The 144,179-nt window shown below is 39.9% G+C and overlaps 2 protein-coding genes and 2 long non-coding RNA genes across 4 annotated transcripts; 3 read left to right on the forward strand and 1 right to left on the reverse strand.

Moving 5' to 3' along the window:
* The first annotated feature begins 5,967 nt into the window (after positions 1-5,967).
* Positions 5,968-16,429, forward strand: LOC124254778. Its single transcript, XR_006892550.1, has 3 exons — positions 5,968-5,978; positions 16,205-16,207; positions 16,344-16,429. It is a non-coding gene; the product is annotated as an uncharacterized LOC124254778 (long non-coding RNA).
* Positions 16,430-77,344: 60,915 nt separating this feature from the next.
* On the reverse strand, positions 77,345-105,696 carry LOC124254782 (sorting and assembly machinery component 50 homolog). Its single transcript, XM_046688633.1, has 14 exons — positions 105,633-105,696; positions 103,614-103,688; positions 102,451-102,552; positions 101,683-101,770; positions 100,191-100,291; positions 99,290-99,423; positions 97,426-97,513; positions 96,926-97,054; positions 95,060-95,131; positions 91,883-91,966; positions 83,557-83,698; positions 80,619-80,765; positions 79,932-80,073; positions 77,345-79,383 (listed from the first exon to the last, which is right to left on the reverse strand). The coding sequence occupies exons 1-14, from the start codon at positions 105,651-105,653 to the stop codon at positions 79,338-79,340; spliced, it is 1,371 nt and encodes a 456-aa protein (XP_046544589.1). The 5' UTR covers positions 105,654-105,696; the 3' UTR covers positions 77,345-79,337.
* Positions 105,697-110,379: 4,683 nt separating this feature from the next.
* On the forward strand, positions 110,380-117,282 carry LOC124254790. Its single transcript, XR_006892552.1, has 2 exons — positions 110,380-110,520; positions 116,157-117,282. It is a non-coding gene; the product is annotated as an uncharacterized LOC124254790 (long non-coding RNA).
* Positions 117,283-129,042: 11,760 nt separating this feature from the next.
* LOC124254779 (beta-1,3-galactosyltransferase 1-like) lies at positions 129,043-131,827 on the forward strand. Its single transcript, XM_046688629.1, has 2 exons — positions 129,043-130,740; positions 131,548-131,827. The coding sequence occupies exons 1-2, from the start codon at positions 129,776-129,778 to the stop codon at positions 131,825-131,827; spliced, it is 1,245 nt and encodes a 414-aa protein (XP_046544585.1). The 5' UTR covers positions 129,043-129,775.
* The last annotated feature ends 12,352 nt before the right edge of the window (positions 131,828-144,179 follow it).

Below are 144,179 nucleotides of genomic sequence, written 5' to 3' on the forward strand. Positions count from 1 at the left end.
TTCAGCTCTGTATAGACCAAAGAGGACCTTGAAAGCCTACCCACTTAAGCTCCGGGATCCCACCCAGAGATGCACGGAATTGTGACCAGTCCTGAAGGTGTCCTCAAACTACTCAGAGGATTAAACCTTTATCAACTCGTGTTGATATAATTGATATCAGTAGGCACTTGGGTGAGATTCTCTATATATCAGCTGTTTTTGTGACTTATGCTATGCTGCAATACAACTTAAGTTATGACATACAAACAAAGAACTCCCCTAGCCTAGTGGTTAAAGCGTTCGCGTGACACGCTGAAGACCCTGGTTCGATTCCCTACATGGGTACAATGTGTGATGCCCATTTCTTGTGTCACCCATCGTGATATTGATGAAATATTGCTACTCACCCAATGACTCTTAGATCAAAATTGGCAGTTCTGAACACTTGAACATTACAATAATTAGCAAAGACATGTTTTGTAAAGGTCAGACCAACATTTAAAGGGTTTGTTAAATAATCTAGCTTTGAGTTAAGGGGAATTAAAGATTAAATATTAATTTTACTCTGGCACATGTAAAAGCGATAATTTACATTGGGTTATATTTTGTGTTCTGTTTCAGCGTTAAAGGTACATGGCATTGTACACACTATTAAAATGTATCATAACTGTCTGTAAAAACCTTGAAATGTGAATACTGCCATCTTTACATTGAACAGATTGCAAATGTTGCATATTCCTGTTTCATAATTTCAGAATATGGTATCCAAAACTGTCGATGTTTCAATTAAAACAGAAGTAAACGTGTAATATAGATAACTTAAACATCTTTAGCATTTCCAAAGATATTATTTTTCAAACGAAGAAGATTTAATAAGAATTTTAAGAGTCAATATTGCATATTTATTCACAAAGGTTTTGAACTTTTTAGCAATTTGATATTTGATTCACATTTTCTTAAACGACCAAGAAAGCTCCAGCGAGCTCATGTATATATTTGACAGGATTTTATCCTGGTGGGTAAAGGTCATGTCAGCAGAATCCCAGAGTGCAACGCTGTGGGCGTTAACAAATTCGTTGTAGTTGCAGTTGAGAGTTGTTGAAAGGAAATGACTGTATTAGTGATGATTGTTAAAGTAAACTGTTTGAGTAAATAAAGCTTTAAAATGTTTAATGTTACATCTGGGGAGGACGTTGAACAAATTGACACAACTGATCAACTTGTTGCCTGGTGCAATTCCCATCTTTGACATGTACAATACCTTCCCGCATATGTGTTGGTGAACATCAAATTTGCCTTCAGGGTGAATCTTAGAACGAATGCTACTTAATTTGGCGTTTCGTATGACTGTGGAAAGGGTTTTGTTACCTCTGTGTTATGTGTGCTTGCAATGGGTGTCACCGGTGGGCTACTTATATGTTCACCACCCGTGAAGATCCGAGTTAGAATTGATCTTCAGCCACCTATGCTTGCCGAAAGAGATGACTTACCGAATCGGATGGTCAGGCACGCTGGCTTGGTTGACAGATGTTATCGTCTCCCAATTACGTAGATGGTTGCTCATGATATTGATCATACTTTTCTCTGGTCGAGGCTCGATTATTTAAAGACCGGCGCCATACAGCAGAACTATTGATGAATGTGACGTTAAACAACAAATAAACCAGAAACATATGATCACCGTTGCGCGAACACGTCCATGTAATTATTTTATGGTGATTCACCAACACGTGTTCGTGGTTTATTCATCATACAGTGGATGTTTAAAATTGTTTTATTCTGTTGCATTTATTATACGAGTTTAATTTATTAGACGAAGTGAAATAATGTCCTTGCCAACTGCCATTTACATCACACGTTAATCAATTACAGGCACCTGGTAAAGCAAAAAAAACCCAATGAAACATCATTTGGAGCTCGCAGCATAAGTTTTGCACTTTACGAAGTGTGGGCTGTCAAAACTCACACAAAGACGCTCTATACGACGTGAAACGGCATATTACATTTCGCGCTTGGGATCTAAACCTAATCGATAGCATTTAATCAGGACAGAATTGTTCTTCACGAGAATGAAGACAAGATGACAAGACGTTGAATCCAAGTATGACTTTTCTTTCTCAGCTCGGCATAATACATCTTATTTGCAACTGCAGTTGTTTGAGGTGAGGTGAGGTGAGGTGAGGTGAGATGAGGTGAAATTGGGTTTTACGTCGTACTTGAGAATATTTCGCTCATATGACGACGTGCATGCATGTGTATGTGTATGTGCGGCTGCTTGTACTAGCCCAGACTTAAGCTGGTTTTACAGTGCTAGCTCACCGAGATACCATGCCGCAGTTAAGCATGAATACCCCATTCAGACACATTATACTGACTACGAGCCGACCAGTCCTTGTTGGACCATTAATGCCGAGCGCCAGACAGAGACCAACGCAGTTGTTTGAACGAAGGGAGGGTTCAACGCGCTGTCACCACGGCAAAATACAAGTTCCGTTCCAGCGAGGGAAAACTATTCGGCATTTACCCTGGGCCCCTATTCTCGAAAGGATCCTAGCCCTAGGATATCCTAACTTTGATCCTAGGGTCTACGATAGGTGTCCTACCTTATTCTCGAAAAGTATCCTAGCGCTAGGATATCCTAACTTAGGACAAATACTAGGATAGGTTCTGACTTGTCCTAAGTCTATCTTAGTGGAAATCAACATGGTGTGGTTCTTGTTTGTTTGACAATTTTGACGTTGTCAAACAAAATAACTCGCCTAAATTACATTTGAATTTACAACAGCACACAGTTTTGATGTGTTACGAAGAGTTTTTTGAGTTTATATTATCAATTCATCGGTAATGAATAGACAGACTTGTTGCGATGCACATATTCTTCAGATCTACAAAAGAGATTCGTTCAGTTCTTACGTAATCTCGGCCTTTTTAATCACAACATTGCTCTTTCCAGTCTCATTGCCGTGAAATGTCAATGTCAAGGCCAACTTGATAGGGGAAGTAACTCCGATCCTGTTTATTTCCTAGGTGAATTTTTCAGTTTGTGAGATGATGCATAATGAGAGTTCAAATGATGATTTTCATAAAAAACAAATACAATGAAAATATTTTTTGCACATATCTTTAATATCCTTATTGTTTTTTGGCAGACTTTCAAACTCTGAAGTAGAAATGTTATCGCCTTGTCAAAAAATGAATTTTCAAAAACTTCAAAACTACTATATAATGTGATGAAAATATCGAATAATTTCTTCTAGATCTACTAAGTCCATCAAAAGTTGAATTTCCTCATATTATGTGTTTTTTTATGAAATGAATCATAGGTAATATATACTGAGTCAAAAAAGAAACTTCACAAAATGTAATTTGAAAAATAATGAATAATTTTTCTCTGATGATACATCTATGTATCCGAAATGGGATCCCTATCTTTCGACCCTAGAAAAACGTTAGCAAAACTCAAACCCATCCATTCGTCGTGCAAATGTCGTTAGTGCCAAATCAGGTTTTGCACGTGCAGTCGATCACGTGATCTTCGCATCGAAGTTTTCTTCATATGCACGTGTTTGCATTGGCCTCAAGAATTGAAAAAACACTTTTAAACCACAGTTCTAACGGTACTTGAAATGCCACGATTGTCAAATGTGCAACGTGAACGTGCCGTTGGCATGTTGCAAGCGGAAAGATCAGTTATTGACGTCGCAATAGCAATGGGATGCAGCCGTCGTACTGTGTATGACTTGCGAGGTCGTCTACAACAAACTGGCACCACTTCTGATCGCCCAAGGTCGGGTCGTCCACGTGTGACGTCACGAGCAGAAGACCGTCAAATCGTCCTACGTCACCTACGTGACAGATTTCTGCCGGCTACACGAACCAGGGCTGAGATGTTTAGAGGTCGACTGTCCTCACAGACCATTCGAAATCGGTTGCAGGCTGCCAATCTCCATTCTCGACGTCCATATCGTGGGCCAATATTGACGCCGTTTCATCAACGTCAACGTCTGCTGTGGGCCCAACGTCACCTCCGATGGACCCAGAGAGACTGGAATCGAGTCGTCTTTAGCGATGAATCCAGGTTTACCCTCAGATTCGCGGACGGCAGGCATAGAGTCTGGAGACGACGTCGTGAACGGTATGCCCAATGTTGTGTACAGGAAGTCGACAGATTCGGGGGCGGAAGTTGCATGGTGTAGGGTGCTTTCTGTGGGAACAACCGTTCCCGACTTCTGGTCATCCGTGGAAACCTCACAGCTGCTGCTTACCGCTACCAGGTGCTCACCCCTGAACTCGTTCCTTTCATGGCGGCTCATGGCCCAGGTCTACAGTTCCAGCATGATAATTTCAGACACGAAATTTCCTTCAAAACGCTGGAATCAACGTCATGGACTGGCCATCGAGGTCTCCTGACCTTAATCAAATAGAGCACGTTTGGGATGCACTTGGGAGAAGGCTTCGTGGTCTTAGGAACCAACCTCAGAATTTGCAGGAACTTGGCGCTGCCTTGCAAGAGCAATGGCGCAGATTCCCCAACCACGTGTTCACAAGCATCAGGCAGTAGATGAGGAGACGGTGTTTGGCAGTGGTGAATGCGCGGGGCGGCCATACACGATCTTGAACTGAGAAATTTCGCATTTTTATTCTTGTGACTTGACATTCTGTATACCCATGTTTTGGAACGGCGGTGTCGCCTAATGGAACTGATTATGGCACTGTCAGTGTATCGAGTACATCACACAGATCTCAGCAATGAAATACTAACAATTTAACCATCTCACCATCTCTTGTTCTTTTATAGTGCCCTAAAGAGAGAATGTGAAGTTTTTGACTCAGTATATTTAGGGGAATCCCCAACTTAATGAGGGGTTTTCTATCTCACCTACTGAAGAGCTCGCTATACTAGCTAGAATAGGCAACACAAGTTAGGACAGGGATAGGATCGTTTCGAGAATGGGTTTTATCATAACGGTAGGATGTCCTATCTTCTGTCTTAACTACTAAGGATCTGTCTTAGCTGGGACACTTTCGAGAATAGGGGCCCTGTATTTTCTTGCAGCAGGATTAGAAGTATTATTGCAGATGCTGGCGTGAATACTTGCTTAATATTGATAAGTGTTTCGTACATTACGAGTCTATGAAATATGAATGTTGATGGTGTATAAAGGCATGTACATATAATTTTCTAATAGTAAGATTACAGGGCACAACATACAGTTACAAGTTTATATGGAAAGGCGACTGTTAACAGTAACACGAGACTATTGGACGAGAAAAGTTTGTACTTTCCATTATGAACTGATCAATACCCCATTAATCAAGCCAACATTGTTCCTTAAACCATGTGAAGTGACAAACAAACTAGTGACAAGATGTAAAATACAAATATGAATTTTCTTTTGTAGCTCTCATAATACACGTTTTTACAATAATTATTTCTTAACACTCATTTGGACTGTCTTGTCACGAGGACCGGGATAACGTGCTGACAAAATGCATGTTCAACTCTAACATAGAAACTATCAGGCATTTATCTCGTATTGTCTTATAGCAAGATCACAGGCAGTATTGCAGATGCTGATGATGGTGGTTGATGTGTATTTGACAAAATGGGATACTAATTTTGATGTTTTTTACATTTGGATTTGATTAAGGACTCTGGGGAGTGTTTCAATATTCTTTCTCTTTATGGAAACTTTCCGTATTTCTCTTGTAAGTGGACATCATATACCATGACGGATAATTGAAATGTTTTGCTTCTGATTTGACAGCATATCGGGGTTTTATCCCGTTAGAATGAAGTAAGAGTATTGTCCATTATCACATTCAGATTGCAAAACACTATTCAATAACCTTTCACGCAAACAATACCGCAGTTTCACTACGCATCAAATGCTTAACAGGCTTTCCGTGAAATCCCACTCGAGTTCGCTAAAACACGGTATTTCCTATTTAGCAATAATTTCATCTGTTTATCATATTTTCGGAACCATCATTTAAACGTGTTTACGTTTAATGGCAGCATTTCGAATCTGAGAGTATTAAAACAATTATATTTATCAATTGTCAAGCGATCCACTTTCAGGCAGAACAGCTGGAAGATTGAAGTTCCTTCAGCAGTATTAAAGCATATTTATGAAGGCTCTTTTGTCAAAGTCCAAGAAAGACGCTAATTACAAGAAGACTTAAAGACAAGGACCTCTTCAACAAAGTGAGTGAGAGCGTTTCACGCCGCTTTTAGCACTATTCCAGCAATATCACGGCTGGAGACACCAGAAATGGGCTTCACACATTGTACCCATATGGGAAATCAGACCCAGGTTTTCAGCGTGACCAGTGAACGCTTTAACCAGTAGGCTATCCCACCGCCCCTATAAGTGAAATATTTTAGTTTCATAACTTAATAAGCTGGAATGTGAGTTAATGTGAAATGGGGTTTCCCGTCGCTTTTACGATTATTGCGCCTATCTACCGACCTTCCCCAGGGGTACCCTCCATCCAACACACCACCGAGGCACCCTGGTTCGAGTCTGTACCAGACAATCCAGTGATTAACGTCATGAGATACTATAATAAAGCATGTGAACAAAATAGTGATGATATTAAATGTTGGCGTATCCTGCCCAACACGTTGCACTCATCATGAAGATAAGCCAAATCTAGTCATATGTTCACCTGAAACATTTCGGGAACGTATGGTCAAAATAGGAAATTACATCTGACATCATTTTTGTCACAAAGACGCCAAAAACGTGTCACCTTCTGCACCAAGGTGTCACCGTACTATTGATATGACTGAGGACTCCATCGAGACTCGGTGGTAAAATTTCTCTGACTTGGATGATAATTGTTATCCTGTCCAAATTGCCCGATTATTTAAATGCAAAGTATTATCAATAATATTTGACACATCATAGCGTATTTGTTTAGCTGTGCTCATCGTTCACCAAAAGGATAAATCGAAATGGTTTCTCACATTACACTGATGACGCACTGATGGGTCTATGGCGTCATGGATCCAGGTCATATGGTGCCACTAGGACTATTTCTCTGGCAACACCAGAAGCAACAGAATGATTTGTGGGAAGTCACTGGAAGTTTGTGGTTCGCACACGTTAGCCAGATTCCGCCGCAAATAGATCGTATAACATGATGGTAGAATGTGAAGACAGGTTAGTCCCTTTCAGACAAAACGTAGGTTTACACTTTGATTTGGAGACAAACTCAATCAGACGAAAAGCAATAAAAACTGGAATTGGAAACGTTATATGAGATTCACGAGCGCCGCCTGATTGTCTGGAGCATGTGATATTCAAATAGAAACGAGTTCCAATAGGTTCTAAACAGTACCAGAGATCATATAACACTTGGAAATAGCCTCGTTTCAACCAGTTTGCCATGCAGTGTGATCACAATTAGATCCAAGCTGCGTAAACTAATAATGTGCTATAAATATGATATCAGAGAGCCTCTATTTACAGGAAAAGCATTTTCGACAATCACTTCATCGTTAGGGTTTGCCTCCGAACAAATGATTAATCAACTCAAGCCGTACAAGATTTATCTGAGATATTGTGACGCTTTCAGATTGGTTTTGATGTGTTTTAAACTTTAAACCTGTTATCATAAAAGTAGTTTTCAACCGCTACAAGTCATGATTATACACGAACAACGAAAATAAGTTTCTTATAGAGGAGGTCCCTTTGTGAATAGATCTTTGGAAATAAATAATTATTGAATGAAAAGTGGGATTGTAAGAATCGAGTGGAAAATTAGTGGTCATGATGTCAACATGAACTATTATTTGTTGGAATATCCATCACCTATGACATTATTAATCCATATTCATTCATTCCTGTTTGCATTTTCCCAAACATCCTATTTGAGTCGATACTTTGAAATGCAGTAATTATCCATCCAAACAAATCGGACAATCTGACTACTTTGTCAAATCAAAATACATTTCCCAGAGGTTCAACCAAAAGATTGTTGGCGATGTAATTTCAACAATACCAGATTATTGTGTATCATGACCCAATCTGTCCATCAGAGTTGTAAAATCAATACAATAACTCAGGAAACATTTCCAGTGTCTTAATTACATCTGAGTTTAGAAATTCAATTTGACGCTGGATAGCGTTTGGGATGATATCAGTTTTTCCAATCGTGAATGTTCCTTTCTTGTGGACCAATCTACCATTACCTATACATAATGGCACGTACACTTCTCGCTTGAACAGGTCTTTTATAGCCGTATATATACATCAATTAAGTAGAATCTGAATACAAGGACAATTGTTTAAATTGATCCAAACAGGCGATTATAACCTAGCATACTTTCCACAGTATCGAAAGCTATGAGTCGCACGTGCTACGAAGGCGCCAAGCTCTTGGTTTTGTACCGTTTTCTTTACTGGTCTTAAAGCCGACGTATAAAGTGCGTATTACTGGTTCGGACAGTGATTTGGCAGAATTTAGACACTTACGGAATAATTATCGGAAGTTATGCAGAAATTAGAAAACTGAAGAGACTGAAGATCAATTACGTACACTTACTTCACAACTTGATGACTCCAAACACTTCTGGAAACAGTCAAAACTTCACAAAGAAGAAAACAAAATTAGCAGAAACTATTTCAGCATTGGAATGGGAAGATTATTTCTAACGCATTCTTAATTTGACAGAAACAGAAACTGAAAAGGAAAATCTGGAATTCTGTGAAGAGTTTGTGAAGAACCATAATGATTTATTGTGGGAGGTTTGCAGTGATGAGGAGTTGAATAGCATTTTGAATAATGATACCGACGAGGAGATATTACAAGCAGTGTCAAGTTTAAAGAACAGAAAATCAGTTGGACCTGACGGTACTCCCGGAAATGATCAAGAGTTGCAAAACTATACTACTCTGATACCTGTCAGTACTTTTTAATAAAATGTTGTATTCGGGAACGTTTCCACAACGTCACAAGCACTCATTAAACCTCTCCACAAGAAAGGAAACACTCAAGATGTAAATAAATACAGAGGAATTTCTTTGATGGACATATTGGGAAAGTTATTTACGTATATATTGAATAAACGTTTACAAGCATTTTGTGAAATATATGAGAAGATTCCAGAATCACAGGCTGGATTTCGGTCAGGTTACAGTACAGTGGATAACATGTTTTGTCTCCAGGGTTTAGCTCAAAAATACCTATCGAAACGAAAAGGACGATTGCATTGTCTCTTTGTAAACTTTCGCAAGGCATTTGACTGTGTGAACAGAAAGTTGTTATGGTTTATGATACTGAAGAACGGTATTCACAGAAAATTCTTTCATATTCTACAGGATATATATTTAAAAGTAAAATCTGCCGTTAAGATGACTAATTAATCTCTTACTGACTATTTTGACACAGTGAGTGGAGTGAGACAAGGCTGCCATCCGATCCTGTTCTCGTTATACAGTGTGGAACTGGAACACATGATACAGGATTCGGAACTGAGAGGGATATTTGTTGGACAAGACTATTTGGAAATTCTTTTATTATTGTTTGCCGATGATGTGTGTATTTTAGATGATACAGTTATAGGAATGCAACGGAAGATTGACGGCTTAAAGCATTTTTCTTTCAAATGGGAACTAGAAGTAAACTTAGAAAAAGCAGAGATGATAATTTCCAGAAATGGAGGTATAGTTGAAGGAACAGAAAAATTGAAATATGGCGAAGATGATATAAATATCTCTACTTATTATAATGATCTAGGTCTGATGTTTTCATCGAAATTATCATGAAGCAAGGCTATTGATGTACTAGTATCCAAGGCCAGCAAAACATTGTTCAGCGTCAAAGCACTCCAGGGGCAATTGAAGAACATATCACCAAATATCCTGTTTAAGATATTCGACGTTCAGATCAAGCCAATCATTTTGTATGGATCAGAAATGTGGGGGGTACGAAAGAAGATATATCGTCGAACAATTTCATTCAATCTTCTGTAAATTCATTCTTTCATCCGGGAATCACGTCTCTAACGTTGCGGCTCTCGGCGACTGTGGACGCTATGCATTGTACGTCGACTTTCTATAACGTTCATCCGAATTACAGGTAAGAATCAACACGGGAAGATGGGAAGGGTTGCTGACTGAAGAAAGGATCTGTCAAGTGTGTGAATTACAGGAAATTGAAGATGGGTATCATTTCCTCCTTATATGCCCCTTATCCAAAAGCATAAGATTAAAATATCTCCCGCATTATTATTGCACAAATGTCCCTGTTCAGAAATATATAAATTTGTTGGGTGTCTGTTCATTATTTATACTTCACAACTGTGCTATGTTAATCAAGGAAGCTCTTCTACAGTAAAAATTACAGCTCGATATGTAAATTCATATAAAGTATATCAAATTGTCACGACAAAATTTGTTTGAAATGTATTATACGTGGACCAATGACCTTTCTATTGAATAAATGGTTGGTATTAGAAATATAAGTTTTCTTGACATGGCAATGCCTAGACTTTCAGACAATACACGATGGCAGGTTACTGAGACAGTGATGTCCTGTGGCGATATCGATGATTCCTTGTACAGGAGACAGGGGGTTATTAGTTCACTTGTGAGGAAATACGTGGCCAAGATGAAGGATTCCACCTGATGAAGGAGCACGAGTTAGCTCTGAAACGTCGTATAAAGAATGAAACGAAGTTGTTGTCCATAACTACGTGTCATGCATTCATAGCTGCACCAGTTTCTGGTGTGTTCGCCAGTGTTGGTTCAGCCAATCACAGCAATCATTACTTGAGACCTCTGTGACAGTCAGATTGGCGGCCTGATCATGATGGCAATGAATTCTCTCAGATTGCAAGTAAATTGTAACCAAATTACATCTTCAGTTTTGTTTTTGTTTGAAACAGGAAGTAAAATATGTTACAGGTACAATTTTAATTGTTGGCTTTCAAAACATACTCATATACAAAAACATATGGTCGGTTCGTACTAGCACAAAAATGTCGGGGGTGTTTGATAAATGCTCACGGGTTACGTACAGACATATTTTGTTTTCAGCGAAGCTACCCAAAACAGCATGGTCAAGTCATCCTCGACATAACATGGTGGACAACATGTACCCGACTTTCATTTCACTTCACAAATCCGTAAGTGAGATGAATATGTCTTTGAATAAGTCTTTGGATATGATGGGAATCACCGTAACTGAAAGCCACAGAACTGTTTCTTTATGTGATATCTCTGATACAACATAGTCGGTTGTCCGACTCCAACTATGTTCAGTATCAAATAATCATGGTACCATGCAGTGCGAAAATTGTATCATGCCCTACTAGAGGGCATGTAAATAACCTGAGATACGCAATCATGACAGTACCTTAACCACTTAGGTTCGAACCTACAAAGACCCACGGAGCTTAGGGGTTTCCACTGCTGTGATACACGTTGCTACAAAGTAACGGCAAGTAGTCCATGTGTTTGAACATGACAATGGTGCAGGTTAGCCTTGTCAGTAGTGCTTGGCTTTGACTGACTGACTGACTGACTTTGGTTTTACGCCGCTTTTAGCAATATTCCAGCAATATCACGGCGGGGGACACCAGAAATTGGCTTCACTCATTGTACCCATGTGGGTTGGCTATGATAGTCAACCAGTAGTATATTGCTTGATCACAACGTTATCACGTGTAAATCCTCGCACCTTCACCTGTTCATAGAGTAGGTGGGAATATCGTCTCACCCAACCTCCCGCTTCATGTTCCACACGCACGCACGCACGCACGCACGCACGCACCCACGCACTCACGCACGCATGCCTACATCTATTTTATGTGGTTTCAAGTCAGACGAGTCCGGGAAAATCAAATTCGGTTGAATAGTTTAAATTATGCCATGTTATATTGGTTGTTTAATGACGCACTCAGCCATATACCTACTTTCTGACGGTGGTATGTTAATATTAGAGTTTGTAGCAGACAATCTTGTATGTGCATCTACCCACGCAATTAGGACACGATGTCATGCATATAAAACGTCAGCTACTGTGGCCAGCGTGACGAATCACATAGTAAGTAATATCGTTAACAAGAGATTTTGTTCCCGGTGTGAAGATGCCCTTGTTTCTTGTGGCTTCCCTCTGCTACAACGTAAACACGCTCACTGACAGCAACCTCTAATCTGGTTTTCTGAAGACCGTTTGCCGGTTTACCTCCTTCTACGGTATTGATTTATAGCGAAACACAAATTTTAGAAATGGCCATGTAAAAGAAAATGTTTAATTTCATTACAGTCCGGCTCTGAAATTCATGCCGACCACAGCTTAGCATTTTATGTTGTGTGAAAGCATCGTTCTCAAATGTTGTTCGCAGAAAAACTGGCAGTTTTGAATAAAAACAGGAAAAATGAAATCAGTTTATAAAAAAGGAAGGGTTCCTCCTGGTACCTTTCTTTTTGGTTCTGCAATTAGAAAAGACTTGAGACCTATTCAGTTCATAAAAGAATATCCAGCTTGTCAATTTGTGTCATGTGTTGTGAAAGACGAAACACGACTGCAAATTGAATATTTTTTATACTATCAGATTACCAAATACTCGCCTAATTTCAAATGGCAGATTTAGAAATAGTTAAAAACCTAACCATGAAGACTTCGGATAACGTTTGGGAAATAATATTGATCGAGTTAATTGCCATTTTCGCGGCTTAAATACAAAAGCAACCCGTTGCCGTTTGCATAATCAAAAGTTTCTTGAGTAAAAGAAACCTCCGCCATGTGTTCTTTATCTGTTTCGTTAAATTACACTGATCACACGTCGGGGTGACAGCTGACAAGTTGCTAACGACCATCGCACCTGACATCTGTTAGTCAATTATGTAATATCCTTTATATGGCACAAGCAGCATGATTGAAATGACTCCCGTTCTCAAGCAGGAGTTCTTTGGTTGTCAGTATTGAATCAGTGTGAGGCAGAACACATCCGTAATTGAAAGCCAAGGTGGTTTACAATGAATAGTGGGGCATTGCCACACTCTCATGCGTACATCAACTTGTCAATATTGTATGCGATCGCCATAGAAAATGTTACGCTGTACAGAAAGAAAGTTTAGGGGAAAATGCATGACATTTATAAACTGATGCTGAACCCATATCTATAAGTATGCTGAAAATATAGATAGCATGGTGACAAAAGTCTGCCGTTAACCCGTGTACAACTTAGCATGACTTGGGAATCATTAGCTTATTATTAGAGCAGAGGTATATATCTTCTTGACTTGTTTCTTCAGTGCTATTAATTTCACACAATGTTGGTGACATTTGAAAAGCATAGCTAAGTAGAAACTATTCCCTTCTGGAAAAAAACTACAAATGTAATTTGATAAGATACCACAGTTTGACTTCTATCAGAATAATATCGCAAGAATTAACACTTATTTTGGGGGAAAACCTAGCAGGCACAGTAATTACTTTGATAATACCAACATGTCTGTTATTTTTAATTTTTGTAAATAAAACAAGAATCGTTGAAATATGGACTTGATATATATGCCATGTCACAATGATGAAATACAGTTCGAGAAATCTCAAAGGAAAAATCTAAAGTGGGAGAAGTCCAAAGTCAAATGCATTGTGAACGAATGGCACAAACTAAGCCCATGGTCAGAGAAGCCATCATTGACTTCAACAAAACAAGGTACTTGAGAGTGCCACCAACATCAAGGGGTTGTTTCCAATTACATCTGACATGATCAACAAATGAAGGAGGCTTCTCCTCCAGATGGTTATCGACAGAAGAAGCTGCTAAAGATTTCAGGTTTTACTTTTAGACATAATTTGTAGGATCCATCATGGTCTCTCAAAGCCATTAACTAGCTTATCATCAGAATCTTGTCAAATTAATTATATATCTCAGTGTGTAGAGTTCACTCAATCAGATTCGAACAGATTCTGCTTCTGATCACGTCTCCAATAGATAACTGTAAATAAATTTGCCCGTAAATACCACAAAGGAATGAAAGAAATATGAGCACATGTCATCGGGTTTGATTGCGAAGACTACGTATTATCTGTCCAGGCTGCTAACACTTCGTGGTCTCTTCACAATACGACATGTAAATCATAGAACTCCATTCAGAACCCGTTCCTTTGGTACATGTCTTTCAGCTGCAGTGAAGCTCATGCACTGAACAAGTTACCATTCGTTAAGTCATCTACATCACTGTCCCCATATATAAATCAGATCAAGTCCTATTTATCAGTGAGTGAGTTTAGGTTTTAGCAATAGCTTCAGCAATATCACGACACCAATATCATACGTTGTTTCCATGTGGAGAATCGAACTCGGGCCTTCGGCGTGACGAGCTAACACTGTAACCACTTGACTACACCACCGTCCCTACTCTTCAGTTAAAACAACAAGACGTTTCCGAAGAAGTCAGGAGCATCTGTTTATGATGTTCTTGAAACATTTTGTGTATCCTGCCACACTGGTGGCTCATGGCACAAACACGTGCATGTCAAGTCAATTACTCATTTGAAAAACACGGGGAAATATGATATAGGTAAAAATAGACATTGTATAGGACATTGGACATCAAAAGAAATCAAATCCGATTCGAGTCAGGCGAATTATATCATTACACTGATCATGCTTCCTGCTGAGTGAGTGATTGAGGATTATGCCGGTCTGAGCAATAGTTCGGTTACAACATGGCGCGTCAGATTGATATGGGAGGAAAGATCAAAGTGATGAGGATCTTAGACTTTAATCATTTTAATCACACGAGAATGGGTATGACCCAAGCAAACCTAAAAGCATGATCAAATCGAATCGAGGATGCGACACCACAATCTTTAATTTCTCGCATGCATGAGAGACACAACTCTGCACAGTGATTTGCGGCGCACTACAGAGCTAGGCCATTCGTGCCCCGACTGAATGAGTGCTTATAAATGAGGCCTTGGATGTTGAAGCCTTTGAATTGGACGCTCTTGAAATCTTCGCAAAGAGAACATGCTCAATTGCGCCTCAAAAGTTGTGAAGAAAGAAAGTTTACCTTTTGAGTACACAGAGCATACTATGATTTTCGGGGGAATATGATTGCATAGTATTCGCATAAGTACTCACAGCACCAGGTGACTCATGATTACTGAGTGCATGAATTTTGTTTTACGCCGCACTCAGCAATATTCCAGCTGTATGGCGGCTGTATATTATCGAGTCTGGACCAGACAATCCAGTGATCAACAGCATGAGCACCGATCTACTTCATGAGAGGCGAGCTGAATCAGGTTCTTAGTGGCCTAGCTGGCTGCATGCCATTGTACTCTAACGGCGTAGTACCTTGCTCATGATATCAATCACTAGTCAGCTAGTCCAGACTTACATCTTTTACTGGTTGCCGTTATACAGCTTGGTAATGCCGAGAGAGGCGTTAAAACCCCAACCACAAACGCAGCCTGTAAAGGTACGTGACTGACTGCCATTCTCACTACACTGCCCTGTATACTGATCTCCGTATGGACTTGGGTGTCGTTGGAAAGAGTCGACAATAGTGTATCCGTCATGCAATCCAGCGCTTACTGTTAACGCGGTGAAATATGCCTGGGATTTGGGGTGGAACATTAATACCATTTGTTAATGACACTGATAATTAGATATATATCATGCCAGACTTCAAAACCACCTCCAAAACTAATCTGCATATTTCCGTTTCGTGGTGAAGATACAACTTCAGCCATTGTAGACGTGACGGGCAAAACATACACACTGCTATTAGAAACTGCAGAGCTTCCCTATAGGAATATAAAAAGGAGAGAAAATCCTTCTCACAGCAACAAATCATGCTGGCTAAGACATCTGTCGGTCCCAAATCAAACAGAAGATGACTCAAATACAGCACAACGGGAAAGGGACAAAACAAAATCCCCCCAAAAATGCCATGTAAAGAATAAGAATTTACATTTACATTTAACATTATGTATGCAATGCTATATCTTGCATGTGTGTGAGAGATAAGGAAACGCATTGCTTGTGCCGTATACCATAACAAGCGGTCATAATTCAAATAGACATTATTTCCAGTTTCTATACACGGATCGTCTGGAAGCCTGACATCTGTATACAATGGCTCCAAGGAAGTTACAGATTTCATTCCTACCCATTCGTAGAAACACTCGCAGTCCCATTTTGGAAAATCACCAGTCATCATTCCGACGTGTTTCTCACTCAGATGACAAGTTGGTGGCAGTATGCGGTGTCATGGCAACCATGAGTAATCACGTTTACATCATCATCAGGTCTTAGGTGTTCATGAAACTGACACTTTGAAATATTCTTGTATGTTTTTATGCTTTTTCTTTTTCGCTGGAACTTGCAGTATTGATCAAACAAGTATGTCTTTAGCTGTGGTTTGAAAGAAGAGACAGTAGTAGCAGTTTTGATAGTATCTGGAAGACCGATCTATCAGCAAATGTTTCTGGCGTTGTTTGACTTCCTTCAATGAAACAGAGTATTATCTCGTTCTTTCTGTGGCCATTCCATCCAGTGATTCAGTAAAGAGACGCAACAAATCCTCCAAAGCAATGGTATAACCTGGCCATTTAACCAGGGCTGGGTCGACGTCTTTAGGATGACGGAAACAGATTTAATACATTGAAGTTTGCAGTTTGATCCAGTTAATATACTGAACATCATTGAAAACGCACCACCTGTAAATTTTGAAATGTGGTAATAGGATTGTTTTGAGAGTGAAAAAGAACGTTGGAAATGTTGTTAATAACACAAAAGACAATACATAATGCTGTACAGTAAAGAACGGATTGCCCGAACACATCATGGAACACATCACATGACAACAACAAAATTCATGCACAACACACACGAAAAGCACAAATTGCATGCGTAAAACATACTGATTAGTGGTATAAGTGACCGTCGGCAAAAAACCGTTCTCATTTTAGCTGTACCTCCGCAAGTAAAGTATATTTTGCAATGCCAATATTGTCACCAGAGGAACGAGAACGGGCGTTGGGCATGTTGCAGGTTGGCACATCAAGCAGGATTATTGCCATACGATTCGGTTGCCATCATTCCACGATCATAAGACTTGCCAACAGGTACCAACAAACAGGAACCACCAGGGACCGCCAACGTCCTGGCCAGGCACGTGTTACCACCCCTCGCCAAGATCGAGACATTGTTCGGCGCCATATTCGGGATCGTACGTTGCCGGCTGCCAGAACCGCAAACGCTGTCCAAGGCCGACGTGGTTTGAACAGTGCTTCCACCGTCCGACGCCGTCTCCGTGCGGCAGGATTACGGTGTCGACGTCCTTATGTTGGACCAATCCTGACTGATAGACATCGCCGTGAACGCCAACGATGGGCTGAACAGCATCGTTTGTGGTTGTTCCGACGTTGGCATGGTGTTGTGTTCTCCAACGAGTCACGTTTTCACTTGCGAAATGCTGACGGGCGTCTACGGGTATGGCGTCGACGGGGAGAACGTTACCATCAGGACTGTGTTGTGCAAACAGATCGGTGGGGTGGAGGAAGCATTATAGTGTGGGGAAGGATCAGTTATCATCACAAAACCGCTCTTGTAGTTTGTCGTGGCAGAGTGAATGCCCTTTACTACCGTGACGCCATTCTTCAGAACAACGTCGTTCCCTTCTTTAACCAAAATCAAGATCTGCACACATTCCAGCAGAACAATGCTCGAGCGCACACTGCACGTGTTGCAACACAGTTTCTGGCAAACAACAACATTCCTCTACTTCCATGGCCTTCATTGTCACCTGATTTGTCTCCCATTGAACACTTGTGGGATTACATCGGCCAACGCCTCTCACGTCGCCCACAGATCAACAACCTTGGGGAACTTGAGAATGCCTTGCAACAAGAGTGGAATGCATTGCCTCAAAACATTATTCAGAGACTTATCAGTTCAATGAGGAGACGTTGCACAGCTTGTGTTGCTGCTAACGGTGGTCATACACGTTACTGACTTTACAATTTGACTCCATCTTTCTTTCATGGTCAGCTGAATTAAAACTTCACTGTTTTGCTGGATTGGTTCTTGTTTCTTTTCTTTACCAATCATTGGACTACAAAAGTATGTAAAACTTACACCGATTGCTCATTTATGCTCTTGGAAATCCAAACTAATACAGGTGGTGCGTTTTTAATGATGTTCAGTATATGTGTGAACATTCTTTAAGGTGGACAGCATCGGAGGTCATATGCATTAGTTACAATAGAGGGATAATAGTAATGAGTTACAGGTCATCCGTTGACGCTTGCTCAAGTGCTGACAACATTATTACTCCGATCAATGTTTCAATATGTACTCGAATTTCTTTCTCAGCTCCCTTGGGAGAACACACGCCGAGCTACTGATGAGGCGATAAAAGTCTCGAAACCATTCCACCTTACCATGTACCCATTCGGGTCGGTGATGTAGCCTAGTGGTTAAAGCGTTCGCTTGTCTTGCGGAAAGCCCGGGTTCTATTCCCCACATGGTTACAATGTGTGAAGACCATTTCTGGTGTACCCCGCCGTGATATTGCTGAAACATTGATAAAAGCGGCGTAAAATCATACTCACTCACTCATGAACCCATTCACTACTCCAGGCCTTACAAAGATGCATATTTGGAAGTTACTTGCATATGGAGACACCACATTTGCTTCATGTGCTTCAGCGCACAACAGCACCGAAACTTTAGAAAGTCACACAGATCTCTGATGGCTCGTACTTTTCCACTAATGTTATTCATTTAATGCGGAGATCGGGAATATTTTCGGAATTGCATATCAGGATTGTGTTTGTGCCACACGACGAAATGCTAGGAGATGAGTTCGAAAGTAGGGGTGTATTTTGTGATGATAAGAGATAATAATTTTTTAAGTAGATGTGAGCTTAAGTAGACTTATTATATTTTTTATTCGCTCGTCAAGCTGAAGACATAGGTTCGATTCCCCACTTGATGTAGGTCTCAGACATTTACTTCTTTGGTGAAACCATCGTGTACCGGTATGTTGCATCAACAGCCCCGTCGTTTTAACACTTCTACTGGTAACCTTAAAGTTGGGTACGAATATGATAATACAATTCCAACAAGCATGGGTAATTTAGGTAATTTTCGCATTTTTCGTTATTTAACTACTTTTATGTATTATTTGATCCTTTACAATACCATCACCGGTTCTATCGCTGTAACATACCACGGGATATTCGCCAACATTCCTGGCGTCGAGATACGGATATGAATGCGGAGCATAGTATGACTGATCGTGATCAGTTTACGTCTCTGGGAGACGTTCGTAGATCGGGGAATGAATGGTGCCAGCACATGCCCACATTCTGTTAATCGACCTGTGTATTCATAAAATATTCCATTATTTGCAGATGCGTTCATAGATTGTCTCACGTTTCCATTAATTAACATGCTTATGAACTTGCTCTCCATGAAAGTCATTAGTTGTCGAAAGTTAATGAGGTTAAGGCCTGAATGATACCCCAGGAAGAGATATGAATCTTGATTAAACACGAAGTAATTACATGTACTGTGTGTGTGATGGTGGGAGTAATCTTTTAAGATAATTGAATTATTTATCCTCCTGGCGTCAGTATCCTAATTGCACGAACTTGATGTATATACATATATGTACACCAAAACCCTTTAGATGAAAACAAGTTTCTTGTTCTTGGCATTGTCACCTCCTGAGTTAATTAATATTAATATTAATATTGAAATAACGTGTTGTGAAATATGAACAATGGTGAGGATTTAGTTGTTGAAGGTGTAAATTATTGGTTTTTAATATTTTCTGTGTCATTTTATATTTTTATTTAGCATCATCATCATCAGTTTGCCATCAAACCAGATGCTCGGGGTCGCCATTCAGTTCCGTTAGAAACATGTGCAAACATACCATTCTCTTTTTTATATAAACTGACCGCGTTATACCAAAGTACTTTATAAGGTGGTTCTTGTTGATACCCTGCCTTGAGCTCAGCATTAAGGGGATGGAACTAGGACTGGTTGTCCGGGTCGGTATATGGATTTGAGTCATGTCAAACAACAGTATGGTATCTTGCACGCACTATAAACCGGCATACGGCTGGACTGCAACACAAACAAATACGCACGCACGACACGCACGCAAGCACGCACGCACACGTTGCAGCACATGTGTATTGTGTCCAAATGTGGAGTTCACCCTGAACATCCGATCCCTACGACATGCATGGGTTACTGAAGATCAATTCTAATCTGGATCTTCACGGGTTTATCCATTGTTAAACATATCATCTTAATATGCACCGAGAGGGGAAACGACACGACAATGAAAGAACTATACGAATCGCTCCAACAGGTGACACATACATGTACACCAGGCCACTAGTGTATTGGAATTGGTTTAGCTATGAAACAAATGCCACATGGATAGATAAGGTATTAACAACAGCATGAACATCGGAATAATTTATCAGTGAATAGGTGTATATTTTGTCTTTGGACAATGCCATGACATTCTCATGGTTAATTAGCGTTTGAAGTACAATCAAGCATGCTCTTCGAACATTTCAAAGATCGCTATGGGACTTCAGTTTCCAAGGCCTCTTTAGGGGCGGTGGGGTAGCTTAGTGGTTAAAGCGTGCGAACGTCACACCGAAGACACTTGTCGATTCCCCACATGGGTACAATGCTATACTCACTCACTGCTAAACCTTTTTTTTCCAAATTCAACACATCAGTCACAAAAAGTATCCGATGCAGTTCTCTAATTGGTTTTGTACCATATATCGCAGGATTCTTTTCAGGTGCACAGTTAACCGTTGCGATTGTGACAAGTGCGATTGGTTGGGCAGGAAGTGCTAACCTCTTGCAAACACTTGGTATGATCACTATTTGATAGTGATTCATTAACTTGACAACAATAGTCAGACGCGCACAGCTGACTCACAGTAAAGTTTTCTTATGATCATGCCAACTGCTTTTCTCTTTTATTTGCCTCTTTTTATGTCAAATGTCAAATCAACAACATTTTACGAATGTCCTTTTTTTTACTTTTGCTCATTTCATCCTCAGACTACTGGAATTGTTTGCTGTCTTTCACTAAAATTATTGTTCTAGGACCTCTCCTGGAAGTCAGACACGTTTGTTTAGACTCTGGACTGGTGGCCAGGCAATAACAGATGATCAAAGATAAAGACGTTTAAAGGCTTTTGGTTTGTTCCTTTCTGGGCGGAAATATTGAGTCTGACAAAATGTTTGTTTTGAACGTAGCTGCTTTGTGACAATGCATTGTGTCGACACAGCCATCATAATCGGAATACCCTGATCCCGACAATTATACACAAAGTCATTTGTCGAAATACAAAACCTTTTATTTGACTCGGTGTTCTTAAACATAATGTGTTTTAAATATAAACGATTCTTTGGTGCCTCTTTTCACATCAAAGGATGTGTCGTTTTCATGTTTAAATTACCTTTGATTGTTTGGGTTTGATATCTCAAATGATTTTATATTCACATTCCATGCAACTGTTTCCATTCCGGTTGGTTATGTTCATGTTTCTATTAAGCTATTCAACAACAAATTTAGATGATCGTAAAATATACTGGCTGGGATTCGAGTACTTACACAGTGGTATACAGTAGACACCCGTGAACATCCAGGTAAGAAATGGTCTTCAGTATTCCATGCTTGTCGTAAGAGGCAACTAACGGGACCCGCTGAAAGAATCATGTCATCATACACCAATTGCGTAGATCAATGCTCATGCTGTTGATCACTGGATTGTCTGGTCCAGACTCGATTATTTACAGTCCGCCGCCTTACAGCTGTAATATAGCTATGTGTGGCGTTAAACATCAAACAAATCATCCAGGAATACAGCACAAAATTGCTTGCATTGCATGTGTGTTTTAAATGTCATGATATTCTGTCAGGTGAGCTATTAAAACAGAAAATGGAAATTCCGTTCATTTGCAAATGCCACAGACATAAATCCATATACACGACAACCTCCATCGCCCACTAAATGTTAACCTATAGCTTATAACTCTTGTCGACAGCTGCTGTAATAGTGACATTTGTTTGAAATTTGAGTTTGGTCGGCGACCATGTGACCTGAATAGGATAGTGCCCTTACTGTGGAGAGACAGTGTTGACCATGTTCAGTATGTAAATCATGTAACTGCACTCAAGTAAAAAATATGGTATAAGATATACAATTTGGACCGATCTGAACCAAAATGTCATCATGTTTTAAACATGTAAAAAAGTTTTTTACTGTAAACTTTATTTGTTGGCCGATGCATTTAAGGCAGATATGTGATACTTCAGGTCCAAGACACAACCAGGGTATCCGTATAAAATGCATCACACTCGGAAAACCCTTTCTTCTTTGTTAAATTTTAGCCACCATTACACATCGGTGTTCATTTCCTTTTGCCCGGTAGCTTATCATAAAAAGGTATTGGATTGCATAAAGAGTGTCTTAGATCAATTCTTGTCATATTATAAGGTAGCCTGCAAGAAATCAATCCTGAATGGTCCAATGGCTACGTTTTCTGTGTAAATACTCGTTTGTTTGTTTGTTTGTTGTTTCACGCCGCATGCAAGGAATATTCCACTTAAATGGCGGCGTCTGTTAAAAGTCGAATCTGGACCAGACAATCCAGTGATCAACAGCATTAGCATCGATCTACGCAATTGGAATACGATGACATTTGTCAACAAAGCCAGCGAGCTGACAACCCGATCCCATTAGTCGCCTCTTACGACAAGCATGGGTTGCTAAAGATCAATTCTCTCTCGGAAACGCCAAAAAAAACCAGACCACGAATACTTAGAAGATATAGCTACTCTGCTTTTAATTTTGCAGTCCTTTATCGTTGATTTAAGACCGCTAAATGTAATTTAAAAACCGAACGCGTTATCTTCATTCTAGCACGACTGATAAGCGTTTTAAAACCGAACTGTTTGGCGCGCACGAAAAAAGGCGGGAAGGGGCCTTTTCCCTGGAAATCGCTTGGAATCGTCCCGTTGAGGGACAGATTGTGTAATGAACAAAATAAGACATTTTCAACAACATAAATGATTTATTTCAGGAACAAGTATGTTTGTATTTGTAACAAGTAGCACACATAAATAAACAAAAATACAGTTATATACTGAGAGCAAGTACACTTATTTGATTTTTCTCAAGCGAATTATTTTTCTCCCCTACTGTATGACAATGGACTGGCATTTAAGTACGGTTTTGATGACCTCTTAGCCAATCAGAATCGAGTATCACACAATGTCGTGCTAGAATACCGGATAGAACCAATAGAGCTGTAATATTCTGAATATTATTCATAAACGCTGACATTATGGTCATCATCAACAGGTAGTTAACTAAACAAACTCTTCGAAATCGGCAGAAATCTGCAAGATTAAAAAGTCGACTTCGAGTGATGGCATCACTGTGACTGGTAATCTTAACGTTTCTCAGAGTGAGTGAAACTGGTTTAAAGCTGCTTTCATATATATTCCAGTAATGTCAAGGCGGGAAACCCCAGAAATAGGCTCCACACACGGGGACACACACGGTAAAAATGCATTCTTCAATAAAACAACTGATTATCAACGGATACGTCTATATAAAGTTGGGTTGTTAACTGTGAGCACTTAAATACAACTATTTGTAATCAAAAGGTGATACTTCAATAGAACTGTTGGCTATTAGCTTCTGATACTTAAATACCACTACTGGTGAATCACTACCGATACTGAAAGGTAACGTGCAGATACCTAAATAAATAAATTAATTCCTAGGAATTAGTTCACAGTTAGCTTCTAGAGTAACAGCAACTGAGAGAGCATAAGGGATGGGAGTTTTAACAGGTTGAATTTCATTAACAAATATATGTCTCCATCATGGACTGACCAATCTCTCTAATCCACGCATCAGGTTGTATTGGACGTAAAAGGCAAACTAGCGCTAAACATTGGACTGATGGACAAGTACCCCTGCGAGAGGCAAGGAAACAAGTAAACAAACCAGGCAATCAAGTGATGGGTCGGAAATACAATTACACGATAGTTCACTTCCTGATTCTGTTGCAAAAGTTACGTTAATTTTGAATGACGCCTTCTATGTTCAGTGAGTGAGTGAGTATGGTTTAACGCCGCTGTTAGCAATATAAAGCTTTACCTCTAGGCTACCCCACCGCCCAACTGTATGTGCACATGCAGATATTCCTTTTTTTATAAGAAATAGATTAGATTATTGGTTCTGTTACTATAAACTTCAGTACCTGCATCCTTTCCAGCATTATATGGGGCAGTAGAGTAACTTAGTGGTTAAAGCATCCGCTCGTCACGCCGAAGACCCGGGTTCGATTCCCCAGATGTACACAATGTGTGAAGCCCATTTCTGCTGTGCCCTGTGTGATATTGCTGGATATTGCTAAAAGAAGTGTAACTCTAAACTCACTCACTCCTGCATTCTCGTGATTTGTTTGTTAAAATTGCCTTTCTACCTTTCTTCTATATCAACTCTCCTGAACTACAAGGTAAACATACAGCTGTAACTTGGGAGGATTTATATATAGGTGGATATCTGTTCTTATTTTTCGGGGACAAGTATTTTCGATTATTTTGTTCATTGTTATTGATCAGAGTAATCCCTCTCTCAACACCACAAACACGAAGACACAACTACTATCAAGAAGGGCTCCGTCCCACCGCGTGATCTAATCGTTGCATTTTCGATACGACGTGGCTGTACGGAGCTTAAAGGGAATCCGAAGTGTCACATTCAGAGACGAGTGTCGGAGCTGGCACGTTTAGCATTAAGTTACAGACATCATGATGTCGTAAACATCTACAAAAACATGATTGAGCAGAAAAATGAGTTTTTAGTCAGATAAAGTAAAATCACAAATGCCACAAAATCTTTTTCACTCGCGTCTGTAATGGATTTTCAAAAATGCATACACAGACTTCCAGATCTATCAAATGAATTTATTGCAAATCGTGACTAATTATCAAACGCTCGAGAGACAAATATAGTCAATTGACTTCTTATCGTACTTAATATCTCTCAAAGACGCAAACGGTATTTTTTTATTAAAATTAATACGTGATGGCCAAATAAGACGCATTGGTTCATGAAATTACGTTTTTATTTTGGTTTAGCAAAATTCGCTTACATTAAGAAGCCAAACTATTAGCTGTTTCAAACGCTAAGTCATTGTGAGCTTTCCTCCGCTTTAAGCTGACACGTCAAGATATAAGTGGAATACTGTCTGAAGGAGCGTTAAACTCACTCACTCACTCACTCACTCACTCACTCGTTAGTGGTTATGGATGAAAAGTCAGCTGAATAGGTCGTCAATAATGTACGTCAGGGTGTGCCAGGTAAACGTGGAACCGGACAAAATTGATGTTGACCACTGTGACGGAACATGTCCACGACTCTGATGCTGATAAAAGTGAGTTGGGTTTTCAGTCGCTTTTAGCATTATTCCAGCAACATCACGGCGGGGACACCAGACATGGGCCTCACACATTGTAACCACGTGGAGAATCGAACTTGGGCTTTCGGCGTGACGAGCAAACGCTTTAACCACTAGGCTACCCCATCGCCCCGATGCTGATATGTGGAAGACCATTTTATTCGAAACAATGATGAACGTATCCTGGGAATTGCTCAAAGAAGGCAAACTGACTCAGTGGGTGGAAAATATTCTTTGTAACTTCTTCGTTTGTTATGATATGGCTTGTCTGTTTGTTTGTTTGTTGTTTTAACGCCACACTCCAATATTCCAGCTAAATGGCAGTGGTCTGTACATAGTCAAGTCTGTATCAGACAATCCTAAGGTCAACATCATATGCAGCGATCTATGCAACTGGCATAGCTGACACATGTCAACCAAGTCAGCGAGCCTGAACACCCGATCCCGTTAGAAGTTTCTTACAAGCATGGGTTGCTGAAGACGAATTCTAATCCTCTGTTAAATATACTATCATACCGAGACGGGAAACGATACGGAACTGAAAAAAAGTTCACAAGTCGCTCCAATAGCTGACATTAGGGCACTTGTAGCTTGTTTTCGATGGTACTTATTCATTCAACACAACTGACCCTATGCCCTGACCACATATCCAACTGTGAACTAGTGGATTTCAATGTTGGAAACTAAGAAATAAGGAAGGGAAAGGAAGAAAAGAAGCAACCCTGTTTACTGAGCTGCGAGTGAGTGAGTTTAGTTTCACGCCGCCCTTAGCAATAAACCAGCAATATCATGGCGGGGGACACCAGAAATCAGGTTCACACTTGGTACCCATGTGGGGAATCGAACCCGGGTCTTCGGTGTGACGAGTTAACGCTTTACTCATTAGGCTACCCCACCGCCCCTTTCTTAAGCTACAACGCCCATGCACCACAAGTAGGAAAGTCAACCGCCCAGTCCATTTTGGGCTCACAGTCAGTCTCATTACCATCATATGTTTTACTCCGATAATAAATCTCAGCATGAAGACCTCGCCATGGCTCCAATGGAACTGGCGTCAGCAGTATCCTCTGCCCCCCTAATCTAGATGAAGAAGTGGGTTCTTAAGTCAGTTACATGTCAGCCATCTGTAACGATTCCGTTGTATTTCTTTACTACCGCCATTATGAAATTGGTGTTGATTTCACTGCACGCTGAAATGACGTGTTCTGAAAGGTATCAAAAACAATGTATTAGCGCGACTCCTTTTCCATTTTCCATTCGGAAAACTAAATATGTTACTTAGAATGCTTCATTCGCTTGAACCGAGAATTTGAAAGCATTGGCACTAACTGGCGATTGGAAATTTCACCTGACGCAACCTGCTATTGAGGACATGGTTTGTCACGTTTTCACGCAGAGAAGTAGCTCATAGGGTCTGCTTTTAATGGGATTGGGAAGTCACCTGACCCTCTGGTTTCAATTTGTCATTTTCACTCACGTTGTGAACACTACAAATATTTTCAAGAAAAAGGACTTCTGTTTTTGTTGGCGATACATTGAAATGACAAGAAATTAAAAGTTCAGCCTTAAGTCAAGTTCAGTGATGATTAAAACTAGCTCACCCATGCGATCGGCAGCAGAGAGGAATCGATTTTCTGAGGCCAGTGTTGCGGCTGCCATTCCCTCTGCGAGTTTAACTTCATTTGACTGGTAATAATTCAAGAGTCAAAAGAAATTAAGACATTGGCTGGCAACGCAAACAACGCCATTTCAGCGTCTGCAAAATATACATGATAACCACATTGCGCCTATTGAAATTAAATACGGCCTGTTGAATGTGTCGAAACTGTTAGTGTAGGAAGTGTGCATCAGTGACAGTAGGCGTGCAGTTGTTTCACAGAGGAATATTTCATTGCTAGTTCTGTGAGCATTTGTCCACATTTAAATTTCAATTTAAATCCTTAAACAGTGAGAGGGGTTAGCTTAGTGGTTAAGCGTTCGATCGTCACGCCAAAGACGCGGGTTCGATTCTCCGATTCTCCACATGGGTACAATGTGTAAAGCCCATTTCTGGTGTCCTCCGCCGTGATATGCTGGAATACTGATAAAAGCGAGTGAGTGAATGTGGTTTTACGCCGTTTTTAGCAATAGTCCAGCAATGTCACGGTGGGGACACTAGAAATGGGCTTTACACATTGTGCCCATGTGAGGCATCGAGCCCGGTTCTCCGCCGTGGAGAGCAAATGTTCAAGTGTATAGAGTCATTTTTTATGAATTTCATTTATTCAGCGTGACGAGCTTTAACCATTAGGCTACCCCACCGCCCCTGATAAAAGCGGCATATAACTAAACTCACTCTTCACTATAACAGTGAGAGACACCGGTGATGCAAGAAGGATGGTAAGGAGTGATGCTGTGTAATGCTGGAAACGTCTCTGTGCTTCATGGTTTACAAAATAATTTGGACCGGCTGGATGGACAGAACACAACGTGTTCATCCTTTCGGAATGTAAATTACGTCGTTTGAAGTTGTAACCGCAGATATATCCTTACAGACCCAAATCCAGAACTTTTCAAAAGTTTCAATCCGTCCCAATAGCCCTCCATAGGATGCCGACTGGTTGTGGGGTTGTATACTAGGTTCGCCCTAATTGTGGCCCTTGGTTTAATCAGTTGACTTAACATTTCATCCCACGGCTTTCGGTGATTCTATGTTCCATTGCTTCGTAGGTTCATGAGTAAAGGCTGCATCCAGGGTAACGTCATTGAGATGACCTTTAAAACAGCCCGGTATCATGGGGATCTGAATCTTCACCGGGATCATCCCAATGGGCATACAAAAAACCGTTTAGCGCAACACTTGTAAAGATAATCTAATTCTTGTTGTAGTATTTTGTTATTTTGAAAACGGATCCGCTGACAAGAGCACATAACCAATGACACATAAAATGTTTTACTTCCCACTTCGCCCTTTTTAAAAAGCTCAGGAACAAAACATGTCTTTACTCTTGGACATCTCGTCCTGAAGACCCAGCGCTCAGTGTGCATTTTAGATGTTTAACAAAGAATTGACACGAAAGAGTTTCCGTTCTTTTTCATTATTTTTCTTTAAAAAAGAAGCTATTATTAAAAAGAGAAAATAGTATAACAGTGGTGATCAATGCATCTGAAAGGTTGTTTGGTTTGTTGTTTAACGCCGAACTCAGTGATATTCCAGCCATATGGCAGCGGCCTGTAAATATTCTGGACCAGACAATCCACTGATTAACATATCATGAGCATCGATCTATGCAGTTGAGACACGATGACGTGTGTCAACCAAGTCAGTGAGCCTGACCACCCGAAGCTCCAATAGGTTCTAAACAGTACAAGAGATTATATAACACTTGGAAATAGTCTTGTTTTTACCAGTTTGCCATGCAGTGTGATCCAAGTGAGATCCAAGGTGGGCTTATCACGAACAAGACTATCTCAAATATGGTGATGTAACTTTTAGTCTAGGATATATGCAGAGCATTTTCTATATAATGTTCTAGCCAGAATAACTGCAGCTATGTAACGAAACAGATTTCATAAAAGCATTGTAAATTTGATAAATGAATCTCAGAAAGTCACTGATGACCCCATTTGGTTGAGAATGGATCATCTTGTCCTCCCTACGAAAGCATTTAAATATGTGGTTAAAGGCAATAGATGAAGATGCGATGAATAACAAAATGTACCAGTAGAAATTCTTGTCGTAAACTAATAATGTGCTATAAATATGATATCAGAGAGCCTATATTTATAGAAAAAGCATTTTGACAATCACGGCATCGTGAGGGTTTGCCTCCGAACAAATGATTAATCAACTCAAGCCCTAAAGGATTTATCTGAGATATTGTGATGCTTTCAGATTGGTTTTGATGTGTTTTAAACTTTAAACCTGTTATCATAAAAGTAGTTTTTCAACGGCTTCAAGTCATGATTATACAGGAGATCCCTTTGTGAATATATCTTTGGAAATAGATGATTATTGAATGAAAAGTGGGATCGTAAGAATCGAGTGGAGAAATTAGTGGTCATGATGTTAACATGAACTATGATTTGTTGGAATATCTATCACCTACAACATTATCAATCCATTCATTCATTCCTGTTTGCATTCTCCGAAACATCCCATTTGAGTCGGTACTTTGAAATGCAGTATTTCTCCATCCAAACAAATCGGAGAGTGGGACTACTTCATTTTAATCAAAATACATTTCCCAGAGGTTCAACCAGAAGATTGTAGGCGATGTAATTTCAACAATACCAGATTCACGTGTATCATGACCCAATCTATCCATCAGAGTTGGAAACTCAATAAAAGAACTCAGAAAACATTTCCAGTGTCTTAATTACATCTGAGTATAGAAATTCAATGTTACGCTGGATTGCGTTTGGGATGATATCAGTTTTTCCAGTCGTGAATGTTCCTTTCTTGTGGAGCAATATACCATTAACTATACATCATGGCGCGTACACATCTCGCTTGAACAGTTTCTATATAGCCGTATATATACATCAATTAAGTAGAATCTGAATACAAGGACAATTGTTTAAATTGATCCAAACGGGCGATTATAACCTAGCATACTTCCCACAGTCTCGAAAGCTATGGGTCGCACGTTCTGCGAAGGCGCCAAGCTATTGGTTTTGTACCGTTTTCTGAACTGGTCTTAAAGCCGACGTATTAAAAATATAAGTTTTCTTGACATGGCAATACCTCGACTTTCAGACAATACATGATGGCAGGTTACTGACTTAGTTCACTTGTGAGGAAATACACGGCCAAGGTGAAGGATTTCACCTGATGAAGGAGCAAGAATTAGCTCTGAAACGTTGTATAAAGAATAAAACAAAGTTGTTGTCCATAAAGACGTGTCGTGAATTCATAGCTGCACCAGTTTCTGATGTGTTCGCCAGGGCTGGTTCAGCCAATCACAACAATCATTGCTTGAGAACTCTGTGACAGTCAGATTGTCGGCCAAGTTATGATGACAATGTATTCTTTCAGATTGCAAGTAAATTGTTACCAAATTACATCTCCAGTTTTGTTTTTGTTTGAAACAGAGAGTAAAATATGTTACAGGTACCATTTTAATGTTTGGCTTTTAAAACATACTCATATACAATAACATATTGTCTGTTCGTACTTATAGAAAAACGCGGAGGTATTTGATAAATGCTCACGGGTTACGGACAGACATATTTTGTTTTCAGCGAAGCTTCCCAAACAGATGGTCAAGTCATCCCGGACATATCATGATGGACAACATGTACCCGACTTGCATTTCACTTCACAAATCCGTACGTGAGATGTGTTTTTGAATATGATGGGAATCACCGTAAATGAAAGCCACAAAACTGTTTCTCTATGTCATATATCTCTGATACAACATAGTTGTTCGACTCCAACTATATTCAGTATCAAATAATCATGGTACCATGTATTGCGCAAATTGTATAATAATTGTATCATGCCCTACTAAAGGACATGTAAATAACCTGAGATACGCATATCATGTCAGTACTTTAACCACTTGGGTTCGAACCCACAAAGACCCACAGAGCTCAGGGGTGCAGTTCTGTAGAACGAGTTTCGACTGCTGTGATACACGTTGCCACAAGGTAACGGCAAGTAGTCCATGTTTTGAACATGAAAATGGTGCAGTTTAGACTTGTCAGTCGTGCTTGGCCTTGATACTCAACCAGCAGTATATTGCTTGATCACAACTTAAATCACGTGTAAATCCTCGCACCTTCACCTGTTCATAGAGTATGTGGGAATATTGTCTCACCCAACCCCCCGCCTCATGTTCCACACGCACGCACGCATGCCTACATCTATTTTATGTGGTTTCAAGTCAGACGAGTCCGGGAAAATCAAATTCGGTTGGATACTTTAAATTATGCCATGCTATATTTTTTGTTTAATGACCCACTCAGCCATATACCTACTCTCTGACGGCGGTATGTTAATATTTTTTAGCAGACAATCTTGTATGTGCATCGACCCACGCAATTAGGACGCGATGGCATCCATCTGAAACGTCAGCTACCGTGACTTCCAAGATCTATTCAGTTGCCTCTTTCGACTACCGTCCAGACGAGATCCAAGCCAGCGTGACGAATCACATAGTAAGTAATGTCGTTAACAAGAGCCTTTGTTCCCGGTGTGAAGAAGCCCTTTTTCTTGTGGCTTCCCTCCGCTACGACGTAAACACGCTCACTGACAGCAACCTCTAATCTGGTTTTCTGAAGACCGTTTGCCGGTTTACCTCCTTCTACGGTATTGATTTATAGCGAAACACAAATTTTAGAAATGGCCATGTAAAAGATAATGTTTAATTTCATTACAGTCCGGCTCTGAAATTCATGCCGACCACAGTTTAGCATTCTCTGTTGAGTGAAGGCATCGTTCTAAAATGTTGTTCGTATTTTTGTTAAAAATAAAAAAAATTAAATCAGTTTATAAATAAAGGAAGGATTCCTCCTGATACCTTTCATTTTGGTTCTGCAATTAGAAACGACTTGAGACCTATTCAGTTCATAAAAGAATATCCAGCTTGTCAATTTGTGTCATGTGTTGTGTAAGACGAAACACGACTGCAAATTGAATATTTTTATACTATCAGATTACCAAATACTCGCCTAATTTCAATTGGCAGATTTAGAAAAAGTTAAAAACCTAACCATGAAAACTTCGGATAACGTTTGGGAAATAATATTGATCGAGTTAATTGCCATTTTCGCGGCTTAAATACAAAAGCAACCCGTTGCCGTTTGCATAATCAAACGTTCTCTTGAGTAAAGGAAACCTCCTCCATGTGTTCTTTATCTGTTTCGTTTAGTTACACTGATCACACGTCGCAGTGACAGCTGACAAGCTGCTAACGACCATCGTACCTGACATCTGTCAGTCAATTATGTAATATCGCACAAGCAGCATGATTGAAATGGCTCCCGTTCTCAAGCAGGAGTTCTTTGGCTGTCAGTACTGAATCAGTGTGAGGCAGAAAACATCCGTAATTGAAAGCCAAGGTGGTTTACAATGAATAGTGGGGAGTTGCCACACTGTCTTGTGCACATCAACCTGTCAATATTGTATGTTCTCGCCAAAGAAAATGTTATGCGGCACTGAAAGAAAGATTAGTCTTGGGGAAAAATGCACGGCCTTTTTGAACTGATGCTGAACCCATATCTATAAGTATGTTGAAGATAAAGATAGTATGGTGACAAAAAGTCTGCCGTAAACGCTTGTACAACTTAGCATGACATGGGAATAATTTGCTTATATTTAGAGCAGATGTATATATCTTCTTGACTTGATTCTTCAATGGTATTAATTTCACACAATGTTGGTGACATTTGAATATCATAGCTAAGTAGAAACTATTCCCTTCTGGAAGAACTACAAATGTAATTTGATAAAATGCCAAAGACTTGCTATCTATGCCTACAATAGAATCTGCTGTTAGATTTCACCTCGCCATGGCACAATGATGAAATACAGTTCGAGAAATCTGAAAGGAAAAATCAAGAGCGGAAAAAGACCAAACTCCAAAGACCACCCTCAAATTCACAAAATAAGCTCATGGTTACAGAAGCAAACATTGACTTCAACAAGAACAAGGTACTTGAGAGTGTACCAACATCAAGGGGTTGTTTTCAATTACATCTGGCATGATGAACAAAATGAAGTAGGCTTCACCTTCAGATAGTTATCGACAGAAGAAGCTGCTTAAGGTTTCAGCTTCTACTTTTAGACATAATTTATAGGATCCATCATGATCTCTCAAAGCTATTAACTAGCTTATCATCAGAATTGGGTCAAATGAATTAGAAATCTCAGTGTGAAATAGTTCACTCAGATTCAAACGTCTATATCTAGTTTTGCGACATCCGCTTCTGAAAACGTCTCAAATAGATAACTGGAAATATGCTTGCCTGAAAACACAACCACATTTCATCAGTTTTGTTTTGGAAAACTACGTATGTCAAGTCAATTACTCACCTGAAAAACACGGAGAAATATGATACAGGTCAAAATATGACATTGGACATCAAAGGTAATCAAATCTGATTCGAGTCCGGCGAATTATATCATTACACTGAGCTAAATGAGTGATTGAGGATTACGCCGGTCTGAGCAATAGTTCGGTTACAACATGGCGCGTCAGATTGATATGGGAGGAAAGATCAAAGTGATGAAGATCTTAGACTTTAATCATTTTAATCACACAAGAACGGCAAACCTAAACACATGATCCAATTGAATCGAGGATCCGACACCACAATCTTTAATTTCTCGCATGCATGAGAGACACAACCCTGCATAGTGATTTGCGGCGCACTACAGGGTTAGGCCATTCGTGCCCCGACTGAATGAGTGCTTATAAATTAGGCCTTGGATGTTGAAGCCTTTGAGTGAGAGTGAGTTTAGTTTTACGCCACACTCAGCAATATTCCAGCTATACGGCGGCTAATCGAGTCTGTACCAGACAATCCAGTGACCAACAGCATGAGCATCGATCTGCGCAATTGGGAACCGATGACATGTGTCAAACAAGTGAGCAAGCCTGACCACCCGATCCCGTTAGTCGCCTCTTACGACAAGCATGGGTTACTAAACATCAATATTCTAACCCTGACCTTAACGGGTATTGAAGCCTTTGAATTGGACGCTCTTGAAGTCTATGCAAAGAGAAGCATCCAAAGTTGTGAAGAAAGAAAGTTTACCTTTCGAGTATACTATGATTCGGTGGAAAATGATTACATAGTAATCCCATCAGTACTTACGCCACACTCAGCAATATTCCAGCTGTATGGAGGCGAACTGAATCAGGTTGTCAGTGACCTAGCTGGCTACATGTCATTGCATTCGAACGGCGTGATACGTTGCTCGTGATATCAATCACTGTCCAGCTGGTCCAGACTTAAATCTTTTACTGGTTGCCGTTATACAGCTTGGTAATGCCGAGGTAGGTGTTAAACACTAACCACAAACGCAGCCTGTAAAAGGTACGTGACTGACTGCCATTCTCACGATACTGCCGTGTATACTGATCTCCGTATGGACTCGGGTGTCGTTGAAAGAGTTAGCAATAGTGTATCCGTCATGCAATCCACCATTTACTGTTAACGAGGTGAAACATGCCTGGGGTTGGGGTGGAACATTAGTAACATTTCTTAATGGCACTGATAATTAGATATATTTCATGCCAGACTTCAATACCACCTTAAAAATCAATCTGCATATTTCTGTCTCGTGATGAAGATACAACTTCTGCCATGAAGTAAATTTGACGGGCAAACAATACACTGCTATTAGAAACTGCACTATTAGGGTTGTGATATCTTCTCCATAGGAAAACAACCGGTATATAACATAAACGACAAGATTGTACATGAAGGAGACAAAGTCCTTCTCGCAGCAACAAAGCATATTGGCTAAAACCAGTGTCGACAATACGGTGCCAACTGTTACATAACATGACTCCATCAAAGAACAGCTTCTCCATAGGTATATAGCGAAAGACAAGATTATACATTAAAGAGACAAAATACTTCTCACAGCAACAAATCCTGATGGCTAACACCTGTGTCGGTCCCAAATCAAACAGAACATGACTCAAATGCAGCACCACGGGAAAGGGACAAAGAAAATCCCTCAAAGAATACCTTGCAAAGAATAAGAATTTCTATTTGCATGTAATAATATGTATGCAATACTTTATCTTGCACGTGTGAGGAGAGATAAAGAAACGCATAACGTAATCACAACGATTGCTTGCCTCGTATACCATAACAAGCGGTCATAATTCAAGTGTACGTTATTTCCAGTATCTATACACGGATCCTTTACATTAGTAACATTTCTTAATGACACTGATAATTAGATATATTTCATGCCAGACTTCAATACCACCGTAAAAAATTAATCTGCATATTTCTGTCTCGTGATGAAGATACAACTTCTGCCATTGTAAATTTGACGGGCAAACAATACACACTGCTATTAGAAACTGCACTATTAGGGTTGTGATATCTTCTACATAGGAAAAAAAACGGTATATACCTTGAACGACAAGATTGTACATGAAGGATACAAAGTCCTTCTCACAGCAACAAAGCATATTAGCTAAAACCAGTGTCGATAATACGGTGCCAACTGTTACATAACATGACTCCATCAAACAACTGCTTTTCAATAGGTATATAACTTGAAAGACAAGATTATACATTTAAGAGACAAAATACTTCTCACAGCAACATATCCTGATGGCTAACACCTGTGTCGATCCCAAATCAAACAGAACATGACTCAAATACAGCACCACGGGAAAGGAACAACAGAAAATCCCCCAAAGAATACCTTGCAAAGAATAAGAATTTCTGTTTACATGTAATAATATGTAGGCAATACTTTATCTTACATGTGTGAGAGAGATAAAGAAACGCATAACGTGTCCACAACGATTGCTTGCCTCGTATACCATAACAAGCGGTCATATTTCAAGTGTACATTGCTTCCAGTATCTATACACGGATCGTTTGGAAGCCTGACATCTATATATAATGGCTCCAAGGAAGTTACCAGGTTTCATTCTTATCCATTCGTAGAAAGACTCTTAGTCCCATTTTGGAAAATAACCAGTCATCATTCAGACGTGTTTCTCACTCACCAGGCTTCAGATGACAAGTTGGTGGCAGTATGCGGTGTCATGGCCATGAGTAATCACGTTTAAATCATGATCAGGTCTTAGGTGTTCATTAAACTGACACTGCTGAAATATTCTTGTATGTTTTTATGCTTTTTCTTTCTATATTTTTTTTTTTCATCTTTTGCTTTTGTAGCACAAATGACCTTCTTTAAGAATTTCAGTCAATTTCGTTTTTTCTTATTTACTGGGGTATATTTCTAGTAATAACACATGCATTTAAAAGGAGCAGCATTTCACACTTATGATATGCTCTTCGACAGTAGAGAGGTTGACGCTGGAACTTGTAGTGTTGATCAAACACGTATGTCTTTAGCTGTGGTTTGAAAGAAGAGGCAGTGGTAGCAGTTTTGATAGTATCTAGAAAACAGTTCCAATTAGACAGAGCTGTGAAATAAAAAAGATATGTTTCCAAAAGTAGAAGATGTAAATTTTGAACAAAACCTCTACTCTCCACTCAATGCTGTACATTTTCCACTGTTTGTGGACCGATCTATCAGCAAATGTTTCTGGCGTTGTTTTACTTACTTCAATGAAACAGAGTATAATCTCGTTCTTTCTGTGACCATTCCATCCAGTGATTCAGTAAAGAGACGCAACAAATCCTCCAAATCAATGGTATAATCTGGCCATTTAACCAGGGCTGGGTCGACGTCTTTAGGATGACGGAAATAGATTGAATACATTGAAGTTGGCAGTTTGGTCCTTGGAAAGACTTCCAGCGTCTTTCAATTTGTCATTACTGTATTCAAGAGTGGGATCCAGTTAATTTGTGTGAACATCCTTTAAGGTGGACAGCATCGGAGGTCATATGCATTAGTTACAATCGAGTGATAATAGTAATGAGTTATAGGTCATCCGTTGACGCTTGCTCAAGTGCTGACAACATTATTACCCCGATCAATGTTTCAATATGTACTCGAATTTCTTTCTCAGCTCCCTTGGGAGAGTACACGCCGAAAACTACTGATGAGGCGATAAAAGTCTCGAAACAATTCCACCCCACCATGTACCCATTCGGGTCGGTGATATAGCCTAGTGGTTCAAGTGTTTGCTTGTCACGCCGAAAGCCTGGGTTCAATTCCCCTCATGGTTACAATGTGTGAAGCCCATTTCTGGTGTACCCCGCCGTGATATTGCTGAAACACTGCTAAAAGTGGCGTAAAACCATACTCACTCACTCAAGAACCCATTCACTACTCCAGGCCTTACAAAGAGACATATTTGGTAGTTACTTGTATATGGAGACCACCACTTGTGCTTAATGTGCTTCAGCGTATGACAGGGGCGAAACCTTAGAAAGTCCCACAGATCATTGATGGCTCGTACTTTTCCACTAATGTTATTCATTTAATGCGGAGATCGGGAATATTTTCGGAATTGCATAACAGGATTGCTTTGTGCCACATGACGAAATGCTAGGAGATTCCCCACTTGATTTAGGTCTTAGACATTTACTTCTTTGGTGAAACCATCGTGTACCGGTATGGTGCATCAACAGCCCCGTCGTTTTAACACTTCTACTGGTAACCTTAAAGTTGGGTACGAATATGATAATACAATTCCAACAAGCATGGGTAATTTAGGTATTTTCGCATTTTTTCGTTATTTAACTACTCTTATGTATTCTTTGATTCTTTACAATACCATCACTGGTTCTATGGCTGTAGCATACCACGGGATATTCGCCAACATTTTTCTTGGTATCGGACCGCCTCCGTGGTGTAGTGGTTCGAGCGTCCGCTCGGAAAGCGGAAGGTCGCGGGTTCGATCCCCGGCCGCGTCATACCAAAAGACGTTAAAATATGGTGTTTGTTGGTCCCTGCCTGGCGCTCGGCATTAATGGGTACAACAAGGATTGGTCGGCTCGGAGTCAATATAATGTGTCTGAGTGGGATATTCATGCTTCACTGCGGCATAGTATCTCAGTGGGCTAGCACTATAAAACCAGCTTCAGTTTGGGCTAGTACAAGCAGCCGCACATACACATACACATACACACGCATGCACGTCGTCATATGAGCGAAATATTCTCCAGCGCGATGTTAAACCCAATTTTACCTCACATCACCTTCTTGGCATCGAGATATGAATACAGGGCATAGTATGACTGATCTTGATCAGTTTATTACTCAGGGCGACGTTCGTAGATGGAGAAATGAATGGTGACAGTGCATGTACACATTGTGTTAATCGCCTGTGTATTCAATATATATTCCATTATTTACAGATGCGTTCATATTTGTTCATCAACATAGATTGTCTCATATTCCCATTACTTAACTCGCTTATGATCTTGCTCTTCGTGAAAGTCATTAACGGTCGACAGTTAATGAGGTTAAGGCCTGAATGATACCCCAGGAAGAGATATGAACTGTAATTAAGCACGAAGTAATTACATGTACTGTGTGTGTGATGGTGGGAGTAATTCTTTAAGATAATTGAATTATTTCTCCTCCTGGCGTCAGTATCACAAATTACGTGAACTGGATATATATATACATACATGTACATGAAAACCCTTTAGATGAAAAGTTTCTTGTTCATGGCATTGCCACCTCCAGATTTAAATAATTATAATAATTATAGTATTGAAAATAACGTGTTTTGAAATATGAACAGTGGTCAGGATTTAATTGTTGATGACGTTAATTAGTGGTTTTTAATATTTGTTGTTTCATTTCATATTCTTATTTGGCATCATCATCAGTCTGCCATCAAACCAGATGCTGGGATCGCCATTCAGTTCCGTTAGAAACGTGTGCAAATATACCATCCTCTTTTTGATCTTCACTGACCGCGTTATACCAAAATACTTTATAAGATGGTTCTTGTTGATATCCTGCCCAGTGTGCAGCATTAAGGGGATGGAAAGGGGGCAGTTTGTCGGGGTCGGTATATGTATTTTAGTTGACAAATGGTCTTGTCACACTAATCAAATTATTAAGTCGTGCTCCAAAATGATATCATCAATGCAAAAATTGAAATATTTACTAAACAGAAATACAATCAACAATATTTATAAGATATTTATCAGACCACACTTTGAATATGCTTGTGAAGTATGGGATGGTTGTGCCGTACAACAGAAGGAAAACTTAGAGAAACTTCAGTTCGAAGCTGCCAGAATAGTTACGGTTCTTCCTAGATATACTTCACGGGAAATTCTATATTATGAGACAGTGTGGGAAAGACTGGATGAACGAAGGAACAGAAGAAAACTTTGTCTATTTCATAAAATTCAAAATAACTTAGCTCCTGTATACTTAAAAGATATTACTCCAGATAGTGTGGGATCCAGATCTAACTATAACCTTAGGAATGCTAACAATATTATCCTTCCTCCTGCAAGTTTAAGACTTTGGTATGATTCCTTTTTTCCATCAACTGTAAGAATATGGAATAATATTTCTGAAACCGAAAGTAATCGACCTTCATTACAAAGTCTCAAGTCATATTTAAAGGGTGAGCAACCTGTAGCTCCATCATATTACTCGTTTGGTATTATGAAATTCAATATTATTCACACAAAGTTGAGATATATGACTAGTCAGTTAAATTATGATCTGTATCGTTTCAACATGAAAGATTCTGCTTCTTGCTACTGTGACAATGCATGTGAAAATGTACATCACTTCCTATTAGAATGTAGACTGTACAGCATTCAAAGAGAGATATTAATGTTAAATATTAAAAATATTGTAAAACGTGATTCTCCAATCACATTGACACTGATGTTACTTGGAAGTCCTGACCTGACTATTCAACAGAATGAATGCATTTTCAAATGTGTGGAAACTTTTATTCATCAATCAAAACGTTTTGAGTGATCACGTAAGTCGTGTCCCTTCCTCTCTTCTCTCTTTTACTTTCCTATCTCTTCTCTGTATTCTTTCCTAAGATGAATATAATTGAAATTGTATGTATGTAAATATTAGGGAGCGGGTATTTTAAGTTGGATAACTTGTCCCCAATCCCTTTCACATTTGTGAATAAAATGTTTAAATCAAATCACCGGTATGGTGCATCAACATGGGTAGTCATGTCAAACAACGGCATGGTATCTTGCACGCACTATAAACCGGCATACGGCTGGACTGCAACACAAATACGCACGCACGACACACCTGATCCCGTTAGTTGCCTCTTACGACAAGCATGGGTTACTGAAGATCAATTCTAACCATCTTCACGGGTTTATCCATTGTTAAACAAACATCTTAAAATGAATTTGTACCGAGAGGGGAAACGACACGACAAATGGTGACACATACATCAGGCCACTAATGTATTGGAATTCATTTAGCTATGAAACAAATGCCACATGGATAGATAACGTATTAACAAGAGCGTGTGAATCGAAATAATATATCAGTGGATAGGTGTATATTTTGTCTTTGGGCAATGCCATGACATTCTCATGGTTAGTTAGCGTTTGAGGTACAATCAAGCATGCTCTTCGAACATTTCAAAGATCGCTAAGGGACTTCAGTTTCCATGGCCTCTTTAGGGGCGGTGGGGTAGCTTTGTGGTTAAAGCGAGCGAACGTCACGCCGAAGACCCGGGCTCGATTCCCCACATGGGTACAATGTGTGAAGCCCATTCCTGGTGTTCCCCGCCATGATATTGCTGGAATATTGCTCAAAGCAGTGTAAAACTATACTCACTCACTGCTAAACCTTTTTTTACGAATTCGACACATCAGTCACAAAAAGTATCCGATGCAGTTTTCTAACAGGTTTTGTACCATATATCGCAGGATTCTTTTCAGGTGCATAGTTAACCTTTGCGATTGTGACAAGTGCGATTGGCTGGGCAGGAAGTGCTAACCTTTTGCAAACACTTGGTATGATCACTATTTGATAGTGATTCATTAACTTGACAACAATAGTCAGACGCGCACAACTGACTCACAGTAAAGTTTTCTTATGATCATGCCAATGGCTTTTCTCTCATATTTGCCTCTTTTTATGTCAAACGTCAAAATCAACAACATTTTACTAATGTACTTTTTTTACTTTCGCTCATTTCATCCTCAGACTACTGGAACTGTTTGCTGTCTTTCACTAAACTATTGTTCTAGGACCTCTCCTGGAAGCCAGACACGTTTGTTTAGACTCCGGACTGCTTGCCAGGCAATAACAGATGATCAGAGATAAAGACGTTTAAAGGCTTTTGGTTTCTTCCTTTCTGGGCGGAAATATTGACAGTCTGACAAAATATTTGTTTTGAAGGTAGCTGCTTTGTGACAATAGCATTGTGTCGACACAGCCATCATAATCGGCATACCCTGATCCCGACAATTATACACAAAGTTATTTGTCAAAATACAAAACCCTTTATTGGACTCGATGTTCTTAAACATAATGTGTTTTAAATGTAACCGATTCTTTGTTTGGGGGTTGTGCCAAAAAGAGTTCACACTTTCAAAATTGGAACTTACTAAAATATATTAACGCCATTAAAACGTTACTAAACGCCGTATCACTCACTGCCACATGTGATAATTCAGGTCCGAGACACGACCAGGGTGTCCGTATAAAATGCATCACATTCGAAAAGCCATTTCTTCTTTGTTTCTGTTTAGCCACCATTACATATCGGTGTACACGTCTTTTTGTCAGGTAGCTTGTCATGAAAAAAGGTATGGGATGGTGTAAAGAGTGTCTTGAATCAGTACTTGTCATATTGAAACGTTCCCTGCAAGAAATTAATCCTGAATGGTCCAATGGCTACGTTTTCTTTGTAAATACTCGTTTGTTTGTTTGTTGTTTAACGCCGCACCCAAGCAATATTTCCCGTATATATGGCGGCGTCTGTAAATAATCGAATCTGGACCAGACAATCCAGTGATCAACAGCATTAGCGTTGATCTACGCAATTGGAATACGATGGCATGTGTTAACCAAGTCAGCGAGCTTGACCACCCGTCCCATTATTCGCCCCTTACAACAAGCATGGGTTGCTAAAGACCAATTCTGACTCGGAAACGTGAAAACGACAGACTACGAATACTACCGGATAGTACCAATAGAGCTGAAATATTCTGAATATTGTCATTCATAAACGCTGACATTATGGTCATCATCAACAGGTAGTTAACTAAACAAACTCTACGAAATCGGCGAAAGTCTGCAAGATCGATAAGTCGACTTCGAGTGATGGCATCACTGTGACCGGTAATCTCAACGTTTAAGAGTGAAACTGAAACCTTGCGGAAACCTGTTGGATTCAAAGTTAACTGAAACTCAACAGAAACTTGTTGGAGTGTGGGTAATGGATACCTTGCGGAAACCTGTTGGAGTGTGGGTAACGGAAACCTTGCGGAAACCTCTCCGAGTGTGGGTAAGGGAAACCTTGAGGAAACCCTTAGAAAATGGTAATTGTAAGTTGCCGTTATTGCGGAAACTCAATGTAAAAGAACGGAAACTCACTGGATTCTAGGTGGAAACTTAAGTTTCAGTCCACTTTCCATCAGGTTATTTTTGCTGTGGGTGAAACTGGTTTTAAGCCGCTCTCATCCATATTTCAGCAATGTCACGACGGGGAACCCCAGAATAAGGCTCCAAATACGGGGACACACGGTAAAAATGCATTCTTCAATAAAACCACTGATTATCAACGGATACGTATATATAAAATTGGGCTCTTAACTATGAGCACTTAAATACAACTACTTGTGACCAAAAGCTGATACTTCAGTAGAACTGTTGGCGATTAGCTTCTGATACTTACATACTACTACTAGTGATTCACTACCGATACTTAAAGGTAGCGTCCAGATATCTGAATGAAACTATTTGCAATTAAACAAACTTAATTATTTCCTAGGAATTAGATTACAGTTCTAAATCAGCTTCTTGAGTAACAGTAAATGTAAGAGCATAAGTGAGGGGTTCTTAATTTTCAATCTCATAAAATTACCTTTCTAATTTTCTTCTATATCAATTCTTCTGAATTACAAGGTAAACATGCAGCTGCAACTGCAGGGATTTATATTCAGGTGGGGATGTCTGTTCTTAATTTTTCGGGGACAAGTATTTTCGATTAATTTGTTCATTGTTATTGATCAGAGTAATCCCTCTCTCCACACCACAAACACGAAGAGACACAATTACTATCAAGGGCTCCGTCTCACCGCGTCATCTAATCGTTGCACTTTCGATACGACGTGGCTGTACGGAGCTTAAAGGGAATCCGAAGTGTCACATTCAGAGACGAGAGTCGGAGTTGGCACGTTTAGCATTAAGTTACAGACACCATGATGTCGTAAACATCTACAAAAACATGATTGCGCAGAAAAAATAATTTTTAGTCACATAAAGTAAAATTACAAATATCACAAAATCTTTTATTCTCACGCCAGTATTGGATTTTCCAGAATGCATACACAGACTTCCACATCTATCAAATGCATTTATTGCAAATCTTAACTAATTATCAAATGCTCGAGAGACAAATATAGTCCAATGATTTCTCATAGTGATTGATATCTCTCAAAGACGCAAATCGGAATGTTTCTTTTTTAATTTAACGCTATACGTGATGGCCAAATAAGACGCATTGGTTCAAGAAATTACGTTTCTATTTTGGTTCAGCAGCATTTGGTTACATTAAGAAGCCAAAATATTAGCTGTTTTAAACGCTAAGTCACTGTTGGCTTTCCTCCGCTTTAAGCTGACACGTCAAGATATAAGTGGAATACTGTCTGAAGGGGCGTTAAACTAACTCACTCACTCATGAGTGGTTGGAGATCAAACATTAGTTGAACAGTTCGTCAGTAATGTAGGTCAGAGTGTGTCCGGTAAACGTTGAACAGGACAATATTGATGCTTTAAGTGGATGTTGACCAGGAGCTCTGTGACGGAACAGATGTTGTAAGAGTGAGTTAGCTTTTATGCCACTTTTAGCAATATTCCAGCAATATTACGACGGGGGACAATAGAAGTGGGCTTCACACATTGTAACCATGTGGGAATCGAACTCGGGCTTTCGGCGTGACGAGCAAACGCTTTAACCACTAGGCTACTCCATCGCCCCGATGCTGATATCTGGAAGACCCATTTTATTCGAACAATGATGAACGTATCCTGGAAGTGCCTCAAAGAAGGCAAACTGACTCAGTGGCTGGTAAATATTTTTTGTAACTTGATGGTTTGTTATGATATGGATTGCTTGTTTGTTGTGCCACACTCCAATATTCCAGCTAAATGGCGATGGTCTGTACAAAGTCAAGTCTGTATCAGACAATCTAATGATCAACATCATATGCAGCGATCTATGCAATTGGCAAAGATGACACGTGTCAACCAAGTCAGCGAGCCTGACCACCCGATCCCCTTTAGAAGCCTCTTACAAGCATGGGTTGCTGAAGACGAATTCTAATCTGGATCTTTACGGGTTGTTAAACATACAGACGGGAAACGATACGGCACTGAAAATAGTACACACGTCGCTCCAAAAGCTGACATAAGAGCACTTATGGCTTGTTATGATGGAACGTTAAAGAATCAAACTGTCAAATTAAACTGATTAATGCAGCACAACTGACCCTATGCCCTGACCACATATCCAACTGTGAACTAGTGGATTTCAATGTTGGAAACTAAGAAGTAAGGAAGGAAAAGAAAGAAAAGAAGTAACTCTAGATCTGTTTATTGAGCTGCGAATGAGTGAGTGAGTTTAGTTTTACGCCGCTTTTTGAAATATTTAAGCAATATCAGGGCAGGGGATACCAGAAATCAGCTTCACACATTGTACCAATGTGGGGAATCGAACCCGGGTCTTCTGTGTGACGAGCGAACGCTTTACTCATTAGGCTACCCCACCACCCCTTTACTTAAACTGCGACGCCCATGCACCACAAGTAGGAAAGTCAACCGCCCAGTCCATTATGGGCTCACAGTCAGTCTCATTTCCATCATATGTTTTACTCCGATAATAAATCTCAGCATGAAGACCTCGCCATGGCTCCAATGGAAGTGGCGTCAGCAGCATCCTCTGCCCCCTAATCTAGATGAAGAAGTGGGTTCTAAAGTCAGTTACATGTCTGCCATCTGTAACGATTCCGTTTTATATCATTACTACATACCTCCATTATGAAATTGGTGTAGATTTCACTGCACGCTGAAATGACATGTTCTGTAAGATATCAAAAACAATGTAATAGCGCAACTCTTTTTTCATTTTCCATTCGGAAAACTAAATATGTTACTTTGAATGCTCCACTCGCTTGAACCGAGAAGTTTGGGGGGCATTAGCGCTAACTGACGATTAGAAATTTCACCTGACGCAGCCTGCAATTGAGGAGATGGTTTGTCACGTTTTCACGCAGAGAAGTAGCTCATGGGGTCTATGATTTCAATTTGTCATTTTCACTCACGTTGTGAACATTACAAACATTTTTAAGAAAAAGGATTTCTGTTTTTGCTGGCGATACATTGAAATGACAAGAAATTAAAAGTTCAGCCTTAAGACAAGTTCAGTGATGATTAAAACTAGCTCACCCGTGCGATCAGCAGCAGAGAGGAATCGATTTTCTGAGGACAGTGTTGCGGCTGCCATTCCCTCTGCGAGTTTAACTTCACGTGACTGGCAATAATTCAAGAGTCCACAGAAATTAAGACATTGGCTGGCAACGCAAACAACGCCACTTTAGCTTGTGAAAAATATACATAATAAACACATTGGAACTGCGCCTATTTCAAATTAAATACGGCCTTTTGAATGTGTCGAGACTATTGGTGTAGGAAGTGAGTGAGTGAGTTTGGTTTTACGCCGCTTTTAGCAATATTCCAGCAATATCACGGCGGGGGACACCAGAAATGGGCTTAACACATTGTACCCAGTCTAGGAAGTGTGCATCCATGACAGTGGGTGTGCAGTTGTGTTGCAGAGGAATATTTCATTGCTAGTTCTGTGAGCATTTGTCTACTTTTTTTAATTACAGTTTAAATCCTTAAACAATGAGAGGGGTTAGCTTAGTGGTTAAGCGTTCTCTCGTCACGCCAAATACAAGGGTTCGATTCTCCACATGGGTAGAATGTGTGAGGCCTATTTCTGGTGTCCCCCGCCGTGATATTGCTGGAATGCTGCTAAAACTGGCGTATAACTTAACTGACTCATTCATTTGAACATTGAGAGACACCGGTGATGCAAGGAGTATCCTGGAAAAGTCACTCTGCTTCATGGTTTACAAAACCATTTGGACCTGCTGGATGGATAGAAGACAACGTGTTCATCCTTTCGGAGAAGTAAATTACGTCGTTTGAAGTTGTAACCGTAGATATATCCTTACTCTAACAACATCCAGACAGACTCAAATCCAGAAATGTTCAAAAGTTTACATTGGTCCCAATAGCCCTCCATACGATGCAGACAGGTTGTGGAGATGAATACCAGGTTCGCCCTAAGTAAGGTCCTTGGTTTAATCAGTTGGTTTAACATTTCATCCCACGTCTTATGGGGCTTCCCTTCAAAATGTCAGAGATAAGCCTTGTTATACTCATTGTTCTTTATATACCCTCACATCTCACATATGATTAAGGATGTTTAACAAATGCATGTGAAGTACATCAGATGGGACTGGCATAAGCAGACATGGGATGTGCCGTTGACTAGGATTATTAACAGGAGCGTTAGATAAGACTTCATCCTCCAACCGAATCATCCAGTATTGACATGACCAGACTGACTATGTCACATCGGACCGTGGTGACCTCGCTTGACTGGTGACCCAAACAAGGGAACGTGTGTCTAAAAGTTGGTGGTTATTGTGTAGACCATATTTCGAGCCAGATCGTGATAAACTCGCAAGTCTGGTATCCAAGGTAACTGCATCGGATAAGCGCGGTGTACCCGACCAGAACAAGAGGTACTGTGTTCCACTATTTCGTAGGTTCATGAGCAGAGGCTGCATCCAGGGTAACGTCGTTGAGATGACTTTCAAGACAGCGCAGAAAAATGGGGATCTTAATCTTCACTGGGATCATTACTCTTGAACTTCTCGTCATGAAGACCCAATGTTTAGTTTTTTAAAGATGTTAAACAATGATATCAGATCACACGGAAAGGTTTCCGTTCTTATTCAGTTTTGGTTTTTTTGAAAAGGTATTATTAAAAGACAAAATAGAGAAACAGTGGTGATCAATGCGTCTGTAATGGGACAGATGTAACACGACCGAGGGTCTGGTTACCTTTACATATATCAGGTCTTGAACGTGTTTGTGTGATGCCCTGGGAATCGAACCACCTTCCGTTCTCTTGGTAAACACCCTCTGCACTAGACTGTGGTGGCGGTCAGGTCAGAACCCTTGGATTAGGGCAGATTCTTATCCTGAATCTTCACGGGGAGGAATGGGGTGTCATACTGAATGAGTTTACAAAATCTCGTTTCACTATACAGATTTTGAGATGTCTAATACATTACAAGGCGAAAAACGGGATCGGGCGTTCAGGCTCGCTGACTTGGTTGACACACGTCATCGTATCCCAATTATGTAAACTGATGCTCGTGATGTTGATCACTGGATTTTGTGGTCCAAACTATTATTTACAGACCGCTGCCATATAGCTGTAATATTGGTGAGTGCAGCTTTGACAACAAACAAACAAAACATTGTTGGCTAACAAGTGCACCATGCTTGTATTGAGATCAAATCTTCAAGTTAGATCAGCACCTCGTGCTATAACGTTTCTTAAATGTGGGACAGCCTCCTTTGACTGGTGGACAGTGCATCTGCCTTGAGAGAATTACGTCAAAAAGACGTTAAAGATGGGACTTGTTGTTCTTTGTCTGGCGTTAGGTTGGTTAGTTGATTGTGTTTGTTTGTATGTATGTAACGCCATACTCATATGAGCTGTATGACAGCATTCCGTAAATATTCTTGTCTGTTCCAGACAATCCAGTGATTGATATCATGAGATACCATAACAGAGCATGTGTTTATGATTCGCAACCAAATAGTGATGACATTAAGTGTTAGCGAAAAGGTGAGTGTATCCTACCCCAACGATTGCACCTATCATGAACCTATGAAAGCTTTAGATACATGTGAGTGAGTGAGTTTAGTTTTATGCCGCACTCAGCAATATTCCAGCTATATGGCGGTGGTCTGTAAATAATCGATAATAACGGACCAGACAATCCAGTGATCAACGACATGACCATCGATTTTAGACACATGTTCACCTGAAAAATCAAAATTGGGAATTACATCGGACATCATTTTTGACGTTAATGCATCAAACACGTGTCAACTTCTGCACCAAGGTGTTGATATCACTCAGGTCGTGGACATTTTTCATAAATGTATTCCAGCTACACTTGGTTATCAAATTCGCTGACTTGGTTGACAATCGAAATGGTGTCCCAATTGCCCAGATCTCATGTCAATCAAAGGAGGACATTGCCTAGTCTCGAATATTTAGAAACAAATACTGCGAAGTATTATGAATGATATTTGCCACATCATAACGTATTTATTTGGTTGTGCTAATCGTTTACCAAAAGGATAAATCAAAACGATGTTATATTACACCGGTGACGCACTAACGTGCCTATGGCGTCATGGATCCACGTCACATGGTGCCACTCAAATCTTCCAGACTCGCCAAGTTGGATCAGCACCTCGTGCTATAAAGTTTCATAAATGAAGGACAGCCTCCTTTGACTGGTGGAAATTGCATCTGCCTTGAGAGAGTTATCTCAAACGACGTTAAAGATGGGACTGGTTGTTCTTTGTCTGGCGTTAGGTTGGTTAGTTGGATGTGTTTGTTAGTATGTATGTAACGCCATACTCATATGAGCTGTATGACAGCGTGATGACATTAAGTGTTTCCGAAAAGGTAAGTGTATCCTGCCCCATCCGATGCACCCGTCATGAACCAATGAAAAGTTTAGTCCTATGTTCACCACACAAAAAAAATTGGGAACGTATAGTACAAGTCAAAATAGAGAATAACATCGGACATCATTTTTGACGTTAATGCACCAAACACGTATCAACTTGTGCGCCAAGGTGTCACCGTACTATTAATATCACTCAGGGCATGGACATTTTTCATAAATGTATTCCAGTGAGACTTGGTTATCAAATTCGCTGTCTTGGTTGATATTGTTATCCTGCCCCGATTGCCCAGATCGAACCTCTGATGTCAATAAAAAAAAGACATTGTCTAGACCCGATTATTTATAAACAAATACAAATGTCAATGATATATGACACATCATAGCGTATTTGTTCAGCTGTGCTCATCGTTCACCAAAAGGATAAATCGAAATGGTTTCTCACATTACACTGATGACGCACTGATGGGTCTATGGCGTCATGGATCCAGGTCATATGGTGCCACTGGGATTATTTCTCTGGCAACACCAGACCTCGGGAAGCAACAGAATAATTTGTGTGAATTCACTGGAGAACCTGTTAGCCAGATTCCGCCGCAAATAGATCGTATAACATGATGGCAGAATGTGAACACAGGTTAGTCTCTTCCAGACAAAACGTATGTTTACACTTTGATTTGGAGACACAATCAATCAGACAAAAAGCAAAAACACTGGAATTAGAAAAGTTATATGAGATTCATGGCCACCGCATGGTTTTCTGTATCATGTGACATTCAAATGGAAACCAGTTCCAATAGGTTCTAAACAGTACCAGAGATCATATAACACTTAATTGGAAATAACCTTGTTTTAAACGGTTCGCCATTTAGTGTGATCACAATTAGATCCAAGCTACGTATATATTCAGCAAGACTATCTAAATATGGTGATGTAACTTTTAGTCTAGGATATATGCAGAACATTTACTATATAATGTTCTAGCCAGAATAACTGCAGCTATGTAACGAAACAGACTTCATAAATCATTGTAAATTAGATAAATGATTCACTGAACGTCACTGATGACCCCATTTGGCTGAGAGAGGGTCATCGTGTCCTCCCTGCGATAACATTTCAACAATAGCTGAAGATGCGATGAATAACAAAATGTACCAGTAGAAATTCTTACCGTAAACTTATAATGTGCTATAAATAGGGTATCAGGGAGCCTCTGTTTACAGGAAAAGCATTTTCGACAATCACTGCATCGATATTGTGATGCTTTCAGATTGGTTTTGATGTGTTTTAAACTTTAAACCTGTTATCATAAAAGTAGTTTTTCTACCGCTACAAGTCATGATTATACATGAACAATGAAATTATGTTTCTTATAAAGGAGGTCCCTTTGTGAATATATCTTTGGAAATAAATAATTATTAAATGAAAAGTGGGATCGTACGAATCGAGTGGAGAAATTAGTGGTCATGATGTTAACATGAACTATGATTTGTTGGAATATCCATCACCTTCAACATTATTAATCCATTCATTCATTCCTGTTTGCATTTTCCCATTAAAGTTGATACTTTGAAATGCAGTATGTCTCCATCCAAACAAATCGGAGAGTGGGACTACTTCATTCAAATCAAAATACATTTCCCAAAGGTTCAACCAGAAGATTGTAGACGATGTAATTTCAACAATACCAGATTAATATGTATCATGACCCAATCTATCCATCAGAGTTGGAAATTCATTAAAAGAACTCAGGAAACATTTCCAGTGTCTTAATTACATCTGAGTTTAGAAATTCAATGTGACGCTGGAAAGCGTTTGGGATGATATCAGTTTTTCTAATCGTGAATGTTCCTTTCAGATGGAGCAATATACCATTAACTATACATTATGGCACGTACACTTCTCGCTTGAACAGTTTCTCTATAGCCGTATATATGTTACAGGGAATGTGTGAAATTTTAGGGAATGCATGAAATCACTGGGGGTGATCAACAAATGGCATGATGTACAAAATGAAGAAGGCTTCGCCTCCAGATGGTTATCTACAGGAGAAGCCACTAAAGATTTCAGGTTCTTCTTTTAGACATAATTTGTAGGATCCAACACGGTCTCTCAAAGCCATTAACTAGATATAATCATCAGAATCTGGTCAAATTAATTAATTCACTCAGTCGAATTCCAACAGATTCTGCTTCTGAACACGTCTCCAATAGATAACTGTGAATAAACTTGCCTGTAAACACCACAAAGGAATGAAAGAAATATGACCACTTTTCATCGGGTTTGATTGGGAAGACTACGTATTTGCTCCGGCCTATCTGTCCAGGCTGCTAACACTTCGTGGTCTCTTCAGAACACGACATGTAAATCATAGAACTCCATTCAGAACACGTTCCTTTGGTACATGTCTTACATCTGCAGTGAAGCTCATACACTAAACAAGTTACCATTCGTTAAGGCATCTACATCACTGTCCCCATATATAAATCAGATCAAGTCCTATTAATCAGTGAGTGAGTTTAGGCTTACACTGCTTTTAGCAATATTCCAGCAATATCACGAATGTGAAGATAGGGTAGTCTCTTCCAGACAAAACGTTGGCTTACACTTTGATTTGGAGACAAAATCAATCAGACGAAACGCAAAAAACTGGAAAGTTATGTGAGAGTCATGACCACCGTATAGTTTTCTGTATCATGTGACATTCAAATGGAAACGAGTTCCAATAGGTTCTAAACAGTACCATAGATCATATAACACTTGGAAATAGCCTTGTATTAAACATGTAAGTCATATAGAACTCAATTCAGAACCCGTTCCTTTGGTACATGTCTTACATCTGCAGTGAAGCTCATACACTGAACAAGTTACCATTCGTTAAGTCATCTACATAACAGTCCCCTATATGTACTTAGAGCAAGTCCTATTAATCAGTGAGTGAGTTTAGGTTTACGATGCTTTTAGCAATATTCCAGCAATATCACGACACCAATATCATACGTTGTTTCCATGTGGAGAATCGAACTCGGGCCTTCGGCGTGACGAGCTAACACTGTCACCACTTGACTACCCCACCGTCCCTATTCATCAGTTAAAGCAACAAGACGTTTGCGAAGAAGTCAGGAGCATCTGTTTATGATGTTCTTGAAACATTTTGTGTATCCTGCCACACTGGTGGCACATGGCAGAAACACGTACATGTCAAGACAATTACACATCTGAAAAACACGGGGACATATGATATAGGTCAAAATAGACATTGTATAGGACATTGGACATCAAAGGAAATCAAATATGATTCGAGTCCGACGAATTATATCATTACACTGATCATGCTGCCTGTTGAGTGAGTGAATGAGGATTACGCCGGTCTGAGCAATAGTTCGGTTACAACATGGCGCGTCAGATTGATATGGGAGGAAAGATCAAAGTGATGAGGATCTTAGACTTTAATCATTTTAATCACACGAGAACGGGTATGACCCAAGCAAACCTAAAAACATGATCAAATCGGATCGAGGATGCGACACCACAATCTTTAATTTCTCGCATGCATGAGAGACACAACTCTGCACAGTGACTTGCGGCGCACTACAGGGCTAGGCCATTCGTGCCCCGACTGAATGAGTGCTTATAAATGAGGCCTTGGATGTTGAAGCCTTTGAATTGGACGCTCTTGATATCTTCGCAAAGAGAACATGCTCAATTGCGCCTCAAAAGTTGTGGAGAAAGAAAGTTTACCTTTTGAGTACACAGAGCATACTATGATTTTCAGCGGAATATGATTGCATAGTATTCTCACCAGTACTTACAGCACCAGGTAACTCCTGATTTGTGAGTGCCAGAATTTTGTTTTACGCCGCACTCAGCAATATTCCACAGCTGTATGGCGGCAGTCTGTAAATGATCTAGTCTGGACCAGACAATCCAGTGATCAACAGCATGAGCACCGATCTACGCCATTGGGATACAGACATACCTACAGACCTACAGACAGTTTTATTTGTAATACGGGCCTAGTGGCCTATAGTACAGTTTACATGTATGTATGTATGTATGTATGTGTGTGTGTATATGTGTGTGTGTGTGTGTGTCTATATTATATATATATATATATATATATATATAGAGAGAGAGAGAGAGAGAGAGAGAGAGAGAGAGAGAGAGAGAGAGAGAGAGAGACATGTACATCAAAATCCTTTAAATGGAAACAAGTTTCTTGTTCTTAGCATTGTCACCCCAGATTTACTTAATAAAATTAATGATAATATTGAAAATACCGTGTTGTGAAATTTGAACAATGTTCAGGATTTAGTTGTTGATGATGTTAATTAGTGGTTTTTAATATTTGTTGTTTCATTTCATATTTTTATATAGCATCATCATCAGTCTGCCATCAAACCAGATGCTGGAGTCACCATTCAGTTCCGTTAGAAACGTGTGCAAATACACCATCCGCTGGTTGGTATACTCTGACCGCGTTATACCAAAAGACTTTAGAAGATGGTTCTTGTTGATACCCTGCCTGGTGCGCAGCATTAAGGCGATGGAGAAAGGGCTGGTTGTCGGGTCGGTATATTATATCTGAGTTGGGTAGTCATGTCATACAACGGCATGGTATCGTGTACGCACTATTAACCGGCATACGTCTGGACTGCAACACAAACAAATACGTACGCACGACACGCACGCATGCACGCACACGTTTCAGCACATGTGTATTGTTTCCAGATATGGAATAGCTAGAATTATAAATGGATAATTTAACGATTTCTTAGAAGGGAAAACAGTAACAAATGCTGAAAGTTCGAAAACACCATTCTGCGAGAACGGGATATTTGGCAATCATTTGAAAAGTTAGTCAGTTAGGCTTGAAAGAATGAAAATGGCCCCTTTGTCGCGTTTGTGCAATTTTGCATTCTTATTGTCTCGTTCTGTCAATATTACGTTCTGTTCGTCAAACCTTCAGATTGTGAGTGAGTGAGTGAGTGAGTTTAGTTTTACGCTGCACTCAGCAATACTCCAACTATATCATCTAAATTAGTTGTTGAATAGCTTCATAGAAACATGAACATAACCAACCGGAATGGATACAGCTGCATGGATTGTGAATATAAAATCATTTGAAATATCAAACCCAAATAATCAAAGGAAATTAATTTAAACATGAAAACGACACGTCTGGAAACACCTCCTTTGATGTGAAAAGAGGTACCAAAGAATCGTTTATATTTAAAACACATTATGTTTAAGAACATCGAGTCAAATAAAGAGTTTTGTATGTTGACAAATGACTTTGTGTATAATTGTCGGGATCAGGGTATTCAGATTATCATCGCTGTGTCGACACAATGCTATTTTCACAAAGCAGCTACGTTCAAAACAAATATTTTGTCAGACTCTGTCAATATTTCCGCCCAGAAAGGAACAAACCAAAAGCCTTTAAACGTCTTTATCTTTGATCATTTGTTATTGCCTGGCCACCAGTCCAGAGTCTAAACAAACGTGTCTGACTTCCAGGAGAGGTCCTAGAATAATAGTTTGAGTGAAAGACAGCAAACAGTTCCAGTAGTCTGAGGATGAAATGAGCGAAAGTAAAAAAGCATATTCGTAGGATGTTGTTGATTTGACATAAAAGGAGACAAATAAGAGCGAAAAGTCATTGACATGATCATAGGAAGCTTTACTGTCAATTGTCCGCCTCTGTCTTTATTGTTATCAGGGTAATGAATCACTATCAAATAGTGATGATACCAGGTGTTTGCAAAAGGTTAGCACTTCCTGCCCAACCAATCGCACTGTATGACACTGTATTACTGTGTCGTGTGAAATTAAGAAAGATGCTTGTAGATTGGCGTGGATTATATAACGTGGAGAATAACAAGTGAATGAGATGTTATAATGGGATGAGTCGAATTGGCTGTGGTTGAAGATACCCTGTAGTGTTAGTTTCTCTTTAAAATAACACTAACGTCATTACATGACACTTACTTTGGAAGGTTGAAGTACATTCACTGAAGTGTGAAATAATGTTCGAATAGAACGACCGAGATTGAATAATGTATGTCACATTGTCTTGTTGTCACAAAAAATGACCGCCTCCGTGGTGTAGTGGTTAGCGCGTCCGCCCGGAGAGCGGAAGGTCGCGGGTTCGATCCCCGACCGCGTCATACCAAAAGACGTTAAAATATGGTACTTGTTGGTCCCTGTCTGGCGCTCGGCATTAATTGGTACAATAAGGACTGGTCGGCTCGGAGTCAGTATAATGCGTCTGAGTGGGGTATTCATGCTTAAATGCGGCATGGTATCTCAGTGGGCTAGCACTATAAAACCAGCTTCAGTCTGGGCTAGTACAAGCAGCTGCACGTACACATACACACGCATGCACGTCGTCATATGAGCGAAATATTCTCAAGCACGACGTTAAACACACTTTCACCTCACCTCACCTTGTTGTCACAATATCAAGTCCGGGTAATTGCTCTTCAGTAACCTATGCTTGTCCGCCTCTGAGAGGCGACTAACGGGATCCAGTGGTCAGGCTCGCTGACTTCGTTGACACATGTCATCAGTTCCCAAATGTGTAGATCAATGCTCATGCTGTTGATCACTGGATTGTCTGGTCCAGACTCAATAATTTACACACCGCCGCCATACAGCTGTGGAATATTGCAGACTACGGCGTTAAACGTCGCCTCTTACGACAAGCATGGGTAACGTGAAAACGACAGACTACGAATACTACCGGATAGAACCAATAGAGCTGAAATATTCTGAATATTATTCATAAACGCTGACATTAAGGTCATAATCAACAGGTAGTGAACTAAACAAACTTATCGAAATCGGCAAAAATATGCAAGATTAAAAAGTCGACTTCGAGTGATGGCATCACTGTGGTTGGTAATCTCAACGTTTAAGAGTGAGTGAATCAAGTGATGGGTCGGAAATACAGTAACACGATAGTTCACTTCCTGATTCTGTTGAAATAGTTACGTTAATTTTGAATGACGCATTCCAGCATTATAACGCTTTACCTCTAGGCTACCCCACCGCCCAACTGTATGTGCAAATGCAGATATTCATTTCATTTAAGAAATAGATTAGATTATTGGTTCTGTTAGTATAAATCTTCAGTACCTGCATCCTAACCTGCATTATATGGGTCAGTAGAGTAACTTAATGGTTAAAGCATCCGCTCGTCACGCCGAAGACCCGAGTTCGCTTCCCCACATGGACACAATGTGTGAAGCCCATTTCTGGTGTGCCCGGTGTGATATTGCTGGATATTGCTAAAAGAAGTGTAACTCTAAACTCACTCACTCCTGCATTGTCGTGATTGGTTTGTTAAAAATGCCTTTCTAACTTTCTTCTATATCAATTCTTCTGAACTACAAGGTAAACATACAACTGTTACTGCAGGGATTTATATATAGGTGGATATCTGTTCTTAATTTTCGAGGGCAAGTATTTTTAGATTATTTTGTTCATTGTTATTGATCAGAGTAATCCCTCTCTCAACACCACAAACACGAAGACACAACTACTATCAAGAAGGGCTCCGTCCCACCGCGTGATCTAATCGTTGCACTTTTGATACGACGTGGCTGTACGGAGCTTAAAGGGAATCGGAAGTGTCACATTCAGAGACGAGAGTCGGAGTTGGCACGTTTAGCATTAAGTTACAGACATCATCAGGTCTAAAACATCTACAAAAAACATGACTGCGCAGAAAAATTTGTTTTTAGTCACATAAAGTAAAATCACAAATATCACAAAATCTTTTTCTCTCACGCCAGTAATGGAATTTCCAGATCGCATGCATAGACTTCCAGATGTATCAAATGTATTTATTGCAAATCGTGTCTAATTATCAAACGCTCGAGAGATAAATATAGTCCAATGACTTCTTATCGTAATTGATATCTCCAAGACGCAAAGTTTCTTTGTTTAATTAAATTGGTTTGAAATTATGGTTTAGATGGCTTTAAATAAAAGAGCCAAACTATGGTTCATGAAGTCACTGTGGGCTTTCACGTCATGATATAAGTGGAACACTATCTGAAGGGGCGTTAGATCAACGTAGAAACGGCCAATATTGATGATTTGAGTGGATGTGACCTCTGTGACGAAACATATGTCCACTGTGGGCTTTTCTGTAAGCTGACATGTCATAATATTAGTGGAAGACTGTCTGAAGGGACGTTAACCCAACTCACTCACTCACTGGGTAGGGATCAAATGTCAGGTGAACAGTTCGTCAGTAATGTTCGTCAGTAATGTGTCCAATGGCTGATTTTGCTGCTAATGCAGCACTCAACAAATCTTTGACACCACTTCTCATTCCATACACTGATTACAAAAGCTGTCATTAGATCTTATATCCATGATCTGATGCGAAAGAAGTGGGACACCCAAGTAGGTATAAATGAATTACATCAAGTAAAGCCAACTATCGGTTACACCTACTTGGTGTAACTATCGGTTACAACTATTATGCGACGATGTCGCATTGGTCATACTAGATATACTCATGAGTATTTGTTAATAGGCGAAGATCCTCCGTTTTGCATCCCTTTGTGATGATAGAATCATGGTCAAGCATGTCTTGCTTGACTGAGATAATTTCTCCATCATAAGGGATAAGTATTTCAATGTAAAAACTGTTATGGGTCTTTTTACACCTGTTAATTTTCATTTAATTATTTTTTTTTAAAAAGAGAGTGATTTAAACGATAAATTCTGATTGATATGTTTTGTAGATAGATGTATTTTAATGATTGGTAGTTTAGATTAGTAACCAAGCTTGTTAGTGGATGCGTCCTCAAAGATGGCTAAAGTAAAATTATTGTCCTCCTGAGAGTGTACGAAAGTCCCGAAACATTCAACGGAAATTTATATCCGCCAGATTTTTTAAAATGTAGTATTTTTGTCATATCAGGTTTGGCTAAATTTGACCATAACCGACAGCTGATGAAGGGGGTTGATATAAATTCAGCTGGGGTCCATGCAGGTAGCCAAAGTACTGTAAGTCCCCATAGCCCGTTTTTATATCGTACTGTTGTCTAAGAGCTGTACTGTTGTACTGTTAAGAGCTGTGATAATCTAGTATTTTTACTGTCCTTCGATGACAGGTTTTGACGTTCTAAATTTATTGATTTGAATATTGATATAAATTGTTCTCGTCACGAGAATATTGCTGCAATATTGCCGATGTGACTCTGAATCTTAACTGAATCTTAACTCACTCACTCACTCACTCAAGATATGTCTGGTCAACGTGGAAACGGCCAATATTGATGCTTTAAGTGGATGTGACCTCTGTGACGAAACGGATGTCCACGTGTATGATGCTGAAGAGTGAGTTGTGTATTACGCCGCTTTTAGCAATATTCCAACAATATCACCACGGGGGACAACAAAAATGGGCCTGACCACATATCCAACTGTAAAGTCATGGTTTTCAATGTTTGAAACAAAGAAGTGAGGAAAGAAAAGAAGAGATCGTGTTTATTGAGCTGCTTCACACATTGCATCCATGTGGGGAATCCAGCCCGGGTCTTCCTCCCCTCTACTACGCTGCGATACCCATGCACCACAAGTAGGAAAGTCAACCGCCCAGTCCATTATGGGCTCACAGTCAGTCTCATTACCATCATATGTTTTACTCCGATAATAAATCTCAGCATGAAGACCTCGCCATGGCTCCAATGGAACTGGCGTCAGCAGCATCCTCTGCCCCCTAATCTAGATGAAGAAGTGGGTTCTTAAGTCAGTCACATGTCTGCCATCTGTAACGATTCCGTTTTATTTCTTTACTACCTCCATTATGAAATTGGTGTAGATTTCACGACGCGTTCAAATGTTCTGTAAGATATATAAAAACAATGTGATAGCGCAACTCCTTTTTTAATTTTCCATTCGGAAAACTAAATACCGTTACTCAGAAAGCTTCACTCGCTTGAACCGAGAATTTTGGAGGCATTGGCACTAACTGGCGATTGGAAATTTCACCTGACGCAACCTGCTATTGAGGGAAGGGTTTGTCACGTGTTCACGCAGAGAAGTATCACGTAAGGTCTGGTTTTAATGAGATTGGGAAGTCACCTGACCCTCTGGTTTCAATTTGTCACGTTGTGAACATTACAAATATTTTCAAGAAAAAGGATTTCTGTTTTTGCTGGCGATACATTGGAATATCAAGAAATTAAAAGTTCAGCCTTAAGTCAAGTTCAGTGATGATTAAAACTAGCTCACCCATGCGATCGGCAGCAGAGAGGAATCGATTTTCTGAGGACAGTGTTGCGGTTGCCATTTCCTCTGCGAGTTTAACTTCAACGCAAACAACGCCATGTCAGCCTCTGCAAAGTATACATGATAACCACATTGCGCCTATTGCAAATTAAATACGGCCTGTTGAATGTGTCGAGACTGTTAGTGTAGGAAGTGTGCATCAGTGACAGTGGGCGTGCAGTTGTTTCGCAGAGGAATATTTCATTGCTAGTTCTGTGAGCATTTGTCCACATTTTAATTTCAATTTAAATCCTTAAAGAGTGAGAGGGGTTAGCTTAGTGGTTAAGCGGTCGCTCGTCACGCCAAAGACGCGGGTTCGATTCTCGATTCTCCACATGGGTACAATGTGTAAAGCCCATTTCTGGTGTCCTCCGCCGTGATATGCTGGAATACTGATAAAAGCGAGTGAGTGAATGTGGTTTTACGCCGTTTTAGCAATAGTCCAGCAATATCACGGTGGGGACACTAGAAAAAGGCTTTACACATTGTGCCCATGTGGGGCATCGAACCCGGGTCTCCGCCGTGGAGAACAAATGTTCAAGTGTATAGATTCATTTTTTTATGAATTTCATTTATTCAGCGTGACGAGCTTTAACCATTAGGCTACCCCACCGCCCCTGATAAAAGCGGCGTATAACTAAACTCACTCTTCACTTGAACAGTGAGAGACACCGGTGATGCAAGAAGGATGGGAAGGAGTGATGCTGTGTAATGCTGGAAACGTCTCTGTGCTTCATGGTTTACAAAATAATTTGGACCGGCTGGATGGACAGAACACAACGTGTTCATCCTTTCGGAATGTAAATTACGTCGTTTGAAGTTGTAACCGCAGATATATCCTTACTCTTACAACGTCCAGACAGACCCAAATCCTGAATTTCTTAAAAGTTTCAATCGGTCCCAATAGCCCTCCATACGATGCCGACTGGATGTGGGGTTGTATACTAGGTTCGCCCTAACTATGGTCCTTGGTTTAATCAGTTGGTTTAACATTTCATCCCACGGCTTTCGGTGATTCTGTGTTCCATTGCTTCGTAGGTTCATGAGTAAAGGCTGCATCCAGGGTAACGTCATTGAGATGACCTTTAAAACAGCGCGGTATATGGGGATCTGAATCTTCACCGGGATCATCCCAATGGGCATACAAAAAACCGTTTAGCGCAACACTTGTAAAGATAATCTAATTCTTGTTGTCGTATTTTGTTATTTTGAAAACGGATCCGCTGACAAGAACAAATATCATGAGCATCAATCTACGAAATTGTCATACGATGACATGTGTCAGCAAAAGTCAACCAAGTCAGTGACCACCCGAAGCTTCAATAGGTTCTAAACAGTACTAGAGATCATATAACACTTGGAAATATGAAATACACAATGCCATTTTAGAAAGTGGTCAAATGTAACATATGTTACATTTGGGATTACACATTTCAGTAAAGTACAGATTCTAGTACTTTTGGGGGTTGAGTCCCATCTGGGATTCGAACCCACACACTCAGAGTCAGGCACCTAATCGCCAGCACACTGCAATCACTGCTTCGGAGTTTGCCTCCGAACAAATGATTATTCAACTCAAGCCCTAAAGGATTTATCTGAGATGTCGTGATGCTTTCAGATTGGTTTTGATGTGTTATAAACTTTAAACCTGTTATCATAAAAATATTTTTTCAACCGCTACAAGTCATGATTATACAGGAGATCCCTTTGTGAATATATCATTGGAAATAGATAATTATTGAATGAAAAGTGGGATCGTAAGAATCGAGTGGAGAAATTAGTGGCCATGATGTTAACATGAACTATGATGTGTTGGAATATCCATCACCTACAACATGATCAATCCATTCATTCATTCCTGTTTGCATTCTCCCAAACATCCCGTTTGAGTCGGTACTTTGAAATGCAGTATTTCTCCATCCAAACAAATCAGAGAATGGGACTACTTCATTTAAATCAAAATACATTTCCCAAATGTTCAACCAGAAGATTGTAGGCGATGTTATTTCAACAATACCAGATTAATGTGTATCATGACCCCATCTGTCCATCAGAGTTGGAAAATCAATAAAAGAACTCAGAAAACATTTCCAGTGTCTTAATTACATCTGAATATAGAAATTCAATGTGACGCTGGATAGCGTTTGGGATGATATCAGGTTTTCCAGTCGTGAATGTTTCTTTCAGGTGGAACAATGTACCATGAACTTTTCATTATGGTGCGTACACTTCTCGCTTGAACAGTCTCTTTATTTAAGAAATACAGTTCGCTCTACCACCTTGTATAGTGTAATAAAGCACACTTTCGCTCTGAACTATTATAGCTAAAGTACGAGGACGAGCCGTTTTCTGAACTGGTCTTGAAGTCGACGTATACCAGGCGCCATAGAAATCCATTATTATTATTATGTTTTACAGATTAAAGATAGTATGCAGCAGAGAGGGTTCGGGTGATCCTGGCACAGTCAGGCTGGTAAGGCTCATCATCAGCTCAGGGCCCTTGCCCCCTCTACACGCAGCCCAGACAGCGAATGGGACTTCTCCCAGGAAACACTGCCTAGTCGAACCCACCAAGAACTTTCCGGAGAATATGAAGGCTCCCCAACACTGCAGCCTTCTGCATTACCCAGAGTGTCAGAAGGGCTGTGCTCCCGGTGGAGAACCGGGCACTCTCCTGATCTGCGCCAAGAGATCAGGAGGTACCAAACCAAGGGCACCGAGAACAGTGGGAAGCCTGACGACAGTGTACTTGGGATGCAAGCGAGACATTTCAAAGGCGAGGTCCGCATATTTATCATGCTTTTCCTGAATCTTGCCAATCACATTGCTGTCAAAAGGGACAGAAAATTCAATGATATAAATAAATTCATTGGCTTTATCAAAAAGAACAAGATCAGGTTTGTTGGCAGGAATTCTTCTGAGGCTGTATATGGGCCTATTCCACAGAAGTTTGAAAGCATCATTTTCCATGACGCCGTGGACATGTTCAGGGTCGTACCATGGATGGACCTCGGAGTCAAAGCCACAGGCATGGCGGAGACGGTAGTAAAAGCAACGAGCCACATGCCATCATGTTGTTTAAGATATGCTGTTTGGGCCAAAGAAGGGCATCCACTGACAAGGTGTTGGACAGTTTCTGTACATTCATTACACAGTCGGCATTTCGTGTTAATAGTTTCTTTAAGAATCACATTTTGGCGATTACGAGTGAGAAGTGACTGGTCCTGAGCAGCAAAAAGGAAGCCCTCAGTTTCACATTTATTATTGTTAAGGTGATCGAACAAGGACTGGTTGTCGGGGTCGGTATATGTATTTGAGTTGGGTAGTCATGTCAAACAACGGCATGGTATCTTGCACGCATGTAAACCGGCATACGTCTGGACTGCAACACAAACAAATACGCACGCACGACACGCACGACACGCACGACACACACACGTTGCGAGAATTGTTCACCCTGACCACCTGATCCCGTTAGCCGTCTCTTACGACAAGCATGGGTTACTGAAGATCAATTCTAACCTGGATCTTCACGAGTTTATCCATTGTTACACATATCATCTTAATATGCACCGAGAGGGGAAACGACACGACAATGAAAAAACTATACGAATCGCTCCAAAAGGTGACACATACATCAGGCTATTAATGTATTGGAATTGGTTTAGCTATGAAACAAATGCCACATGGATAGATAAGGTATTAAAAACAGCATGTGCATCGGAATAATATATCAGTGGATAGGTGTATATTTTGTCTTTGGACAATGCCATGACATTCTCATGGTTAATTAGCGCTTGAGGTACAATCAAGCATGCTCTTCGAACATTTCAAAGGCCTCTTTAGGAGCGGTGGGGGTAGCTCAGTGGTTAAAGCGTTCGCTCGTCACGCCGAAGACCTGTGTTCGATTCTCCACATGGGTACAATGTGTGACGTCCATTCCTGGTGTCCCCAATCATGATATTACTGGAATATTGCTCAAAGCAGTGTAAAACTATACTCACTCACTGTTAAACCTTTTTTTCAAATCAGACACATCAGTCACAAAAGGCATCCGATGCAGTTCTCTACTTTGTTTACAGTTTTGTACCATATATTCCCGCAGAATTCTTTTCAGGTGCACAGTTAACCTTTGCGATTGTGACTTGGGCGATTGGTTGGGCAGGACGTTCTAAACTTTGCAAAGACCTGGTATCATCACTACTTAATAGTGATTCATTACCCTGATAACAAGCGCAAAATTATCTTTCTTATGATCATGTCAATGTCAGACGCGCACAACAGACTCACAGTAAAGTTTTCTTATGATCATGTCGATGTGTTTTCGCTATTATTTACCTCTTCCTATGTCATATGTCAAATCAACAACATCCTACGAATATACTTTTTTACTTTCGCTCATTTCATCCTCAGACTACTGGAACATGCTGTTTATTGTCTTTCACTACAACTATTATTCTAGGACCTCTCCTGGAAGTCAGACACTTTTGTTTAGACTCTGGACTGGTGGCCAATTTTGAAAGTGTGAAATGATCAAATGATCAAAGATAAAGACGTTTAAAGGCTTTTGGTTTGTTCCTTTCTGGGCAGAAATATTGACAGAGTCTGACAAAATAATTGTTTTGAACGTAGCTGCTTGTTGAAAATAGCATTGTGTCGAATACCCTGATACCGGCAATTATACACCAAGTTATTCGTCAAAATACAAAACCCTTTATTTGACTGGATGTTCTTAATCGTGTGTTTAAATGTAAACGATTCTTTGGTGCCTCTTTTCACATCAAGGGATGTGTTTCCAGACTTGTCGTTTTCATGTTTAAATTACCTTTGATTGATTGGGTTTGATATTTCAAGTGATTTTATATTCACATTCCATGCAACAGTTTCCATTCCGGTTGGTTATGTTCATGTTTCTGTCAAACTAATCAACAACTAATTTAGATGATCGTAAAATATACTGGCTGGGATTCGAGTACTTATACAATGGTATACAGTACACACCCGTGAACATCCAGGTTAGAATTGGTCTTCAGTAACCCATGTCTGTCGTAAGAGGCTGACATGAATGAAACATGTCATCATATCCCAATGGCGTATATCGATGCTCATGCTGTTAAACATTGGTCTGTCTGGTCCAGACTCGAATATTTACAAACCGCCGCCATATATCTGTAATATCCAACCATCCAAGAATACAGTGCAGTTGTTGGGTTTTGTTATTACATTTTGTTTCAAATGTCATCATATTCAGGTCAGGTGAGCTAATAAAACAGCGAATGCAAATTTATTGCATCCATTCCGTTTATTTGCAAATGCAACAGACATAAATACATATACACAACAACCGCTCCATCGCTCACTAAAATGTTAACATATAATTTATTCCTTTTGTCGATAGCTGCTGAAATCTTGACGTTTGTTTGAAATTTGACTTAGCTCGGCGACCACGTGATCTGAATAGGCAAGTGCCCTTACTGTGGAGAGACAAAGTTTATCAAGTTCAGTATGTAAATGATGTAACTGTGCTCTGGTAAGAAATGGTATAAGATATAAAAATGGGATTGAACTGAATCAAAATGTCATCAAGTTTTAAACATGCCTGTTTTGATTAAACCTTTTGGAAAAAGTGATAATATTTATTTGTTAGCCGGGCAGGTCTCTGGGGTCTCAGATTCTTGTTGTATTGTTTACGAACTGTATGAACTGTATAAAAACAATCATCATCATAAACCGGGGGCAAAAAGATAACTCACTTTCAAAATTGGAATTTACCAAAATATTTCAACGCCATTAAGTCGTTACTAGGCTGTCGCCGTATCACTGGCACATGTGATCCTTCAGATCCAAGACACAACCAGAGTATCCGTATAAAATGGATCACACTCGAAAACCCCTTTCTTCTTTGTTTAATTTTAGCCACACTCACACATGGGTGTACATTTCCCTTTGTCCGGTAGTTTATCATGAAAAAGTATGGGATCGCATGAAGAGTGTCTTGGATCAGTTCTTGTCATCTTAAAGGTAGCCTGCAAGAAATTAATCCTGAATGGTCCAAACGCTACGTTTTCTGTGTAAATACTTGTCTGTTTGTTGTTTAACGCCGCACTCCGCAATATTCCAGTTATATGGCCGCGTCTGTAACTAATGGAATCTGGACCAGACAATCTAGTGATCAACAGCATGAGCGTCAATCTACGCAAATGGAATATATGTCAACCAAGTCAGCGTGCCTGACCACTCGATCCCATCAGTCGCCTTTTACGACAAGCATGGATTCCAACTCGGATCATCACGTGTTTTCTGTGAAAATACATTTGTTTAAAACATGCAAGAATGGTGTTGTCACCCACAAATCTCCATGGAATGCACGAGAATGATAGCTGATAATAGTGACACAATACACGACAGTAGCGCACAAATGGCAGCAATTATAATCTCAACGAGTCAGTTCGTATGATTTCAAGATTCATCCAAAGGCCAACAGATGATGTCAAAATGGTGAAACGTTAAAAACGACAGACCACGAATACTACTGGGTAGGACCAATAGAGCTGGAATATTCTGAACATTATTACTCATAAACGCTGACATTATGGTCATCATCCACAGGAGGGCGGTGGGGTAGCCTAATGGTTAAAGCGTTGGCTCGTCACGCCGAAGACCGGGTTCGAATCCCCACATGGGTACTATGTGTGAAGCCCATTTCTGGTGTCCTCCGCCCTGATGTTGCTGGAATATTGCTAAAAGCGGCGTAAAACCAAACTCAGTCAGTCAGTCAGTCATCATCCACAGGCAATTAAACTCTTCGAAATCTGCCGAAATCAGCATGATTAATAAGTCGACTTCGAGTGATAGCATCTCTGTGACTGGTAATCTCAACGTTTATGAGTGAGTGAAATACTTCAATGAAACTGCTGATTATCTACGGATATGTATATATAATGTTGGGTAACCGCCTCCGTGGTGTAGTGGTTAGAGCGTCCGCCCGGAGAGCGGAAGGTCGCGGGTTCGATCCCCGACAGCGTCATACCAAAAGACGTTAAAATATGGTACTTGTTGGTCCCTGCCTGGCGCTCGGCATTCATGGGTACAACAAGGACTGGTCGGCTCGAAGTCAGTATAATGTGTCTGAGTGGGGTATTCTTGCTTCACTGCGGCAAGCTATCTCAGTGGGCTAGCACTATAAAACCAGCTTCAGTCTGGGCTAGTACAAGCAGCTGCACGTACACATACACACGCATGCACGTCGTCATATGAGCGAAATATTCTCCAGCACGACGTTAAACCCAATTTCACCTCACCTCACCCCATCTTATGTTGGGTTGTTAACTATGAGGACTTAAATTCAACTATTTGTGACAAAAAAGCTGATACTTCAATAGATTAGGGATCGTTCATAATTTATGGCAAGGGATGATGATGATTTAAACAGGATGGTCAGCCATTTTGTTATAGGAAGGGACAGGGGGTTGTCATTGAGTTTGTACATGACCTACAGTCACTTATTTCTGCACATTCTACATGCTTCTCCATAAACATCATCCTCACCCCAAAGCCCTAAATTATGAACGTTCATTAAGCGTCTGATTCTTAAATACCACTACTGATGAATCACTACCGATACTTACAGGTAACGTGCAGATACCTAAATGAAACTACTTGTAACAAAATAAACGTAATTAATTCCCAGGAATTAGATCACAGTTCTAAATTAGCTTCTGGAGTAACAGCAACTGAAAGCGCTGAAAGAGCTCAAAGGATGGGGATTTGAACAGGTTGAATTTCATTAGCAAATAGATGTCTCCACCAGAGACTAACCAGTCTCCCCATCCCACAGGTTGTATTGGACGTAAAAGGCAAACTAGCACTAAACATTGGACTGATGGACCAGTACTCCTGCGAGAGGCAAGTAAACAAACCAGACAATCAAGTGATGGGTCGGAAATACAGTACCACGATAGTTCATTTACTGATTCTGTTGAAACTGAAGCAGTTACGTTAATTTTAAATGACGCCTGCTATGTTCAAGTGGGTGAGTGAGTGAGTATAATGTTACACCGCTTTTACCAATATCCCAGCAATATAACGCTTATACCTCTAGGAACCCCACCACCTCGCTATTTCCAAGTGGAGAGATTCATTTATTTAAAACATAGATGTAACACTACGAACCAAATTGTTTCATTATTTGTTCTGTTAGTTTACATCACTGTCCGTGCCTGCATCCTTTCCTGGATAATTTGGGGCGGTGGTGTAGCCTAATGGTCAAAGCATTCGCTCGTCAAGCCGAAGACCCGGCTTCGACTCCCCACATGGGTACAGTGTGAAGCCAATTTCACATCGGTTCCCCCACCCTGATATTGCTGAAAAATGGCTAAAAGAAGCGTTACACTAAACTCACTGACTCCTGCATTGTTCTTATTTTTTTCATGTAAAATCACCTTTCTAATTTTCTTCTATATCAATTCTCAAGAGCTACAAGGTAACATACAGTTGCAACTGCAGGGATTTATATATAGGTGGTGATATCTGTTCTTAATTTTTCGGGGGCAAGTATTTTTCAAATATTTTGTTCATTGTTATTGATCAGAGTAATCCCTCTCTCCACGCCACAAACACGAAGACACAACTACTATCAAGAAGGGCTCCGTCTCACCGCGTGATCTAATCGTTGCACTTTCGATACGACGTGGCTGTACGGAGCTTAAAGGGAATCGGAAGTGTCACATTCAGAGACGAGTGTCGGAGTTGGCACGTTTAGCATTAAGTTACAGACACCATGATGTCGTAAACATCTACAAAAACATGATTGAGCAGAAAAATGAGTTTTTAGTCAGATAAAGTAAATTCACAAATGCCACAAAATCGTTTTAATGGATTTTCAAATATGCATACACAGACTTCCAGATCTATCAAATGTATTTAATGCAAATCGTGACTAATTATCAAACGCTCGAGAGACAAATATAGTCAAATGACTTTTTATCGTAATTAATATCTCCAAGACGCAAGTTTCTTTTTTAATTAAAATTTATACGTGATGGCCAAAGAAGACGCATTGGTTCATGAAATTACGTCTCTATTTTGGTTTAGCAATATTCGTTTACATTAAAAGCCAAAATATTAGCTGTTTCAAACGCTAAGTCATTGTGAGCTTTCCTCCGCTTTAAGCTGACACGTCAAGATATAAGTGGAATACTGTCTGAAGGGTGTCCTCCCATTAGTCATACGCCCCACTAGTCATACGGGTTAAAACAACAAATGGTATGGTTGTCTGCACCAACAACTACCTTTCTAATACATTTGTAATAAAGTGGAATGATCCAAGAAACAAAAATGCAGCCTCACATTAGTGAACTTTTAATGATCTGTCTTCAGCATAGTATACATACATAATCTGTACGCTTAAACGCTATAGTATACATACATAATCTGTACACTTAAAGGACATGGTATACATACATTATCTGTACACTTAAATGGCATCATTAACACAATATTCTTTATTTAAATAACTTAAATTCGCAATTAATGGTCAGTTGGGTAGAGGTAGCCAACAGCATCCAGAAATTGAACTGAGTTTATCTGGCATGCTTCAAGTTGGTCCCACAATCGGACGAGTCTGTGTTCCTTCTCGCGATACACTCGCTTTCTTCCCTGGATGGCAGCACCGAAGTCGATTTGGCCCATCTTGGCAGATTCAGACTTCTCAATCTGCTTGATCAGCTCAACAAAGCGATAGATGTTTGGATGATGGTGTGGCAGAGTCTTGTTCAGACGGTAGTGGGAGCCTTCAAGATTTTTGTTCGTTCGAGACCCAACGTTGCAGTGTGATTCCATAGAGGGATGGGAAATCTTTCATCATCGTCAACCCAAGTAGTCACAATGTAGTAATTAAAACTCTGGGCGTTGTCTTCTTCTGGCGTACTGTCCATGGCGTCGACCCAGGCAACTTGCACATCACCTTCTGGTAACAGTGCCAGGGATTATGTGCATTATGTTCATATAACTTCAATGTAATTTACTTTAATAACATTCGTTTATATGTTTTCATTACCAAAGACTGTGGCATTCTCAGTGTTAGAGATTAAACTCACCTCACGCTCTCTAATTAGCGGGTAGTCCATTTTGCGCAAAGGTTATATGTCTGTTGTTGTTTTAATTACTCCTTCATTTGCTGTATGACTCATGAGTGGGAGTATGACTAATGGGGTATGACTAGTGGGAGTATGACTAATGGGGTATGACTAGTGGGAGTATGACTAATGGGTATGACTAGTGGGAGTAGGACTAATGGGGTATGACTAGTGGGAGTAGGACTAATGGGTATGACTAGTGGGAGTAGGACTAATGGGGTATGACTAGTGGGAGTAGGACTAATGGGGTATGACCGTCTGAAGGGGCGTTAAACCCACATACTCACTCACTCACCCGTCAGTTGAATAGGTCGTCAATAATGTACGTCAGTGTGGGTCAGGTAAACGTGGAACCGGACAATATTGATGCTTTAAGTGGACTTTGACCACTGTGATACTTGCTTGATAACGGTGTTATCCATACGATTCAGACAGGTTGTGGAGATACCAGTTTCAACTTAACTATGGTCCTTGGTTTAATCAGTTGGTTTAACATTTCACCACACGTCTTTCGGGGCTTCCCTTCAAAATGTCAGAGGGGCGGTGGGGTAGCCTAGTGGTTGAAGCGTTGGCTCGCCATGCCGAAGATCCGGGTTCGAATCCCCACATGGGTACAATGTGTGAAGCCCATTTCTGCTGTCCCCCGCCGTGATGTTGCTGGAATATTGCTAAAAGCGGCGTAAACCAAACTCAGTCAGTCAGTCAAAATGTCAGAAATAAGCCTTGTTAAACTCATTGTTCTTTATATACCCACACATCTCACATATGATCAAGGACGGTCAACATAATGTATGTGAAGTAAATCAGATGGGACTGGCATAAGCAGACATGGGATGTGCCGTTGACTAGGATTATTAACAGGCGTAAGATAAGACTTCATCCTCCAACCGAATCATCCAGTATTGACATGACCAGACTGACTATGTCACATCGGACCGTGGTGACCTCGCTTGACTGGTGACCCAAACAAGGGAATGTGTGTCAATGAGTGGGCACTTATTGTGCAGACCATATGTCGCGCCAGATCATGATAAACTCGCAAGCCTGGTATCTATGGTAACTGCATCGGATAAACGCGGTGTACCCGACCAGAACAAGTGGTACTGTGTTCCACTATTTCGTAGGTTCATGAGCAGAGGCTGCATCCAGGGTAACGTCATTGAGATGACTTTCAAGACAGCGCAGTATAATGGGCATCTTAATCTTCACCGGGATCATTACTCTTGAACTTCTCGTCAGGAGGACCCAATGTTTAGTTTTTTATAGATGTTAAACAATGAGATCAGATCACACGAAAAGGTTTCCGTTCTTAATCAGTTTTTTTTTAAAAGGTATTTTCAAACTGCATCAGATAACTCGAAGTACCCGACCAGAACAACAGTTTCTTTGTTCACTACTTAGTGGGTTCATGAGCAAAGGCTTCATCCGGGGTAAGGTCACCGAGATGACTTTTAAGACAGCGCGACATAATAGGGATCTGAATCTTCACCGTGATCATCCCAATGGGCCAACCCAAACCGCTTAGCGCAACACTTGTAAAGATAATCGAATTGCTTCACATTTTTTGTATTCGTGTTTTGTTATTTTGAAAACGGATCCGCTGACAAAATCACATTACTTATGACCAATAAAATGTTTGCGCATTTTTAAAACGCTCAGCAATAAAAAAAAGTAATTACTCTTGAATTTCTCGACCTGAAGACCCAACGTTTAGTTTTTTTAAGACGTTTAACAATGAGATCACACGAAAAAGTTTCCGTTCTTAATCAGTTTTTTAAAAAAGGTATTTTCAAAAAGAAAAAATAGTATAACAGTGGTGATCAATGCGTCTGAAAGTTGACAGATGTAACAACACCGAGGGTCTGGCTACCTTTACTTATATCAGGTCTTCAAGTTAACTGCCACCACGGTATACTTGTGGTATCAATGTCTGGCCGAATTTGCCACTACGAGTTAAAACATTAGTGGTTTATTAAAAGAAGTTTCACATTTTGGTAAAATAGGCACAAAAAACAAAACAGCACAAGAAGCAATCGTCTCCTGGCGGTAACAACGCCAGGAGACGATTGCTTCTTGTGATATTTTGCCAACATGTGAAACTTGTTTTAAAATACCACTGATATAGCTACGAGATAACTTGTAGTGGGAAATTGGGCCAGACATTGATACTGCTAGTATACTCGTGGTGGCAGTCAACGTGTTAACGTCTTTTGGTGTTATGGCCCGGGAATCGAACCACGGACCTTCCGATCTCTTGGTAAACACGCTCTCCACTAGACCATGTGTGATGGGGGCAGATTCTCACGTGGAATCTTTACGGGGAGAACACTGAAATGGGTGGGTAAATATGGTTTTACGCCGTTTTTAGCAATATTCCAGCAACATCAAGGCGGGAGACACCAGAAATGGGCTTCACACATTGTACCCATGTGGGGAAGCGAACACGAGCCTTGGGCGTGACGAGTGAACGCTTTAACCACTAAGCTACCCTACCGCCCCCGCTGAAATGGGAATTTTGCCATACGGAATGGGCTTGTTTCACTAATGCCGTTATGAGATGCCTAATACACCAGTTGATCTCATGTTCGGATATATGATTAGCCACTGAATATCGAGGGATATGGACCAGCCAGGCCAGTGATTGATGTGATAAGAAACGATCGACACTCTCGGAACACGATGACACACAAAAAGCAAAGTCACATTTAATTCCTTCTTTCGATCACTACAGATAAGAAATGGTCCTCAGCAACCTATCCTCTTCTCCCCAAGTATGGATCCGTGTTAGAACGGTCAGGTGCAAACCAGGCATGTCTTCCCCCAGTAAGGATCCGGGTTAGAAATGTTCCCAGGCAGCACATGCTCCTCTCCTCAAGTATGTATCGGGATAGAAATGGTCCCCAGCAAATCATGCTCGTCTCCCTCAAAAAGGATCTGGGTTAGAAATCCGTCTTCAGCACCCATGCTTGTCAAATGAGGCAACAAATAGGACAGGTAGTTCAGATTCGCTGATTCGGTTGACACATATCATCGTATCCCGATTGTGTAGATCTATGCCTATGAAGTTGATCACTAGATTGTCTGGTCCAGACTCGATCGCTGTCATATAGCTTGAATAAGTGAGTCAGTATGGTTTTACGCCGCCTTTAGCAATATTCCAGCAATATCACGGCAGGTGACGCCAGAAATAGGCTTCACACATTGTGCCTATGTAGGAATCAAACCCGGGTCTTCCACGTGACGAGCGGACCCTTTAACCACTAGGCTACCCCACTGCCCCAGCTGGAATAATCCTGAGTGTGGTGTTAAATAACAAATAAACAAACAAATATCACCATATTGTGTAGATAGGACATCAATCACAGTATTGTCCTATCATGTAGCCAGATTATTGCTGAGTGCTGCATTAAAATACAAACAAAAAAACACAATGAAATATCTACAAACACAACACCATAACAAAGTTTTCCTCCTGTTTAATGTCACAAATACTGTACAATGCAAACCTCACTCATATGAGACAATTCCATGATGAATATAGCACAGGTGTTATATACATTGCTGCATACATGTTCACACGGATAGGAAATGGGTACAACAAAGCACCGATTGTCCGCCTCCCTTTCAATTTCCGCTTACCTTTAAATCTGCCTGTATGTATTTACAGCAATATATTAATGCATATTATTATGTATGTAACTGCCTACTGTAGGTCTCACAGGAAAATAACTAGTACTGTCACCAACTCTAGAATGGGCACCCGGAAATAAGAGCTTATGGGACAAGGAAATGGCAGACTTATACATTTGTACATAAGATAATAATTAACAAGGTTCTTCCACCGAGACATGCTACATTGAAAAAGCTGAATATAAATCCAATCTGGGAATTTAATGACTAGATTGGTGAAATTTGTCTGTCTGATATTCAGCTACTATAATCCAAATGTATAGCAAAGGTTTCTGAAAGACAAGGCTTGTAGGCTGCATGGTTGTTGGCACTTAGTCACTTGAATTATCACATTTTTATCATCTTAAATCCCATTTGTGAATTTCATGTTTGATTTTTACTTTTTTTTTCAGAACACCTTATGTACATAAAACATTAGGTTCATCCTCAACTGTATCATGTATTCTATGTTTAAATCCAGATAATCATCTGAGACACATGCCTATTTGTTTACTTTACAAAACTTATCAATGTTCTAGCTTTATTAAAATATTGACTTGTGAGAATCTGGTGCTGTCCTGATACTGAATCTCAGTACCTGATGTTCATGTGACCAGTATAGGTTGTTGGCAACTGTTCTAACACTAGCACTTTTCTTTTATTTAAATGCAAAACATCCAAGACAATGGTGAAAACAAAGAAAACAGGCCGACTTGAAATATAGGTTATGCAAATGTCATGCAAATGAGCCAACACTAGTAACAATGATTGAATGAAATAGGTTGCATACCTCAAAACAGTATTGCCACTGTCTCAAAACAGTATTGTTTGAATGTGAGTGAGTGAGTATGGTTTTACGCCACAATTAGCAATATTCCTGAAATATACGTCAGGGAACACCACTGTACCCATGTGGGGAATCGAACCTGAGTCTTCAGTGTGACGAGCGAATCCTTTAACCACTAGGCTACCCCCACCACCCCTCCATCTGTGAACTCTTTAGTGAGGACAAAGGGATGTTAGAATATGATTAAAAGCATTTCAAGTATTATCATACTAACATCATGAGATTCAACGCTAGCTACATTTGATTAACATACATAAACCATTTAATGAATCTCATGTGGATGACAATAGTTTGAGGTGGATAAGATGAATAGATAGGTGAATGGAGTACTATTGTTTTCCAGTATTGTACCCATCTGTGGAACCAAACCCATGAATGTACCATGATAAGCTAAGACTTCAACCACAAGGCCATCTATGTCTGTTAGAGGAAGTGTAGCAGATAAGGGTGGGCACTTCAGCATCTTATCTAAACTTGTTTGAGTGGCATTTAGAAGTTGGTGTGATGAACGAGGAGGAGAGTTCTATGGAAATCACCGGCTTCCTCCCAATAATCCCCCATAGCTTACTCTGTTTGTGTAACAATTGCCTTCTTGTACATCAACCTCATTAATTGTGCAAACAGCAATCACGTATTGTTCAACTTTACTATGTATATATATATACCTTGCTTCTAGTATTGTACATCATTTGCTTGATAATGGTGTTAGTAGCTACACTGAAACGTTGCTCATATTATATTAAAGAAGTTGTATATCCATAGAACTCTCCTCGTTGTTCATCTTATCTAAATATGATAAGCATCTAAAGTGAACTCTGAGTCTGATGATGGTTCTTTATGACTGCATCTGTGACTATGCCAAGTTTGTGCCCTGGGCCCACGTTTCAGAAAAGCTCTCATATCGTAAGTCAATGTTACAGTGTAGGAAGTACGAATGCTACGAGAAAAGTTGCGAGATCTTAGGCTTACGAGAGCTTTGTGAAACAGGGCCCTGGACTGACTGACTGAGTTTGGTTTTACGCCGCTTTTAGCAATATTCCAGCAACATCACGGGGGGGACACCAGAAATGGGCTTCACACATTGTACCCATGTGGGGATTCGAACCCGGGTCTTCGGAGTGACAAGCCAACGCTTTAACCACTAGGCTACCCAACCGCCCCAGGGCCCTGGATACTAAGCCTGTCAAGTGCTATTTCATTGCCACAGTACAGTGTGTTGATGCTATTAATGTTCAACTAATATCATCAGATCAGAGGTTTTCAGACTTCAGGCTCACTCAGGCTGTAACAAGGGGTGTTGCACCACACAGACATTCCAATCTCTTGAATGATGGCTTGTGTTTAGGATAAAATGATCTTGTGATCTTTAATAAGATAGTGACATGTATTACAATTGTTCATGCAAAAACACAGCCAATAACAGATGTTCTTAAGTGTCTGAAAACCCAAACAAGAGGACATGACAATGCCATGAAAATAATTTTTCTTTGATACTTGTTAAGAGTGAGTGAGTGAGTTTAGTTTTACGCCGCACTCAGCAATATTCCAGCTATATGGTGGCGGTCTGTAAATAATCGAGTCTGGACCAGACAATCCAGTGATCAACAGCATGAGTATCGATACTTGTTAAGAATGAAAATCAATAATATATTTTGCGCTAATCTAATGAATATGCAGAGTCAAGCTTTGTATGTGAAAATCCCAGTCTAATTACTTGTACCAGCTGTGTATACTGATATAACTCAATACTTCTTTAATTGGATCTTAAGACAATTGGTTTATGGATGTCTAGAGAGGAGGGGTCAGCAGTAAAATCTGTATCCCTGAACATGGTTGGTCTGATCAATGAATGTCTGGTCTGATCAATGAATGTCTGGTCTGATCAATGAATGTCTGGTCTGGTACCAAACTGTTACCAAGTCATGGTGGTAAACTGTCAACAGGTTGTTAAAACTGCTACATTGAACTTTATGACAAAATGTGTCTCCCAGGGGTGAACATTCACACAGTTGGATTGCTTTCATGAAAAGGAACAATCCCCAAAATGGGAGCACTGCTCATTAATACCCGACTGTGACTCCGAACTTCAGCTGTACAACAATTAATAACGATTATTCTCAACAAAAATACAATATCTGTAACCAACTTTGTACCTCGCCTTTGCTGTAAAAAAAAGCCATAAACAAAATCTTAAAACAATTGACTATACTGTTAAGTTATTGGTTGAACAAATTCGATGTGGGACTTTCCAACCAGAGTTCCAGAGATGTTATCTGTGATAACTCTCCATAAATTCAAAATATTAAAATATAACTTTGCACTGCACATCTCCTTTAGATATGGAGATTTATTAACAAATTTGTAAACAATCTAATTCATACGTATTCAAAAACTCCCCTGGGCTGTTTTTTTTCAGTTCAAAATATGTACATTGATGCAACACTTTCAAAATCTATAAAATCGGAACAACCTCACCTTACAACAAAAAAGATGTTTTCAAAAATTTGCAAACATTTTGAGTAATACTTTTCAAGTTATTGGTTGAACAAATTATTCTCAGTTCAAACTCATAAATTGATGAATTTTCAAAAAATACTCAAATTATCATGATCAAAATTTGCACTGCACCCTTCCTCTAGATAAAGAAGTCAGTCCACAAATGTGAAAACAATCCAACCAACAATTTCAAATTATTTGTTTGAACAAAAATGTCTTTGGACATAACTATAACCTTTTTAGTCAGGAGAACTAATCAATTTTAATGGCAAACTGGGATGGGAACTAAAGATCTTTTCCCTAAAACTGAAATATTTGTACATGTGACATTTGGTGTAGCTTGTTGTCATGGTTATTCATAAGACAAATAACTCACGCACCTCAATACAAGAAAGTATCAAAATCTTACAGTTGAGACTTCGAAAGCTGAACAGAAACATTTTCTCACCAAAAGAGGATTTAAAAGTGTCAGTAATTTCCAGTGTACGTAGAACAGTTAATTGAATGTCATTCCCTCAACTCAAACCACAAAACACAGGCTCAGTCACAGATAAAATTATGAACTTGTTCAAACAGGTTAGTCATGTGGTGATAAGCATTAACACTACTGCCAGAGTTACCCCCCTTGCACTGCTGATCAAGAAGTTGGTGTACAAGCTCACTGATCTTTATTGTACATGGTCTGTCCATGCAGATTCATAGAATACACACTAAAGACCAAACCTCAAGCCAGTGCAATATAATACTCATCTTATAAAAGATTAATACATTAAATGACTGGCTATACAGACAATAGTTAATGGTAACTGACCAACAGTTGACCAATAAAAAGGCCTTAAAGCTTAGCTATATGTTAATGAATTAATCTTTAATACCCCTTATTTGCTGAATTTTATAAATCAATTGAAAATACAATGTCTGTTGTAAAATACCTGGTTTTGACAACATAAGAAAATTGAGATACAATACATATTGTGAAAGGAAGTAAGGAACCACATCAACTATCATTGCAGCTGCATCACTCAATCCTCAAAGGTAAAAAGACTCTGAACCAAAACATATAACACCTGGCTAACAGGATTATCTCTCCTTACCACCTGTTTAAAGTGTCAGTGAGTGAGTGAGTATGGTTTTATGCCGATTTAGCATTGTTCCAACAATATCACCGAGGGGACACCAGAAATGGACGTCACACTTTGTACCCATGTCGGGAATCGGACCCTGGTCCTCGGCATGACGAGAAGCCTTAGCCACTAGGCTACCCCACCACCCTATTTAAACATGAAACAGAAACAGTTGTATATGAGGTCATATCTTGTACCAATATTCTGACAAAAAGGTTTTAGTAGCTACTGAGCTAGATACTCAACAAATAACAGATTTACTGAAACCTAAATATCGAAGACAGTTTGTGACTGTTCTGTGGTTATCTCATTTCCCTTTCAATGGCAGCTTCTGCTGCTTGGAACAGGTGAACATTCTGTGTGATCTACATGAGATCAATGTTGGGATATTCCAAACAGGCATATGGAGTTGGAATTGCTGACCTCCCAGCACAAATCACATAGCTAGTCGCACATTCATTGTAGTTTGCCAGAAAAAATAAGAGCTGCACTTATCCAAATGTATAAACTAACCAGGAGTTGATTGAACCAATAATAGATGAGTTGGTTGGTTGGTTGGTTTGTTGTTAATGTAGCACTCAGCAATATTAAATCTATATGGTGGTGGTCTGTAAATAATCAAGTCTGGACCAGACAATCCAGTGATCTACAGCATGAGCATCAATCTACACACATTGGGAAACGATCACATGTGTCAACGAAGTCAGCAAGCCTGACCACCCAATCATGTTAGTCGCCTCTTACGACAAGCATGGGTTACTGACAACCAATTCTAACCCGGACCTTCACGGGTAGATGAAAGATAGGAAACACAAGCCAGGAAATTGTATTTTCATTTTCCTATCATACGATATGCTCTTCTTGTACATAAAACTATTCTTGGTATAGTTCTGTATGGACACCTGGACTAGAGATACAGTACTCAAAAATAAAGCAACACTCGTAAACTTTGGTCAAACATACCACCATTGAATAATGTTCACATAGAAGCAAACTGTGGTTTTATGATCTAAAGTTTGATTTTCAGGCACTCAATCACAGATTATTAAGACTCCATTAAGAAACCCTAACTCCAAATTTAGGCAATAAGGTAGATCTGGGATAATTGGGGTAAAAAGGTAATTTACACACAAAATATAAGATCACTGTTAGCATGACACACTGATAAGTAATGCTAAGAATATATCTTTTGCATTATATCTTATTGCCAACCTCACAGCTAAAACAAGCGTTATTAATTGTTTATTAATTGGTAATATATATTATTATGTATAGCCCAATAGCTATTTGATATAACTGATGTGTCTTTTGAAAAAGAACATAGTAATATACTACTAAAACAAGTTAAGGAATATCTTCAATTCTTTCAATTCTATAGTGTTATTGTCCTTATTTTCATTTGAGTAGTATATATCAACATTATCAAATTTGCAGAGTTGGGTTCAAAATATGGCAATGATAACACAAACCCTACAGGGCTTTGGTGATGTACGCACTGATGATGATGAAGAGGTGATCTATTATTTACAACAGTACAGATGCACATCCTAATTGACTACAAACACATTCTCCATCAGTTACAAAATGTCTGAGGTTCCAGTTGATTATCTTTGAAATATCCCAGCGAATGGTAGGCACTTCCTGTCATGCTCAGTCATCACACACAAGGCAAGTTGATCCGTCAGTGAACAATGTGAGAGCTCTATGGCTGGTGGTGATCATAAAAAGCTGAGCCCAATACCAAATTGTAAACCGGCATTAATACTGAAAAGAAAAAACAAAATGATTTTCAGTGTCAGTGAGTGAGTTGGGTTTCAAGCTACTTTCACAGCAGTGTGCAAAATAGTTTCCAAAGTTTGCAAACCAGATGGGCTTGCTATGCCTGAAAGTTACTAGCCCTCAAAATAATTCACTAGCTCAAAATCTCAATGTAAAAACTAAGCAAAAGATCACAAAAATAGATGAGAATAAGATATTGTCGGCATGACATGGGTTTCATGATTAAGCTGCTCATATGATGAACATTTTTATTAGGTCAAAACCTTGGATGATTTAAAAGTGTATTATAACTTAACAAGTCGGAGAGAGTGATATACTTACAAAATGACCCCATGAAAATTCACTGGCCAGTTTTACTGGCCCAACTGGATGTTTACTAGCCACAGGCTAGCAGGCCAGTGGCTATTTTGCAGCGCCATATGGCAGTGCACAGACAGGTAGAAGAAAGGAAGATTACTTTAAATGGTCAGTGAACTGACCACTAGGCCACTGTCACCTCTAGATATGCATAACTAGATAATCCTGCTGCCCACCTGTCTCCTCTCTGTGCTTGCATAGGTATAACATAGTTGAGTTCCATCCTGGCTACACGTCCCATCCGCAGCACGATGCCCCCGCCGTATGCCCATCGAAATGTCTCCGCCATGTGACAGAAGTTTTCACGAATATCAGAGTCTTATAAAGAAAAGGGTGGTAAAATTAGAAATCCAGCTCACCTTAAAATTATAAAACATATCTGTGCTAAACATATTTATTTCCATTAAAAGAGTTGTGAGATCAGCAAACAAGCAAACAACCACTTAATATAAGGACTCTATCTTAATTTACATACAATGTGAGAAAACAGCCTGTCTGTATACCTCAGACAATAAGAATGGATTTCTCCAATACAAAAGATTGCAATACTATATGAAATATGACATAGTGATAGTATGCACAGGGAGGAAGTCTCCAGTATTATCATACCAGCACAGTGATTATTCAGTACATCAAATACAGCTTTTATGCCAAAGGAATACCATCAGATCAAAGTCCAAGAGTTCTGTTCAAGTATGCTTTGATCCGGGCATCTGGTGTTTCAACTGTGAGTAGAATCTTTTGAAATTTAATGAAATCTTGATTACTTATTGTGAGCTGAGTTGCCAATGCGACGATACAAATATGTAAAGAGAACATTCTTTCATGATGATTTTTCCATTGAACATCAGAAATATACCTACTTAAGCTTATATTTCCTATGTTTCCAGCATTGATAAAGAAGTGGGTGCGGAAAAGTTCCCCAAAGCCGCCTTTCCCCGGCCGGAAGGGGAGTGGGGTGTACAGGTGCAGGGCAGCCAGCCAGTAGGCGTCTGCTCCAAGAGCGTTGCCTGCAACAGATGTATGGACAATGTAGAAGTCTAATCTGGAAGCGTTACCTGCAACAAGAGCCTTGACAATGTAGGTGTCTGCTCCGAGAGCGTTACCTGCAACAAGAGCACTGACAATGTAGGTGTCTGCTCCCAGAGTGTTACCTGCAAGAAAAGCAGTGACAATGTAGGTGTCTGCTCCCAGAGCGTTACCTGCAACAAAGCAGTGACAATGTAGGTGTCTGCTCCCAGAGTGTTACCTGCAACAAAAGCATTGACAATGTAGGTGTCTGCTCCTAGAGCGTTACCTGCAAGAAAAGCAGTGACAATGTAGGTGTCTGCTCCTAGAGCGTTACCTGCAAGAAAAGCAGTGACAATGTAGGTGTCTGCTCCTAGAGCGTTACCTGCAACAAGAGCACTGACAATGTAGGTGTCTGCTCCCAGAGTGTTACCTGCAACAAAAGCATTGACAATGTAGGTGTCTGCTCCTAGAGCGTTACCTGCAAGAAAAGCAGTGACAATGTAGGTGTCTGCTCCTAGAGCGTTACCTGCAAGAAAAGCAGTGACAATGTAGGTGTCTGCTCGAGGCGTTACCTGCAACAAGAGCACTGACAATGTAGGTGTCTGCTCCCAGAGTGTTACCTGCAAGAAAAGCAGTGACAATGTAGGTGTCTGCTCCTAGAGCGTTACCTGCAAGAAAAGCAGTGACAATGTAGGTGTCTGCTCCCAGAGTGTTACCTGCAACAAAAGCATTGACAATGTAGGTGTCTGCTCCTAGAGCGTTACCTGCAAGAAAAGCAGTGACAATGTAGGTGTCTGCTCCTAGAGCGTTACCTGCAAGAAAAGCAGTGACAATGTAGGTGTCTGCTCCCAGAGCGTTACCTGCAAGAAAAGCAGTGACAATGTAGGTGTCTGCTCCTAGAGCGTTACCTGCAAGAAAAGCAGTGACAATGTAGGTGTCTGCTCCTAGAGCGTTACCTGCAAGAAAAGCAGTGACAATGTAGGTGTCTGCTCCTAACTGCTCCTGCGTTACCTGCAAGAAAAGCAGTGACAATGTAGGTGTCTGCTCCTAGAGCGTTACCTGCAAGAAAAGCAGTGACAATGTAGGTGTCTGCTCCTAGAGCGTTACCTGCAAGAAAAGCAGTGACAATGTAGGTGTCTGCTCCTAGAAGCGTTACCTGCAAGAAAGCAGTGACAATGTAGGTGTCTGCTCCTAGAGGCGTTACCTGCAAGAGAAAGCAGTGACAATGTAGGTGTCTGCTCCTAGAAGCGTTACCTGCAAGAAAAGCAGTGACAATGTAGGTGTCTGCTCCTAGAGCCGTTACCTGCAAGAAAAGCAGTGACAATGTAGGTGTCTGCTCCCAGAGTGTTACCTGCAACAAAAGCATTGACAATGTAGGTGTCTGCTCCTAGAGCCGTTACCTGCAAGAAAAGCAGTGACAATGTAGGTGTCTGCTCCTAGAGGCGTTACCTGCAAGAAAAGCAGTGACAATGTAGGTGTCTGCTCCTAGAGCGTTACCTGCAAGAAAAGCAGTGACAATGTAGGTGTCTGCTCCTAGAGCGTTACCTGCAAGAAAAGCAGTGACAATGTAGGTGTCTGCTCCTAGAGCGTTACCTGCAAGAAAAGCAGTGACAATGTAGGTGTCTGCTCCCAGAGCGTTACCTGCAAGAAAAGCAGTGACAATGTAGGTGTCTGCTCCCAGAGCGTTACCTGCAAGCAAAAAGCAGTGACAATGTAGGTGTCTGCTCCTAGAGCGTTACCTGCAAGAAAAGCAGTGACAATGTAGGTGTCTGCTCCCAGAGCGTTACCTGCAAGAAAAGCAGTGACAATGTAGGTGTCTGCTCCCAGAGTGTTACCTGCAAGAAAAGCAGTGACAATGTAGGTGTCTGCTCCCAGAGCGTCACATGCAACAAAAGCATTGACAATGTAGGCATCTGCTCCCAGAGTGTTACCTGCAACAAAAGCATTGACAATGTAGGCGTCTGCTCCCAGAGCATTCTCTGCAACAGAACCATTGACAATGTAGGTGTCTGCTCCCAGAACTTTACCTGCATTGACAATGTGGACATCTAATAGTAAACCATTCTCTATTGGTACCAAACTAAAGATATTTCACCTTTACACATCGTTATATAATCTGTAAATTTCAAGCTTGGTGACTTAATACAGATGAAATATGTAATGGCGATTTGCGATGCTGTACATACGTTTTGTGTAGGCATTGTTAGCTTCATAACACATATTTAAGAAAATTGTTCACACAAGATGCCAGACACCATTTTTCTTGTCTTTTGCAAGCTTGCAGCATACATCCAACATGGCCGCCTACTGTATACTGTACACAGATTCACTATCACCTTGTGGACCTACCTTTATACAGCAGGTACAGATATAGCAATATTACACATGACTGCAATGACTCTCTTGCCCCTCAAAGACTCACCATCACTGTGAGGCCCCACCCCTGTACAGCAGATACAGATATAGCAACATTACCCACAAATTTGTGGGGTGTCTTGCCCCTCAAAGACTCACCATCACTGTGTGGCCCCACCCCTGTACAGCAGATACAGATATAGCAACATTACCCACAAATGCGATGACTCTCTTACCTCTCAAAGACTTACCATCACTATGAGACCCCACCCCTGTACAGCAGATACAGATATAGCAACATTACCCACAAATTTGTGGGGTGTCCTGCCCCTCAAAGACTCACCATCACTGTGTGGCCCCACCCCTGTACAGCAGATACAGATATAGCAACATTACCCACAAATGTGTGGGGTGTCTTGCCCCTCAAAGACTCACCATCACTGTGTGGCCCCACCCCCTTCAAACTGAAGCCTCTCAGGGTCAGGGGACCACCAAGGAAGAAACGGTCATTCACCTTGACCTCATGTTTAGGGTCAAGGGACTTCAAAAGGCCTCCAGCTAGAGAAACTTGTAATACCTTGAATGAAAAACAGAAAGAAACTTCTCACTAATCAAACAAACCTAAAAGTAACACTTAATAATGTTTCAAAAAGGGTTCAGACATTCTTGCATCATTTCATTGACTTTCTCCATTTGTAATTAAACCACACCAACAGAATATCCAAGTCCATACAGCACTGTGTCAATGTTACGTGTCCAAACCTTATTGTTTGAAATGGAGGGCATTTTATTATTCTAGTGAAATAAAATCAATAGTTTGTGGTAGAAAAATGAATAAAAATATGCTGTCTTACTGGCAAAGAAGGATAAGTTGAGCACAGACATGACAATTGACCCGTATTAGCATGTATAAGTGCCGCCCTATGGTGCTTGCCATTGTTAGCGAAGGGGCCCCAGGTTGTCCGCGATCAAGTGTAGTGTGATGGGTGACGCAAGGCAAAGGCGTGTGCAACTACGCGCGGAATCAATTTCATCGTCATGCAATGCACATGCACTAGCCTACATCTGCTCTACCTTTCACAAACCAAATGGGTTTGCTCATTGCCATGCACCGCCTACTTCTCGTAAATGCGTTCTATGCGCCGGTCCAACTTATCCTTGTTTGCCAGTTGTCTTATTGATGATTTTTTCTGGCAAATACAGCACAATTGAAATGAATGAAATAAACCACTTCAAACAGATACATCCCCTACTTTGGACCTACTCTGAACATTATTTTATTCCTCAAACTATCTGAGGGGAAAAGTAACCTGTCAATCATTTGTTCTCAAAATGTAATTTTTGGAGTAAAATTGATATTTTATACTTATCCTGACTCCTGCTCTTTTGCTTGTCTTCTTCTTCTTGCGAACATAGTGGAACACTTGTATCTCCTTATTTGAAGCTCCCTTCAAAATAAAATCACTAATTGGTACTCACCACGAGTTGCTCCCCTTTGTTTCCCCTGGCGGGAAAGGTGTCGCCACCCTCTGGCCATGTGCTCCACTCTCTCCTGATTTTGCGAGCCCAACACTTGAACTTACAGGGAAATCCAAAGTGTTATGTGGGGAGGATGGGATGGGAGACTAACCTCATGAGTCAGGATAAGTATAAAATATCAATTTTACTCCAAAATTACATATTTTCCTTATCCTGACTCATGCTCTTTTGCTTGTAGCATCCTCACGGACACGGAGGTGGGAGTAACAGAATACTTTGGATTTATAATTAGTGATTTTGTATAGATATACTGTAATATCCCCTCTAGGGAACTTCATGAAGCCTTAGATTTAGGATGTTTGCTGTATTAAAAAACCATAGGTTACATAATGCCATTAAAGGGGAATTACATTATTATTATATTGAACAATACATATAATATATATATATATAAGTGACTCTGATAGAGGCACTGAAACTGAACATATCATAGTATAAGCTTAAGGCTGAATAACTTAAGCTGAACATATATACATAGCCCTAAAACTCCGTGAGAGTTATAAGCTAGGTAAGTATGTATATAATACATATTAATCTTGTGAGGGTAATATTTAGCCCTCTGACGAGGAACTGTCAGTTGCTGGCGAGGACCAGTGGTCCGAAATGGTGAATGCCAGAGACATCTTCTGTAGTGATGTCTCTCAGGTAGTGATTAGCAAATACCATGTTAGATTTCCAATAGCATCCTTCCATAATCGTGTTCAAGGAACAGTTGCCGTGAAGGCGAGGGTGGAGGCCAATGCCCTGATCTCATGTGGATTTGATGCTGTTGGTGGGTCCAAGCCTGCTGCCTTGTAGGCACGGAGAATGACAGTCCTTATCCAAATAGATATTGTGGTCCGTGACACTTCTGTTTGATTTGTAGGCGATAAGGGGATGAATAAACGTTTGAGAAATCTTCTCCTTGTTTTGGATCGTCGTAAATAAACTTTGAGCGCGCTCTTACCGGACACAGTGATAGGTCTTGTGTATCTTGTGATCCGAGAATAGAGGATAGCGCCGGGATGTGGAATAACCTGTCTGGTTGACCTGGCAGTTGATTTTTAGCGATGAAATCCCATCTTAGTCCGAGGTGCGCTGTGTTATGATTGTCATCAAACTGTATCCTCTCGTAATCTAGAGCGTGAATTTCAGACATTCTTGCTGCCGTGGCTAGAGATAGCAGAAAAAGTGTTTTCTGTGAGAGAAATTCAAAAGTTGTCGATTCCAACTTGTTGTAACACTATATTCAGATCCCAAGCTGGGGCATGGAACTTCCGCTTTTGGTCCTCCAATCGGGAATGCTCGTAGTAAGGCCAGTAACTCTGGAGATCTTGTCAACTTGACACCCGTTCTCATGGTGATTACAGAACTAAGCGCGGCAAGATATGTTGATATCGTTGAACCTTTTAAATGTTTGTTTTGGCGCAGGTAACACAAATAGTCTGCCACTTGAGGCTGTGAAGCCTCTCTCGCTGTAAAACCTTTCTTTGCTGCATAATTTTCGAAACTGTGCCACTTGTCGTCGTACAAGTTACGAGTTGAGTAACGTAAGGCAAGCGTGACTGCTTTTGCCGCCCTGGCAGAATATCCTCTCTTGTTTAACCACATTTGTATACAGTCCATACGTGTAGTTGGAACATTGCTGGGTTTCCGTGCACTTGTTTGGTGTGAGGATGAATTAACAGGTTTGCGCGCTTGGGTAGCTCCAGTGCTGGTTGACCGATTTCTTGAATTAGTATGGGAAACCACGTTCTGCCCGGCCAGTAGGGCGCGACCAAAGTGAGTTGTAGGCTCTGTGTTTGTCTGATTTTCTGTAATACGGAGGTATTATTGCTGGCGGCGAAACGTGCACGCATTGAGGCCTTCCATGATAGACTTAGAGCGTCTGTTGCCCAAGCTTGAGGGTCTGGGACTGGTGACACGAATGTTGGTAGCTGATTGTTGAATCGAAAGTGGCGAAAAGGTCTATTAGCGGTAGCTCCTAATTGCTTGATTATCTGTGCAAATATTTCCCTGTTGATCATCCACTCTGTCGGTGATGGTAGATGAGGCCGAGAGAGCGTCTGCTAGTATATTTCTGGCTCCGGGAATGTGAACTGCTCTGACATGTAGATTTAGATCTTGTATTAAATCGAACAGTTGAAAGCTTAGGTTCAAAAGATTCAGCGATCTCGTTGAGCCTTGCTTGTTTATGTAGAACGCCACTGTCGAATTGTCTGTATGGATCATTAGGTGCGCATTTTGTAGAAATGTGCTCCAATGTAGAATGGCGTTGATTACAGCTTTCATTTCTAGACTGTTTATATGGAGTTTGCATTCTTGCTGATTCCATAATCCTGATATCGTGTGGTTGGTGAGATGAGCTCCCCAACCTTGGAGTGGTACTACGCGATCTACATATAGATGGGTTTTGAATTCCTGCTCTGCTAAACAAATCCCTTCGCAGACATTCGATTTCTTGGTCCACGATAGTAGATGAGGTCTGAGATGTTTCGGTAGACTGAATGGTTGTACATCGTTGAGATGTGCGCGTTGATGAGGACCTGTAGGGGCCGTGAACTGTATCTGCCTGTGACAGTCATGTCTTGGGCTGATGTGAGAAGACCTAGTAGGCTCTGCCATTGTCGAAGTGGTAACGGAGAGAGTAGAGCTGGTGGAATGGTCTGTTGTATCTTGAGCCAACGGTCTTCTGGTACAACGACACGGTTGCGATTTGTGATGAATCGAATACCTAGGAACTGCAGGTCTTGCGATGGTACTAGGTCCGACTTGCGTAAGTTTACTAACCATCCTAGTTGTGTTAGTAGCTTTATGATGTAATTTAACTGTAGTTTGAGATGCTGTGGATCTTGATCTACCTGTATCCCCGTCGTCGAGGTAAAAAGCACACTCGAGTAGCCCTTGATGATGTAGAAAGATGATAATCGGTTTCGTTATCCTCGTGAATAGCCAGGGGGCTGATGATATTCCGAATGGGAGTACTTTCCACTGGTAATGTAGCCCTTCTAGAGTAAACCGTAGGTATTTCCTGGAATCGGGATGAATGGGGATGTGCAGGTAGGCATCCTGTAGATCTATGCTGCCCATGTAGTCCATAGGGATCGAATCATCTGGCGTAACTGAGGTAAATGTATCATGCGCGAAACTTCGGTGGTTTGGCGTAGATAATTCTTGTTGAAAAAGCTCATGTTGTAGATGAGTCTGTATTTCTCCGTGGAGTTTTTCTTGGGAACTAGGAAAACTGGGGAGTAGAAACCTGGTTCGACGTTTGCTTGATCTATTACTTCTATGGCCTGTTTGGGTAGGAGTGATGAAACAGCCTCTCTTATCTTTGGTAGTTGTTGCGCTTGTAAATCGAACTTGAGGGGTTTGATTGTCAGCGGAGGCTTGGCCTGTAGTGGGATACGAAATCCGTGTTGAAGAATGTTGGAGACGTAAGGGTCTTGCAATATTCCCCAGTTTTCCCAGTGTAGTTGGAGGCGTCCACCCACTTGTGCTGGCTGTACTGGAACGGCTGGGGGTGGAAGACTCCAGTCGTTCCAAACCTGTGTTTCAGCATCTATAGTTGTGGAAACCTCTGGGTGTCCTGCCTCTTCCTGATCCTCCTCTATAGTTGCCATATGGCTAACGAAAAGAATCTTTACCTCTAGAGCTGGCTATCTTCCTGTCTCTTGCTCTTTGTAGGCCCGTGAACTTAGATCTGCCTGAGTATCTTTGTGAAGTCTGATCGAATGACGCTGGCTAGTGTGTCCATCGATTTAATCATAAGGACTTCCCTGGAATCCTTAGAGACTTCCTTGGCGACTTTGTCGATTTCTCCGCCAAAGATGGATGTTGTCGACCACGGGCTGTATAAAGTGGGCTGTAAAGTTCTCCCCAATTGCAGGAAGCGAGGAGGCCTTGACTGACGAGCTAAGGTCAGTGCTGCTGAAACAGATGTAAGATGATCCGCTAAAAACTGCTGATCTTTCTTTGCATAAGTAAGGCAGAATAAATCATTCTATCATCTTCCGTCGTGGAATCCGGAATCTAGTGATAAGAGTCTCATTGATCGTCCTAGATCTATTTAACCCAAAGAACATACGCCTCGTCATGGTTTCTATATGAGCCAACTTGCGATCATCCATCTTGTAAATCTTGTTCTTGACATCGCTGATGATCTTATAGTTCTCATCGATGTCCTGGGCTTTGTAGAAAGAGTCCATGTTATCGTGGAGAACTTCTTGGTATGAAAGTTGGGCAGATGTGGTGTCTGAACTTTCGTGAGCTTTCTGGAAAGCTGCATCTAGATTCTGTGGCACTGCCGCATGATCGGGTCGATCGGGGTAGAGTGATCGCATCTGGATCGTCTTCCTTCATCAAATACGTCTGCGCTGTATTGCCACTTTTAGATGGTGATGAGAGATCTAGGTTATTGACCATCCAATACCGTATCTCTGCATCGGAGAAAATGATTCCTCCATCATCCTCAATACCATCATCATTAACGAATTGTAGATGCTCTTCGACCTGCGTGTAGCTGTCTGTATGTCCGATGAGGCTTGTGGCGATCTAGTTGACTTGTGCCGCTCTATGTGGAGATCTGACGGGTGATCGACCTGGTGATGAAGCGTAAGTGGAGATCGCGTCTATGGGATGATTTTCTCGAGACTTGTGAGGCTTAACGTTGATAGCTTCGAAGCTCTTCTATAGTCCCTCGATGTCCTCTAGATGATGAAGATCTGGAATCATATGTCCTTCGCGAATGCCTTCGAAGCTTCATTTAGCGTCCGTCCGGGATCGATGATATGACCTTAGCGAAGGCCTCCGTGATGTCTGATGGTCCGAGTCCATATCTAGAGATGAAATCGAAGATGGTGATGATCTATCCGCGCCAGCGAAGGCCTTCGAAAGGCTGTACATCTAGCTCCTTCGTCAAGGTGGTGCGGGACTTCCTTCGCGAAGGTGACATCGTCCTGGCTGCTACATTGACGGGGGGTGCCTCTGGGGTGCTGTCTACGTTGGAGCCTTCGCGAAGGCTCGGACCCTGCTTCTGCAGTTTGTAGTGGTCCTCCATGATGTTCATAATTTGCCGCATCATGTCTTCTGGGATGATCTGTGACGAAGTCGTCGGCGTCTTCTCTGCGATGGGGTCCACATCAATAACGTCTGACGTCAGTGTAGAGGCATCAGGCTGCATGGTGATCTCTGCAGAAGTCACAGTCGCTGACACCGGTCGCTTCTTGTGCCGTAAGTCGGGGGATGATTATCGGCTGATCATCGTAGAGGCCCAATTCTGCTGCTGGAACGATCTCGGCTGAGAAAGTTCTCGTTGTCTTCGTAGATTTTCCTTTGGAAGTCTGCGCTGCCTTGGGGGTCCTCAGTCTGCGTTGAGATGACGTTGAGGCCCTCTTAGACTTGGTCTGCAATGACGGGATGTCTGGGGAGGCCGGTCGTTTCTTCGAGGTAACGGACTGCGTCCCACGTTCCTCTGCCGCAGGGGTCTCTAGCAGAACACCAGACGGGAGAGGGTCGATCGCTAGCAGCTGACTGGATGGAATATCTGGACTCTCTGCCATGTTTTGCCCTTGTTTGCGTGACCTATCTGCAGCACGTCTTAAGACGCAAAGATGATATTTATTAAATGCAGAATGAGATAAATTAATGCAGTAACTGCAACGTGAATTAAACGCACACGGCGTAGAACAACTAGGGCATATTACATGCGGATCAGAGGCAGAAAAACGTAATCTACAAATCGTACAGATTTTCATCAACGTAAAGCTAGCTGAACAATCACGAATACACGTGAATAAACAGTAGAAATACGATAATTAATCAATACAAATTAGTAAAGGATACTAGCTATACCTCTATAGTAACCTAAGAGAGGTAAAAACTAAGAGATTATCAAAGGATATGGTGTGTAGGAGACACGAGGCGCTCTCACATCCTGCTCACTGGGCGAAGAAGGAGAGAGTGGAGCACATGGCCAGAGGGTGGCGACACCTTTCCCCGCCAGGGGAAACAAAGGGGAGCAACTTGTGGTGAGTACCAATTAGTGATTTTATTTTGAAGGGAGCTTCAAATAAGGAGATACAAGTGTTCCACTATGTTCGCAAGAAGAAGAAGACAAGCAAAAGAGCATGAGTCAGGATAAGGAAAAATATTACAATATTATTCCATGTAAGTGAAATTGCATATCTTAAAAAATCTGCCATAGTATGACCTAATGGACTCTGCATGTTATGGCAAATAAAATTCCAAACAAGTGTTTGCCACTGATATGGCAATGTCCCCCGCTGCTAAAGAATGGAATATCTATATTCACAACTTTTAATTTTTGGGTCACATACAAGATGCCTGAAATGAATGGTGTCTGCATAATCACCCAATGTAGGCTGTCAATATCGCGTTAACAAGAGTTAAAAGCGTGGTCAAAGTGTCATGGTGACCTTGAAGATAAGGTCAAGGTCACCCAAATAAACTGGTGTCTGCGTAATCCCCCAATGTAGGCTGTCACCAAATTTCAAGACATTGGGTACAACAGTGCATGAGATATCACGTTAACAACAGTTTGAAAAGTGGTCAAAGTGTCGTGGTGACCTTGAAAATAAGGTCAAGGTCACCCAAATCGACTGATGTCTGCATAATCCCCTAATGTAGGCTGTCACCAAATTTCAAGACATTGGGTACAACATTTCATGAGATATCACGCTAACAAGAGTTTGAAAAGTGGTCAAAGTGTTGTGGTGACCTTGAAAATAAGGTCAAGGTCACCCAAATCGACTGGTGTCTGCATAATCTCCCAATGTAGTCTGTCACCAAATTTGAAGACATTGGATACAACAGTTCATCAGATATCGCGTTAACAAGAATCGGGGACGTACGTACGGACGGACGGATGTATGGACGGACGCCGCTGAATACATAGTCCCCCATTCCGCGTTGCGGCGGGGGACAATAATTTATTTCAATGTTCAATATCTGCTTGGTCACACAACATCTTGTTCAGCAAAATTTGGAACAATGACAAGAGACACTGCTGCATGTTTAACTCCATGGGGGTGATGGTGTAGCCTAGTGGTTAAAGCATTCCCTTGTCACACCAAAGACCTGTGTTTGATTCCCTACATGGGTACAATGTGTGAAGCCCATTTCTGGAGTCCCCCACTGTGATATTGCTGGAATATTGCTAAAAGCCGCATAAAACTAAACTCACTCATTCATTCCAACTCCATGGTAACTACTAGATACTCACTGTGTCCCAGGCTAAACTCTGGTTGAATTGGTACTCCACATCTTGTTTAGCAAACTGTACGTTCCCTCCCAGACCTGCATATTCCTGTAAACACAATTAATACAATCAGGATACACTCGACCTCGTAGTTGGGAGCTACATGAATGTTTTACTCTTTTGAGTGGCATTTTAGAAATTGTAAAATTAAAAATTGAAGAAAACAGAAACATAATGCTCATGAACCTCCTGGAAGATCCAGATAAGATTGTGTTGTTTGCTTGTTGTTTTTGGTTGTTTCGGTGACATTTTAGAAGTTGGGAAGAACAATATTGACAAACTTTATGGATAACAACCTATTTTATATTTCATGAGTGAGACGTTTCGATATAGATTCCTGTTCCGTTGTCAAGCGCCAAGAATCTGTATCAAAACATCACACAAATGAAAGAAAGAAGTTGTTATCAATGAAGTTTGTCAATATTGTACAAAAACATTGTTTACTGACATGCTGTTTGGATTCTGGATTAGAATAGGTCCCAAGCAAGCTATGCCTGTTGTAAGAGGCGACTTAATAGAGCAAGTGGCGAGACTCGGTGACTTGGTTGATAACACATACTCATTCTGTGATCACATGGATTTTTGCTGACGATATCAACTTCAGGATTGTCTGATGCAGGCTTTATTATTTATAGGCCAACACCACATGGCTGGAATATTACTGACTGCAGCATAAAACAAACTAACAAACAAACACTGTCATTGCAACAGTCAGTCATGATCCAGTTATATCGCATCTACAGGTACCTTCATATAACTGGATCCAGCAAACTATTTGGTGACTAATGAACATAGAGTTTTTTTCTGGGTTACATCTTCTTTTTATTCTCGAGTACAACGTTTCAGGGCTTGTTCTGTCCCCATCATCAGGTAAAACTGAACAGTAACTGTTAACTCTGGCCGTGACGTCACAATGCTTATGACGTCACGGCCAGAATTAACAGTTACTGTTCAGTTTTACCTGATGATGGGGCCAGAACTAGCCCTGAAACGTTGTACTCGAGAATAAAAAGAAGATGTAACCTAGAAAAAATCTCTATGTTCATCAAATATCATCTTCTAAAATGCCAATCAAGCATCTATTTTGTGACTGCATGAACATAAATTCATATCTAATGATATACAGAGTATGAAATAAGCCAAAAACCCAGCCAGACATCTGGGCTGGTAACTTCAAAAACTTACCAGCCCAGAAGAGATTTAACCAGTCAGTACCAGTGGGCATGTTATCGGAATATTTTTTTTCACCCGTCCATCTGTAGCTAGCTGTAGAATTAGACCATCCGGCAGAAATCTAGCCCGTCTCGGGCAGTCGGACAGGCCTTATTTCATACACTGAGATACACAACCAGCCATGTTACACATTGTGATAGAACGGTATTAACCAGCTGTCCTGATGAGGATGGGAATTGACAGGGTTTGCGCTAGATTTTGGTAAAACAATCAGAGATCCATATACATGTAGTCTGCATGTCTGCCTATAGACAATAATTGTTTGATCAGCATTCTAGAAGTTGGCAACTCAAAAATGAAGCATACAAACTTATGGATAACAACTTCTTGTTTCTTGCAAAAAGGGATGTTTCGGTGTAGATTTTCAAACTGTTATCAAACTTTTAGCTTATAGGTTGATAACAGTGAAAGAATCTACATCGAAACGTTAGCCCTGTGCAATAAACAAGAGGTTGTTATCCATAAAGTGATCATGGTGATATGCTTCATTTCTGACTCACTGTTATCTTATCGTTATCAAGCTAAAAGCAAAACCAGCCAAAAGCTTGATAACAGTGTAAGAATCTACACCAAAACATTGCTCTATACAATAAACAAGAAGATGTTAAGTCTTATGCTTCAGTAATAGACAATAAACCACCATGACAACTGATATAACACAATATGACTTAGCAACTGAGCACAACTGATAAAAAGAAACTGAGGTTAAAAGTGATAGAAGTTTTGGTTCAGAAAAGTCAAATTTGTGACAAGGTTCAAGAGTCTGCAGCATGACACATGGCAACAGAAGGCAGAACAGATTCTGAAATTCAACTTTCAATCATAAATCATAACATCTTCTTACTCACCGATAGATTATATCGCTGTCCAATAAACATGCAGCCACATCACACATACACTGGCATAGTGTCATGACATTACAAGACTACATTATTTTTGCATATTCAGCAAGTCATTTAACCACAGTGTTAGCAGCAAAGAGCAGCTGGCTAAAAATATTGATAATTGGAAAGATTGACAATGGTAAGAGTTTGTAATGAATATCGATATAACACTTCTGTCTTCAACAATACCGTACCTTATGTATTGAGTGTTGATTTATTCACACAATACACGATGTTCTGTCTTTACTAAAGATTAAGCTGTTTCTAAATTAAGTAGAGGACACTGTCAGTAATCCATGCATAAGTTTGTCACCACTCACCAGTGATGTGAAATATGATGATTTCTTTCAGACATCTTTGCATGTTTGCTCAAAGTTACTTCTCCAATATGTATCAATAATTATTGGATATTCAGTTAACTATTATCGATCTCTAACATCTCTACCGATAGCAAGCTTTAAACTGTACACAGTTTCTACCATGCTTCTGTGAGGATTCTTCCACAAAAATGAAACACCAGAAATGTACTGGTATATAGATCTGGAAAACTTTATGAAATAACGATAAGCAAAGTTTTCATAAGTAATTAAGAAAGTGCTGTTCTTGTCCACAGTAAATGTTGCGTTTGCTCATTAGATGTACACCTTTAGTAATGAAAGCAATATCTAAAAGTATCAACATGTTCAATGCAATCATTTCACAGTTTTTAATGGAATAAAGTATTTGATATTAACACTGCACTCAGCTATATAATGGCACACTGTCAATCATCACCTGAACCAGATAATCAACTGATTAACATAGTACACAACAATCCTGACCTAAAGGGAGGCAACTCAATCAAGCAAGTAACTTTGACTACCTTACCCATTTGGTTGCCTCTTAGGACTAGCATAGGTTAGCAGGGGCCTATTATAACATGGGCTGTAAATGGAGAAAGGAATACAGAGATATCTCAGTTTAGAGTTATTGTTTACACACCTGTGATAGCTCGCGGACGAGATCTCAGTTAGATGTTACCCACCTGTGATAGCTTCAACAGCGAGCCCTTGGATGGCAGAATTGGGTCATCTCTCTTGTCCCGAACAAACAGGTGCTGCAACATTTAACAAACTATCTACACAGGACAGAATCACATAATCTCTAATTATCTTCAGTATCTAGGGTCTGGGATACATCCAAGAGTGAGTGAGTGAGTTAATATTTAACTTCACACAGCAATATTTCAGCCATATCGTGACGAGAACATTTGACATTTAAATAGAATATACATATAGACATTATAAAAACCTGCCGATGAAGGACAGTAAAACAACAAGAATATCACAGATATACATGTAAAACTAGTAATTAAATCTAAAACATTTTAACTTTAGGGGACAGCACAATATCAAAATAGGCTATAGATCGCCAACAACTGAAGGTTGATCACCATACTAGGAACCATGGGGACTTACATTACTTTTGCTACCGGATACATCCAAAACAAAATATCCTCAAAAGATGGCATATAGAAATGGTAGGGGGAAATTATGGATGTCAACTTCAGTAGTACGAGGAACACAACCTTTCCGAGTATAATCTTACTCCTTTATATTCACCTGACAAATCAGTAAGAATATACTCTAAGACATCATGTTCCTCATATAGAAGTTGGCATCCGTAAATTACACCCTATATACTATATCATTGCTGGAAAATGTATTTAAATAAATTAATAATTTCCAAGATTGCTGCTTCATAAATCCATAGATTCACACAAATCTCATCACCTACTGACAGCAAGATGTCACTGCTGCAATAACGACTGGTTCACATAGACTGGTTTATGGTTGTATTTGCACTGCATAACATTTATGTTGTGTAGACATGATACTAAAGACTGACTGACTGAGTTTAGTTTTACGCCACTTTTAGCAATATTCCAGCAATATCACGGCGGGGGACACCAGAAATGGGCTTTACACATTGTGCCCATGTGGGGAATCGAACCCGGGTCTTCGGCATGACGAGCCAACGCTTTAACCACTAGGCTACCCCACCGCCCCCATGATACTAAAGATTATGACACAAAGGATAACACGCTAAAAGCTGGAAAACGATGTAAAATCTACACTGAAAGTCACTCTATGCAGGTTGTTGACCAAATCAGGAGGCACAAGTTCATGATGACTATTGTTCCTGAGGCAGTGCACTTTGAACTTTATTCTGGCATAATTTGTGCTTTCATGGAAATATGTATGCGTATTAAAACTCTTACTTTAAAAACTCTTTCAGGAAGTCATATCAACCAACATTTAGATAACTATCTTTGAAGGCAAAACGTCACACCACACTTTCTCTAAAAATACATAATGCATTTCTCTCAATAACACTATCAGCCCTCAGGGGAAGCTACCATATAATTTATTCCAAAAAAGAAATATGTATTTAGATTACAATATTAAGTAACAAAGTTCGAATGAAGTAATGCAACGTACCTTTAAATCGACATTTGCACCCTCTAACAGCTGAACATTATTTCAAGCGAACCCCTTAGAGTTATGTCCCTTTGAGCACTCGTTACGAATATCCTACTCACAACATGTGATTGAAACGAGTATGGCAAACACCAACAATACCATGTGCGACAGTTTTCGACGTACGGAGCAACTGTTTACATTCCATATATGGCAAGTGTTATCTGTTTGAGAGCTCTTCGCTTCGAAGTTTCAATTATCGATTTCAGCCAAGTCGTAAGGGATAATAAGTCTTGTATTGCATCAATAGGAAGCTAAAGTGAGTGCGTATGCCCTCAACATATAAAATATAGGCCAAAATACCATTGAAAATGTGTGACATTGTGCGTTCAATTCCTACAGAGAAGATTCCGTCTGTGTGAAACTCTCACCTGGACACTGGACTTAATGGAATGTCCAGACTGTTCCCGGACGGCAAATGAAGTGGTTCTTGATAACGCCCTCAGGTCCCTCCACACACCCTCCCACTTGATCGAGTGAGAGCCAAATATGGTTGGGAACTGCAGTAACAAATGTACATGTTCAATCTCTCCATATACTAAACTTCTTCACAGAGAATATTATTGGGAACTCTTCATGTTGCTAAGGTGTTTGGAGAACTAATCATACACTTAATCCCCACATAGGTTGCTCATGCTATTGATCACTTGATTGTCTGGCCAAGACTCAGTTATTTACAGACTGCCGCATTATAGCTGGAATATTGCTGAGTGCAGCATTAAACCAACCAACCAACCTACCAACCAATTATCCCACCGCCCACCATTTTTAAGCACGTTTATCTGTTGTGCATCTGCCCAAGAAAATGTTCCAAAAGGTTTAGTCACTGCCAAGCTGATCTTTGTCATACTAATGACAAACGACTACTCACAGTGACGTCGAATGCCATGCCCCTGTCTGTCTCCTTGTAGCCACTCCATGGGTATTCTCCATGATTCTGGTAAATGCTGCCACCGAACCTGAAGGAAGATACAACTGGAAATAACCCATCAGTGGAAGCCCGATGGCTGAGTGGGATAGATGGTCAACCTTGTGTTCTGGTGTATTCCCATTCTGCCTACACATTAAAACAAGATGATGCGGTCCAGTGATCAGGAAGTAAGGTTAATGTGCCGACCTAATCTACCTTTACTAAAATGAACTTGACCAAAAGTCAATTGAAGTCAATACGGGAAAAATGACAAGAAATAGTGTTTCTAGTATAAGGTCAATGTCAATGGAATATAATTCTTAAACTACTGATGCCATCCCTCAAGATGGTTATTCCTCCCGGGATCAATATTGCTGATCTGTGTCAAGATTCCTTGCTGATCTGTGTCAAGATTCCTAAAGGAAAGTGTGCCTCATAGAAGATAAACATACAGTGTTGGCAAAATCAGGGGTATACAATGAAATTATAAAAGCTCTATGTTTTTTTATTCTATAATATTATAATTTTGTTATATACCTCTGAGTTTCCAACATAGTATGTTTATCTCCATTCTACCATAACCGTGTTATCAAGATTAAATACATTCTGTGTTGGAAAATCAGAGGTATATAACGTGATTATATACCTCAGAATGACTTTAATTAACCAATCACAATCCAGTGTTTACTGAAGTCATGGTAGAATGTGCTGCAGTTTGCCATCTGACGTTAAGGCGATAGCTGTACCCAGCAAAGAATACTTGCTGTCCTCCTGCTTGAGAAGTGATGAATTCAACACGCTGAACATTTGCCATTGGGTGATGGGTGCTGTTAGTTCCCATTCTAATTTAACAGGAGTTTGATTAATTGACTAGACTCACTGTATATCTCTATATGTATCTTTGTTGGATTATAAGGACCAACCACAGCTTTGAAACTTTAACCTGCAATTCATTATGACCAATATCATGTTGTTTAATTTAAGTGGAATTGTATCAATCACCCTTTCCCCAAACCCCAAAACATACCCTTCAGTGACTGGCAAATGGGTTGTTCCTTTACTTTATAAGTCAAAAATCATTTCCCATTCTGCCTACATTAATTTTTGTAGGCAAATTGGGACTTTAGGCAGAATGGGATGTAACCTGACCTGTGTGCTGGCAGTTAGGTGCCTGATTCCGAGAGTCTGGGTTCGAATCCCTGACATGACTCAAGCCAACAAAAGTACTGGAATGGTACTTTACTGTGAATATGTTATCCCAAATATAACATGTTACATTTGACCACTTTCTAAATGGCAAAGTGTATTCATAGAATTACCCCATAGACAGTGATGAAAATGAAAAAAGGTACTAGGCTACCAGGACTGACAGACTTTAGGAGCTGAAAGCCCCGACTAAATTCTTCACACTCTCATTAAAGAAAACTGCTGCTGATTGTAACACATACCAACAGATAAATGTATGGATAAAATGCAGGGCATAGGGACTTACACAAATTTAGAAATATTGCCAGACACAAGATCAACCTGTCAGACCAACAAGAAGGTGCTTATTTCTACACTGCCTTTCTAAACATCCAGGTAACAATTTCACAAAGCAGTGATATGAAGTTTGAACATAACAATTAACATGCGACTATAACCAAATCGTCTTCAAAAGTTTTGCCACCCGCCCTCCCCCCCCACAACACTTTCACCCTTGGTGAATGGATCAAGGGACATAACTCTGACCATTATCAGATGAGAATGGTTTTTGAACCACTTTAAGCACAATTAAAGCAATTGGGGGATTCCCAATGAGAAGTTGTTAAGGTAAACCACATACACCATGTCTGGGTTGCCATTGAGGGGCTTGCTGAAGTTGAGATGGTATCCCCGAGACTGTTTAGTTCCGTGTGTATAATCGGCCTGGACACGCTCACCTCGACCAAAGAGGTTAGGAAGTCGCAGCCCAAACAACTGTCAGGAGAGATGAAAGTCATGTAGACAGTAGCAGTGTTCTGGTTATACAATCACATAATCATTCTCATGTTTAGATGCTTGCTAGGATGACTAGTCAATCAACATTTCTCAAAAATGCTTTTCTTTATTATGGTGTGAAAATGTGTCCATACATTGTTGCATTTCATTCGTAAATACTCACGCAACTCGTACCCCTCTCGTGGCCATGTTCACGACTTGGCCTTGCCTAAGCGTAAACGGGCACGAAGATGAAAATAGAATTTCCAAACATGGTTACTCCTTGAATATCCCATATCCCACGGGTAAAACAGCTCTACAGTCATTTCCTTCGTAAAGATGTTTCAGTGTTGAAATTTGCTGATCCTTTAGCTCAAAGGTTATGTTTAAATTGTGCTTTGCATAGTTTAGTGGAGTTTCAAAGTTCAAGGGTGCCACCATTTTCATGTTTCAAAATGCGTTTTACTATGCACGATTTGATTGGTTTGCCATGATTCTTGGCAATAATGGCATACTATACAGATATGAGTCTTTTTATAGGTCGCGGAAAGAGGCGAATAGTTATGAATGTGTTGTTTGTCACAAGACCTTATAATCATGACAATAAGCAAGGAAAGATACACTGCCTATATAGTTCATTCCACAATAACCTCTTTCACCTCATAGTGACGATAGCGTTAACAGAACTAACAAACATATACTGATATTGGTGCAATAGTGCTGTGTGGGTGTTAAACATAAGAAGCTGAATTAATAAATCAACTCACCAGACTTGCATCATTGTAGCCAATGAGCGTGTTGATCCCCCCAGACACCGGGCGCAGTTCATGCACACCAAAGGTTACTTCATAACCTACTTTCTTTACATCTGTTAATCAAGAGTTGGTCAACAATAACTACATTATGGACTTAAGTGCGGTGGTGTGTAGTGGTGGTCCGATTAATTGAAATAATCGAAGATTGGTCGCAATGACTAAACGACCAAGCAATCGATCATGTTTTCTCATAATCGAACACAAATAATTCTGGAACACTTGTTTGCATTAACAATATTTTTCACAAGGTTGGTTTTGTCTGTTACATTTCACAAACATTACAAGCTCGTTCCAAGTGAGGATTGAATTTATCTTAAAGACTCCAGGAAGTTTATGTCCCTAACATACTAGTCATCCTTTAAAGATGTTAAATTTGCACATGCATTTTGTGGAATTTGCAAAAAGACTCATAAGAACTACATGTTTTTTCTTTATTTTTATGCAGTAACAAACATAACCAGAAAAATTTGATACATGATGCTGACCAACTATTTTCGATGATTGATTGGTTGTAATGAACTAATCATCAATAATTCCCAACACTAGTGGTGTGTGGTCTTGTGCATTGAGCCCAGGTCACAAATAGATGACTGGGGTTGGGGTAATATATATCATGCAGTATGGCAGTAAAATGGATATATCAACCCTCACACCCCAATAAATGACCACACACTTTCTTCAATACTTTGCAGATTAGTGAGTGAGTGAGTGAGTTAGTTTTATGCCACTTTTAGCAATATTCTAGCAATATCACAGCAGGGACACCAGAAATGGGCTTCCCACATTGTACTCACATGGGGAATCGAACCCGGGTCTTCGGCATGACGAGCCAACGCTTTAACCACTAGGCTACCCCACCACCCCTTGCAGATTAATGAATGGTTAAATTCATACATAGCTCATTACCATTACTGAGTCTGACAGCAGTTCTCAAAGACTTGGTGAAAACCTCACAATTTCTGCTGAAGAAGGTTCTCATTGACTGGACGGTTCAGTTTTGACAGATCAACTCAAAAGTATCACAATATATCACACAGTAAACACATTTATCCCATAGGTGTGCAGAAATTAATAATTCCGACCATGACCTCAATCATTCAACTCTTTGCTAACACTAAACCAGACTGGACAATTAAATGTCTACATTCGAATTTTCTGCCTTATTTGTGTCCATCTTAACAAATGCCAACATTTCAGTTGCTGTAAATTCTTCATTTAGTGGAAATATGTATAAACATTTGTGTGCACACAGTTTGTCGCTCAGTGATGTGGAATCTTGCACTATATAATTAGCCTTATTACTCCCTTATTTTTATATATTTCATAGACATATATGTCTAACATTAGATTGACATCTCTGTATGTGAGGACCTCCTGATAGCAACAAAAATCAGTGAATGGATCTCCAGCAAGTTCCAGTTCCAGTTCTCAAAACACATCTTACCTTTACATGTGTCAATAGAAATTGAAATGTTCTTGAAGAGACCGAGTCTTTCAAATCTGTTCTTGACATCATGGCTTATTCTGATCATCTGAAAATTAGTTAATTGTTGAGTAACAAACTTTACAATAGTAAGTGAATGAGTGAGTAGGGTTTTATGTCACTTTTAGCAATATTCCAGCAATATTCAATGGGCAACACCAAAAGTGGGCTTCACACATTGTACCCATGTGGTGATTTGAACCCGTGTTTTCGGCCTGATGAGTGAACGCTTTAACCACAAGGCAATCCTACCGCCAAACCATTAGATTGATATTTTGGAAATACTTATTTTACATTTATCCAACAAACAATATAGACAGATTTTATGGAAAACAACTTCTTCATTTTGTGAGCATAACAGTTCAATACAGGTTTTTGCAGCAGCTTGACAACGGTACAAGAACCTGTCTCAAAACATCTCACTCCAGAGTGAGGGAGTGAGTTTAGTTTTACGCCACTTTTAGCAATATTCCAGCCATATCTCGGCAGGGGCCACTAGAAATGGGCTTCCCACATTGTACTCACATGGGGAATCGAACCCGGGTTTGCATGATGAGCGAACGCTTTAACCACTAAGCTACCCCACCGCCCCTCACAACTCACGAAAAAAAGAAGTTGTCATCCGTAAAGTTTGTCAACAATGTACTTTCCAAGTTCTAAAATGCTTCTCAAAGAAACAAAAATGACCAAAATATCACAGCTTATCTATAATTATATTAAAGTACTCACGTCTTGAAAGTTGCTTGCCTCAAATATTGGCTGCACTTCGTTGACAATTATGTCATTTTTGGTTCTGCCAAGACCATCAACCACAATGCGACACACTTTTACCTGAAAAAACACAATGTATATAATGATAAAGTGTATGACTGGCATCTAGAAGGTCGTAGAATATGAGACATGAAAGCATGAATCACCATATGATTCAATCAGTATTTCAGGGATACTTCCTGTCTTGTTATGGGGCTTAAGAAAGTAATAACCCCTACTTTTCTGCAGAGCAATATTTTGAGATGCTTATGAAAGACAGTTCTGCACCATAGAGATACGGCCACTCGATATTGTTAACAGTGAGTGAGTGAGTATGGTTTTACGCAGCTTTTAGCAATACTCCAGCAATATCACAGCTTGGGACACCAGTAAGGGGCTTCACACAATGTACCCATGTGGGGATTCGAACCCGGGTCTTCAGCATGACGAGCGGACACTTAAACCACTAGGCTACTCTGCCACCCTATTGTTAACAGAAGTGTGTGAACCTCATATTAGTTAGTATGTGAGTGAGTTGCCGCTTTTGGCAGTATTCAAACAATATCACAGCATGGGACACCAGACAAAATGGGTTTCATACATTGTACCCATGTGTGGAATTGAACCTGGGCCTTCGGCGTGATGAGCGAACACTTTAACCACAAAGCTACCCCACCGTCCCTGAACCTCAGATTATGTTGAAAATTAATCCCAACCAACTCCATCACAATCCATCAGAACAGAACAGAACAGAACTTTATTGCTTTTCAGGCCGTAACAGGGGTGGAAATAACTTTAAAATTGCTAGTGTACTGCGGTACAGTGGCTAATGTAAAATCATTTGCCCTGATAATTTTTTCACTATACCAGCCGTTTTCTTGTTGACTTTTTAAATAAACAACATAATTAAGGTTGGAAAGTCAACTGGACACCGGTACAGTATGATTTACAAATTTACTTGCCCAACAGAAAAAAACACTGGACTCGGACGTCGGGCAATGGGTTATTTCCACCCCTGCGTAAAGACAACAGCATATGAAGGTCACAGTGATTATACAAATGTATACATTTTGGTCACAGTGATGCTCAAATGTTTACTACCAGCACTCATTATTCAGGATATTGAGGAACATTTCACTTACCGGTATCTTTTCAAAGGAAATCTCCCTTTCAGTGTCAGGTTGCTGGTCCTGCATGCTGCTAGCCTTCTCCGGCTCCTGCATCAAGAAAGATTGATTTGGTTTGGGTTTGGGTTTTTTTCGTTTAAGCAGTACTCAGCAATATTCCAGCTATATGGTGGTGGTCTGTAAATAATCCAGTCTAGACCAGACAATCCAGTGATCAACAGCATGAGCATTGATCTACGAAAGTGGGATACGATGATATGAGTCAACCAAGTCGGCAAGCCTGACCACCCGACCCCGCTAGTCGCCTCTTACGACAAGCATGGGCTACTGAAGGACAATTCTAACCCGGACCTTCACGGGTCTGAAGATATGGAAGACTGGTGAAAGAGTATATGTATTAGATGTAATGATTGGATGATTTTCTTCTACAACATGTTGATTATGCATAAAAAAATTCACACAACAAAATCAATACTTTCGCGTCATGGGTTTCCGTGGTATTAAGAAATTTACGACTATGAATATGATCGCTCATATTGCCAAGTCATATAAACATAACGTAGTGTTAGACGAAATACCTTTGTATCATTTAATGTCAATAAAACACTGATGTCATTCTGAAGTTCATTGTTGTCCGTACCGGACGACAGGCAGCCATTGTGCACAAACTCTGGTGACGTCATATGTTTCTGTGGTATTTCCTACAGATCAAATTACGGGCGCACAGCACATGTCACAATCTTACACATTGTCAACAGCCAATCCGGGAGTGTCAATGTAGGTTTACAGTAATAACGAAGTTGATAAATTGTAATACAGTAAACGATTTTGTAGAATTAACACAATAGTCACATTTCTTCCGCATGAATTTCCAGTTCATAAAATATGTAAAGTTGATCAACGGGATACACGAAATGAAAAGTGAAAAAACAACTTAAGAGATGACCCTATCGGGCTTCCATAGTTTAAAAAATAGAGCTGGCATTCCCCCCCTTAGGTCGCGTGATTGTTTTTATTGATGGCATCAGCTAGCAGACAAGCGATGTTTGGAAAACTTTGAAGTAGAATGAGTTTATAGAAAATGTTTGTAAAGATCGCACAAAAAATGCATTACGTGCTAGACATAAAATTGCATTAGTTTTTAATAGTAGATGACTGTACGTACGCAAATTGATGAAAGTCTGAACATTTTTTGTTCAGAGCCGTGCCATTCAACTGATGAACGTAAACAATCGATAGGAGGCGCGATTTGGTGAGTGGCTCGTGAGAAATTATGTCATTAGAAAATGCCACAGAAACATAGTACCACAGAATCATATGACGGCATCTTATTTATCATTATGTATAGTGTCAAACTGATGGCTACCCATGTATCTACTAAACTTTCAGAAGTTAGTTCTATTGATCATGAATTCTTCCTTGAATTTACATCTCCCAAATAATATGTGCATTATTTTGTGGATTTTGTGGTATTATATTCAGCGACACAGAAATATCTCATTTTGTCTGTTATTTTCGTTGTGGATAATGTAACAACTGACACCCCACTGTAAATCAGGATTTAGTTAGTAAATATATAAGCATCATGTTGGGGAAATGGACTGACATTTACAGAATAATTATCAACATGGATACAAAATTAATGAAGCATGATGACTGGTGTAGAACTGTAGAATACGACCATCAAGCATCATGATGCAAGAGTGAAAGCAATGCAGTGCTTGAAAGTGCTACACATGCACCGCATGGAAACTGTAGCTGTGACAGTTAATAAAATCAAAGTACAGCGAGACGTTAAACAAATACGCTATAAAAGTCTTTGACTTGTGAGTTTCTGCAACCGCAAATTCGCTCATTCTTGGCGTGAACTTGCGAAGGTGACTCGTTGCTATACCGGTCTCTTTTTAGCCCCGTCGCTAGTAAAATACTTTCTTACGCTTAATGCTATTTTATCTGAGCATTACCACGGTATAATGGCCCGGTAATAAAATACATAACTGAAACGGTCATTTGTTCACAAAACAAGCTTGTCACCTTTGCATGCACAGTTCCCATGTCTTCACGAAGTTGCAGGTGCGTCCGACCTGAAACGCAAGAGTCACCCAAGGGCGAGTAACTCTAAACAGGTCTGATTCATCAAATGTGTTATTGCCGTACCAAACAAAAGGTGTTCAAATCCATGCATTGTAAATAAAACGTAGTAAAACGTCGCATGTAAAAAAAGCTTCTAATGTCACTTTAGTTGTAATATTCCATAACTAAAGCTAAAGGTGATATATATATAATGATATATATGCATTTGTAACGCAGACATGTGTTGACACACAAAATCGGGTTAAAAACAACAAAAACACAAACAACAAATAATTATTCAAGCATATGTGACATTATAGAGGTGAACTCAAAGCGCCTGCTTCTCTCAAATCAATAATAATAAAATAGAAATATTTTCGCCACCGCACATGCAGCTCGCAATTTTAAGAAGTAATTAAATGAAGCAATATTCGAGCAATATCATGGCTGAGGACACCAGAAATGGGTTTCATTGTACCCATGTTGCGGATCTAACCCGGGTCTTCGGCATGGCGAGCAGACGCTTAACCATCAGTAAAATGTTACCTGACTAATCGCTATGACCATATGGGATTTGAAAAAAACACACCAAAGGTACAACACTTCAGATACTTATTACTCAGTGTGACGATTCTTTAAATATCTTTATGATCATGATCTTATCCAGGCATAAAAGCATGATACTTTCCGAAATGAGTGAGTGAGTGAGTTTAGTTTTACGCCGCTTTTGTCAATATTCAAGCAATATCACGGCGGGGGGACACAGAAATGGACTTCTTACATTATATTTGGGATTACACTTTCTCAGTACAGAGTCTAGCACATTTTAAAGCTTGGGTCCCATCCGGGATTCGAATCCCCACTCTCAGAGTCAGGCACCTATAGCTTATCGCCAGCGCACACAGTCAGCGATCTAACCTACTAGTTAGCCCGCGTTCCACAAAATGGAAGCGGGAAATCTGGTAGTCTTTATCACGTATCTTGTGCATCTATCTGACAAGTGGCCGAATGGAGTAAAAGTACGTTGAATACCGACAGAAAAGTTTCAATATCTATTGATAGCATGTGAGTAAATATTCATTGCTTAAAGTTTACTGTGTGTCTGGACTAGTCGTTGCACTTAACAAAATCAGTCAGAAAGCTCTGCTAAGGTGTCGAAGACTCTCTAGAGATTGTGTTGGAATAACTACGGCTTTGAAATAACGTTTTGATTCGCATTTAGAAGTTGGTGTGATGAACAATGGGGAGAGTTCTATGGATATACAACCTTTTTTTAACGTTTCAGTGGAGCTTCTAACACCATTATCAAGCAAGTTATGTACAATACTGCAGGAAAGTCTATATATACATGAGTGAGTGAGTGAGTTATTAATTAACGTCACATTGGCAATATTTCAGCCATATCGTGACGAAAACACTTGAAATTGAAATAGAACATATATAGAGATTATGAAACCTGCCGACAAAGGACAGTAAAGCAACTAGAGTATCACAGCTATATATGTAAAACTAGTAATTGAATCTAAAACATTTTAACTATAGGGGACAACACAAAATATAAATGGGCTATAGATATATATAGATATATATATATATATATATATATATATATATATATATATATATATATATATACATGAGTAAAGTTGAATAGTAAGTTGATGATGTTTAAACAATTAATGAGGTTGATGTACAAGGTTGGAGGATGTTTACACAAAAGGCAATTAATGTGTTATACAAGCATAATTGTAGTGATATCATGGCGTGGGCCTAGATTTTCGAAACTCTCTTAGCACTTAGATAGTCGTAAGCGCCATACATTAATATTAACTTACGGCTATCTTAGCGCTAAGAGAGCTTCGAAAATGTAGGCCCAGGATAATAATAGGATTAAGATTGCTTGGTTATGAGTTGGTGGTAGGCAGTGGGGATGTAATATCCTTGGTCTCTGTTTATGGCCGGTTTGAGTCTCTTGATGTGAATAGTTTCTAGAAGTTACCTGATCTTGTAGAGGGTGTGATTGCTGGTGAATGCATTGATGCTGGTCCTAAGGATGTTGTGGTCTGGGTGATCTTGGGTGTGGTCAGAGATGGCGGATCTGGAGGCTCTATTAATAATAAAAAAGTTGTACATCCATTGAAATCTCACCGTTGTTCGGCTTTGAAACACGCTCCAGTTACAACACACGTTGTGCCAACTTGATGTGGGACGAAAGACCAAAGTGATGCTGGTCTCAGTCGTTTGCTACTTTGGTTGAACCCACGAGCAAGGGTATGAAGTTGACAAATCTACAAAAACAATCCAGGAGAACCGGAATTCGAACTCATAATCACAGGTGCCTGGTGTGCCAAAGGGACAGCACTCTGCACAGCTAGAGGAATACCTTGGATGCGTTAGATTAGTGAAATCACCATACAAGTTATCTTCCCCTTGTCAATGTAGGTGCGGTGGGGTAGCCTAGTGGTTAAATCGTTCGCGCGTAACGCCGAAGACCCGGGTTCGATTCACCACATGGGTACAATGTGTGAAGCTCATTTTTGGTGTCCCCCGCCGTGATATTGCTGGAATATTGCTAAAAGCGGCGTCAAACCACACTCACTCACTCATTTGAAGCAGCACCTTGGGGCTAACATATTCAGTCATCCTTACGTCTGTTGTTTTAATCTCTTTGACAACTAGTGAATCTGACTGAACTGAAGAAACCGCCAGAATAGTACCCCAGCATGTGCCGTTGAGATTAACATCCAATGATCGAGGGAAACAAAGCACTTTGAGCATGCATGTAGATGAGATGTACTATATAAATACCCAAATAATACAAATGTATTGTTATTCATAAACGCTGACATTAAGGTCATCATCAACAGGTAGTTAACTAAACAAACTCTTGGAAATCGGCGAAAGTCTGCAAGATCGATAAGTCGACTTCGAGTGATGGCATCACTGTGGTTGGTAATCTCAACGTTTAAGAGTGAAACTGAAACCTTGCGGAAATCTGATGGATTCAAAGTTAACTGAAACTCAACGGAAACTTGTTGGAGTGTGGGTAACGGAAACCTTGCGGAAACCTGTTGGAGTGTGGGTAACGGAAACCTTGCGGAAACCTGATGGATTCAAAGTTAACTGAAACTCAACGGAAACCTGTTGGAGTGTGGGTAAAGGAAACCTTGCGGAAACCTGTTGGAGTGTGGGTAACGGAAACCTTGCGGAAACTTGTTGGAGTGTGGGTAACGGAAACCTTGCGGAAACCTGTTGGAGTGTGGGTAACGGAAACCTTGCGGAAACCTGATGGATTCAAAGTTAACTGAAACTCAACGGAAACCTGTTGGAGTGTGGGTGAAACCTTGCGGAAACCTGTTGGGTGTGGGTAACGGAAACCTTGCGGAAACCTGTTGGAGTGTGGGTAACGGAAACCTTGCGGAAACCTGTTGGAGTGTGGGTAACGGAAACCTTGCGGAAACTTGTTGGAGTGTGGGTAACGGAAACCTTGCGGAAACCTGTTGGAGTGTGGGTAACGGAAACCTTGCGGAAACTTGTTGGAGTGTGGGTAACGGATACCTTGCGGAAACTTGTTGGAGTGTGGGTAACGGATACCTTGCGGAAACCTGTTGGAGTGTGGGTAACGGATACCTTGCGGAAACTTGTTGGAGTGTGGGTAACGGATACCTTGCGGAAACTTGTTGGAGTGTGGGTAACGGATACCTTGCGGAAATAGTAATAGTACGTCCAACTGAATTGAAGATACCGTCTTATAGTGTCCCAGCATAAGTCACTGTTGACATATCTAACTGTTGATCTCCACATGCCACAATCTACACCCGTCACGCGAGACACTAACATTAAAACTCTACAGGTACATACAGTGAAACAGCCCGTGGTCTATAATATACGTGCTTGAGATACATGTTATCTTAAAGTACTTCAACCTAAGTACAGTGGAAACCGCCTAAGTAAAGACCGCTTAACTAAACAGACCTGATAAGTAAACACTTTTCTTTGGTCCCGGGAAATTTCTTAGCATATATTAGCATACCCCGCTGGTCAGTCTCTTGGATAGTCTGTCATACAAATTCTGAAACCAATATGCCTAAAACAGCTCATGTAAGTCTACAATATGGGGCCAGTCTTGATTACCACAGTGTCTGAAAATGAAGAAAGTCTCTGGGCTACTTTTAAACATATTTAATAGATTTAATATAGGATTTTTTTCCTGTAAAATATGTTCATTTCAGAGACTAGTTGTTCGGCTATCTCTTGGTTGACTTTATGATGAGTAGGGGAAGGGGATGCTAGTTAATTGCAAACAAATAATTCAGTCAAAGTTTAGTGAGTGAGTTTAGTTTTACGCCGCAATATGGCGGTCAGTCAAAGTAATTTTCTTGAAGCTGATAATTTTTTCATGATAATTAGTTAATTTATTATAATATGTGTTGACCCCACTCCTTTTTCCACACATGATAGTCATGTTAAGGGAATCATTTGGTCACATGTTTTCTTCAAATACTACATTTTCCGAAAAGCTTTATTTTGTTGTTTGAGAACCAAAAGCAGTCAGGTGACCTGGGCCTAGATTTTCGAAGCTCTCTTAGCGCTAAGATAGTGGTAAGTTAATGTTAATGCATGACACTTACGACTATCTTAGCGCTAAGAGAGCTTCGAAAATCTAGGCCCTGACCTCGATCTGAGATCATATCTGTTACCTGCTCCCTGCTCTAAGAGACGCCCAGGTAGTGGGTCACTTGCCTGAGTACAATCGGTCGCAGTATGAAGCTGTTGCTTGGTTCACACATCACGCCAGGGTTGGAATTGGACTAACGGTGTGATCTCCCAGTAGCCGGGATTCTCCAATGTGAGTACACATGGATAAATTCTTTCTGTGTATCAGAGATCGACACTGCTTTTCATTATGATCGGTAGTGCTATTCATTATGACATCTCCACGTCTACCTCCATTATCAGGATTGTACTTTTGTAGTCTGTTTTGTGGTGTGTGTATGTGTGTTTGTGTGTGTAGGTGTCTTTCTGAAAGTGTAGGTCTTTGTGCCTCTGTGTGTGTCTTTAGTGTGTGTTTGTATGTTTGTGTGTGTCTTCTGTGTGTGTGTCTGTGTACCTCTGTGTGTGTCTTTAGTGTGTTAGTGTATTCTGTGTGTAGGTGTCTTTGTACCTCTGTATGTGCCTTTCGTGTGTAGGTGTCTTTCTGCATGTGTCTGTGTGTCTTTAGTGTGTAGGTGTCTTTCTGTATGTGTCTGTGTGTCTTTAGTGTGTAAGTGCCCTGTGTCTGGGTGTCTTTACTGTGTAGGAGTCTTTCTGTATGTGTCTGTGTGCCTTTAGTGTGTAGGTGTCCTCTGTCTGTGTGCCTTTAGTGTGTAGGTGTCTTTCTGTATGTGTCTTTGTGTGTGTTTAGTGTGTAGGTGTCCTTCTGTATGTGTCTTTGTGCCTTTAGTGTGTATGTGTCTTTCTGTATGTGTCTGTGTGTCGTTAGTGTGTTGGTGTCCTTCTGTGTCTGTGTGTCTTTAGTGTGTAGGTGTCTTCTTTAGGGGTATGTGTCTGTGTGCCTCTGTGTGTCTCTAGGTGTCTTTCTGTATGTGTATGTGTGTCTTTAGTGTGTATGTCTCCTTCTGTATGTGTCTGTATGGTTTTAATGTGTAGATGTCCTTCTGTATGTGTAAGTGTCTGTGTGCCTATGTGTGTGTCTTTAGTCTGTAACTGTCTTTCTGTATGTGTCTGTGTGCCTCTGTGTGTGTCTTTAGTGTGTAGCTGTCTTTCTGTATGTGCCTGAGTCTTTAGTGTGTAGCTGTCTTTCTGTATGTGTAGGTGTCTATGTGGCTCTGTGAGTGTCTTTAGTGTGCTAGTCTGTGTGTGTGTCTGTGCTTGTACAACTACGAACAAATGCCAATTTTAAAGTGATAACCTCGTACCATGCTGCAGTATAACATGAATTGCCCACTCAGACCAGTGTACTGACCCCGTGGTAACTAGCCCCTCTTGTATACCCTTAACCTCACCTTCTATCACCTGACCTCTTCTCACCGGACACGCGCTTTATTTGATTTGATTACTTATTATGAAGGGCAATAGATATTTCATACATTCATTTAAAACAATTAAATATCTTCTTAAGAAATGATAGCCTTAAATCTGTTACTTTTAAGATCATCACATGCATGTCCTTTCTTTATCAAAATAATTCAAGAACCGCCTTTTCAATTATTTTTCATTTAAAAGAGTCAAAGCCACTCTGTGAAACACACTAAACCTGTCGCACATAATTCAGTTCGTCTTTTTACTGTACCGACCTATATATCAAAGGCGTCTACATGGCATGCGATATAACAGGTTATTATGACCAAACAGCAAGGCGGTTGCCTGTATTGGTGTAGTTATCTCTTAATAACCTTAAGAGACACATCACGTTCAAGTGTGACCTGCTGAAAGATTTTTATATTTGAATTGTATGAACACCCTTTTGTTTGCCATCGACCGCTGAGTTTTGACTGGATATACGTTTTGCATATAAATATCACATGACATTATAAAATCTGCAACCCTTATTATTGAAAGTAAATATGGCGCTAATAGTTTTCACTCAGTCACCCTTTTACGCGATGAAGGGGTGTTCAATCTTAATTGTCACTGGCTCTAATGGCCTCTCCGATTTTACCTAATTCGTTTTATACCGCGGTGACTGTACCGTTTCACTACAAGGTGTTCCCCCCAGTCGATGTTTGTTTTACATAACAACCTCTCAACCTTGACAACAACGGAGTGTCACTGCATTAATCTATAATCAAGTTCCACGATAATCCACGTGGTACTACCTAAAGCGTCGTAAGACCAACTCACGAATAATGAGTGAGTTTAGTTTTACGCCGCTTTTAGCAATATTCCAGGATTATCTTGGTCGGGGACACCGAAAATGGGCTTCACATATTGTACCCATGTGGAGAATCGAACCCGGATCCTCGACGTGAACGATTTAACCATTTGGCTACCACACCGCCCCCACGGATTATGAAAAACACAACGGCACAGCTAGATTCTTCTGAGCGTCGTCGGAGCTTTCCAGAAAAACTTATTCAAAGTTTAGGGATCACGTGTTTGTGTAATGTCTTCAGTGAGTGAGCATGGTTTTACGCCGCTTGCAGCACTATTCCAGCACCACCATGGCGGGGTACACCAGAAATGGGCTTCACACATTGTACCCAAGAACCTGGGTCTTCTGCGTGAGGAGCAAACGCGTCAACCACTAGGCTACCCCACCGTAGCTGTGGGAGAGTCTTACACTTTTGTGGGAGAGTATGTAAACGTAGTAATATGCAATAGATAACATCATTAATCTAAAGACCACTGACATAAACTAATGAAAAAGGTATTTTTGCAGCTGTGCATTTCATATGTACACTTTCATACAGAAATCAGGGCGGTGGGGTAGCCTAGTGGTTAGTGCATTCGCTCATCCCGCTGAAGACCAGAACGATGAGCATCGTTCTACGCAATGTGTCAAACAAGTCAGCAAGGCTAACCACCCGATCCCGTTAGTCGCCTCTTACGACAAGCATGGGTTGCTGAAGATCAATTCTAACCTGGATCTTCACGGGTCAGTAAATTTGGGGCTTAGTCAGGTCAAACCCAATGACAGGTCTTCGGCGTCACATAGAACCTCCCAAACCTAAATCATTCCAGCTATATGGCGGCGGTCTGTAAATAATCGAGTCTGGACCAGACAATCCAGTGATCAACAGTCAGGAAACACATGGAGACATGGCTTTGCTTTCGTTTACATTTTGTAATTCGTGTTTAGCAAATGCAAAATATCACCATAAATATAAACGAATTGAGGCGATCTCTGTGAAGATTTTCTTTAAGAATCAGTTTGGCGATTGCGATTGACTGGGTAGAAAAAGAACCCCTGTTTTACTTGACCAGCAGACTTCATCCAGGCGAAGGAGTCGAATGGATTGCTATTCTGTTCCACACACTGCATTTACATGTACATGTGTACACGGGGTTTCTGAGAATGACTCTTACTAAATGACCAACTCTGGGCAGACTTGGTGAAGGACTTGGTTTACAACTGCTGTACAGTACAGCAGTACATCGGCATCAACAACATCAATCTCAAATTTCAGATTGTGTTCAACAACCTTGGCACGCTTACAATAGCTGCTGAATTCCTTGCTTTCATCATGGGTGTTGGCGTGCATAACCGGAGGATCACCAGACAAATAAATATGTGCAAAAGTACACAATAAAATTCTGTCACAAAGAGTCTCCATTAATCCACCCCCGAACGTTAGGTCATCATTTTTTATGTGTTTCACGTAGCCATCAAATTCTGAACATGGGTCAGTCAGGCGGTCGGGAAAAAAATTAATAAAGACAAAATTATCCGAATAATGTTCTTGATTCTCATTTATTGTAATTCTTATTATAATTTCTCGCGTTTTGGGACTTGTGACAGAGACTGATTAAAACATTTTAGATAGATAAACATTATATATGACGAGGCGGTACGTTTTGGGTTCGAGTCGACGGTGTTGGAATGAAATTAAAGCTTGGTGTTTTGGGGGTTTGTTGTTAGTGTTGTTGTTTTGTTTTTTGTTTTGTTTTGTTTTGTTTTGTTTTGTTTTGTTTTGTTCTGTTCTGTTCTGTTCTGTTCTGTTCTGTTCTGTTCTGTTCTGTTCTGTTCTGTTCTGTTCTGTTCTGTTCTGTTTTGTTTTGTTTTTTTGTTTTGTTTTGTTTTGTTTTGGGTTTTCTTTTTTTTTTTTTTTGTTGCTTTGTTTTTGTTTTGTTTTGTTTTGTTTTGTTTTGTTTTGTTTTGTTTTTGCGTTTTGTGTTTTGTTTTGTTTTGTTTTGTTTTTTTTTTTTGTTTTTTTTGTTGTTGTTTTTTGTTTTGTTTTGTTTTGTGTTTTGTTTTGTTGTTTTGTTTTGTTGTTGTTGTTTTTATGGGGTTTTTTTGGGGGGGGCGGCAATAAAATTACAAGGTTCGGTGTCTGACGATGAGAAACACAAAAAATTAAAATTCTGCTCTTAGCAGAGTATAATATTTATGCGTCAGTGTCGTCAGTTACGGGCGGTTGTGTGCTGAGACATTTGACCGATACATTGTTAGCTTGCAGAAGTTTCTACTTGAAGTACACAAACTACTTAAAGTTTATATATTTAGAAAGATGAGCATTCATACATACCATTCATAATTCAAACGATACGTAAATCGTACTTGGCAAATAGTTATTAACAGTTCTATTGGGGATATCAATATGCTACCCTCCTCTCGCATGGGTCGAATTGAGAGGATTAAGATGGAGTCCGAATCATAAAACCACATCGTGTTTTGTTTACCAGCAGGTCTAATAGAATTTGTAAGTTGATGCTCGACAATGTCTTTCTTGAGCATTTGGAAGTTGAACACGCCCACAAAAACGTTTTATTGATAGCAACACCTCTTAAGGTGAGTGACAACTATTAGTTGAAGAGATTTTTAGTCAAGGTACACTTATGCAACGTAGGCAAAGGAGATTACATGAGAAGGCCACACAGAAAATAGGTTGTGGTTCCAATTTACGAGAAATTAATTAACATGAAAGAGTTTGAAAAATATTATATAACTGATTGCTGTACCACTCACCCTAAAAAGTTGTATGCATGTACTGCATCTTCTTAACAAAATCACATAAAAACAGGTAAATGCTTTCATTCGTATTGTGTCTTTGAGCTTCAAATCACAGAACAACTCCTTTAAATTGTGAAAAATTAAATGTATAAATTTGATCATTTTGTTTGCTTCATAGAACGGTTTATTAAAGCAAGTGGGGTAATTCAGAGGGTAAAGCATTAGGGTAGGCAGTATTCTAGGGTCAAAGGCATAATCGGAACCACACGTTTTTTATGCTTGGTCTAATAAATGCGCGTTCATTTTTCTCTTGTGGTTTAAGAAAGAACATGCTGCTTACAAAATCACACTACTAATGCTCCTATTTAAATTATGATACACTGAGAATAACTGGTTTGATAGACAGCCCCGAATGTCTCTACTTCTCCTGCTATTACTAATAGCATGTCCACTTCATCAGAAGAAGAAATGTAATGTTCAGCAGCATCAAATTTAAAAACCAATTTTAAACGATGCTGGTCATTTCATTTGCATTAGAATATTCAATACAGCACCTTTCAGTCAACAGGCAACTTTTTAGTTAGTTAGAGTTTTATTTACGTTTGTTAGGCCACAGGCCCACAGTACAAAACATTTCAATATTGTGATTACAGAGGGTTGGTTACAAGCAAAAACCAGTAAATCAGGGAAGCATCATCTAATATTGCCAACAGTGTAGCCAGCACATTTATCTATCTTCATAATAATTCCTTTCATGGATCAATCCGAAATATGAAAACATACTGTTTATATATACGTTGTAATACTTTTAATGGCACCAATAACTCCTTCTCCTACTCTCCCTTCTAACTCTGGTCTTTTCTTTCTAACAGGAATTATGAAGCGACTAAGAAAACTGGCCCTTTGCCTGTTCATAACTGTGGCCGTGTGTACATGGTTCTGCAGCCATATTGGTCGCCTGTTTCTCCCACTTCAGCGAATATCACCATGCCTGGCTGAAACCAGACCCTGTTGTGTTGAAAAGACCAACATATCGCTCGTACAACGCCATGTAACAAAACCAGAAAAAAGTAGTTCTGTAGTGGAGGATCTGTCATTTCCGGTTGCGAGCGGTACCATTTCCACGACTGTGGATTTAAATGCGAATTTTCACTCCAAGATAAAAAAGGTCTGGATCCAGAGGCCGTGACGATTTATGAACATGGACCGGAGTCAATTTCACATATATGGAATTTAACACAGAATATAGTCTATTCGCCGTAAGGTTTGGTATCTCACACAAAGAGACGAGGGCTCTGATAACAAAACCAATGTGGTATATGACGCTGTGAATATATTCACATATTGTTTAGGGATGTTAGAATATATCCAATTGGTCTTATTCTCATAATTGTTGATGGTTCTGTGCTGTTTTTAGCAATATTAAAGCAATATCACCTCGGGGAACACCAGAACTTCACACATTGTACCCATGTGGGGAATCGAACCTGGGTCTTCTATGTGACGACCAAAGCTTTAAGCACTAGGCTATCCCGCCGCCCCTTAATCTAACAGAAGTTAGATGGATGGTGACATGCTGCTCATGTGATCCATACATGATAAAATGTTTTTTCAAAATTATTTTTTGGGTGTGGGGTTGTTGTTTTGTTTTGTACACAGGATTTATTTGTTGACAAAATTTTATCAGAAGGAAACGTGAGCATAGAATGTATAAAAACGAATGGTGGTATTTGCTTTGTAGACTAGCTTCAGCAGTTCATATGAGGTTTGTCTGTCTTGAAGAATCTCAAGGAGATCAAAACGGTAATGTTGCCGTAGTTCCAATGTCGTTCATCTGCACACAGACAATTTATTATACTACCTTTATTCACATGATAATTGTACCGGGTTCGGGTGGGGATGGTTGATGTCCCATCCCAACCGTCAGTTTCAAGAAATCTTGAGACAAAACGGATTTAAAAAGAAAACTTTAACAAATAATAAAAGTCAATGGAAATCTTTACTTGTTATTATTTACAAACTTACAATGGCAAATCATAAATGTGCTAACTGCAAGACGTATGCTACAGCTGATCTAACACTTGTCAGTTTTGATAGTGCATATTCATTTTTATGATTTCTGGATTTTAATTAATCTATTTTAGAAAGAATAATTACTATGCGTAAAGACAGAGCCAATAATCTTGCACGGTAATTACTGTATATATTTAGTGGATTTAATGCATATAACATTTTTTTTGAAGACGTAATGGACCTGTCACAATTCTCCACTTCCTAATTCCATACGAGTTGCGCATTGACATTTCTTTCATATGCAGTCGTACGCACCATACGCACCTCATATGCATCTCAATCGTTTTGTGCAGGTTTTATGTACGCCAGCATGCACACAGTAGGGTCCACTACGCGTAATAGTTTTGAGCATGCACAAAACTATGCTGCGTACGCTGCGCGTACGCTATTACGCAGGTCATAAGTTATAAATACGCAGTGCTTCTGTCCCGCATCGGTCGAGTCTGCTAGATGATCCGTTCATCTATCTAGATGATCCTTTCATTAACATAGATGATCCTTCCATCAACATAGATGATCCGTTCATCTATCTAGATGATCCTTTCATCTATCTAGATGATCCTTTCATCAACATAGATGATCCTTCCATCAACATAGATGATCCTTCCATCAACATAGATGATCCTTCCATCAACATAGATGATCCTTTCATCAACATGGATAGATGATCCTTCCATCAACATAGATGATCCTTCCATCAACATAGATGACCCTTCCATCAACATAGATGATCCTTCCATCAACATAGATGATCCTTTCATCAACATAGATGATCCCTTTATTTACCGTGATGATAACTTACTCCCACTTAGATGATCCTTTCATCTACCTTGATGACCCCTTTATCTAACTGGATGAACCTTCGTCATAGATGATACTTGCATCTTCGTAGAAGATATTTTAATCTACATAGATGATGTTCTTTGAGGGGCATTTTAGAAGTTGTGAAGATGAAGGAAAACTAAGTTCTGTGGATAGTCAACTACAAAATTAGGAAACTCCTTGAAGCCATACACATCCAACGCCACAACCCCACCATGAATCGTGACCAAGGTTATTTCATCTCCTCAGCCTATCACCACCTAATCAAAGACCACCACCAGTAATCCTTCCATACCTCCTTTGTCCATCTGGCTACCACGCTCCCCTTTGTGCTTGCAATCACAACTAGTGTACTTCAACCTACTTACTTGTCATCATCCCATTGTACGTCAAACTCATCAATTGTATAAACTAAACTCTAATTACAATCAATCACTCTGTACATCAACCTCCTCTGCTCAAATCACTTATCAAATATCCAATGTACACCAAGCTTGTTAATTGTATATACTCACTATGCAGCAATGTATATATTCTCCTTGTTACAAATTGTTGCATCACTTGCTTGATAACGGTGTTAGTACCTACACCGAAACGTCGCACTCATACATAGGTGATGGATAAACGCATATGAAACCTCTGGATTAGTTAATAAAGATCGATTTTCTTTTTTACTTTTAACTTTGATATACATGTACTTTGATGGGTAATGTCAGAACGGTCAATGACACTTCATTCAAATATGTGGAAGTGTTGTTTTATTCATATAATTATATACAAATATCCGGGTTAGAATTGGTCTTCACCAACCCATGCTTGCCATAAGAGGCGACAAACGGGATCATGTGGTCATGCTCGCTGACTTGGTTGATAAATGTCATTGTATCCCAATTTCGTAGATCGATGCTCATGATGTTGATCACTGGTTTGTCTGGTTCAGACTTTACAGACCGCCGACATATAGAAGGAATATTTCTGATTGCGGCGTTAAACAACAAACAAAGTATTTTCTGCATAATGAGTAAGTGATTTACAGACTAAAAAGGTCCTACGTTAATAAGAGATGATATTAGAGCATAAAAGCTGCCGACAAAGGACAGTAAAACAACTAGAATATCACCATTTGTAGTGACTGAAACAGGTCATACTTAATGTTAAAACGATGCCGTGACAGGAATTTCGGGTTCTCACACAGCATCCTTAACATTTGCAAACGTTTTGATTGAAAAATGGTTCAGAGATAGCTGTCCACGTGCACACTCGATCACAGGCGAGCCACTCAGAAGACGGGCTACATTCGTCACTTCCCCACAAATTCCAGAGATAGTTTTGGAAATGGCAAATGGATTACGTTCAATAAGCAGATCATCTTTATCTTCGATGAACAGGAATCTAGACCATGAATCAGCATTTGAGAGATATTTCTACTAGATTTTGTCTATTTCATATAAGCGTCTCTTCTTTTCATAACGAAATGAACCAGATTGTTTTGGATCCATGATAAATATAAATGATTCGGTACCCCTGTTCGCCATCCAACCACGGAATGTCAACAAGGACATGTCAATTAACACCTGATATCCGAGATGCCGAGAATATGATTAGGTTAGCTGTATTTATGTGCCAATTCAATGTCAGAGTGGTTCGGCCCATGACAAGAAATTGGAGATGTACATTTTTCGGAGGTCAGCATCACCAGATTGGCCCATGAGCGCCCTTGAGCCATCGCCTTCTGGCATAGGACTCTTGGTAATTTCGTATATATTGGAATTTTAATAGCAATGACAATAATATATTTGATATGCTCAAAAATAATCACCATGCACAAGGCTTGGCGTAAAGGGCCGATTGATAAAACCGGGCCTATTCTATCACCAATCGAGGTGATCTATCACCAATCGAGTTACGGACGAAGTGGTGTGTTCAGCAAAAGGAACACGGTTCTTGGCTCCTTTGCCCTCAACCACCAGAAGCCCTTCCTCCACCCACACAGGGGCACAACCCACGGCAAACAGATTGCCCAGTTCGGTCAACTCTTACGAACAGCAGTGGGGTGCTGAGGAAATATATTTTACCCCGGGTCCACATGCTATCAGCGTTACCCAGCACTCACCACGAGGAGTCTTCATTAGTGCCAGTTTCTACATACTTAGTAAACGCTGATAGTTGGACAAACTGACAAAATACAGAAAAAGGTCAAATGTTCTAACAACATGCTGCTTATCATAAATATATTATGTGTGTACATATATATCTAGTTTTATAAAGTATATCCTGCATAGGGTGCAAATCAACAAGAAAATATCAGGACGGTCCGAGAACGATACGCACGTTTATAATATCATGTAGGAGGATAATTAAGTATCATCTTCGTAGTTTAAGGGATCACTGATAAGATGGAAATATCTACTACATAGATGTTTGACAAAATATTACACTTTGGCACTTGTTCGCTAGCACACATGACTGTTTCACCTAAGCCGAATTGGTTGCAGTTTATGTGGTCTTCCGTGTCCTAGATGGTGGTTACGGTATATTCAGCCCCTAGAATATTCCTGATATTTTCTTCTTGTTTTCTTCTCGGAATTCATCATACTCTTATGCAACTAAAAATTTCTTAAGTTGATATCACCGTCCGTAATTGTTACTTACCATGTTTGAATGGAAAAAGGCTGTGAAATGAAAACACAACCATCTGTTACTAAATATAACACACAACACAAATAAGTCAAGGGGAAAAAGTATTGTTACGCGAGCCGAGACTATCCTATTACAATACAAGTTACTTACTGCCATTATGATCTTCTTTGAAACATTTCTAGGTAATTTAGTCCCTTGGTTGTTGACTAGAAAATAAACGGTTACCCTTTTTGTTTCTGCGGCTAATCGTAGAGATCGCCGATTGAGAACCGTTCAGTCGGCGATAGTAGTGTGAATTATTGCTACGTTCGAGTATATAGACATTTCACTAGTACTTCTTACTCAGCCATTGTCAGTGCAGGTCCTGCACCAAGATCCATAAAGGCTCTCACACTTTGAAAGTTCTCCAACATTGTGGTGAAAACATGAATTTTATATGAAAATAATCACAAGTGTACCCTTACTGGAAAACATGTTCTTCTAGCAATATGTGTTCATTACCAAATAGCATGACTTTAGATAGGATCCCGATCTGCTGACTATTGCATCATGGCTTCACGTCCAGAGTATCATGTTCATGATGAACCTACATTGATATTTTAAGTATTTTAAGCTCATTTTCCCTCTGTATGGATTCAACACTGTATACCTAAATGTTAAGACTGACGCAGTCGGTTTTAAACTAAATTTGCCTATGTTGAATTCCAATGAATCCCGGCAATTGAACAAACGAAACTATTTATCTTTTAACTAGATGATGAAAATAGCATCCACAGTAACGTTTAAAGTCGTAATTTACATATTTTTTGTTTTTTTTATTTTAAGAAAAATCCTGAAATGTGAAATGTGTTTCAGTTCATGCATAAGGTATGATATAACATTCTATGTAATGTTAAAACCTGTATCTGCAATTGTCCAACCTTGACCTTGTGAAGAGGATGCAGAACAGATTTTCTTGTTGACAGCCACGGTAGATCCATGCTTAGTAATTGGTTCAGAAAATGTGCAGGTTCTGTCCACCATCTTTGGTGACATTATCAGGTCAATCACATTACAAACCAGAAAGCAGGTTCGTTTTCATCAAGATGTAAAAGTGACATGTGTAAACATTGCAGCATGGCGCCTCCATGTTGCAGGACCGGGCCAAGGCATAATCGGAACCACACGTTTTTTATGCTTGGTCTAATAAATGCGCGTTCATTTTTCTCTTGTGGTTTAAGAAAGAACATGCTGCTTACAAAATCACACTACTAATGCTCCTATTTAAATTATGATACACTGAGAATAACTGGTTTGATAGACAGCCCCGAATGTCTCTACTTCTCCTGCTATTACTAATAGCATGTCCACTTCATCAGAAGAAGAAATGTAATGTTCAGCAGCATCAAATTTAAAAACCAATTTTAAACGATGCTGGTCATTTCATTTGCATTAGAATATTCAATACAGCACCTTTCAGTCAACAGGCAACTTAGCTCTATATTAAACATTATAAGCATCCAATTTTACTCTCTTTTTTTAACCGCTTCTTAAGTAGGAACAGACAAATTTTCGCTTTTGAAAATCGTCTCTCTTTTACATTTCAAAATCTGAGGTGAGTGAGTGAGTTAAGTTTTACGGTGCAGTCAGCAATATTCTAGCTATATGGCGTCAGTCTGTAAATAATTGAGTCTGGACCAGACAATCCTGTGATCAACATTATGAGTATCGTTCTACACAACTTAGTCGCCTCTTACGAGAAACATGGGTTCCTGAAGACCTATTCTAACCCGGATCTTTATGGGTCCAAAATCTGAGGTAGCAGTGTATATTTTTGTTCGCTAATCCAGGCAGTTCACCTTCACAAACTATGTCGTCACCTTACGTATATCATGACATACTGGCTCTCATCAACTTGCATGTAGTTACAGTTACGCATGGTAACCGATGGCAAAATCAGAGGGCTGGTTACAAGCAAGAACCAGTAAATCAGGGATGCATCATCTAATATTGCCAACAGTGTAGCCAGCACATTTATCTATCTTCATAATAATTCCTTTCATGGATCAATCCGAAATATGAAAACATACTGTTTATATATACGTTGTAATACTTTTAATGGCACCAATAACTCCTTCTCCTACTCTCCCTTCTAACTCTGGTCTTTTCTTTCTAACAGGAATTATGAAGCGACTAAGAAAACTGGCCCTTTGCCTGTTCATAACTGTGGCCGTGTGTACATGGTTCTGCAGCCATATTGGTCGCCTGTTTCTCCCACTTCAGCGAATATCACCATGCCTGACTGAAACCAGACCCTGTTGTGTTGAAAAGACCAACATATCGCTCGTACAACGCCATGTAACAAAACCAGAAAAAAGTAGTTCTGTAGTGGAGGATCTGTCATTTCCGGTTGCGAGCGGTACCATTTCCACGACTGTGGATTTAAATGCGAATTTTCACTCCAAGATAAAAAAGGTCTGGATCCAGAGGCCGTGACGATTTATGAACATGGACCGGAGTCAATTTCACATATATGGAATTTAACACAGAATATAGTCTATTCGCCGTAAGGTTTGGTATCTCACACAAAGAGACGAGGGCTCTGATAACAAAACCAATGTGGTATATGACGCTGTGAATATATTCACATATTGTTTAGGGATGTTAGAATATATCCAATTGGTCTTATTCTCATAATTGTTGATGGTTCTGTGCTGTTTTTAGCAATATTAAAGCAATATCACCTCGGGGAACACCAGAAATAAACTTCACACATTGTACCCATCTGGGGAATCGAACCTGGGTCTTCTATGTGACGACCAAAGCTTTAAGCACTAGGCTATCCCGCCGCCCCTTAATCTAACAGAAGTTAGATGGATGGTGACATGCTGCTCATGTGATCCATACATGATAAAATGTTTTTTCAAAATTATCTTTTGGGTGTGGGGTTGTTGTTTTGTTTTGTACACAGGATTTATTTGTTGACAAAATTTTATCAGAAGGAAACGTGAGCATAGAATGTATAAAAACGAATGGTGGTATTTGCTTTGTAGACTAGCTTCAGCAGTTCATATGAGGTTTGTCTGTCTTGAAGAATCTCAAGGAGATCAAAACGGTAATGTTGCCGTAGTTCCAATGTCGTTCATCTGCACACAGACAATTTATTATACTAACTTTATTCACATGATAATTGTACCGGGTTCGGGTGGGGATGGTTGATGTCCCATCCCAACCGTCAGTTTCAAGAAATCTTGAGACAAAACGGATTTAAAAAGAAAACTTTAACAAATAATAAAAGTCAATGGAAATCTTTACTTGTTATTATTTACAAACTTACAATGGCAAATCATAAATGTGCTAACTGCAAGACGTATGCTACAGCTGATCTAACACTTGTCAGTTTTGATAGTGCATATTCATTTTTATGATTTCTGGATTTTAATTAATCTATTTTAGAAAGAATAATTACTATGCGTAAAGACAGAGCCAATAATCTTGCACGGTAATTACTGTATATATTTAGTGGATTTAAAGCATATAACATTTTGTTTGAAGACGTAATGGACCTGTCACACTTCTGCATTTCCTAATTCCATACGAGTTGCGCATTGACATTTCTTTCATATGCAGTCGTACGCACCATACGCACCTCATATGCATCTCAATCGTTTTGTGCAGGTTTTATGTACGCCAGCATGCACACAGTAGGGTCCACTACGCGTAATAGTTTTGAGCATGCACAAAACTATGCTGCGTACGCTGCGCGTACGCTATTACGCAGGTCATAAGTTATAAATACGCAGTGCTTCTGTCCCGCATCGGTCGAGTCTGCTAGATGATCCGTTCATCTATCTAGATGATCCTTTCATCAACATAGATGATCCTTCCATCAACATAGATGATCCTTCCATCAACATAGATGATCCTTCCATCAACATAGATGATCCTTCCATCAACATAGATGATCCTTCCATCAACATAGATGATCCTTCCATCAACATAGATGATCCTTTCATCAACATAGATGATCTCTTTATTTACCGTGATGATAACTTACTCCCACTTAGATGATCCTTTCATCTACCTTGATGACCCCTTTATCTAACTGGATGAACCTTCGTCATAGATGATACTTGCATCTTCGTAGAAGATATTTTAATCTACATAGATGATGTTCTTTGAGGGGCATTTTAGAAGTTGTGAAGATGAAGGAAAACTAAGTTCTGTGGATAGTCAACTACAAAATTAGGAATTCCTTGAAGCCATACACATCCAACGCCACAACCCCACCATGAATCGTGACCAAGGTTATTTCATCTCCTCAGCCTATCACCACCTAATCAAAGACCACCACCAGTAATCCTTCCATACCTCCTTTGTCCATCTGGCTACCACGCTCCCCTTTGTGCTTGCAATCACAACTAGTGTACTTCAACCTACTTACTTGTCATCATCCCATTGTACGTCAAACTCATCAATTGTATAAACTAAACTCTAATTACAATCAATCACTCTGTACATCAACCTCCTCTGCTCAAATCACTTATCAAATATCCAATGTACACCAAGCTTGTTAATTGTATATACTCACTATGCAGCAATGTATATATTCTCCTTGTTACAAATTGTTGCATCACTTGCTTGATAACGGTGTTAGTACCTACACCGAAACGTCGCACTCATACGTAGGTGATGGATAAACGCATATGAAACCTCTGGATTAGTTAATAAAGATCGATTTACTTTTTTACTTTTAACTTTGATATACATGTACTTTGATGGGTAATGTCAGAACGGTCAATGACACTTCATTCAAATATGTGGAAGTGTTGTTTTATTCATATAATTATATACCAAATATCCGGTTAAGAATTGGTCTTCACCAACCCATGCTTGCCATATGAGGCGACTAACGGGATCGTGTGGTCATGCTCGCTGACTTGGTTGATACATGTCATTGTATCCCAATTTCGTAGATCGATGCTCATGATGTTGATCACTGACTTGTCTGGTTCAGACTTTACAGACCGCCGACATATAGAAGGAATATAACTTATTGCGGCGTTAAACAACAAACAAAGTATTTTCTGCATAATGAGTAAGTGATTTAAAGTCACACAGACTAAAAAGGTCCTACGTTAATAAGAGATGATTAGAGTATAAAGGCTGCCGACAGAGGACAGTAAAACAACTAAAATATCACAATTTGAGATATTAAAACTGGCATTTCATTTAAAAATTATATGACTGTTTGGGATAATACAATATAAAAAACGTATAAGAAATATTTTCTGGTATTAAAACGATGTAAATGCATTGAATAATATGGGACTTACGATACTTCAACCCTCGTCGAGGGCACAACCACATTCAATCTCTGCTAATTGTGAGTGTGTGAGTGACTTAATAGTTAAAGTTACATCGGCATTATTTCATCCACGTAGTGACTAAAACAGGTCATACTTAATGTTAAAACGATGCCGTGACAGGACTTTCGGGTTCTTAAACAGCATCCTTAACATTTGCAAACGTTTTGATTGAAAAATGGTTCAGAGATAGCTGTCCACATGCACACTCGATCACAGGCGAGCCGATCAGAAGACGGGCTACATTCGTCACTTCCCCACAAATTCCAGAGGTAGTTTTGGAAATGGCAAATGGATTACGTTCAATAAGCAGATCATCTTTATCTTCGATGAACAGGAATCTAGACCATGAATCAGCATTTGAGAGATATTTCTACTAGATTTTGTCTATTTCATATAGGCGTCTCTTCTTTTCATAACGAAATGAACCAGATTGTTTTGGATCCATGATAAAAATAAATGATTCGGCACCCCTGTTCGCCATCCACCACGGAATGTCAACAAGGACATGTCAATTAGCACCTGACAATATGATTAGGTTAGCTGTATTTTTCTGCCAATTCAATGTCAGAATGCTTTGGCCCATGACAAGAAATTGGAGATGTACATCTTTCGGAGGTCAGCATTACCAGATTGGCCCATGAGCGTCCATGAGCCATCGCCTTCTGGCATAGGACTCTTGGCAATTTCGTATATATTTGAATTTTAATAGCGAAGAGCGAAGACAATAATATATTTGATATGTGCAAAAATAATCACCATCCACAAGACTTGGCGTAAAGGGCCGATTCATAGAACCGGGCCCATTCTATCACCAATCGAGGTGAAGTTACAGAAGTGGTGTGTTCAGCAAAAGGAACACGGTTCTTGGCACCTCTGCCCTCAACCACCAGAATCCCTTCCTCCACCGACACAGGGGCACAACCCACGGCAAACAGATTGCCCAGTTCGGTCAACTCTTACGAACAGCAGTGGGGTGCTGAGGAAATATATTTTACCCCGGGTCCACACGCTATCAGCGTTACCCAGCACTCACCACGAGGAGTCTTCATTAGTGCCAGTTTCTACATACTTAGTAAACGCTGATAGTTGGACAAACTGACAAAATACAGAAAAAGGTCAAATGTTCTAACAACATGCTGCTTATCATAAATATATTATGTGTGTACATATATATCTAGTTTTATAAAGTATATCCTGCATAGGGTGCAAATCAACAAGAAAATATCAGGACGGTCCGAGAACGATACGCACGTTTATAATATCATGTAGGAGGATAATTAAGTATCATCTTCGTAGTTTAAGGGATCACTGATAAGATGGAAATATCTTCTACATAGATGTTTGACAAAATATTACACTTTGGCACTTGTTCGCTAGCACACATGACTGTTTCACCAAAGCCGAATTGGTTGCAGTTTATGTGGTCTTCCGTGTCCTAGATGGTGGTTACAGTATATTCAGCCCCTTGCATATTTTTGATATTTTCTTCTTGTTTTCTTCTCGGAATTCATCATACTCTTATGTAACTAAAATTTCTTAAGTTGATATCACCGTCCGTAATTGTTACTTACCATGTTTGAATGGAAAAAGGCTGTGAAATGAAAACACAACCATCTGTTACTAAATATAACACACAACACAAATAAGTCAAGGGGAAAAAGCATTGTTACGGGAGCCGAGACTATCCTATTACAATACAAGTTACATGCTGCCATTATGATCTTCTTTGAAACATTTCTAGGTAATTTAGTCCCTTGGTTGTTGACTGGAAATAAACGGTTACCATGTCTTTGTTTCTGCGGCTAATCGTAGAGATCGCCGATTGAGAACCGTTCAGTCGGCGATAGTAGTTTGAATTATTGCTACGTTCGAGTATATAGACATTTCACTAGTACTTCTTACTCAGTCATTGTCAGTGCAGGTCCTGCACCAAGATCCAAAAAGGCTCTCACACTTTGAAAGTGCTCCAACACTGTGATGAATACAAGAATTTTATATGAAAATAATCACAAGTGTACCCTTACTGGAAAACATGTTCTTCTAGCAATATGTTCATTACCAAATAGCATGACTTTAGATAGGATCCCGATCTGCTGACTATTGCATCATGGCTTCACGTCCAGAGTATCATGTTCATGATGAACCTACATTGACATTTTAAGTAGATTAAGCTCATTTTCCCTCTGTATAGATTCAACACTGTATATCTAAATGTTAAGACTGAAGCCGTCGGTTTTAAACTAAATTTGCCTATGTTGAATTCCAATGAATCCCGGCAATTGAACAAACGTAACTATATATCTTCTAACTAGATGATGAAAATAGCATCCACAGTAACGTTTGAAGTCGTAATTTACATATATTTTGGGTTTTTTATTTTAAGAAAACTCCTGAAATGTGAAATGTGTTTCAGTTCATGCATAAGGTATGATATGACATTCTATGTAATGTTAAAACCTGTATCTGCAATTGTCCAACCTTGACCTTGTGAAGAGGATGCAGAACAGATTTTCTTGTTGACAGCCACGGTAGATCCATGCTTAGTAATTGGTTCAGAAAATGTGCAGGTTCTGTCCACCATCTTTGGTGACATTATCAGGTCAATCACATTACAAACCAGAAAGCAGGTTCGTTTTCATCAAGATGTAAAAGTGACATGTGTAAACATTGCAGCATGGCGCCTCCATGTTGCAGGACCGGGCCAAATACTACCCCAGAATACCGATTGGTCAAATTGCCCTGTAGCCATAGTGATGAATGCCACAACGATGGTTATTAAAATGTTTATATCTAATAAACGAACAGAATATATTAGTAAAACAATGTGTTTTTATATCATGATCATAATAATAATCAGACAAGGCTACACCCTTCACTGCCCATCTTGAAGCACTTTTAACAATTTCGGCCTCAGGCCATGGTCAAGTATGCATCCAAAGTAAAGATAAAATTGCAGAGTTGTGTTTCCTTAAATATTCAACATAATAACACAATACGCGCGTGTTTCTGGAAATACTATTGAGCTTAACGCGATGATAATCAAGTTTATTTCACGTTTTCAGGGACTACATTGAGTTTTGCACTTGGCCGACACTGACAGTAACCAAGCGCCCCACTGAAAATGCATTATCTTAATTCCTAATGTATCTCAGCAATCCTGGTCCATTTGCCATTATAACAAGTTCTAAATCAAGCAAGTCATAGTTTGGTCAACTGATATAATATTAATCTAGATATTAAGATATGAAATAGGCGGATGAACTATTGACTGACTTGAAGATCTATTATATTCGTAACAGCAACATGTGAAACGAGAATCTATTTAGTTGGGTAATTTACCTTTATGAAGTTAAGGCATTGTAATAAGCATCAATACTGAGACTATGACTTTTTGCAACAAGTGTAATTATCAACTTGTAGAAATAGGCATAACAACATTCAGGTCATCAGGCAAAGTTAGTTTAACAAAACACCAAACGAAAGTTTTAAATTTTGTCATTTTCTTTGTAATTTTACAAACATACCTTTGGTGGTATAATGTGGTATGATGCACATGCATCCATTTGTTTTTGCTATTTTTCAGAACACCTGGTGTTCAAGAACACACGATGAGGAGACTCAAATGCTGTACTGGAGGATTCATAGTAATATCGATTGTTAGTATGGTGTTTGTTTTGAAACCATTGATCCATCCTCGACCTCCACCACAAGCGGTTTGTAAGAACGACAATTTTACATGCTGCACTATTTTGAAAACATATTGGAGTAACGTCCAAACAAGGTCGACATACGCACCGAACACGGTTGTGGATGAGATCCAATTTCCCGTCGACAGCAGCAAGTGTAAGGGGAGAGTAAAGGGTGATAAACTGTGGCTTCTGGTTGCAGTCATATCAGCCGTACCTCACTCCGATCAGCGGGAAGCAATCCGGAAAACATGGGGATCTGCCATCAACAATGTTTCAGAGAAACCTGCATGTTTAGTTTTCTTTGTAGGAATCGGTGAGGCATCTCAAGACATGAACCTTCAAGACGAAATTCGCAAGCATAAGGATATCGTTCAAATAAACAAGGAGGATCTATACATAAACCTGATCTATAAGAGCATAGGGCTGCTCAAATGGGCAGCTGCACAGTTCAATGATGTCCATTTTGTGCATAAGGTTGACGACGATGTGTATATACATGTGCCATTGTTGTATGAAAGGTTGACGACTTTTTCAACCACACCAAAGATCATGATGGGTTATGTAGACAATGGAGCACCTGTTTTTAGAGATCCTAAATCTAAGTATTACGTTTCGGAAGACGAATTCAAAGGGGAAGTGTTTCCCAGTTACATTCACGGCCCTTCCTATGTCATTTCCGGTGACCTTGTCCATGACCTTCTGGAAACAATTCCGCACCATCCATTAGTTTCTATGGAAGACTTCTACATCACCGGGATATGTGGAACCTACCTCTCCGCATCACATGTTGGCCATTGTGGATTCAGGAACTGGAGAGCATGGGGAGACGACTCCACCCTGTTACCGGAAGCAGTATCTATACACGGCATGTCGCCAAGTCAAATGTACAAAACCTGGAATTATCAAACAACAGCAATGGTGAGAAGGCAATAAATGGTTAAATGACACTTCAAAGAACAGTATTATATTTATATCATGACATGGCAGCTTGATGTGGGGGAACAGATCTGAGTAATGCAAGTTTACAGCTATGGCAAAACGAGTGCGACAAACATACCTAAGGAACACAACTCTTTCGTTTGCACCATCTAAGACTACCTGGTCCTCTGGCTACAGTTAAGGCTTGGGCTTGGTGGCGAGCGGACGTGTGTTTGAAGCTCTCCCGACAACAGCGTGTATGTGAATACTAAACCACATGTCATATCTCATTGGACTTTTTGAGACTCACTAATGGTAATTCTGTATAGATCTATTTTGCGCTGTGTGGAAATTATGTGGACGGGAATATTAAAGAAACCAGGAAAAGGCGCACCCTAGGGTAATCTTACTTTTCATACTAGCCAGACTGTTTAAGTATGACTAACGTAAACTCATCACCAACGTACTCAACACAGAGGCCAACCTTTCTTCAATATGGTATCTTGAAAGAACTTCATGATATGATTGGTGAACATGACAGGCATACGTGTGAAGAAAAACTGGTAGAGGTGTACAAAAATGAGGAAATTGAACTGAACCACATTAGATCTTCCCTGTATAATATTGCAAAATATGACAAAAAAGAGTTTCCGGGCGGATCCCTAATCAAAAGAGTGAAGAGAAATGGTCAGGCTAAGAGCGTTATTATGAAATATGCATCAGATGTATATCTGCTATACAGCATCATCAATGGGTCTGTGTCTGCTATACAGCTTCATCAATGGGTCTGTGCCTGCACATGTCATACAGTCAGAGGTCATGAGTCGCTACAAACCTAAATCCGATATGGATATCACCTTTCTCGACACAAGTGAGAACTATACAGAGAAGGAAAAAGACACACTGTCATGTTTCCTCACAAAACTTATGTGTATGCACGAAAGTATAAACGAACGTTTCAAGGAGATATCTGATAAAGTTGATAACTTTCAAGAAAAATATGAGAAAGATATATGTCAGATGATAGACGCCTTCGAAGAAAGAAACAGGTAAATTGCATATCTGAAAATCCAAGCTCACGAAAATGAATCTTGGGAAGCTAGTCTGAAGCATGATATATCTATGCTAAGAGATGATTTGAAGTGTAAAAGCAATGAAGTTCAAACTCTACATAACATTGTAGACTCAAAAATAATGGCTATTGACAAGAGAACGTGTTCTATTGATGGGAAGCTTGACTGTATAAACACAAGAAACAAGCATTTGTACTCTGAAGCGGTGAAAAGTCCATGCTACGATGACATGAACAGAACACCGAAAACAGAATTACAACACAAGCGACGGTTCATTGTGAAGCAACCAGCATTTCAGATAGCCAACCAAGCGACGGCGAGAACTCGTTAATTAGCCCGCAACAATCGAAACAGGAGATGTCACCTGACCAGAAAAACAATGACGTGAATAATGACGCAACACGTGAAATCTCAAGTGAAGACAAACATACAAGGACGGTTAACTTTAAAGAACAGTGGCGAAAGGCTTTCTCGTGAGCCTCACACTTCCGACACAAAAGACTCGTGCTATCTTACGTAAAGGCGGAACAGCCTTTTGATATTGTGAAAGATGCAATCAAGGACTATTCATCTGAAATGGGAGTAACAATTAGCTACATGAAACTTTTAAAGCATTGGGAAGGACGAGACCCAACTCTCCGACTGAATGTCCCAACGCAATGTACTAAGGTAGTACTATCTGGCCTGCTAATGTGCATTGCAGGAAATGGGTGCCAAACCGTGCATGGAACTCAAACAATAGATTAGGAGCTGAAAACGAAAACTCACGATGATGACAAACATGTCGTATACTACCCTCTTACTTATCATGCTTCGGATTGCAGTCTGGAACATCAGAGGTATTATGCATGGAACACGTGAACTATGTACAAGGCTGGATAGCACAGACATCTTCTTCGTCACTGAACATTGGCTCAATGAACACAATTCATCATTCGTAAACGGAATTCATGACGATTTCGATGTCTACTGTAAGTGTAGCAACAACCCACCACAGAGGCTCAGGCGGCATATGTGTTTTTGTGCGTAAAGGTGACTGGTGCAGAGTGTCAATACCAGATACGGCCGAGAATGATCATGTGTTAGGTGTAAGTCTAGAACATGGCAGTAGTATTACCTACGTTATTGGCACAAGACTACCTTCCACAAATGTCCTGGAAAGTGTTTATATCGACCAACTCCATTATGTGATGAACCTATATGATATATATTCACAGTATGGTCAAACCATACTCACTGGTGACTTTAATACAGACATTCTGCATTTTGTTGCCAAGAGGACTCGATCTCGCTGTCTCCAGAGAGTACTTGACGAACGCGACCTGTATTCAGTCGTGCCCTTAGACGATAAATGTAAATATACGTTCTCAACCAAAAGTGCTGAATGAGAACAATGATAGATTATGTATGTATAAACGATGACTATATCCACAACGTTATAGGCTACACCATCGATACCAAGATATCATACAATGTGTCTGATCACCCACCCATTCATGTATGTGTTAAAATTGATTATCCATGCGTGTCTTATGGTGGGTCTAGGCTCAGTTGGAGAAAGGCATCGGATGTCGACCGCATGATCTATCGTTACGAAACTGAAAACTACTTTCGTTACGATACACACGACCTTCCTCACTTCTCGTCCCATGCCGAGTATATTGAAATGTACAATCAGCACATAACTGATATTCTACATGCGTGTGCGTCTATAAGTATCCCGTCATCAAGGTTTCAACAATTTCTGAAACCATATTGGAAAGCAGAAAATCTAAATAAACTGCATGATGATATGCGCAGTAGACGAAAACTCTGGGTTGATAATGGGAAAGTACATACCAGAAATAATGTGTACTATGATAGATACAAAGAAGCTAAACGTATCTTTAGAAAAAAACACCGTCAGTGTAAGCAAAGTCTCATAGATGATAGACTGAAAGAAATCCACCAGGCAGCGGAAATAGACGTACATGAATATTTTAAGCTTACAAAAAGGTATAAAAGAGCTACAGGTCTAGTAACCAGTACAGTATACAAAAATCATGCAGGCAATAATGCAGAAAATATCTGTAACACGTTTGGTCAATACTTCAAGGATCTATCTGTACGAAACATGGAAAGTAGCTTTGATAATCAACTTTGCTGGAGAAATTGAGCGTTCACTATCAAATATTGAATGTCTTGAGAAAAGTAAAAATATATGTGAAGGAGACATGTATTCACCGCTGAATGAACTATTCGCTCTCAGCGAGATTTTAGCCGTCGTCCAAAGGTTTACAAAATAACAAAGCCCCAGGGCCCGATGGACTCGCTAATGAACATGTCCAGTAGGTAGGTAGATCCCTCATAAAGGATATCATGATATTGTTCAACAATATCATCACATACGAGTACATTCCACAAGCTTTTAATGTTGGTCCTTGCATAAAGGCCACGGTTAAAGTAAAGCTGACCCCTCCAACTACAGGGGAATAACATTAACGTCGATTCTCAGTAAACTGTTTGAAAGATTGCACCTTAACAGAAGTGAAAAGTGGACAGCTGAAATTATAACGTTTCACCACAACTTCCAATTTGGCTTTAGAAAAGACTTCAGTGCTGATACAGTAGCTCTCACACTTGTAGAAAGTATTGCATACTATAACGAAAAGGATTCACCTGTCTACTGTGCTTTCCTTGATAACGAGAAAGCATTTGACCGTGTTTGGCTTGACGGTCTATTCTACAAACTCTACAATCTTGGAACTACTGGGAAACTCTGGTGGATACTACGCCTATCCTATAGTTCGATGCATTCATGTGTAAGTTTTGCTGGTTTTAAGTCCGATCCATTTCACATTAGACAAGGCGTGGGCCAAGGTCGTGTTTTGTCTGCCTGGCTATTTTCTCTCTATATAAATGATCTACTACATGAACTAAATGATACTGGCTGCGGTCTGTGTCTCCCTTGGGGGAAATACCCAGGAATATTGCTAGCCGATGACACAACGTTGCTCACTCTTAATCCAACAGATCTCCAAAGACTGTTGAAGGTGACTGAACTATATGCAAATAGGTGGCAGCTAAAATACAATGTTGGTAAAAGCGCTGCTGTAACGGTTGGACGTAGCAATGCATCCCAACCTGCTAACCTGTATCTTGGAGAAACTAATCACCCTATTAAATGGTCTGTAGTTTATGCTGGAGTCCAAATCAGCACTACTAAGTGCTCTACGAAGAGGAGAAAACTTGTCTGTGAAAAGCTACGAAAATTGATAAATATGAACTATGACTCTGGCCTCTACTTTGGCGGTATGAATCCTCTAGTGGCTGTACGTATTTGGAATCGAGTGATTCTACCTTGTGGTTTGTATGGATGTACAGTTTGGGGCACATTGTCCCTTAAAGAATATGAAATGCTAGAAATCATCCTGCGCTACTTCTGTGAGAAAGTCCAAGGGTTTAATAAGTATATGCCAAATGAAATTGTAAGAGATACAGTCGGGATAACATCCCTAAAAGGATATATAGATCAACAAAGCCTCTTACTCCTTGGTAAACTCTGTAATGCCAACACAAGATACAGCTTTAAACAACTGTTTTTAGCCCGCCTTGGCCAATACCACTGTAAAGAATCACTAACATACAAGAATAACTTTGATATGAAATCACCTGTTTTTAACATGTCACGGCTTGTTTCCAAATACAATCCGCTTAGTGAAATCCGTAACTACATTTGTGATTCTAAGTTTATGAAGAAAAATGCTTGGTCGCAACTAGTCAAAGTAAGGTAACTATATATGATCAAATGCAGTTGGTAAATGTGCTGCAGACAAGGTTGTCTCTCTCCAGATATCTAACAATAAGATCAGGACGAGCTCGAGAACATAGACTATGGATACTCGCTTTAGAACGACCTCAGAACTTCACTGACATTGCGAGAATTATAAGGCTTGGTGCAACTCCAATAGAATCAAAGGAATGTCTATGCGGAACAGTTGCTCACGACATTATGAAACATGTTTTTATGTCATGCCACTATAACTTAGTACAAAGGAATTCTCTATTTGAAAGAATCTGTGATATTCTTGACGTAGACATTTTTGTTAAAATGTGGATGGAAGACGATGATGTATTCCTGTCATTCCTCCTCGGAGGTATACCTGACCACTGTAAAGATGTATTGGACTATAATGTTTGATGGTAATGATTAGTCTCTCTGTTCGCAGTTGGAAGAGCATACTCCGGCAATGTTAATAAATACCTTCAGTTCTTTCACAATTGGATCTTACTGTATAATATAAGTACTAATAGTTAGAACCTTTTCTGTACAGTTGTTTATCATACAAATGTAATCTTCATTTTATGGAGGAAATAAAGAATATCTATCTATCTGTCTATCTGTTGGTTTGATCCGTACACATTTGGGGTCATGGTTGGCCTTTTGGTAGGCCCCAAAGTACATTTGGGGTCATCTATTTGCCATTCTCAGTCTGACCACATGTGACATACACTCTTCAAATAAAGAAGCGAATAGGTGAAAATGAGAATGTTCATTGTGTTTATTCGTGAAACATTTACTGAAACTGGCAGTTTTGATTGATTGTTGACCCCATGTTCGTCAACTGTTGTAGTGCACCATACTTAAAGATCACATACTTAAGGGGGGTACAAATACATAAATCACTAATTTGCATCGTTATAAATCAAACCCCGTCATTAAAACTACTCATTTCGATCTTTAATTAACTTAAATCGACCTTTTTGACAACAGTGCACAATTCTCAACCGCGAACGAAATTTCAACCAATCAGAGCGGCGCGTCTCTGTGACGTGACGTGACGTGATGGCCAATAGGATTTTTGCATGACATAGCTTATAACATATTAACAATTTCGTCGAAGCAAGGTGGGTATCAATATAATACTACTTACAGTATTATTGTAACTTCGACCACAGCCTCGCTTCCGAGGAAGAAATCGTGATGTTACAAGTTGTGTCATGGAAAATCTTTATGGTCATCAATCATATACATATTTTACTAAAACTAGTAATTAGTTTTGATTCTTTAACTTCCGTGAAGCGATCTGAACACAAGTAATATATCGTTTTAGGCTTCCACAATGCTCGCTTCGCACTCACAAACATAACCCAATTAGCACGAACTGCGGGGTCCTGTGGAAATCTGTGAATGGTGACACCATCGCCCGACACCTCGGAGCAATTGACGACAACGCAACGATTCGGCATGTCTTCGTTGATGTCGAGAAATCATAAAAATGACGAGGTTGCTACACAGTTTATATACAACTAACTGAAAATCCTTCCTCATATCACGTCACTGCAGTGCTCTGGCGACAGAGTTACGTAACCTGTCTGTCGTTTCGTTGGCGGGCGAGAGTGAAGCAGGGGACTTTTTGGCAACTTTTGATCGCTCGGTTTTAATTAACCACAAGTTTTTTAAGAATGAATTTGGTGTTCCGCATAGGACTAACCACAAATCTTTCATATGTAATGGCTAAAAGAGTACCAAAAAAAAGTTTATTTGTTCTTTAAGTCCTCAAAGCTGTTAGTATAAGACTGCATTTAACTATAGAGGAATGGGAATTAAAAGCAGAATGCATGTGCAGGTTGTGACAATCACGTGCAGTGACAATGACTATAAGAGGTCAAACGTCAGTCAAGATTTTGTCAAACGTTGATCGACTTATTGGAATATGCCAAGACTGAATGCTTCCAATCGCAACATCGTCACAGGACGTCTTGACGCTTGAGAGTCCCAGTTTGTAGGTACGCTAAGCACATAGAGTGATGTTTTATTGCTGATGACATTAACAATTCTTTATAGTCCATCTGATAAAGGGTCATGAAGTTGCCCTGAAACGCTGATTCAAAGAATACAAAGTTGTTGTACTTTAGACAAGTGTATGCATGTTTTCATACCAATGGTGTGCTAGGTTATAATCCTGTGTTGTTATCTGATCACACCAGTTTGTCACATAAGCAACATTTTATGAAGTAAGATAAACAATCTGAACAGAAACCAGCAAACCAGTGGCTTATTCGGCAGAGATGAGGGATAACACTCCCAACTATGAGATGGAAGTCAACTAGCAGAGTTCCTTATGAATTCAAACCACTTTATTATATGTCCAAACATTATGTAGCAGTGCTTTTATTTTAGTGCTAAATCACATCACAATTCATTTCATCATGTTTCATAAATATCATCAAATGTTAAATGTTCAGTTGTTCCATGTTGTCCGAGTCTTGCCGTTGAATGCCGCCTCTGTACATCTTCACCTTTTCCTTCTGTTTCATGTACCCTTGTCAACAAGGATTTCCCATAACTTCTTCTCTATTGTTAGCCAGGTAACCCATTCTTTGGGATTTTCCCTTTTCTATTAATAGGTCACATCAAAGACTTCCTTTGATGTGCTACCTACTTTCTAATTGGCTATTGTGTCCCTGACCTTACATCCTTTGGCCACCTGTTTTCCACCTCACTCCACTTGCTGTTGCTGAGCTGGAAACATTCTTTCCCTTCTCAGGTATGGCCATTTTTCTAATCTGTTTCCATCTGCCTCTTTACTTTATAAATTCCTATAAAAAGGTGTAAAATGTTATTGCAATAATAATATTATAACATTGGAAGTAATATTTAATTGATAATATATTTACTGTGATATTTAAAACTATTTAATATTTATTGTTAAAATTTGTTAAAATTATTTACTTGAGTTTAATTTTTATGACTCCACTTGCTGTTGCTGAGCTGGAAGCATTCTTTCCCTTCTCAGGTTTGACCTCAGCAACAGCTTCATTCTTCATATAATAAAATTCATTTCATCACCATTGCCTTGTGTCGTCTTGAGCAGCAGCCCAGAGCCGAACTGCATAAACACGGCTACAATTACATTGTTTGTATGATAAAAACTTATATAAAAACTTATATAATGGAACCAATGGATATGCCATAATGGAACCAATGGATATGCCATAATGAACCAAGATTAATTAATTCCAATATCTAATTAAATCTATCCCAAATGTGAATAGTTACTGTTAATATAGAATTAAGTGCAGTAATGCATCAATGGGAAAACATGTTTTTAATGAAAATATCATAAAACTAACTTTAATGATCCTAAAGATGGAAAGTGAAAATGGCCGATATCTCAAAAGCAGTTCAGTGATGCTTGGTTCGGTAAGGCTACATGGTATCCATATAACTTGCTTCACCAGTCTTCCTCTTGGCCCTGTGGAATCTGTGTTAGTAGATAGTACATTCTAATTATTGCTGGCGCAAACGTACTTGATTTCCCCATATATCTACTGCACCTTCTCCGTGATGAGAGAGAGCGTCGCGCCAAATTACATCACAGGATGATAAATTACCAGCCCCAACTGAAAAAAGAAACAAACGTCCATTTGCTGTGTATAGTGAGTGAGTGAGGTTGGTTTTATGCCGCTTTTAGCAATATTTCAGCAATACTGACTGAGTGTGGTTGTACGCCGCTTTTAGCAATATTCCAGCAACATCACGGCGGCATACCAGCAATATCACGGCGGGGGACACTAGAAATGGGCTTCACACATTGTACCAATGTGGGCAATCGAGCCCGGGGCTTCGGCGTGACGAGCGAACGCTTTAACCACTAGGCTACCCCAACGCTCTTACTTCCTCTTCCTGCTAAAAAAGAAAGAAACAAAAAAAGAAGTCTGAAACATGTACATGTAATACGACAATGATTGAAACCACCCCAGGCACCTCTCCCCCTTCAGTCGCAGTCAAACCCCATACCCCTACATCCCATACCTCATACACCCGGTCAAACACAAATGCCAACATCCCCACGACTACCATCGGAAATCATATCTCAATCGTCATTGCTTGAAAAATGGTTAAGCTTGAGGCGCTCATAAAATATCTCTCTGACAGTCACTTTGCTCATGCTCCTAAAGGTTTGTTCCATTCGTGAACACTCGTATCACTCCGAGCTATTCCGGTGTCCTTCTCAATGTGTTACGGAAAGAACCGACAGATGGCGAATTCCGAAGTTCATTCATGCGAGATCTTTCCCCATCGGAATCTGTACGCATTTCACGGCCATGCCTTTGTGCAACATGAGAGTGAGTGAGTTAACATTTTATCTAGATCACACATATACACAAGCAAGATGAAAACAAAGGTACACTCGAAAGTAATATTAATATTTACATGTTAATATTACGTTATTGCTTACAGTCTAAAATACGGTCGACAATAAATGTTGTTGAAAATTTAAAACATGACTATATCAATATTATTTACAATTTTTAAATAGGAACTATAAGCACAATTTTAGGAACAAGCCATTAGATATAGGCATACACATTTAAAGTTTATGATACAAACCAGTGTCTTTCAAGTAATATATTGCAAGCTCACGCGTGTATACATATCTGCACTGTATAAGACACATATTATGGATGTCAACTTCTTCTTTATTGTATACACAAGGAAAAGCAGAGAAACAATAAAGAAGAATCTTATTTTGCTTTTATACTTGAATACCAACTTCTCTGTGCCTCTCAACAACCTCATATCTGTGCTGCTTGATGATGTGAACAACATGGTTGGTTTGAACAACATATGTGTATGGTCCTTAGGGTTGTTTGAACAACATATGTGTATGGTCCCTAGGGTTGTTTGAACAACATATGTGTTTGGTCCTTAGGGTTGTTTGAACAACATATGTGTATGGTCCTTAGGGTTGTTTGAACAACATATGTGTATGGTCCCTATGGTTAGGGTTGTTTGAACAACATATGTGTATGGTCCTTAGGGTTGTTTGAACAACATATGTGTATGGTCCTTAGGGTTGTTTGAACAACATATGTGTATGGTCCCTAGGGTTGTTTGAACAACATATGTGTATGGTCCCTAGGGTTGTTTTGAACAACATATGGTGTGTATGGTCCCTTAGGGTTGTTTGAACAACATATATGTGTATGGTCCTTAGGGTTGTTTGAACAACATATGTGTATGGTCCTTAGGGTTGTTTGAACAACATATGTGTATGGTCCTTAGGGTTGTTTGAACAACATATGTGTATGGTCCCTAGGGTTGTTTGAACAACATATGTGTATGGTCCTTAGGGTTGTTTGAACAACATATGTGTATGGTCCTTAGGGTTGTTTGAACAACATATGTGTATGGTGTTTACATATGTGTTGGAACAACATATGTGTATGGTGTTTAGGGTTGTTTGAACAACATATGTGTGTTTGGTCCAACATATAGGGTTGTTTTGAACAACATATGTGTATGGTCCTTATATGTGTATGGTCCTTAGGGTTGTTTGAACAACATATGTGTATGGTCCTTAGGGTTGTTTGAACAACATATGTGTATGGTCCTTAGGGTTGTTTGAACAACATATGTGTATGGTCCTTAGGGTTGTTTGAACAACATATGTGTATGGTCCTTAGGGTTGTTTGAACAACATATGTGTATGGTCCTTAGGGTTGTTTGAACAACATATGTGTATGGTCCTTAGGGTTGTTTGAACAACATATGTGTATGGTCCTTAGGGTTGTTTGAACAACATATGTGTATGGTCCTTAGGGTTGTTTTGAACAACATATGTGTATGGTCCTTAGGGTTGTTTGAACAACATATGTGTATGGTCCTTAGGGTTGTTTTGAACATATGTGTATGGTCCTTAGGGTTGTTTGAACAACATATGTGTATGGTCCCTTAGGGTTGTTTGAACAACATATGTGTATATGTTTGAACAACATATGTGTTTATAGTCCTTAGGGTTGTTTGAACAACATATGTGTATGGTCCTTAGGGTTGTTTGAACAACATATGTGTATGGTCCTTAGGGTTGTTTGAACAATGTGTATATGTGTTTAACAACATATGGGTTGTTTGAACAACATATGTGTATGGTGTTTGAACAACATAGGGTTGTTTGAACAACATATATGTGTTTGGTCCTTAGGGTTGTTTGAACAACATATGTGTATGGTCCTTAGGGTTGTTTGAACAACATATGTGTATGGTCCTTAGGGTTGTTTGAACAACATATGTGTATGGTCCTTAGGGTTGTTTGAACAACATATGTGTATGGTCCTTAGGGTTGTTTGAACAACATATGTGTATGGTCCTTAGGGTTGTTTGAACAACATATATGTGTATGGTCCTTAGGGTTGTTTGAACAACATATGTGTATGGTCCTTAGGGTTGTTTGAACAACATATATATGTGAACAACATATGGTCCTTAGGGTTGTTTGAACAACATATGTGTATGGTCCTTAGGGTTGTTTGAACAACATGTGTATGGTCCTTAGGGGTTGTTTGAACAACATATGTGTATGGTCCTTAGGGTTGTTTGAACAACATATGTGTATGGTCCTTAGGGTTGTTTGAACAACATATGTGTATGGTCCTTAGGGTTGTTTGAACAACATATGTGTATGGTCCTTAGGGTTGTTGTTTGAACAACATATGGTCCTTTAGGGTTGTTTGAACAACATATGTGTGTGTATGGTCCTTAGGGTTGTTTGAACAACATATGTGTATGGTCCTTAGGGTTGTTTGAACAACATATGTGTATGGTCCTTAGGGTTGTTTGAACAACATATGTGTATGGTCCTTAGGGTTGTTTGAACAACATATGTGTATGGTCCTTAGGGTTGTTTGAACAACATATGTGTATGGTCCTTAGGGTTGTTTGAACAACATATGTGTATGGTCCTTAGGGTTGTTTGAACAACATGTGTGTATGGTCCTTAGGGTTGTTTGAACAACATATGTGTATGGTCCTTAGGGTTGTTTGAACAACATATGTGTATGGTCCTTAGGGTTGTTTGAACAACATATGTGTATGGTCCTTAGGGTTGTTTGAACAACATATGTGTATGGTCCTTAGGGTTGTTTGAACAACATATGTGTATGGTCCTTAGGGTTGTTTGAACAACATATGTGTATGGTCCTTAGGGTTGTTTGAACAACATATGTGTATGGTCCCTAGGGTTGTTTGAACAACATATGTGTATGGTCCTTAGGGTTGTTTGGTCCTTAGGGTTGTTTGAACAACATATGTGTATGGTCCTTAGGGTTGTTTGAACAACATATGTGTATGGTCCTTAGGGTTGTTTGAACAACATATGTGTATGGTCCTTAGGGTTGTTTGAACAACATATGTGTATGGTCCTTAGGGTTGTTTGAACAACATATGTGTATGGTCCTTAGGGGTTGTTTGAACAACATATGTGTTTGGTCCTTAGGGTTGTTTGAACAACATATGTGTATGGTCCTTAGGGTTGTTTGAACAACATATGTGTATGGTCCTTAGGGTTGTTTGAACAACATATGGTGTGTGTATGGTCCTTAGGGTTGTTTGAACAACATATGTGTATGGTCCTTAGGGTTGTTTGAACAACATATGTGTATGGTCCCTAGGGTTGTTTGAACAACATATGTGTATGGTCCCTAGGGTTGTTTGAACAACATATGGTGTGTGTATGGTCCTTAGGGTTGTTTGAACAACATATGTGTATGGTCCTTAGGGTTGTTTGAACAACATATGTGTATGGTCCTTAGGGTTGTTTGAACAACATATGTGTATGGTCCTTAGGGTTGTTTGAACAACATATGTGTATGGTCCTTAGGGTTGTTTGAACAACATATGTGTATGGTCCTTAGGGTTGTTTGAACAACATATGTGTTTGGTCCTTAGGGTTGTTTGAACAACATATGTGTATGGTCTCTAGGGCTGTGCCCCCTTGGTTAAAGCGTCCGCTCGTCACGCCGAAGACCTAGGTTCGATTCCCCACAAAGGTGCTATGTATGAAGCCCATATCCGGTGTCCTGGTCGTGATAATGCTGGACTATTGCTAATAGCGGCCTAGAAACCATACTCACTCACTCCTTGTTTGAAAATGAGACTGCGCTCCAGTCTGAAAAAGGTCTTAGTAGCAATGTTTTGCAGAATTTGAAAATGAAATTATTGATGTTGACACTGTGTTGGTGGTGAATTAGAGAAGTGTTCATCATGTTGTTTATGGGGCATGGTTTCTGTACAGCGTATGCATCAATGCGAAAACCTTCCATGTTTGTGAACTTGCTGTCATCCGATGTTTGTAGTACAACACCTACTGTGCTGTAGAATTAAGGGGTTCATTTCCTATAACCATAGACTTCACATAAAATGCACCCGACAATTAACGAATCACAGTACGACCCCGTACCGCAACGGACGCAGCTGATATCCCACAATGCATATGGACAAGCTGACAATGGTTACCGCTCGTCCCATCGTCATCCCGAAGACCCGGGGTCGATTACACAGTGTGTGA

Source organism: Haliotis rubra, unplaced genomic scaffold (genome assembly GCF_003918875.1).
Source record: "Haliotis rubra isolate DU_JTF1 unplaced genomic scaffold, ASM391887v1 Scf582, whole genome shotgun sequence".
Classification (NCBI taxonomy): Eukaryota; Metazoa; Mollusca; class Gastropoda; order Lepetellida; family Haliotidae; genus Haliotis; species Haliotis rubra.

Bases quoted from the DNA above. Each gene is read 5' to 3' on its own strand.
- LOC124254782 (XM_046688633.1), bottom strand. From the start codon at position 105,653: ATGGGAACTGTGCATGCAAAG. The intron at 101,771-102,450 runs GTGAGTACTTTA...ACTAATTTTCAG, and splicing joins AGGCAAGCAACTTTCAAGAC to ATGATCAGAATAAGCCATGA. The intron at 95,132-96,925 runs GTGAGAGTTTCA...TAAATGTTGCAG, and splicing joins CCATTAAGTCCAGTGTCCAG to CACCTGTTTGTTCGGGACAA.
- LOC124254779 (XM_046688629.1), top strand. From the start codon at position 129,776: ATGAGGAGACTCAAATGCTGTACTGGAGGATTCATAGTAATATCGATT. The intron at 130,741-131,547 runs GTACAAAACCTG...TCTGCTATACAG, and splicing joins GGCATGTCGCCAAGTCAAAT to CTTCATCAATGGGTCTGTGC.